At 38.5% G+C, this 121,896-nt stretch overlaps 3 protein-coding genes across 4 annotated transcripts in view; 2 read left to right on the top strand and 1 right to left on the bottom strand.

Moving 5' to 3' along the window:
• The first annotated feature begins 14,744 nt into the window (after window positions 1-14,744).
• On the top strand, window positions 14,745-77,476 carry Rich (Guanine nucleotide exchange factor subunit Rich). 2 transcript variants are annotated; one of them, XM_065237892.1, is made up of 14 exons: window positions 14,746-14,832; window positions 14,889-15,138; window positions 15,246-15,506; window positions 15,566-15,746; window positions 15,814-15,947; window positions 39,113-39,478; window positions 39,540-39,803; window positions 39,862-40,021; window positions 40,084-40,220; window positions 54,118-54,286; window positions 74,235-74,368; window positions 74,428-75,030; window positions 75,090-75,880; window positions 75,937-77,476. In XM_065237892.1, the coding sequence occupies exons 2-14, from the start codon at window positions 15,007-15,009 to the stop codon at window positions 77,348-77,350; spliced, it is 4,746 nt and encodes a 1,581-aa protein (XP_065093964.1). In that variant the 5' UTR covers window positions 14,746-14,832; window positions 14,889-15,006; the 3' UTR covers window positions 77,351-77,476. The 2 variants fall into 2 exon arrangements, with proteins under 2 accessions (XP_065093963.1, XP_065093964.1); XM_065237891.1 differs by having other exon boundaries at window positions 14,745-15,138.
• Window positions 77,477-100,076: 22,600 nt separating this feature from the next.
• On the top strand, window positions 100,077-100,899 carry LOC135714507 (uncharacterized). The gene is made up of 3 exons (XM_065237880.1): window positions 100,077-100,206; window positions 100,266-100,431; window positions 100,500-100,899. Exons 1-3 carry the CDS (start codon window positions 100,077-100,079, stop codon window positions 100,897-100,899), a joined length of 696 nt encoding a protein of 231 aa, XP_065093952.1.
• A 4,224-nt stretch (window positions 100,900-105,123) lies between these two features.
• The window catches only part of LOC135714506 (uncharacterized), a 17,206-nt gene continuing 433 nt past the window's right edge, over window positions 105,124-121,896 (bottom strand). Inside the window, exons 2-3 of the mRNA XM_065237879.1 lie at window positions 106,192-106,445; window positions 105,124-106,045 (exon numbers count right to left, since the gene is read on the bottom strand). Coding sequence (XP_065093951.1) covers window positions 105,124-106,045; window positions 106,192-106,445 — 1,176 coding nt within the window. The remainder of the gene's footprint in view (window positions 106,046-106,191; window positions 106,446-121,896) is intronic.

Raw genomic sequence — 121,896 nt, 5'->3', positions numbered from 1 at the left:
TCTGGGATGGCCTTCACGATGTATTCAAGAGAAAGAGCATCACCAATCGTTTCCTGCTGAAGCGGCAGCTTCTCTCGATGCGCTATCAGGAAAATGAGCGCCTCCAGGATCACTTTCTCCGGTTTGATAAGCTGGTCCGGGAAATCAAAGGAGCCGGTGCGCAGATGGACGAGGAAGACGTCATTTGTCATTTGATGTTGACAATGCCGTCGTCGTATGACGCAGTCACCACCGCCATGGAGGCGGCCTCTGAGAGGCTCACGATGGATCTTGTTCGGCGCAAGTATTTGGATGTAGAAGTGAAAAGAAGAGGACAACAGCAGGAGGTGGAAGAAGAAGAAGCGGCTTTCGCTGGGAAGAGCAAAGCCAAGTTCAAGTGTTTTGGCTGCGGCCAGCCGGGGCACAGAAAAACTCAGTGTCCAAACAAAAGTGAACATAAACAAGCCCCCCAGAAGCAAGCAAAGAAAAGTGCAGCACAGAGTGCGAACGTCGGTGCGAATGCGAAAACAGTGTCGTTTGTCACGGCGGACGATCGGTCGGATGTTGTTGTGGCTAGTGCGGTGTCGAACTCCAAGTGGTATTTGGACAGTGAAGCATCGGAACACATGTCGAACAACAAAGCACTTTTCGATATTCTGGTGAAAATTGAGCCGCCGGTAGTGATCCAAACTGCAAAAAGTGGGGTGAACATGGTTGCGCGGTTCAAGGGTCGTATTACCGCCTGCACGGTGGTGGATGGGTGCAATATAAACATCAACATCGACGACGTTTTATACATTCCGGAATTATCACTGAACTTGTTGTCGCTGCGGCGCCTCGAAAGCTCTTGTTGTCGCTGCGGCGCCTCGAAAGCTCGGGAAAGAAAGTGATTTTCTTCGGCGGGTGCGTAACGGTAGAAGCCGACAACGAAATCGTTGCTACCGGACGACAACACGGCCGTCTCTACTGTATGGACTTTGAATGTGTGAAAGTGCCAAATGCGAACGCGGCCCCCAGTGCGTTGATGACGGGAAGAATTAGCAAGCAGCTCGAATTGTGGCACCAGCGATTCGGCCACCTCGGGAACGATAACCTAGTGAAGCTAGTGAATAAAGGGATGGTCGAAGGTATGAAGATCGCGAGTGTGAAGAACAAAAACGAGAAGCTGCTGTGTGAACCGTGCATAACCGCAAAGCAAACCCGCGAGCCATTCAAAGTGCGAAATGATGCGAAACGAGCGACGCGTCCGTTAGATATCGTACACAGTGACGTGTGTGGGAAGATAACGCCGATGACGTCCCGAAAAAAAATTACAGTGAAATTTTTAGTGGAAACAATGCTCTAACATTAATATTTATTGTCGACAATAAAAATGATTGTTATAATGTTGTACCCTTCCGAAAACGGCAAAACTGCTACCTAGCTGTACAATGAATGTACATAATAAAATGTTGTTACAATGATTTTTATTGTATTTTTCATTTATTTTATTGTTAACATGATTCGATCACGAACAATAATGAACAACTCTATTACAATAAAAATTGTTGTTACATTAAATATTGGTGTATTTTCATTGTGGGTTACTTCACGAACAATAAAAATAAATCTGATTGAAGCATGCTGACTATGAGAGGGTCAGCAACACTGCCAATGTAATCAAGATAGGCGCTGCCCGTATGGCTCTGGCTTTGACAGTTCGTTTGGCTCTATTCGTTGCCAAGTCAATTGAACGCCTACAACCAGATCGGTTTGAGTTGAACTCAACTCTCCTGTCTCATCTAAATCCCGCTTAATGCAGACCTTTTCCGTGCAGTCAATAATCATACAATAATAATAAAAAATCCACCACTTGAAGATGTCAGGAAATAACTCTCAGGTGGAAGCATATTTCATGGGCGATTCTCTCCAGTTGAATGCATTAACTTATCAACGACGCTTAACCACCAAGGAGACGTGACCTGGAGAGATCGAGTGCAGGGGAGTGTGGTAGATAGAGTTGATGTGGAATAATAATGATAAATCATAACTTTATTTGAAGGCACAACAATTTGAGAATTAAATCAAGTAATTAAACATTCAATATGAGCAGAATCTAGTTAGCGTGGAACATGGCAGAGGTGATAGTAGAAAAGAGAGCATGAGAACAAAATCCCATTACTTCATGAGGGGAAATCCCGACACAGCTAGTAGCACTGGGTAAAGAAGGGGAAATTAAGTAGGGTATAAATACGGGCTAGCTGAGCTCGTTGAAGCATTCTTGTGACGATTGTTGAAAGCAACGGATATACAGCAGCAGTATCAGAAACAGCAGCAGCAGCAGTGGAAGGAAGCAGATCAGCCAAGATTGGTGTAGCCGTGACCGAGGCTGGAAACCTCGGTCCAGTCACGACAGGGAGTTGGCTTCCATTTCTAACAAGTTCCGGATCGAATCTCAATCCATAACCAGTAAAAAAAGGACTCACCCGTAACAGACATACCACCCCCTTCCCTTCCCGGGGCGATGTTTTATTTTTTCGATTTATTTTTAATGTCGATAAAGTAGATCTGCCAAGCCAACACAAACACTCTAAAGTACACTGTTATTTTATTTAATCAATAAATTCGCCAACCAACAGTAAAATAACAATAATATATAATATTATTGAAAAAAATTATATGGGGAAATCACGAAAATTTCATTGTTAAGATACTTAACAACCCCCCTTTTTTATTGTAAATTTTCCATTTACCATGAAATTTACTGTTTTGTACAACATAAATCAAGGTAAATTTATTGTAGACGTAACAATATAAATCATTGTTAAGACAATAATTTTCGTCTTATTGTTACATTGTTTTTTATTGTATTTTTGTTGTTTTTTTTTTCGGGGTGGGATGGCAATGAATATTTCGTTTCCTTCACGGATGATTACACTCATGTGTCGGTAGTGTATTTGATGAAAACGAAGAATCATGTGCTTGAGTGTCTGAAGGATTATGAAGCCATGGCCAGTGCCCATTTCGGCACGAAAATTTCTCGGCTCAGAACGGATAATGGGGGAGAATACACTAGCCGAGCGATGAAACAGTTTTGTCGCAGCAAGGGCATCCGGCTCGAACCCACTGTGCCATATACGCCGGAGCAAAACGGTGTGAGCGAGCGGCTCAACCGTACCATCGCAGAAAAAGCTCGAGCGATGCTGCAAGCAAGCGGCCTTCCGAAGATCCTGTGGGGCGAAGCTGTGTACACCGCTGTGTACTTGAAGAACAGGAGCCCCAGTGTTGCAGTTGCGGAGAACATGACGCCGTACGAGGCCTGGAACGGCCGCAAGCTGGATGTCGCACATTTGCGAGTTTTCGGCAGCGATTCCTATGTTCACATCCCGAAGCAGCTGCGCAGAAAGTTGGATTCCAAGAGTGAAAAGGTAAGCTTTGTTGGTTACGCCCCGAACGGGTACCGGCTGTGGAATGGTACCAAAGTTTTCGTCGGCCGTGACGTCGTCTTCAATGAGAGCGAGCTACGACTATGTACGGTGAAGTCCAGCGAGAAGAGCTATGAGAAAGATGAAGTGATTATCGAAGAAAAGCTAGCTGATGCAAACAGTGAATCGGAAGTGATCGATAGTGAACTGGAAGAAGTTGATTCCGAGCATTTTTTCACGGACGGTGACGATGATATCGATGAAGAGCCAAATGCGAGCGGCACCTCAGCCGATCCAATTGTGGACAGCAGTGTTAGAAGAAGTGGTAGGAACGTAGTTCCTCCGAGTTGGCACAGTGACTACGATATGAACATAAGTGTATTTGCTCTGAGTGCGGAAGAGTTTATTGACAATATTCCGACTGACGTGAGTGAACTCAAAAAGAGGGATCCCGAATAGAAATTGTAATGTAGGAAACACCAGCAGACATCTTCAATACATTAAATTTTAACGTGTATTGCTGTAACCTTAATGTATTCAGACTTCAGTGTGACGTCCAAGTACATAAAAATACATTAGCCTCAAACGTTACATCAGAATCAAACGTCTTGACGATGTAAAATTTGACATCAGAATACATCTAATGACAACAGAACCTAACGTTACATTAGAATCAAACATCATCACGATGTAATTTGTTGCACGCATCAGGAAACATCTACATTAGAAAACATCAGAAAACGTTTACATTTAAAAACATCCGAACAACGTTTAGTTCTAACGTTTTGTACATCTGAAAACATCCTTAAAACGTTTGGTTCTAATGTCAATAGATTGAAATTTTTGACGTCAGACCGACATTAGAATGGCAAAATTTTGTTCCAAAATTTCTGATGTATACACCATGTTACGTTGCTTAAATACAACTAAATCATAATGTTTCCTAATGTTTGACATCAGGCATACATTTGATTTTGATGCTGATGTAGACATCAAAATCAAACGTTGGGCTAATGTAAATTTCCATTCGGGATGACTGGTCGTCGTGGAAAAGTGCTATCAATGAAGAACTGAAATCGCTCGAGAAGAATGATACCTGGGACAGCAAGTGGGTATTTAAAATGAAACGGAACAGCGAGGGTGAGGTGGAGCGGTATAAAGCCAGGCGGGTTGCCCGTGGCTTCACGCAACGACCGGGGTTCGACTATACCGACACCTACTCTCCCGTGGCGAAAATGGCGACGCTAAGAATTATCCTGGCCTTGGCGAATCAAAACGACTGGCACGTCCATCAAATGAACGTCAAGTGCGCCTTCCTGAACGGCACACTTAACGAGGAAATTTTTATGCGTCAACCCGCTGGGTTTGAGAGGGGGAAGAACCTCGTTTTCAGACTGAAAAGGGCCATTTACGGTCTGAAGCAATCTTCCCGGAACTGGAACCAGCGATTCCACGACTTCATGTGCAAACTGGGTTTCAAACGCAGCGAGTATGACTTCTGCCTGTACCAGTGGTCGTGTGATTGAGTTATCGTGTTGGTTGTTATATATGTGGATGATATCCTCATTGTTAGCAACTCACTGAAGGCGATTGGTGGAATTAAGCAACGATTTTCAACGGAATTCGAGATGACGGATCTGCAAGATGTGAAGAGTTTTCTCGGGTTGAACATCCAGCGAGACAAGCAAGCGGGAACGATGTCCATCGATCAGAAGGCCTACATCCAGAGCGTCCTCGAGCGGTTCGGGATGGACCGATGCAAACCGTCACCCATTCCGATGGAACCGCACCTGAAGCTGATGAGAGGCAGCAAGGAGGAAGCTATAGACAAGCCGTATAGGGAACTCGTAGGGTGCCTCATGTACCTTATGGTCACCTCGCGACCGGACATCTGTGCGGCGGTGAGCTTCTTCGCCGGATTTCAATGTGGTGCGACCGACGAGCACTGGGTGCATCTTAAGCGAGTACTCAGGTACTTAAAAGGCACCATCGACTGCAAGCTACTGTACCGTCGTACGGAATCAGCGGAGATGTTGGAAGCGTTCGCGAACGCGGATTAGGGCAATGACCCTAATGACCACCGTTCGGTATCCGGATACGTCGTCAAGCTGTTTGGGTCAACGGTGGCATGGGCTACCAAGAAGCAGTCCTCGGTGGCTTTGTCGACGACCGAATCAGAGTTGATGGCCCTGTGTCAGGCGAGCTGCGAAGTCGTCTGGATCGTGAACGTGCTGAATTCTGCCGGCCTGCGAGTGGTGGAGCCGGTCAGCGTATACGAGGATAACCAGCCCTGTATCGCGGTAACGGTGGAGCCACGTAAGCATAAGAGAATGAAGCATGTTGAAATTCAAAACTTCTTTGTAAGAGAACTTGTCCAAAAGGAAAAGGTTAAACTAAAATACTTACCAACCGAGGAACAGTTAGCAGATTTGATGACGAAGGGGTTGGCTTCGCCTAGATTCCGTAAGCTCAGGGAGATTCGTGGGGTAATTAATTGAGGGGGGATATTATCAGTGTAACTGAGTTTATTGCAATTGAATTACCCAAACCACTTGTACCCAAAGAAAACGTCAAATAAAATTACTACTTATTCTTCTCTCTACTACGAAGCACGCGTTTTACTTTCTCTCTGCAAGTTTACAAAATTAACATGTTTTATGTGTCATACACACACTCTGTTCTTGCATCTTGTAAATAAGAATTATCATTAAAATATCTCATAGCTTCATAAATCCGAAAAATAGCATTTTAGCTGTAATGAGCATTTGCAAGCTTGATTGAAAACAGTCGAATTAAAGCGACAATGTATGTGCAAATTACACTTATTCAGGAAATTAATCATATCAGAGCAAACGGCGGAATAAAGGCGCATCTATCGATCTCAATGAGCTTTTTTTCAGCACATAATTCGACATCCTGTTTTATTCAGCATTGTACACTGTTATACAGCATTTATTCAATGTAACTTTGAATTGTTTGTTGGGCATCCATTGACGGCAACCGAATGTGCAGGATGGCAGCTTCCACACCTGCGTAGGATATCGCACCCATTCACAACACACATGGGCCGGGACCAACGGCTTTATTTCCCTTCCGAAGGAAGACGTGACCAGAGATTTTTATGCCTCAGAAAGGGTGAGACCTCGGGTGAGACTCAGCGTGATTTTTCACGTAACAATAACGTGTCAATTATTTTGTGTGTACGATCGATGGATGAATCCGAGTATACGGAAAATGCTTTTGCTATACACAGAAAATGAAACTTACCCAAAGCTTGAGTTTAAACAACCCAAAATTAAGTAAATCCGTTATAATACACGGACAGAAAATTGTTTGCATTGAACCAAAAAAAAAACTAATTGTATTTAAGAAAACAATTCCGGTTGAAATTATATTGCATTTTGTTGTTTCAATAATACTTATTCATATAAATTCAAAATAGGATTCTTTTTGTTTTAATCAGCCACTTTTCAATTGTAACTATTGTAAAAATAACAATATTCTATTATTAAGCCAACAATAGTTAATTTTAATTTAGCATTTATTTGCTGTGTTCATTTTCTGGGTCATGAAAGCAAAATTAGCTACCAACGATTCCCTCGTTTTCACCCGGACAAAAATGTAAACAATAACAATACTTCCGCCCTTCCGCGTTCCTCGTAAGTATTGTTTTTAATTGTGAATTTCGGGAAATAAGTGTGAATTTTTCGAAAATCTTGAGACTTGAGGTAAGTAAGTATGCTGCAATTCGAGCTGCAGTTGATAAATATAATCAATATTTCTGTTTTTTTTTCCTTGATTTTTTTCCGTCGATCATGTTTTCCGTACTGACGAGTACCAATGCTCCCGACGCCAGGAAGGCAGCTCCCACATCTGGACCCTACATATCGACCCATCAACTCATGAACCGGGGGCTTTTATTCTATGCCTCAGAAATTCAATTGCAATTTCTGCAATTTTGTTTCAAAAAGAAAACGAAACATAAAAAAAATTGCCAGATTATTTTTGCATCAATAAACATATTTTTATTTCTACTGCGTGAATTGTTAGAGTTTATAAAATAAATATGATTGAATCAACCAGAAATCTCTTTTAAAAACAAACATATTTTTGTTGTTGACCCAGCTGCCAAATTTGACAGCTTACGTCAAAACCATGAAAGCTCTTGTAAATTCTAACAGATTTTCTTTTTGATTTAACAATCCATGGGTTTTTAGAAACAAAAATACTGGATTGTTGAAACAATAATAATTTCTTTTTGCAGCCAAAACAAAATGAAATTCTTATTGATTTTACGTCAAATATTATTTCGTTTAAAATATTTTTTTCTGCGTGTATCATATTGGGTAAAACCAATGTGTTATAATGTTTAATTTTAACTCAACGGTTGAGTAATACGTACACACTTAGAAAATAATACCGAACTCGGTTTAATTTTCTACTGAACCTCTTCGGTTACAAACGAGAAACCGAATAATTGGTTTAAATACATTTTTATCAGGCGTATTTATCGAAGCAGACCCGAATTTCGGTAAAGTAGTATAAATTTGACGGATAGAGATCAAGACTGAACCAAAAAGTACGGTAAAGTATCGACATTTACGAATTCGCTACGTGAAAACCGAGAAACTCGGTAAACTGAACCGAATATTCGCTAAAACGTGTTAAACGTCAAACGGTTAAACGTCAAATGTTCCACTTGCGCTCAACTTCACGACGAAAATTTTAACCGACAACTCGGTTCTCTAAGCTGAGTCTAAAATTAGTCAGCCATTTTTTCTCACGTGTACTCGTCGGACGTGTGCAACACTTTAGTAAAATGTAAAAAGTTCTGCAGGTGCAACAGGAGGATGCACGTTTGAATAAAATCTTTTGTAAGTATTTGAAACTAACGGTATGATTTTATTTGCAAGCAACTTGTGCTATATTTTGTTCTACTGCCGTGAAAATGTACAAGGTTATGTCTCTGGCTTGCAAAGGTATTTTAAACCTCGTTTTAAACACCATTTGAATGAGAATGACTTCAAAGTCAGAAGTTTTTATTCGCCAAAACCGAGGCCAAAACAAATTAAATAAATATATTTTATACATTTATTTGACAAAACTGGTTTTATTTTTATGAAAATTTGAAGCAACGCATCCTCAATCAAAATTTATATCAGGTTTTGAAGTGAAACCCGAGCGCTGCCCAAGAGAACCGAATTCCGTAATTACAACAGGTGGATCGGTTTTTTTGACAGCGTTCTAGAATTCTTGAGTAAACCGATGTTCGGTTATTTCTGCTTAAATTTATTTTTCGTCAACCGAGATTTTCGGTAACTTTGACAGATTGTGGGCAACAAAAAGAACTAACGACAGCTCGGTTATTCCTCTTTGAACTGAATAGACTACCGAGCGTTCAGCACACGGAACCGAATTTTGTTCACTTAAATCAAAAATAAAAATTTTCATTCTATAAACATATGAATAGTTCAAAATAAATTAAAAACATGTTTGCAACAAAAATATATATGTTTGAATTAAAGTCAAAAGCATGTTTATTTCAACAATCTAGAATTTGGGTAAACGATTTTTAACGTGCCCTGCATTTTTTCCTTGTTTACATCCGGAAAAAAAATTGCCCTTGCTTTACCAATAAACTGAAAACGGCCCGCAACAAAACCGAAGTCATGGATGCAGAAACCCACCTAGGTAAGTGTCTTAACAAAGGAAAACGAAAATCCGAAATGGATTTTGAATCTATTCCGGATCCTCTAGCCAGGGGGGATAATGTCATTTCTTCCTGTTTGCTTCGAGCTTTTGTCTTTAATCTTCTCTCCTGCCATAAGCAGGTCCGAAACATCCTCCTCATTTGCACCTGCCTTGTGTTCTTGCTCTTTCCGTAATTGCTTCAACTTCTTCCGCTTCGAAACTTCAGCAAGCTTTATCATATTCACACAATCCTGACTCGACTGATGAATTTGTTGGATCAACTTCTTACTAAAATCTCGACTAAAATCAGTGCTGTATTCATCCTCCTTCCTTACCGAACTCAACGGTTTCTCCTCATCCTCATCTTCTTCCAATTCCTGCATTTCCAATCCTACACGCAGAAAAAAATATTTTAAACGTAATAATATTTGACGTAAATTTAATAAGAATATCATTTTGTTTTGGCTGCAAAAAGAAATCATTATTATTTCAACAATCCAGCCCGAAAAAAAAATTACAGTGAAATTTTCAGTGGAAACAATGCTCTAACATTAATATTTATTGTCGACAATAAAAATGATTGTTATAATGTTGTACTCTTCCGAAAACGGCAAAACTGCTACCTAGATGTACAATGAATGTACATAATAAAATGTTGTTACAATGATTTTTATCGTATTTTTCATTTATTTTATTGTTAACATGATTCGATCATGAACAATAATGAACAACTCTATTACAATAAAAATAGTTGTTACATTAATGGCGGTAAGCTCCAACTCGGATTAACTTTTAATACCGTCCCTGTTTGTATGATCTCAAAAATGTCTGCTCAGAGTTATGTTGATTAACTCTGATGTCAACATCAAACCAGCCGGACATTCTTGATCGGGATTTAATCCGAGGATAATACCGGTTGGAGCTTACCACCATAAATATTGGTGTATTTTCATTGTGGGTTACTTCACGAACAATAAAAATAAATCTGATTGAAGCATGCAGACTATGAGAGGGTCAGCAACACTGCCAATGTAATTAAGATAGGCGCTGCTCGTATGGCTCTGGCTTTGACAGTTCGTTTGGCTCAAAACAAGGCAGTCCGCGTCCGCTCATATCTTATCCTAGACCCTCTCTAAAGCTTAATGGAGACCTTTTCCGTGCAGTCAATAATCATACAATAATAATAAAAACAATCCACCACTTGAAGATGTCAGGAAAGAACTCTCAGGTGGAAGCATATTTCATGGGCGATTCTCTCCAGTCGAATGCATTAACTTATCAACGACGCTCAACCACCAAGGAGACGTGACCTAGGGATATCGAGCGCAGGGGAGTTGGCCTGCATTTCTCACAAGTTCCGGATCGAATCTCGATCCATAACCAGTAAAAAAAGGACCACCCGTAACAGACATACACAGCAAAAAAAGTTGTTGAATATTACATCGAAACTGCTGCAACCAGGTCAATCCATCGGTTGAGTAATATCACATTGTACGATGTACATCGATTTTGCGAACAAAATTACATCCATTGATGTAATATTGCATCTGCTTTTTGCTATTACATCATTATTTCATACATCAGCTTGAATTACGTTGATCGATATTACATTTTTTTTTGCTGTGTACCACCCCCTTCCCTTCCCGGGGCAATGTTTTATTTTCTCGATTTATTTTTAAAGTCGATAAAGTAGATCTGTCAAGCCAACACATACACTCTAAAGTACACTGTTATTTTTATTAATCAATAAATTCGCCAACCAACAGTAAAATAACAATAATATATAATGTTATTGAAAAAAAATTATATGGGAAAATCACGAAAATTTCATTGTTAAGATACTTAACAACCCCCCTTTTTTATTGTAAATTTTCCATTTACCATGAAATTTATTGTTTTGTACAACATAAATCAAGGTAAATTTATTGTAGACGTAACAATATAAATCATTGTTAAGACAATAATTTTCGTCTTATTGTTACATTTTTTTTTAATGTATTTTTGTTGTTATTTTTTTCGGTTTGTTTCTAAAAACCCATGGATTGTTAAATCAAAAAGAAAATATTTTCAAATTTACAAGATAGCTTTTATGGTTTTGACGTAAGCTGTCAAATTTGGCAGCTGGGTCAACAAAAAAATATGTTTGTTTTTAAAAGAGATTTCTTGTTGATTCAATCAATTTATTTTATTTAGACTGGCATACACGGAGAACAAATTCGTTAAATTAAGATAACAATCCTAATAGTTACTTTCACATGGAAAAATATTGTTGTTTGAAAGAAACCTATAGTTATTCCAACATTAATTTGACCGTCAACTCAATCATATCTACCTTATAGATTCAACTGTTCATCTTATACTCAATTCAACTATAACTTTGATCAATTATAACAACCGTCAAATGTAATTTAGTTATATAATTTGGTGTCAATCCACATACCACAGACAAACAGACGTAACTCGTTGAAAAAGTTTTTCTTGAAAACATAGTATCTCAAAACATAGGACCACAGTAACGACATTTCTCTGGCTTCTCGCGGAAAACAAGCTTGCTCGCTAACTCGCAAACAATGTTGCATAAAAGTTCTATGGAATGTATAGATACGTCAAAGTGATCCGATGCCAGCGCTGCGGCGAGTAGTTCGCGGAACTGATATTATTCAAATCAACCGTTAAATGCGTGAAAGAAGATACAAAATGAAGTGATACGTCTGTTTGTCTGTGCACATACTTTTAACTTGTGATGCGTAGAGCAGGCGATAAGATAGCTGGCGCTCACGCAGATGAACACGGTTCAAATTTAGTTGAATGTTCTTGTTCACCTTTTTTATGATTTTGCAGTTGTGTTTTTGAGATCGATAAAGAAGCAAAACAAACTTCCTTAATATGTCGATAATGAAGAGCAGTTCGTTTAATAAACATTGTAAAATTTTGCTTCCCTAACAATAGTTTTCTTGAATCAACTAAAGCATAGTTGTATTTTGAAGGTTGACGTTTGTTCATCTATTGAAAAATATAGTTGAGCCAACCGAGAAGCCAACTATGGACTATAGTTGTTGCCCTCTATATATAGTCAAATCAACTATAGTATCGGGTTATCTCTAAAACAATTGAACAATATAGTTATTTTGACCGGAAAAATAATTGCGTCTGCTATAATTTGTTCTCCGTGAAAAGCTTAAAAAGTATGCAGATTCCCGCTTCATCTTATTGAGTCCGAGCCATGATTACTTCGGCAGTAGTCATGCATGATTTAATTCTAAATAATATTTCCTGTATTAAATTTGATTATTTTTGAATATTAATATATAATCACAAAATATTAAAATTCAATCAAAAATTATTAAAATAAAATCAAAAATCATTAAAATTTAATCAAAAAAAATTAAAGGGTTGTGTCCTAGACGCGACCGCAGTACCAGTACGACGTAGAACCACACGAAATTGATATTTTTCATGCATTTTTGACTATTATACTTTATCTTAAAATTTTCAAGTATTTCAATGTTTCGGTTATGGTTCACTCAAAACAATTTAAACATTTTTTTTTTGACAAATATATTAATGTGAAATTCCACATGATTTTCATTTGACCACACATAAACAGAATCCACTCAGAAGTACACATGAAATTTGTACGCAAATGAATAGTATGTGTGGTCACGCATGGTTTTTATATGTACATATATTAAGTATCTGGCCGACACATAGATATTGATTTGTTGATCACGTTGCAACAATTCATGTGTGGAACACATAAAAACTCCAGAACAAGATCCTTAGGATGATCCTAAACAGTCCAGGATCCGAAATTCTGAGGTTCACCGCCTGGCTGGCCTTCAGCCTCTCGAAGAGCGATGAACGGTTTCCTTGGAAAGGTTCAGAGACACCTGTCTGAAATCATGCGTGATCTGGCACGTTAGTTAAGTTAGACTCGTAGTTAGGTAGGTTATCTAATTTTTCATTTAAAACAAAACACACCCCCCAAGGGGTATTCTGTTAACTACATGAAATACGCAAATACTAAATTAGAATATCCAATGAACAAAGATGAAGAGCCAGATAGGCTAATCAATTGAAATGCAAAATCAATGTATACACTATAATCGACAGAAATAAACGAATTTTTACTACTACTACTTTTACTGTCAGTGGTGTGTAATTCATCAACATAATATCATCGAATATGTCTTTCAAGCAATTTTTTTTTCTCAAATTTGAAAGTTATGGTGCGGGAAGAAATTAAGGGAAAAACTTCTGTTTTTACTAATAATTGTGGTTAGTTTAAAAAAAATTTCCCGGAAAAAAGTGATCGTCAAAGTCCGTGTCTTTTTCGGATCATTGTTGAGGGGGAGGTTGTTGTGAAGGGGGAGGGAGGGGGTTTACAAACATTTCTTTTCCTCATTGTGTCGCATTCCTCATTATGGTCACGCCGTGATCCACCTTTAGCCACTGACTTGTGGCACGCCGTCTGAGGCGACAATGAGCAAAAGCACGACAGCAGCGCTGTTTTATATCTTTTGAGGATCAAGCAGAACGATGTGCAACCGAACCTGACAGGATTTCCCGCCGTTTTTTATGAATGGGGCGGAGCAGAAAGTTTCTTTTGTACAGAATATGTAAAATAGGATGGATTTTGGATGTTAATATAATTGCATATATAGATATGTTTTACAGCCACTTGTTGGTAATCCATCGAGTGTATGTCTCCTGTTAAGCAATTGTTTTTTGAAAATGTTGGCTCTGCATGTAAAAAATTAATTATTTATACGTAATTGTGGTTTGCTTAAAATTTATTTCCCGGAAAAAATGATCGTAAAAGTCCATGTCTTTTTCAGGTTATTGTTAAGGGGAGAGGTTGTTAAGGGGAGAGGTTGTTAAGAGGGAGGGGGTTTTACATGCAAGTTTGTTCAAGTCTCATTCCTCATTGTGGTGGACACGTCGTGATCCACCTTTAGCCGCTGACTTAGACCTGCTTTCTGCAAGACCTAGTGCCACACCGTCCGAAGCGGTAATGAGCAGAGGCAGGAGAGCAGCGCTGATTTATATCTTTTCATGCTAAAGCAGAATGATGTGCAACCAAGTGGTATTCGTTTATGATGACTGGGTTTGGGAAAAAGGCTTATTTCATGAAAACAGTGATAAAATTATCATTTGTACATTGTCAATAGTTTAACTACAGAAAAATTGGGAAAACATTAATTTCAGCAGGTTCGTAATGTAATATCCTATCGATTGGCGTATTTGGATTTTAATTTCATCTATAAATGACAAAGTTACAAGCGTTCAAAACCTAACACTCCTTCACCACACATATTTTTTGATTTGCACTCCAGTATAGTCGACAAAGACGTAGTTCTACGTCAAAAGATAATCTACAATCTAATCAACCATGATTAAACTGGGATTAATATCAGACGCTTATTTTTTAGAAAGAGAGGATTAATTTTTAATCATTCGATATGATTAAACTGAGCTTAATGTCAAATTGATTAAATTTCAAGCAAAATGGGAATAGTTCAATAATTTATCAGTATACATTTTGCTGTGTAGTGTCATAAATCACAGTGAAGAATACATTTATTCATACAAACAGGCCGCCATTACCGAGCATAAAGGCTGGAAAAAGTTACCGTGGTGTAGCTTCGCGCTGTCATCATTGATGACTGTTTAATGATGTCAACTCAGCAAAATCAAAGAAAAATGGGTGTTTGTCGTCGACCCCTTTATTTTGTGGCTTAATATATTGTAATTTCATGTAAATATCAGTTTCTTAAAGCCCAAATTTTATGAATAATTTTGCTTTATTAACAGGAGAATGTTATTTTGTTGTAAATAAACCGGTTGGTTGTGATCTTATTGCAAAAATTTAGTGTTGTCGTCTGGATGAAAAACAACTATTCTTGAAAACAAAAAGTGAAATCAATGCAGGATGTATTTTTCGATTGGATGGCCACGGGTTATCAATTGTTCATATAAAAATATACGCAAAATATCATGCGATCGCGTAAAAATCCTTTTTACGATCCTTACGGATGATACACTTGCAATTTGGTACACAAAGGTAAGCTAAGTGAGAGCATAATGCCAATGCTACGTTTGGAATGTATTGCGATTACAATGTCTTGTAAGAAAGTATCTTATCAATCAGTGGTTGTCATACTATTTTAGCCTTGTGTTCCAATTGCGGCTAAGATTCGCAGCCCCGAGTGCGTAGAGAATTATGGCCAGAACACAGCCGTCGAGTGGAAACCGGACTCCAGCATGCTGTTGGTGGTCACGACAACCGGAACACTGTTCATGTACACTTTAATAGTAAGTGATTCGCCGAAAGGAGTATATAATCAGAACGATTCACCTTTTTCCAACCTCCGGAGGGACAGCGCGGAGTTATTTCTCAAAGAAACAATCCCTTCTTTGCGACTTTCGTTGGTAGGTATATTAGAAATTGAATGTTAATGTGTTTCTAACTGTCATTCCCTCACTTTTAGACGCATCAGCTGTCGTTGTACGTTCCGATATCGTGCATTTCTTGCATCAATGTTTCGCAGATTATGGTGGCAACTAAAAATGGTCGCGTGATCCGACTCAATTGGAACGGTATAGAGGAGCGCGATTATGCCCTCGATTTGAAACGTATACCTTTCAGTATTAATCAGCAAGTTAGCTACGGTAAGAAAGTTTCCCTGCTGAAAGTTGTTTTTTAGGTTTAATGTGATGATGCTTATTATTTTTTCAGCTGTTCCAATACTGGAGAACAACACTTACATTGAATCGATTGATTATTCACCTTTACTTTGTGGATTTGCTATTACATTGAACGATGGACGAGCTGCATTTTTGACTGCGGGAAATACGAAATTTGATCCAAATGTAAGTTATTGCAATTAAAATAAGGAACCTTAGAGTAGACAACATTTCTTTAACAAAGTAGATTATCGCCACGTTAAGTTTTAGATCCATCAACCAAATTTGCATTCTGCTTTTTTTTTAGAAAAAATATACATTTATGGCAGTAAGCTCCAACTCGGATGATCTGCAACATATTTGCTTGATGTCGCATTGATTAACTCTGATGTCGACATCAAAGCAGCCTGACTTCACATAACATGTGGAACTTCATTCAAAATAGCTGACTTAAAGTTAACCACTTTTTGTGTTGCCTCAGTGGTATAACCAACAATCAATTCGAAACTAACGATTTTAAATTGGCTTACTTCTTGACTAGCCTATTGGTCCCAAGCAAATCGATTAACGAACCTTATTCTAGTCAAAATTCTAGTACTACACTATGTTTGTTTTGATTCACTATGAAAGTTTGACAGATAAAATTATGGGTTAGTGGATTTTTCTATGTTTCGAGGGGTGCATCGATTAGCTTGGGACCGAAGATAGTACCAGAGCTATGCCAAAAAGTTGAGCACGTTTATTCGGGACCTTCTGGTCTTAGAGTTACCTCTATGGTGTAACTGGCATAGTCGGACATCGATCTGTCACATTAAAATTTTCGTGATATCGACACTGAGTTTTCATAAGGAACAATGTCGAAAACATAAATAATGGCTTCTTTCGTAAATTTCTTGTATTACAAAATCAATCCATGTAAGCCACCAATTCGATAAGAAGGACTTATTCCTCTACACAATCAATTCCTTGAGTGAGTTTTCATTTTCGAGAAATTCACGCAAAAAGTAATTGTTTACGTTTGCAGCATTGGTTATTACGAAAGAAAAGCAGATAATATATGGTTGAATGCTCAGTATAGATGAGTGCACGGGTGAACTTTTGTTCATCTACTTAAAAAAAATTGACACAACAGCGGGGCCCTGTTTACTAAAAATGAACACATGAATAATGCTCGCGTAACATTTGAAAAGGGCCTATCAACTTTTGTAAATAATTTGCTAGGTCGTTTTCACAAGAACCGAAGTACGCCCACGCAAACCAAGAGCACTATCGGGAAGGGTAGAATATCCTCTGCCCTGTGGTGTTGTTAGTTTGCGTGAGCGTATTCGGTTCGCGCGAAAAAGGCTTAACAAGTTTTGTGTACATAAGTTGATAGACCCGTTTCAAATGTTACGTGAGTATTATTCATGTGTTCATTTTTAGTAAACAGGGCGCCGCTGTTGTGTCACTTTTTGTCGAGTGAGTGAACTCAAATCCATCCGTGCACTCGTCAATGCAATGACGTTAACGGCGACTCTGCAACTCTTTACTCCTGGTAAAATTCCATAAGCATCTGACAATCTGTGCATGGAATCTACACTCTTAGCTACGATTACCTTAGCGATTACGATTATCGGTAAAAAATTATCGGTATTTTTTACCGATAAAAATCGTTACTTTTCACTATAAATAGGCTACTTTTTAGTATAAATAAGGTAATTTTTAGCGTTAATTATTGGTAATCCATGATTACCGATAATTTAGGTATGTGCACTTTCTTGGATTATCGGTAATTTTTACCGATATCTAGGTATTTTTTACCGACTTTAAGGTATGTGCATCTTAGCGTGAGCGGACTTTTTCACCATAGTACCAGCCAGCCGCCGTCTTTTCACGCAAAGATTGACAGAATGTTATGGGATTTTCATAGGAGTGAAAGGGTAAGGAAATGTTCACTGTGTTTCACGCACAGACTGATGTTTGTTTATGGGATTTTATCATAGGAGTAAGGAGTTACAGAGTGACCGAAAAGGCGAAATGTCAATAGTCAAGATAATGCACAATGAGATTTAAACAATTGTGGCCCAGATAATTTTTTGTCGTCTACTGTTTAAATGCTTGCGGAGTTTGACGAGTGGGCTTTTCAAAGGATTGTTTAACTAGTATTTTCAAGTCAGTCAGAAGCAAATCAAGAGCGTTGTTATCTAGTATTGCCTATTTACAGATGTACTTTTTCTTTGTCTGTTCGATCTAATTACATTGGATTGATTACGGAAATTATGTTAATTGAATGGAATTTAATGCAAATAACTCGAAGATTTGATGATTACGTTGAATAGGTGTAAAGCTACCATTTTGTTTGTGGTATGTTGAAATATTGTGAACTGTGCTTTTAATGAGTCAACTTATGATGACATCACGAAGTATCCTGTTGATGCATATTAACGTTTACATTAAAAAAGGCAATTTTTTCTAAAATAAAAAAAACCTTTTTTTTTAATGCTTTATTAAAGAGATTTTTAGCCTTAGGCTAGTTCATCTCTAAACAATGCAACTTCCAATAGAACCAAACGATTGTTTTCGTTTGTAAATAGTGCTTAACTTTGATGCACCTAGCTGTGAGTCCCCCCTTACGACCTTAGGCATAGTGGTCGAAAAATAGTTTGTTGCCCTTTGCCGTTTCGATCAACCAGGATTAACCTTACCACGGTTTTTGTTACAAAGTAATTGTAGTAGTTCTTTGTGTTGGGATTTGAGTAGAAACTTTCAATTAACTAACGGAAATTGAGAAACATAGGGAGTGTTGAAATCTTGGGTATTGCAGGTATCGCTAAGCACTCGATTTCATTTATCGCCTTGCTTGCAAAATTCTTGGGAATGGAACGATGCAAGGTCAGCTCAAAACACTGCATATTTTTCAAATGGTACTTCTGTATAAACCTTGACATCTTGTTGCAAAATTTTGCTGCTTCTCTCTGGACTTCAAAATGTAAGCACTTAACTCCAAATTTACGCGATCGTTTTTTTCCTCCTACAAAACCTAAGGAAATCAAAGTTTGATGCAATTGGTTCCAAAAAATTAGAAAATTTCCAAAGAAGAAAATGTGACATACATTTTTTTTTCTAAGTTTACCACAGTTTTGCTGTGTGAAGCAAGGTGATGATTTTTTTAAAGCTTGCTATATAATTATAAATAAAGCACACAAATGGTTAAAGTAATAGTAAAACATGAGTTCATGCAGGGCTGGTAGCAGGTCACTTTTTAGTGACTTGGTCACTTTTTTGAAGCCAGTCACTAAAAAGTCACTTTTCACAGAGTTGGTTGGAAATGCTAACATGAAGCTTTAGTGTGATGATTTATTAGCTAGAGAATGATCTTTAGAAGAGGGTAGGTGGACAGTTCCGTTAGAGTTCGGCAGTATGAAAATTGAATAGAAGTTGAAAATGAGCGAAGGGCCATTAATGCGACAGTTTTCCAAGATAGACGCACATTTTTGCCTAACCCGTACGATGTACGCGGGGACTTGAAGTATGTCTCCAAGTCCACAGGCAAAATGACGAGAGGAGCAACACAATAGTTGGGTAAAGAAGAAAATTTTAACCAGAACCAGTGAACCGCAAAACTTTAGAAGACCAGGAAAACAATTGGGAAATGCCTTCTATTTCGATTCCCAGAAAATAAATTGTAAATCTTGTAAGCTTTCCAAAGGTATTTGTCTGTGATAGATTTTCAAAAGTCTTTCAAGGGTGATAAGAGCTTTAAAAAATCCAAAGTAAATTTTAGGCTAATTTTAAAGGATTCTAGGGAGGACACCAATATGTATCAGAGAAGAATACCAAAGTACAGACTATGAAAGTCTCATATAAAATTAAGTTCTCTGATAACCGATTTCTTCATCTCCGCTTAAATCTTAAGCCAGGTTTACTTATATAGTTAAACTTGGCTTAACACATACGAGCGTCGCTTTTGATTGTTGTCTAAATTATTAGAGACGAAAAGTTCAGCTCCGAAACAATTTTGGAAAGTGTGAGAGTGCATTTTAACGAGAGTTCTAAGAAGAATTCTATGATGATTGGATGAGGATTCTAGGACCAATTCTAATAATTCTGGAGTGAATTCTGAAGTTACTTCCAAGAGAATTCTAAAGAGTTCGAAATAAGGGTTCAATCTCAAAGGAATTCTGAGAAGAATTTCAAAGTTATTCTGTGATGGATTTTTGTTTTGAGAATTCTGAAGAAATTACTATGGGAATTATAAGGAGAATACGAATTGAATTTCCAATTGAATGCAGGGGAGAAGTCCAAGATTATTCTAAGCTGAAATTTATGAAAGTTCTGAGGTAAATTGCAAGGAAATTCAAGGAGAATTCAAATGTATTTAAAATGGATTTATGGAAGGAGCCTTCAGGGAGTTCCTAGAAGAATCAATAAAAAATCCAAAATATTCTACTTTAACTAATCATGTACTATTAATTCTTGCGTGAATTTAACGATTTACATAGTCGGAGATGCTTAACGTCAAATATCAGACTTAAAGGGAAGATGTTATACGATAGATGAGGTGATTAAATTATAGAGTTTATAGCTCCGTTATAGTACGGCAGTGTGAAAATTGTATATACAAAGACGAAAGCGATCAAAGGACAATTTTGAGGAAGGTACGAATTAGGTAGTTGAAACAATCGATAGAACTGTTGCCGCACATCGGAGGTACATGAGCAATTCGGCAATCATAGCTTTTGCCGGTGGCAGGGGGAAACACCCCTCACCATCCCTCATTAACGAATGAGCTTGGTAAAGGAGATGCTCTACCCGATTCGTACCTTCCTAAAAATTGTCCTTTGTTCGCTTTCTGCTTTCTGTATACAAATTTTACACTATGACGGAACTATCAACATTTTATTTTCATCTCCTCATCTATCGTATAAAATGTCCACATTAATCCTGAAATTTGTTGTTAAGCATTTCCAACTACGAAAATGATCTATTTCCAAGAATTTTGTTGATTGTTCTGCAAATATATTCAAGATTGCATTTTTTTTGTGTAAAAGCTTATGTGCCTCAAAGTTTAAGAGAAAGGGAATTATTCTAAAAAAGTTCTTGAGATCATTCTGAAGAAATTCTGTGAAAAGTTCTTAGCGAATTATCAAAGTTATCAAACCGTATTTGAATTTCTAAGTTACCATATAAATAGTTACTTATTTAGTATTTACAAGTCACTATTTGGTCACTATTTCCGTAATTTTAGTCACTAAAGTCACTACTATTATATCGCATCAGCACTACCAGACCTGTTCATGAGTGCCCTGTCCAAGGATGAGGGGCTTGATGATGATTTGTCAAGTGTCGCTATGATTTTTTTTTTAATTTGTTAAAATTCTAGTTTTTCTTCAGTTCATTGATTTGAACGGTTCAAGCGAGTTAATTTCACGGAGCCGTAAATTGTAGTTTTATAATAATTTTAATATTAGCATAAAATAAAATAGTAATTTTAAATTCGCTTTTGTAATGCTAAGGTAAATAGTTTGCCTTGAGTGTAAAGTTAATTTATAAGAAAGTTCTAACAGTTTTTTTACCTGTTAGAACTTTCATACCTCTAACATAGTAGCAGTGACAGTGTCGCATGTCCTAAAAACAACTGCCTGCAACTAGTGTTCGAGGGGCCGACAGGGCTGAATAAGGGTCAATACTAACAAAACTCTAACACTAACATGACCCCGAAACTAACGTTCATCCATTGCACTAATAGTTATAATGTAGTTGTACTTTCCTAATAACCCATCTATCACAGATAAACAGACATAACACTCGCAGGTTGTTCATCGAATACACATTTGACGGTCAATTGGAGTGTTTTTGGTTGGCGGTGCCGCCACCTGTGGCGCTTACGGTCGGTTCCCTTCCGTTTGACGTCTGAACACTAGCGCCATCTGTTAAGCGTACTATCCATCACGTGATACTCGACAGATGGCGGTAGTGTTTTACATCTATGTTTCTTTTTCGTTGTGTGTGTGTGTGTGTGTGTGTGTGTGTGGGGGGGGGGGGGGGTTAATGTAACCAATACTAATACCTTTCTCTCTGTTCTTTTATTCGTTTTCTATATCCCTTCACCATCACCCCATATCCCATCATCTTGACGAGAGATGAGTTACTTGCATGGTGCATGCCCAAGTCGTACTACAGGATAATATGCTGAGCGTGGTTCTATCACAACAACCACGCAGGAACGCAAATCGATACAGCTGAAGAATAATGAGGTAAATTCTACACAGTATTTTAAAGGAGCCAACTCTAAGCGGGTAATAATAGCAATTAATAATCAAACAACCATAAAAAGGTAAGAATGAATTTATTTATTTTAAATACAGTAATGACGCGATTTTGTCAGCCCCTCCGCGCTTCAGACTTTTTTCTTTCAATAATTTCACATACCCATAAATCTAATTTTTTCTCATTCATCGTTAAGAGGGATATTTAAAGTATACTTTGGTGCAATAGGTTCAAAAAGAGCTGACGAAATCGGGACATTACTGTATTCCATTTACATTTACATGATTTATCACATATTTCCGGAGATCTTCGAGGTTGGAGCGTAATTGCTTTTGTAGATGGGCACGTCATTTGCCGGTTTCTCGCGAATTGGGGCTCAGTTTGGAAAAACTAATAACACAAACAGGTAGAGGAATATTTCCTCTATGATTTGGTATAGTTTGTTTGCAGGATTGTTCTTTTGTTCGCGGGAGACCGGTTGTTGGCGTGTTTGTTTGCAGGGGCGATTGCGGCCAGATCTCGGGTTTCTCCGGATTTATGGTCGTAATCTAATACACACAGTTGATCACAATACGAGCCTAAAAGCTGCAGTGACCTAGTGAGCACCATAGCTCGAGTCGTCTGAAAGTATTGTGTATCGCATGGATAGCCCAACCGAGATGCTAGCCTATTAAGACTGCAGTTGGTCAACTCTCGAAAAAAAAAGTAAAAAAAAAAGTAAATAAAAAAGTAAAACATGAGTTCATGAGTGCTAAGAACACATGGAATTATAAACAACGTTAGAATTATTTTAAAAGAATTGACTACCCCCTTGATTCCCTTTCTTGTTTTACAGCTGGTATAATCAATTTGACAGATCGATGTCCTTCTATAGAGGTTTTCACGTCTGGTTGTATTGGTAGGATATATGAGAGCGTGTTAGTGAATATCCGAGGAAAACACATAACAAATCGATGTCAAACTCATTTTGACAGATCTACTTTCATACATTTCTTAGGTTAGCCAGAGGAAAATAATAAACAACTTTACACGGCGTTGCTCCCGCTAGTGTGCGCGCGTTAAACGTCACTAATCTCTATACCACTTGAAATCACTGAAATGTGGTCGATTTTCCATATATGTTAAGTGCTGACATTCTTGATCGGGATTAAATCCGAGGATAATACCGGTTGGAGCTTACCACCATTAGTGATTTTATGGTGGGGTCATACATATTATTTTCTTGTTTTTTTAATTCTTTATTTTTATTATTATTCATTCAAACCGTATTTTTCATGCAAACATCCATATTCTCGTTTACAAGAATATTAATGTTTTTTTTTGTGTCGGTTCAGGATCGGTCAAATTAATGAGAAATTATGCAACTATTAGGAATTAGAACAGAAAAACCAACAATTCCGGCACCTAATCGATTTTTGATTGAATATGAAATGGCCTTACATCGAATTTACTACTACTAAACAATACGAATACGTCTCAGTGTGGTAATGTAAACAATCGAATTATAAATCTAATTTAAAGCATTTGCAAGGCATCCTATTCTTAAATTGTTGTCCTCTGAGCGCTGCATGTCTTGCAGTCAATTTTTTTTTGGACGACATGCTCAGCACCAGACCGTAACATTATTGACTGCTTAGGCTGAGTGTGAAAGCACTGCACTATTCAATCCATTGCTCTGTGCAGATCGTTTGTACCAAACGGTTAATAACGAGGCAATGAAAGAGTCAACAAAACATTCAGTCACTCACGAACAGGCGACTCACACCGCTTGCCTTTGCTCACACAGCATGTAATTGAGGCATTTTTCCATAGAAAATGTACGCTCAGTCATTCAAAACAAGTATTACGCATTTCCCACCAAACTAGACAAATAAGCACGTTTTCACTTTTTAAAAAGTGTGATAAAAGTGCACGTTTATGTCAAATCGTTTTGTTGTCTTCGGTGCACTTATTCCATATGGAGCAAGAAATAAATGCTCCGAAGACAACAAAACGATATAACGAAAACGTGCACTTTTATCACACTTCTTGCACTTTTGGAGCAGTCCAGTTTAAGTTGCAACCAACAATACCATCACAGAAGAATAAACGTGCTGACTGTGTGCTCGGTTGTCAGTGACTCGTCATTCACTGGGGGGGGGGGGGGGGGGGGGGGGGACGTGCTGTCAAATCAGCCTACTGATCATTCTTGTATGAAACTGGTTCCAAACGTAAACAAACGCTGTAGGTTTCTTATGGCTTGTTTACGTTTGGAACCAGTTATGCGAGGTAGGCAACGATTGTTCGTATTTGACAGCCCCCCTTGGTCATTCAGACTCTCACGAGGCAGTGAAATGAGGCAGCTGGCAGTTCATATTCATATGAAAATCAGAGTCGATGTTATAATAAGAGTCGCGCCAAGAGAAAATGTTGCGAACAACCAACACTGTTTGTGATTTATTTTTCGTCAGAGTAAAGCCTGGTACGCAGCTGAAAAGTAATGATGTTTTTACGTGCTACGGGATAGGACAGGGAATGCTAAAGAAATTTCTTTTAATTAGCATTTCTTGACCCAGTATGCAGTTCAAAAGAAATCGGTAAAGGAAAGATCGATTACATTAGTATCGTGATCGATATGAAGGTGGCGCATTCTGAATGCAATTTCATTTTCCTTGCGGAATAATGGTCTGACTAATTATTCCGTTAGGTAATTTTAACGTTTGTTGTAAAAATGATGTTTTGGATGCATTTTAACAACATAAAAATTGATAATTGTTGATTTTAAAATTAGACGACACCTAACTATGATCTGAAAATTTAGCAAAAGACACCTCCCTATAGCTGTCAAATTTACTTTTGGGAATATTCCTCAAAAATTACTTTTCCGTTTTCTTTTCAGCTGCGTACCAGGCCTAAACGGCAACCAGATTTTTAGCCTTACACTGATAAATTAAACTGTTCCCATTTTGCTTGAAATTTAATCAATTTGACATTAAACTTAGTATAATCATATCGAATGATTAAAAATTAATACTCTCTTTCTAAAAAATAAGCATTTGATATTAATCTTAGTTTAATCATGGTTGATTAGATTGATGATTATCTTATGTGAATGAATTTTAATCATTTTTGATTCTATTTTAATAATTTTTGATTGAATTTTAATCTGTTTTGATTATATGTCAGTATTGAAAAAGAATAAAATTTAATACTGGAAAGATTATTTCGAATTTAATCATGCATAACTACTGCCGAAGTAATCATGGCTCAGACTCAATAAGGTGAACCGGGTATCTGCATACTTTTTAGGCTTTTTTAATTTAATTTATCTTTGAGTGTAGCATCGGATGATTTTTATTCAGAAGTGAAAATTTCATGTCGATAACGAAGCTTCTGGGAGACAAAAACAATTATAAAACCTGAAAAATGTTCAAACAAGTGCTTGGTATAACTTATAAATACCACAATGTACTAAATAAAGCAAAGAAATGTTTTTCATCTAAAATAACTAAAATATTGTCAGTAATGAATGCAATACTTGTAGTTCACTAGCTGTGGAAACAATAATGTTTATTTACTTTTCTTGTTTGGTACCCCGCTTGACAGTTCGATTGGTACTTCTGGCTTCACTCTTGGCGGGACGCTTATTTGGTCCCGGCATATGTGTGTTGAATGGGTGCGATATCCTACGCAGGTTTGGAAGATGTCTGTCAGTGATTGGCACTAGATAAGGTTTTGCACCGCCGGGGTTAACCTCAATCGAATGATAGTTCAGTGGTACTGTTTACGTGGATTTAGTCGATTTTTTCTTGGATAGATTTTCTCGATAATTTTTCAGATTGCAGTGAGATGTAAACCACATTGCCCCGTAACGTGGGTAGATCACCTTTTCGTGGTACGTTACGGGATGTAAGATCTACCACCGATTCCTAGTCCTGACTACTTCAAACTAGGGAACAGGATTTTTCAGTAATCCAAGGAACTTAGTCCTTGTTACTTTTTATGCCTTTTTGATAGTGACAAGACTCGGCTTTGTCTACCGAGGATGATCTTGAAACAAGGAAAAAAAGAGTTAGTTGTCTTCATCTATGTGATTCCTAATCTTCTATCCGTTGTTCCCTAGTTCCTGACTACTTCAAACTAGGGGAACAGGATTTTTCAGTAATCCAAGGAACACATCTTAGTCCTTGTTACTTTTTATGCCTTGTTGATAGTGACAAGACTCGGCTTTGTCTACCGAGGATGATCTTGAAACAAGACAAAAAAATGAGTTAGTTGTCTTCATCTATGTGATTCCTAATCTTCTATTCGTTGTTCCCTAGTTTGAAGTGGTTAAGGCTAGGGTTCTGATGCATGGTCATTATCGGTGTCATACCTTAATTTTGTTGCTAAGGAATTCAATTTTGACTGACAAAGGGGCGCGCCTTTGGAGGGTGTTTCAACACTCCGAAGGGTATAAATAGCGGGACCTTTCAATTAGAGTCGGATCCTTGCGATAAATGCAAGAGTGGCAATTGTAAAAAAAATCGAATACTTCATTATTTCTCAATAGTGATGGAGTAATACGACATGCACTAAACTAAGGACACGGGATATACTACAATAGATCAATTTACTGGTCGCAGTAGTGTTAGGTCCCGAACAGAGGAAAAAAAACACATTTTTGCAATGTCCACGAGCAACATCGTTTCACCACGCATTTCCTAGGCAATTTTCAAGTTAAAATTCGGAAATTTTAAAATATATTTTTTTCGAAAAAAACGACTAAGTGCTTGTAAACAGTACCACTGAACTGTCAAAAAGGTTCAGTCGATTAACACTGAGCTCATTCGTGACGTCACGCTGCAGAACCTAATTGAGGAACAGAGACCGACGGTTAATAAAGGAAAGAAGAAAAAGAAGAAGGGACTCTTATTATAAGGCATTTTACGAGACGTTTCGAGTCAGCTGTTTTTTTTTCTGTTTACCTATTTTGACGTTTACCAGCGGGCCGATTTGTTGACATACCACGACCAAAATCAAAACAAAAACATCAGACGTAAACAATAACAATGTCTCGAGCGCGTTCGAGTGGCCCGCCAGGAACTGTCATCAAGACGTCACGTAAAATAGCTTATAACATTGACTGTGATGAAAATGACTCAATGAGGTTCATCAGGTTGACTGTGTTGCGCACTACTCAGCACTGAAACAAAAAACCATAAGAATTATTTATGATTTTTCGCCACAAGGATTTGTTGTGGAAATCATGAGTTTGGCTTATGAAACATAATTCGCAAGTTTCACGTAATATTTGGAAAGGGCCTATCAGATTTTGTAAACAAAATTTGTAATGTTCTTTTCACGCGAATAAAAGCTTACCTGTGCAAACCAACAACAGGGAAATTTTGTGTCATTTAGAATATAAAATATCGTATAACTACCAGAACGAAATTTAACAGCTTCATAATATCTAAAAGTTTAAATAAAATTTGGAAATTGTAGTATTCATAGCCAGTGCTGTAAATTCTCAAAATCAACTGAACATTTTTGGTGCAAATAAGAAAAAAACAGCTATTTGCTATCCTCAGGGAACCTCATTCGAATGGGTGATATCAGTTGCTTAGTCATTTGACGAAGGCATGGATACTTCTCATTTGAGAAACGCTTGATATCATTAAATTGAGTTTAACCTACACATAAACGGAGCTCTGGTTGACATTCCGGTGAAAAGGCTAAGCCAACCCGACACAAACCTGACTTCTACCAAACCCCAACCCAATGTTGAACCGACATTGACCCGATATAAACACAAAATTAACCCGACAACAACAAGACATTGAGTTGACATCGACCTTAAATTAGCCTTACATTGATCCGACATTGGGTCGACTTGTCTGTTCGGGACCATATTGTGGGTTTCTTCCATACTCCACTGTCGTATATCAAATGATAGTGAGTGACTCAATTGACAGTGACCATGAGCTTCGAATGAGAAAGGGGCTCTCTGAGAATTCGTTTGCACAGAATTGATTGAATGGTTGTATTGGTTCATCTTCAACCGAATGATATGAAAATTAACAGCACTGTCATAGCTGAACACACAAAATTGAATAATAGGTTAGTTGCAATACATTTCCGGTAAAGGGTTGTATGGCATAGTATTCATTAACCATTATCCAACTTTCGTGCCTACTAGCTTAAATGTTGTAAACATTGATTCAAGTTTCGAAACCCGTCGGATATGGTTCTGTTTTAAGTTTGCTCTCTGTTTTGTGAGTGCGTTCGCTTTGATTGTTTTCGGTATCATTTGGCTTTTTTTTTTTTTAACTCTTTATTTGTTCCAAATTCAAAATAAATTACATTTCATTTTAACCTAGGTGCTCCAGTTACTGCAGTAACGTACCAGCCTTAATTGTTATGATATATATCTAAGTGTTTTTACATTGTTCATGTCTTGGCAATTCAGTATTTTAAACAGGTTTTTTAACCTGCATGTCAGTATAACAATTGATATCTTAAAACTAAAAACTAAAACTAAATCTTATCTAAGTATAAAGGGAATTAATCGTTGCAATTGAGGATTGCAACGATTTTTGCCTGAAATTATTAATTATTTTGTTGGACATTTGTTCTAAAGTCTCAACATTCGAAATTCTATGTACCTCGGTAGTACTGTACCAAGGAGGCAACTTCAAAATCATTTTCAGAACTTTGTTCTGAATTCTTTGAAGTGCTTTTTTCCTGGTAGTGCAACAACAAGACCATATTGGCACAGCGTAAAGCATGGCCGGTCTAAAAACTTGTTTAAATATTAGAAGTTTATTCGTCAGGCAAAGTTTGGATTTCCTGTTTATAGGAGGATACAAACATTTAATATATTTGTTACATTTAGCTTGAATGCCCTCAATGTGATCTTTAAAAGTTAATTTTTGGTCAAGTATTAATCCAAGATATTTCACTTGGTTTGACCAGGAAATTGGAACTCCGTTCATAGTGACTATGTGACTACTACTAGGTTTCAAAAAGGAAGCTCTAGGCTTATGTGGAAATATTATGAGTTGAGTTTTGGAAGCGTTGGGAGAAATCTTCCATTTTTGTAAATAAGAAGAAAAAATATCTAAACTTTTCTGCAGTCTGCTGCAAATAACACGAAGACTTCTTTCTTTAGCGGAAATGCCTGTGTCATCAGCGAACAAAGATTTGTGGCAACCCTGAGGCAAATCAGGGAGGTCCGAAGTGAAAATGTTATACAATATAGGCCCAAGAATGCTACCCTGAGGAACTCCTGCTCTAACAGGTAGTCGATTAGATTTGGAATTTTGATAATTTACCTGCAGAGTTCTGTCAGTTAAATAATTTTGAACTAATTTCATAATATAAAGTGGAAAATTAAACTTTTTCAATTTAGCAATCAAACCTTCATGCCAAACACTGTCGAATGCTTTTTCTATGTCTAGAAGAGCAACTCCAGTTGAGTGGCCTTCCGATTTGTTTGAACGAATTAAATTGGTAACTCTTAAGAGTTGATGAGTAGTTGAATGCCCATGGCGAAATCCAAACTGCTCATCCGCAAAAATTGAGTTCGTATTGATGTGATGCATCATTCTATTCAAAATTATCTTTTCAAAAAGTTTACTTATTGAAGAAAGCAAACTTATTGGGCGGTAGCTAAAAGCTTCAGCGGGATTTTTATCCGGCTTTAAAATTGGAACAACTTTTGCATTTTTCCATTTATCAGGAAAGTATGCCAAATGGAAACATCTGTTAAATAATTTTACCAAGAAAGAAAAGGTACTCTCTGGGAGTTTTTTGATGAGGATATAGAAAATTCCATCATCACCTGGAGCTTTCATATTTTGAAACTTTTTAGTTATAGACCTTACTTCGTCCAAATCAGTCCCCCAGGAATCATCAAAAATATTTTCCCGAGAGAAAATATTCAGAAAATCCCGAGCAACCTGATTCTCAATAGGACTAGTAAGACCCAAACTGAAATTATGGGAACTCTCGAATTGCTTAGCAAGTTTCTGAGGTTTTTCCAAATTTGTGATCAAAATTTTACCACCTTCTTTAAGCGCTGGAATAGGCTTTTGAGGTTTTTTCAAAATTTTTGTGAGTTTCCAAAAGGGTTTGGAACTCGGGTCTAATTTAGAAATATTATTTTCAAAAGTTTTGTTCCTCAGGGCAGAGAATCGCTTTTTAATTTGTTTTTGCAAATCCCGCCAGATAACTTTCATGGCAGGATCACGAGTTCTTTGATATTGTCTCCTACGGACATTTTTAAGACGGATCAAGAGCTGAAGATCGTCGTCTATTATAATTGAATCAAATTTAACCTCGCATTTTGGTACTGAGGCAGCTCTTGCTGCAACTATAGAAGTAGTCAGAGATTCAAGAGCATAAATAATTTCATCTTTGGTTTGCAAAGGAATGTTTGGATCGAAGTTATATTCCATAAATGTTCGATATTGCTCCCAATCAGCTCTATGGTAATTGAAAGTAGAGCTGTTGGGATTACAAATTATTTCTTGGGATATTTCAAAAGTTACTGGAAGGTGATCAGAACCGAAGTCAGCATGGGTAACCAATTGGCTACAAAGTTGACATGAATCAGTTAAGACCAAATCAATAGTTGAGGGATTTCTTGCTGAAGAAAAGCATGTTGGGCTGTTTGGATATTGAATAGTGTAATAACCTGCAGAACAATCATCAAACAGAATATTACCATTGGAATTGCTTTGAGCATTATTCCATGAGCGGTGTTTTGCATTAAAATCACCAATAATGAAGAATTTAGACCTATGACGGGTAAGTTTCTGGAGGTCACCCTTGAGAAAATTCTTTTGCTGGCCTACGCATTGGAATGGCAAATAGGCAGCTATAAACGTAAGTTGTCCAAATTTTGTTTCAACAGAAACTCCCAAAGTTTCAAAAACTTTGGTTTCAAATGAAGAAAGAATTTTATGCTTGATTCGTCTATGAATAATGATGGCAACGCCACCACAGGGTCCATCAAGACGATCATTTCTACAAATCAAGTAATTTGCGTCCTTCTTAACCTTATGGTCAGGTTTAAGGAACGTTTCAGTTATAACGGCAATATGCACGTTATGAACTCTCAAAAAGTTAAATAGCTCGTCTTCATTATCTTTAAGAGATCGAGCATTCCAATTTAAAATGTTTAATGCTTTAAAACCCATTACTGAATCTTAAAGTCATGACATTATTATTAGCAAATTTTACTCCAGTTTGAATAGCATCAAACATGGAGTTAGATTTAAGCATATCAAAAATCATGTCAATTAATGATTTCTGTAAAAATTCCATTTTAGGGGCAGTAATGCTTCCTAAGTCAAAATTGTCAAAATTTCCGTTAGAACGTTGGTTAGTATTTTGATTTCTACCCACTGCAATAGCAGCATAGGTAGCTCCATTAACTCGCTGAACATTGTTAGCAGCGAGGGGAGTAGGTACAGATGAAACATTTGAAGCAGGGGTGATATTTGTACCTACGGGTACGAATGTAGAATTTGTTCCTCGCTGACCGTTGTTAACAGCAGAGGAATTTGTACCTGGTCGGAAACGTTGAGCGTTTCCTACCTGACGGTTAGAACGAGATTGTAGGATCGCTTTGCGAGTCTTACATTCCCAAAAATTGGATTTGTGGTTTTCACCACAATTTGAACATTTAAATTTCTTAGGATCTTCCTTCACAGGACAGTCGTCCTTTGCGTGAGAGGAATCACCACAATTCATGCATTTAGCTGGCATGTAGCAATTTTTAGTTCCGTGACCCCATCCCTGGCACTTACGGCACTGAGTGAGGTTTTGGAAATTTCCTCCAGTCTTCCTGAAGTGTTCCCACTTCACTCGGACATGGAGCATAAGGCTAGCTTTTTCTAAGGCCTTAAGGTTGTTTAGTTCACTAGACTTGAAGTGAACTAAATAAAAATCATTAGAAATCCCGTTGCGCGAATCGCCAGGACGGGATTTCATTTTCATTTTGATTACTTGGAGTGGCACAACTCCAAGTAATTTTGCCAGTTCATCTTTGATCTGATCCAGGGATTCACCACTGGGCAGTCCTTTCATGACAACCTTGAACACACGTTCAGTTTTGGTGTCGTAAGTAAAAAATGTGTGCGTCTTCCCAGTAAGATACTTGAGAAGACATTTAAATCCGTCCAAGGTTTCAGCCAATACACGGCATTCACCCCGACGTCCAATTTGTAGTGAAAACTTAACTTTCACGAAATTCAAAAGTTCCATGCGAAGAGCATGGAAATCGGAAGTGGTTATCACAATAGGGGGAATCTTTTCCTTCTTGGCATTAAGCCGGGAAAGTTTACTAGAATTTTTCTTGGATGATGGATCATTCTCATCATCCGTGAGCAAATCAAATTGATTACTCAAATTAATTTCATCAGAAGGGGGGTCGAGAGTTTGCCCCTTTCTTTTGCGTTTAGGCGCCATGGCGGCAGTAAATTTTTATCCAAATCGACTTCCAAGCAGATTACTATAAGAATCTGAAGGATCGAAGAGGAATTTTCCAAATCGATATCCAAGAAGGATTACCTCGGGTAGGGTCCAAACAAGGATCGAAGAGGAATAAGAGTTGAACAAGGTAGAACATTTTTTACAGGTTGAGCACTGAAAAGTGCTGTTTAAATTTGTTGTAGCTTTAGGTAGTAGTAACACTTCCTTCAGCAAAAAGCAAGAGAGCACGATGCGGACTCGGTATCATTTGGCTGATTAGTGCTGGCACTCTGCCTCCCGGACGGTTATGCGTGTGTGATTGTGGTGGTTTTCTCGCTTTCTGGGAAGCTTTTGAATCGAGAAGGAAACGTGATTCATCGTGTTTGCAAGCATCAGAAGAGATGTCACTATCTGCAAATTTGTTTTATTTTCTTCGCTTGTGCTCCGGGATCAGAAATGTGTGGCATAGTGAAGCGATCGATGCCTGCGTCGGAGGTGTTAGGTTTTCTAATAGTTCTATGATGGTGTTGGTGATGTACTCCAAACACTGAAGGGTCTGCGCATTCTGTTGTGACTCCTGCGGTTTGCTTCCAATATAGTAGCGCAGGCGAAAGAGTGATGAATGGTCTCAATTCTTTGGTGTGAAAAAAAAACGCTTGCTGGAGAGTATTGGCAAGGATGATGCATGAAACAGCTTCGAAAACATGGAAAGACAGGCTTATAGCAGATAATTTTGGTGAGATCTTTCTTTTTGTATTAATTTATATTTGTTTGCATTTTCACATAACCTTTACTTTATATTGCCGAATAGAGATTCCTAAATATATTCCATTTTCTACTAACACAAATGTTCCCTCCCGTGGCATCTATGAAGGTAGTATGGGTTCCCTGCACCTTCTTAAGTAGATGTTGAACTAATTTTCCTTCCTATCCCTTGCGATTGTAAGGATGTGGCCAGGTGTATAATGCGATGCTTGATTTGTAGATTTTAATGTGTGGGAAAAACCACTAGTCCCAATTGTTTTTTTCACGGTAACACACGATATTTTCTACAAAATGTATTGGTTGACCATTATATAGCTCCCCACGACTTGTGCAATCGCTTATGCTATGCTATGCTAGCTTAAATGTTGTAAACATTAATTTCCTTTAATAGAATCAAGACTCAATTTTATTCTATTCAGCAATCGTAAAAATGAGAATGATAAAGCTACAGATAACAATAATAAAAGAAACGTAGTGTCTGAATCTTGATTATGTAGCTCATGGAACATGGAACTGGGTCTATAGGTATAGCATATCATCCATCTCTACTTATTTATTTTACAACCTTTTTACTATTATCACTGTTACTTTGACTATCCCCTATATTCAACAACTTTCCTTACTATCGGCATTTTAAAGCAGGATTCATTTGACCCCTGTGGTTATTATTCTGTGATGCCAAATCTATATTTCTAATCCGGAGACGAACCAATCCAGGGCTGAAAGTCTCCTTAATACAGATTTAAAAAAAAATCTAACCTTACTTACTGGTTCATAGTTATTTTTCACTGGAGACCTGGCCTTATAACCCCCTTCTGTGCTTGAAAACGAAAAACTGATAGACCCTTTTCAAATTTACACGAGCAAAGCAATAAAATGCATAAGACTGCTTATGAATCTTTAAAAAAGTAAAATAAAATGGAGCAGACTGGACTCGAATCTTGAGCGTTCAAATTATTGAGTCCGTTATTTGCGCTCACGTCTATCAACGCTTGAAAAATTGAATAGGTTAAAACCGTATAAGAACCATATCGTAGTGTGTTAAATCATTCATAAGATGCACCATAAGTTATCTCAAAATTGACGAAAATCCATACGGGACAGATATGCGATTATAGGTAGTATTAAACCATCAGTTAGCGCTCAACTTCCAAGCGAAGCAGTCGATTTATTCTCGCTGGAAGGCAAAGCTATATTGTTTTCTTTATTTTGAAGAGTTTTGTTTCGCGAGTTCTTGTCGCCGCGTAGTTTCGCCGCGATGGGTGTCCGACGCGAAAACACGTTTCGTATTCATTACGAAAACGTGCCGAAGAAGCCGTCCTTCGAGGAGCTTCATGATTTCGTTGCAATCGAGTTGGGTCTAGAATACGAGCAGGTGCTCCGGCTCCAGCCAAGTAGGGCTGTTGGATGCGCTTTTGTGAAGGTTGTCGACCTGGAGCTGGCACAAAAAATCGTTGCCGAGCACGACAACATCCACGAAATCGAGGTCGACGGCAAAACGTACAAGCTTCGGATCACACTGGAGGATGGATCGGTAGAGGTGAAGCTAACGGACCTGTCCGAGCTCACCACGAACGAAAAAGTCGCTCGAGCTCTAAGCGCATACGGTGAGGTTCTCTCGGTGACCGAGCAAGTCTGGGACAGCAAATACCGCTTTGCTGGACGCCCGACCGGCGCTCGGATTGTGCGCATGATGTTGCAACGTAACATCGAAAGCTACGTCACTATCGACGGTCAGTCAACGAATGTGACCTACTCCGGACAGCTGCAAACATGCCGTCATTGCGGCGAATTCGTCCACAATGGCATCTCTTGTGTACAAAACAAGAAATTACTTGTGCAGAAGACGTATGCCAATGTAGCAAAAGAAACCGGACCGAAACCCATCGGCCCGAGTCCCATCGGCCCGAATCCCACCGCGCCAAAACCCAACGCCACGAAACCCACTGCAACGAAGGAGAAATCGCCTCTCGTTAAACCGTTCGGACCGAAGCCCGTTGAGACGAACCAACAACGTAAAAATCCACCATCCCAACAACCGAGCGTGCAGCCTACGCTCGCTGTTCCGAAGTCACCTAAACAAAACCCAATTGCGTCAAAGCTGGCGAAAACAAATCAGTCCGAGCAAAATGCTACTCTCATGGCGCCGCCGGCTCTGATAAATTCTGTCAGCAGAATGGTCACACGACAAACTACCGATGGTAACGAAACCGATGGGTCATCTGCCTCTGGAAGCAGCAAGCGCCGTAGTGGTCGTCCTCCAGGCAAGAAGCAGCGACAACACTATGACGGTGATGCGAGCGAGGAGGTAGACTGCGAACTATAATGGCTCTCTGCAGTTACAATATCACCTCGATAAACATCAACACTATCACCAACTCGACAAAACTCAACGCACTACAAACCTTTCTACGCACGCTGGATATAGACATCGCACTCTTTCAAGAAGTAGAAAACGAGCAACTCACATTGCCCGGCTACACTGTTGTGTGCAATGTGGATCACTCACGAAGGAGGACGGCAATAGCGCTGAAGGAGCATCTGCGATTCTCAAACGTCGAAAAAAGCCTAGACGGACGGTTGATTGCATTACAACTGGAAAACACAACAATATGCAACGTGTACGCTCCATCTGGTACCGCACTCCGTGCAGAGAGAGAACGTTTCTTCACCAATACTCTTGCTTACTACCTCCGCCATGGCACAGAACGCACACTAGTAGCGGGTGATTTCAACTGTGTCCTACGTCAACGTGACGCAACGGGAAACAATCACAGCCCCGCTCTTCTCGCATCCGTACAGTATCTGCAGCTTCTCGACGTTTGGGAACAACTCTGTCCAAACATCCCCGGCTACACGTACATCACACACAACTCGTCGTCTCGTCTAGACTGTATGTACGTCAGCCAGAGCCTTCGGAGTCAATTAAGAACAGCTGATGTGCATGTATGCTCTTTTTCTGACCATAAAGCCGTGACAGCGCGAATTTGCCTCCCACAATCAGGGCGCGAGCCAGGTCGTGGGTTTTGGTCGCTCCGTCCCCATTTATTAACACCAGACAACATTCACGAATTTCAAGTGCGTTGGCAATTCTGGACCCGCCAGCGGCGGAATTACGCTTCATGGATGCAGTGGTGGCTAGCGTGCGCAAAGCCCAAAATAAAATCCTTTTTCCGTTGGAAGTCAAAGGCTGCTTTCGACGAATTCAATCAAGAACATCAACGCCTCTATGGAGAACTACGACGAGCGTACGATAGATACTATCAAAATCCTGCGATGCTGTCAACTATAAACCGTGTGAAAGCAAAAATGTTGACCCTCCAGCGAAATTTCACACAATACTTCATGCGCATCAACGAGAATTTTATCTCTGGAGAACCTATCTCGATGTTCCAGCTGGGTGTCAGGCGTAGGAAACGAACAACCATCACACAGCTGCGTGACAACGATAACCAACTCATCGACGACCCCGGCGCAATTGAGCGGCACATGCTTGGTTTCTATCAAGCACTATACGCTGCGGGTGAGACGGAAAGGGAAGCAGCGGACACATTCGAATGTGAGTGGGTGATCCCAGAAAACGATCCGGTAAGTGAGTCCTGTATGAACGAAATTACTCCGGCCGATATCTTCACAGCCATCAAGACGAGCAGCCCGAACAAATCCCCCGGAGGAGACTCTCTGCCCCGAGAGTTCTATCTCAAAACGTTCGACTTCATCTGGAGAGAAATCACACTGGTCATAAATGAGGCACTTTCGGGAAATTTTCCGGCCGAATTCGTCGACGGTGTGATCGTGCTAGTAAAAAAGAAGGGAAACGATCCAACAGCGCATTCGTACAGGCCGATCTCGTTACTCAACTTCGACTATAAAATCCTCTCTCGTGTCCTCAAGCAGCGTCTGGAAAGCGTGATGAGAACCCACCGTGTGCTCAGCGAGAGTCAAAAATGCTCCAACTCCGGCCGAAACATCTTTCAGGCCACGCTCGCCTTAAAGGATCGTATCGCACAGCTGGTCAAATGTAAACAACGGGGTCTGCTAGCATCTTTTGATCTCCGTCACGCTTTCGACTATGTGGATCGTGCATTTCTCTTTCGGAACATGTGCTCACTCGGGTTCGATCCGAACCTCGTTCAGCTACTCAACAAAATCGGAGATTTGTCATCTTCTCGCCTGATGGTAAACGGTCATCTCTCGGATGCTTTCCCCATCGAGAGATCGGTTCGCCAGGGAGATCCACTTTCTATGCATTTATTTGCTCTCTGCTCAAGCGGCTCGAGGGTATATGTGGACCTGATCTCGTGGTTGCATATGCCGATGATGTGTCGGTGATCAGCACATGTGTGAGTAGAATGAACCAAATACGAGAGACATTTCAACGCTTCGAACGTGTCTCTGGTGCCAGGCTAAGTCTGGAGAAATCTACATCGATATCAGTAGGCTACACTGATACCATGCCACTCACAGTACCGTGGCTGCGGAATGAAAACACCGTTCGCATTCTGGGAGTGACGTTCGCAAATTCCATACGGTGCATGGGCAGGCTGAATTGGGATGCTCTCGTCAGTAAATTCGCTCAGCAGATATATCTCCACTCGCTCCGTACGCTCACCCTCAACCAGAAAGTCACCCTTCTCAACACGTTCATCACCTCCAAAATATGGTATCTCGCATCCATTCTCACTCTGACTGCTGCTCACACTGCAAAGCTGACGGCGACGATGGGCACGTTCCTATGGAGAGGCATCACGGCGAGAGTTCCAATGCAACAGCTGGCGCGTAGCAGAGAAGCAGGTGGTTTAAAACTCCAGCTACCAGCCATGAAGTGCAAGGCGCTTCTCATTCATCGACATGTGAGTGATATCGGTTCCCTTCCTTTCTACAGGTCTATTCTTACCCAGACAAATCCTACCCTACCTGCAGACTGTCCTTGTATAAAACTCATTCTTTCAAGTCTCCCAACATTCCCTCCGCAAATCCAACAAAACCTCTCCGCCGATAGCATTCATAACCATTTCATAGGCCAAACTGAAGCACCGAAGGTAACTCGTGAGCATCCAACAGCGAACTGGCGCCAAATCTGGAAAAACATATCCATGCGAAAGCTGAACTCGAATGAACGGAGCGCCTTGTTTCTGTTGGTCAACGGAAAGCTTGAGCACCGAAAACTGATGTATCGAATGAATAGAGCCGATGGAGAAAACTGTCTGCACTGCAACGCTGCATGTGAAACATTGCAGCACAAGCTCAGCGAATGCGTAAGGGTAGAGCCAGCTTGGAGACTACTGAAGCGAAAGATAACAACTCTACTCAATGGATGGCGCCGACTCTCGATTGACGAACTCTTGAGGCCCCAATTAAGGAATATAGACACAAACAAAAAATGTAAATTACTCAAATTGTTCATAAAATATGTCACCTTTATTATGCAATGTAATAATGTAATCGACGTAACCGCATTAGAATTTGCTTTGGAAAACGAAGTTTGAATGATTGTACTGTAATTATTTTTTAACTTTCTGAATAAAACAAATTTTACTAGTAAAAAAAAAAAAAAATACATAATTTATTTTCATTGTAAAAAAAAAATTATAGGTAGTATTAAACCATAATTGTCAAGGTTCATAAGTCATGCCTTATGGACCTCTTATTTTTTTTCTTCCGTGTACGGAACGATCTTCACAAATAGTCCAGTTCAGAAAGCTCTGACTTGTTCGGATTTACATACTCTGCCTTTAGATTAAAACCATCAATGTTCCCCCATCCTAAAGCTAGGAATTCTTATAAACGGCTGAACGCTTTATTTGTACTGAAATAGAGTTTGTGGTAAACAAATTAAAAGTTTAACATTTTCGATGCAAGCTCATAATAATATCATTTAAACATAATCTCTTTTACAGCAAGTACAGGGCATTTGGTGCCAGAACGTGGATGATGCAACATGTGCTGTAATTAACCATAAATATCGCTTGATTGCATTCGGAAGACGTAATTCGCAAGCCAACATGTACGTAATAGATGACTTAACAGGCGGTCTAGAATTGTCTCATCGGTTGGTTTTAAGCGCTAAGGATTTTCCCGGTTCTCCTGGACACGTAAGCGAACTCAAGTGGACTCCGGATGGATGCGCTATAATGATGGCATGGAGCAATGGCGGCATATCGCTTTGGAGTACGTTTGGCTCATTGTTGATGTGTTCACTAGGCTGGGATTATGGATTGCACGTCGATTTATCGAAAAATAACCCATTTAACGTAATTAGTATGGTGAGTATGACTTTTAGTAGACCTATAGCATGAATTTTTAATATATTTAGCTACTTTATAGGACTGGTCAACTGAAGGATACCAATTGTTTATGGTGCGTCAATTAAATGAACTAATTCCATCCGAATCTTATAGCGTTAACTTAGATAAGTCTGCCTCGTCTTCATCGTTGGTATCGAGTCCCAATGTTTCGGTCGGTAGTAGTAGAGAAATTGGTGAAAGTGTACACAAGCCAAATTTGAAACGATCCAACAGTTCCGGGACTAGAACAATGCTCATACAGTTAGATTTTGTGAAAAGTATTCTAACAATCAATCCTTGCATGGTAATTTATATAAAGTTTGCTAGACAAAGAAAAATTAAAATCAAATCGATATTTTTAGAGTTACAATTCGTACTTACTGCTACAGGGCGACGATAAGCTGTACATAAATCATGGAGATGTTCTGCAGAATATTTATCACTCTTCGAACACTTATACAAATGAAGACGATAAAAATGCTTACACCAATAACATGCAGTACCCCGGTTTATCAAAAAAAGGTTAAAAGGATTTATCATCATTCGCAATAGATTAAAATAATAAAATTAAGAATTTATTTCAGATCTAGATTACATGAGAAACATGGATGATAACAACGTGGAGAAATATGTGCAAGTTAACAGTGTACTGTCGGAAAGTAAACACTGGGTTGTGTTAAATCTCCCAACGGCTTACACGGCATCGAACTGGCCAGTCAGAGTAATTATTCTATTGAAAAACTAGTCATAACGACTGTTAATTTTATAACGTGGACACATACTTTTAGTCACAAGTGTTTTGTATGTCACCTAATCTTTTTTTTAACTCTTTATTTATTCCAAATTCAACATAAATCACATTTCATTTTAACCTAGGTGCTCCAGTAACTTACCAGCCTTAGCTGTTATGATATATATCTGAATGTTTTACAGTGCTCCTGCTTTGACAATTCAGTATATAAACAGGTTTTCCAAACCTGCTTGTCAGCATAACAATTGACATCTTAAAACTAAAAACTAATACTAAATCATATCTAAGTTACCGGGAATTAATCATTGCAATTGAGCATTGCAACGATTTTTGCTTTAAATTATTGGACATTTGTTCTAAAGTATCAACATTCGAAATTCTATGTACCTCGGTAGTAGGGAGGCAACTTCAAAATCATCTTCAGAACTTTATTCTGAATCTTTTGAAGTGGGTTTTTCCTGGTAGTTCAACAACTAGATCATATTGACACAGCGTAAAGCATGGCCGGTCTTAAAACTTGTTTAAATATTAGAAGTTTATTCTTCAGGTAAAGTTTTGATTTCCTGTTTATAAGAGGATACTAACATTATATATGTTTGTTACATTTGGTGATCTTGATGTGATGTGATCTTTAAAAGATAATTTTTGGTCTAGTTCTTATCCAAGATATAAGCTTCAAAAAGGAAGCTCTAGTAATATTATAAGTTGTGTTTTGGAAGCGTTGGGAGAAATCTTACATTTTTGTAAATAAGAAGAGAAAAGATCTAAACTTTTCTGCAGTCTGCTACAAATAACACGAAGACTTCTTCCATTAGCGAAAATGCCCGTGTTATCGGCGAACAAAGATTTGTAGTAACCCTGAGGGAGGGAAGGGAAGTCCAAAGTGAAAATGTTATACAATATAGGCCCAAGAATGCTACCCTGAGGAACTCCTGCTGATTTGAAATTTTGATTGCTTATCTTTTGATAGATTCGCGTATTTCGTCTACTACTTGAAGACTTCATCAGTGCCATGTACTCAACACCACTGAAGAATCCATCTTTTATCTACGATTTATATACTAATCAATAGGTACTAAGCAGGTATCCAACTGCAATGTCACATTTACCTAAACAGGTACCTAAATTTTGTCTCAGGGATTCGAACCCACAATTCTCATTCAGTACACGGGTGCATTGTCAATTGTACCCTTAGATTTTTTCGAAAATTTTCTCACACACACGTCTATTACCGATGATATGTGCTTACTTCTCAGTATGACCTCTCAGTATGTTCAAACTTTCTTATAAATAATTAAATTGACTGCAAAGCCCCTCAACCGTAAATCAAAGTAAAAGTAATTGATGATATTCATCACTACGGCCCGGTGGTTCTCACACACACGTCTCTTACCGATGATATGTGCTAACCTCTCAGTATGTTCAAACTTTCTTACAAACTTGACGGTAAAATCGATCTTTTCTTATGTGGTATTCAGTGTTGGCAAAATCATCAATCAAATGATATTTTTCCGCTCTCATACGCTCTCAATATCACGCGTGATATTGGACCAAATTATCATGCTTGATATTGATTTTACAAGTTCCTTCCTTTGATATTGCGAGACTATCCACAACGTGCAAAAATCAAGCTGAGAGTTGACTCGACACAAAAATGATTCCGTTGCACATCGTTTTCTTAGAAAGAGAAAGTATAGTTTGCTATCCCTTTTTACTCTTACACGAAGGGACTGCTGCCAGCCGTTATGGATGTTTCGGTTGCGTTCGGGTGTAAAGCAAAGCTCATTAAACTCAATCTCACCACAGTTTGGTGAGATTTGCAACTGGTGAGTTTTGTTAGCTTGATATTCCGAGCTGCGATATCACAGCTTGCAAAATCAACAGCAGTTGTTTGCTTGTTGATTTTTGTCTACGAAAATCAAGCGTGATCTTGGGCATTGGTGAGATTTGATTTTTTGATATTTTCCCAACACTTGTGGTATTGCCGCATCGATGCATGTTTTACTTTTCGCGGCTGTCGGATTCAACGCGCCTACGTCTACGGAGCTTACGCAGAAGTGATTCGCAATTCGGTAGAGCTTGCCAAAAGTATTTTGATCTGATGTAGTTTAGAATTTGTTCGGTACGGTCGCGAAATCTTGAAATGATTGATACGTTCTTTAAACTAACTAATTTGATACAAAGCTCAGTAGTAAATAAGTAGAATATCTAGGGAGTAAACCAAAATTAATCAACTTGCCAACATAGGCTATCACATTTATTTAGGTGGTACTCTTTAAATGATAAATAAGCGTTTTTTTTCTCGCTTCGGTTGAGACAACACGGCTTTCGGAATTTGCGCGGTTTTCGTAACTTACATAATTTAGATATTTCGTTCGAAACGGATTTACTTATTAAACAATTTACTACGGATGTATCTACGCGCACACGTCACAGCATTTTTTCCATAACTATCTTGAAACAATACATACGGAATGCAGTGTTAAAGCTGCCAACATAGGCTAGTCCTTCTGCTGCATTGTCAAAGATAGAAGAGCAATTCTCTACAGATTGACGAATTTTTTAATTTTTTTTTAATTTGTCGGCTCCGATTTTGATGAAAATTTGCACAGTTATTCTTTTTTAGTAAAGATGCCAATTTGTGTTATCAGTTCTTCAAATTGAATCACGACTACTTTTCTAACAGGGCCGTGTAAAAATAGTACTAATGAGTTGAAAAATTTATATTGCTGAAACGCTTAGTTCGATTAATTTGGTGTCTTGAGCAAAGTTGTAGATATTATTTTGGCAATAATGTTAAAAATATACACTGTAAAAAATTCGTTTGTTTCAATGAAAAAAAAAATATATTTCTTATTAAAAAAATTAATTTCTCAAAAAGTACATTTTTGAAAATTTTCGTTTTAAGCCTCATTGAAGCTTATAATATTTGCTACAAACTGGTGATGGTAAACTCAAAAACATGTTATGTTAAAAAGTTATGATTTTTTGAAAATTTCACGATTTTTACATTTACATTAAAAACACATGTTTTTCAACCGTGTATATTTTTTCAAGAATTGCATTTTAATTTTGCACAACTTTCTCGAAGACACCAATGCAATCAAGCAAGCCGTTTTTGCAATACATATAGATATGTTTATTTCATTAGTGTTTTTCTTCACAGGCCCTATTGAAAAGTTAGGATTCATTACATCTGATACCATGAAAAGGTATCGTTACTAACAAAACTAAAAAATTCATTTGATGAATATTGAGCTAGAACTAAATAAAAGTGAAATGATGCTCAAACTAGCGATTAATTTTCTTTTTTATTAATTGTCTTCAATTTTGCATAGTTGTATCAGTGATCTTAACGGTAATAAGTCAAATACTCAACACTGTAGTAGTGAACACCAAAAACATCTGTCTGTACCTAATGTAGAAATTATACCTATCGATCTGATACTTAAATGAGTTTGAATGGTGAAAACAAGCAGTTGATCACAAAGATTGCTTTTTACCGCATACATCTTAAAAAGTTATCATAGGAAATAAGTGTAACACCATTTGGTTAAAAGGTAAGCATAACCTTCAGTTGTATTTCAATGAAATCATTTTTAAAGATTATTATTTTTAATTTTTTTAATACAGGAAGCAACATGAGTGAACGAGCATGTTTTATCAGGTGCATTCGGCCGTTCCAGGAAGTCAAGTGCTCGAAAGAGCTGAGGAATATTTCGAATATTACCATCCAGAAATTAAAATCGATTGGATATTCTGAAGCATCAGGATTGAATACTGGTTTTCGCATTTGCACGTCCTGTCGTCTTCGTGTTGATAAACAAGCTTTTTTCATCTCAAACGAGGAACAACATGTTGCCGGAAGCTCAAAGATGCCAACTACAGTTATAGTACCTGTCGTACCGAGCTGTGAAAGCCTTACAACTGTACCATCAATGACATCAGTTACTTCAGTTCAATCGTACCAAGAATTTACTCAACCAGTCAACATCGAGATATTCAACCGAGGCATTGCAGGAATCCAGGTATCACCGATAGACGTGGGAAAACTCAACTACATCCACTACCCCGAAAAGAAGCACCGTGAAATCAACGAAGGTATTAGAAAGAATCTTTTCAACTTCGAGCCTGAGGCTGACGAAGTGAATGAACTCAAAAAAGTTTTAGAAAACATGAAGGAAAAGTTTTCCAATGCATCCACTGCAAGAAGTTAAAAATTATTAATTTTATCGTTATTGCCTTATTCATGGTCAACACAAAAAGTTATGGATCAATTTAATGCTAGTAGATATATTGCAACAGAGGCTAAGTTGATAAAGGAAGGTCATTCGTCAAAAACCGCAAAATATGGCACAGCCTTAAGTGATGAAACAAAATTGGCAGTCATAAATTTTTTTTGAAGATGATGATATAAGCCGGGCAATGCCTGGTCAAAAAGATTATGTGTATGTGCAGAAAGAAGGAAAACGACAAGCCATTCAAAAAAGATTACTAATGATGACTTTGAGAGAAGCTTATAAACGATTCAATGAAATTCACTGCAATGTAAAAATTGGATTCTCTTCATTTGCAAAACTCCGCCCTAAGCAATGTAAACTTTTAACCAGCTCTGGAACCCACAATGTTTGCGTGTGCACAACGCATAAAAACATCAATCTAATTTTACACAGTTTGAAAAAACTTAACCATTTAATGATGTAAAAACGTTCACTGACAGCCTACTTTGTGAAAACAAGACAACATATTGCTATCTACGGTGTTGTGAAGATTGTCCAGACTCTTCCGCATTAGAAAACATTTTATTAAAACAATTAGAGGAAAAATGCATTGATCAGCTTTCATTTGAACAGTGGGTTACCACGGATAGATGTGATTTAGAAACTATTGTAAAGCCTGCAGACGAGTTTGTTTCATTTTTCTGCTTGGAATTGACAAGTTTGATACCACATGATTTCATAAAAACACAGCAATCTAATTTTTTGAAAACTACACGAAATCATTTGCAAGAAGGTGAATTTTTAGTTACTTGCGATTTTTCCGAAAACTACAGCTTTGTGTTACAGGATGAAGTTCAGTCTCATCACTGGAATGTCCAACAAGCTACCATTCATCCATTTGTTATATATTTTAGAGAAAATATGCAAGTTAAACATTTAAGTTTTATTATAATTTCTGAAGAGTTAAGGCATGACTCAGTGGCTGTTAACTTATTTATTTCTAAATGATAAGTTTTTTACGCAGTAACCAAAGTAAAAATATCAACAAGATTTATTTTATGTCCGATGGAGCCGCGTCACAGTACAAGAACCGGAAAAATTTTGCTAGCCTTTGTAAATTTAAATCAAATTATGGAATTGAAGCCGAATGGCATTTCTTTGCAACATCACATGGGAAAGGTCCTTGTGACGCTATTGGAGGTACAATAAAACGTATGGCTACTAGAGCAAGTTTGGTCAAAGAACGTGAACATCCAATAAAAAATGCAAGAGAGCTTTATAATTGGGCAAATAATCGAAAAGAAGAAGAATTAACAAAATTATCATTTTGTTTTGCCACAACAGAGGAATACGAATGTATGGCTTCACACCTCAACGAGCAATATAATAATGCAAAAATAATTCAAGGAACTCAAAAGTTTCATTCTTTCATTCCTGTATCAGAAAATAAAATTAAAGCCAAACGATACTCAAACTGTAATGATAATGATGCCAAAATATTCGATGTATTTAAGAAGTGATGTAAATTATGTATCATTTGTCCATAAGGTTTTCGAATAAAAGAAAAGTAAAAAAGAGCAGATAAATGTATTTTGTGGATTTAAGTTGAGATTTTAAAATAAAAAAAGTAGTCGGGATTCGCTATTACAAATTGTAATAGCGAACCCCGACTACTTTTCCGATAGGGCCTGTGTAGAAAAGCGCTTATAAAATAAACATTTTAATACATTGCAAAAACGGCTTGCTTGATTGCTATGGTGTCTTCGGAAAAGTTGTGCAAAATTAAAATGCAATTCTTGAAAAAATATACACGGTTAAAAAAATGTGTTTTCAATGAAAATGTAAAAATCGTGAAATATTAAAAAAACCATAACTTTTTTGTTTTTGAGTTTACCATCACCAAACTTTGCCAGTTAGTAGCAAACATTATGAGCTTCAATGAGGCTTAAAACGAAAATGTACTTTTTGAGAAATTAACTTTTTTAATAATAAATATAATTTTTTTCATTGATACAAACGAAATTTTTTACAGTGTATATTTTTTACACAATTGCCAAAATAATATCTACAACTTTGCTCTAGACCCCAAATCAATCGAACAAAGCTTTTCGGCAATATATATTTTTAAACTCATTAGTACTATTTTTACACAGGCCCTTTTCAAAAAGTAGTCGTAATTCAATATGAAAAACTGAGAGCACAAAATGGCGCCTTTACTAAAAAGGAACAACTGTGCAAAGTTTCAGCGTAATTGGAAATGATCGGTCAGGATCGATTTGCGAACCTTCGTGGAATGCCTCAGAAGCAAAATTTATTCAAATGGGTCAAGTCTTGAAAACTAAGCTGTCACGCAGCTCCAGCTTGATATCCAATAAAAAAAATACTCATTTGATAACGGTGATGCATACATGCGGGGCATATTGTGAGTGAAAGTAACCTCGGAATGGGCGTGACTCTCCAGACATTCTGAAATGGGTTGCTGGATCTGCAATAGAGCTATCACCTTCTAACTTCCGGACTAAAGCTGTCTACAATGACCATAAATGCGACATTGTAAAGAGAGTTCTTTCATAACAACACTGCCGGCCAGTGGGGGTTAGAGGAAATACACACACACCCATCACTTCCCATACTTACCTGCTTTTACACTCCGACCATCAAATCGTTTTGTTTCATATGTTAATATTTCGTTTTTTAAATCGTTTATTTAATACCAATAAAACGAATATTATAACCTGTTAAATCACTCACCTAATCAAGTATCCTGAGCAAAAACTTCCACATGTCAAGTGAAATCAAAATAGTCATATACTATATTTTCATCATGTATGTATGTTACACTCACAACTTTTACTGCGTACGTACTACACAATTTATTTCTCCAGTGGCTGAAAGTCACTCTAATACTCCGTACAGACTATGGCTTATATCATGTAATATAGGCTGTCTTGCAATGAGCTCTCATACATCTAGTTTTCACTGGAAATCCTATGTATGAGTGCTCATTACAAGACAGCCTATATTATATGATATAAGCCATTGTCAGTCCGGGGTATAATAAAGAAAAAAAAATATTTCTAAATTTTATCAATCATCACACTAAAAAACTATCATAAATGAAATGTCATAGCAAGATAGCTTATGTAACGTAATATCAACTTTAGACTGAATAACATAGAATTTATAAATTCAGCCTCTTTTGGGAAAACATGATCAACGGAAAACAAACCAAAGAAAAAAAAAAGTTAGGACTTTTCCGTCTGTCATCTCAGTATGATAACATTAAAATTAACAAGTATAAACTTGTCGTTTGAGAGTTCAACTTTCACTGGCGTTAATTAACTCATGTTTTGTAGCAAGAATTAATTCGTTAATCTCTTTGATAAATTCAAGTATAAATGGTCTACAAAATCTAATACCTTGAAGCATAGGATTAAACCATATAATTTCCTTTCGATCGTTGTGCATGAACAACTGAATTGTTAACGAACATATTGTCTGAATCATCCTGACATTCTTCTGATAGTTTCTGAATATTTGGATATTACAAATATCCAGTTTATCCGTCCAATACATAGAAAAAAAACAGTTCTGTAGAATCTAGATCGTTGCAATCCATATACTCTATACAGTCCTGCATCAATTATTTCGACGATTCGTTCCACTGTATTTACCATCAGCGTCTGGAGCTTCACTCTTATTTTCGATGCACTCTCTTCGATGAATTCACTAGAAGGGGCACATATTCATATACATTGAATTAAACCCATGCGTAGGTATATTTATAAATCGTCATAACGTAGGTACTTACATAAAAATGAAACATATGCGCAGGCAGCTACTACTGTTATCAAACAGCAAACTTCATATTATTTATGCTAACATAGGATCGTAGTAACATAATTTTAAAATATTTTGACTTCTTTCAAGCCTTTTAAAATGTTGGTCCTGAAATATTGAAAAAATGTTTTTTAACAACATATTTTGATAGTACCAGCCAAGTAAAATCCTAACATTAGCTAAACAATCGATGTAAATTGTTGTCCCCCATGAGCTTGCTTGATCAATTTGAAATCTCCCATAGTGACCGAAAATTTTCAAATCGCTTTATTTTTCAATCTGCCAAGTTGGGGCAGGTAATTCCTTCAGTACTTGTTAGGGCAAACTCCAAACTTGGCTCAGAGCTAAAAATTAGCCTGGGAATATGCGAGAATCGAAGGTTTACGGCCAACAAAGCTAAAATTAGTTAATTTAAAAATGTTATGTTCATTTACATAATTTTTAAATATATTTCTTTATATCAAATTTCATAATTGTTTTTATTTTCGAATAACTTATAATATAACCTTTCCTAAGATGTGTAGTAATCTGGTAGTTATTTAGGAAATAGTGGTTAATTGAACAGTAGCGTGATTTTGCGGTAAAAATCGCACTTTCCCTATTTTTTTCACTTTGACATTCGATGTCTCAGAAACTACAACTTCTTGAAGTTTTGAGCTTATCTAGAAGTGTTTACTATCTACAAAAAATTACGAGAAAAGGATTAATGAAAGTCGATTTTTTTATGTGTTCTCCGCCGGACATCTTATAATTTTTCGGTCCATTTCATGTTTGTCAATCTACTATCAAATATACTTACTTAAGCATCTCCGTGTGTTTATTATTCTCGTTCATATGCATTATTGAGGATTGAACTGAGTAACTTTTGAATAACATTTAACATATTATTGATTTTGAACAAATCTTTTTTTGATGGATTCTATAATTTTAGGCACTCCAAAAATATATGTTTGCATCTCAAATCAACAACAAACCTTCTGGGAAGTAAAGGGTTAAGGAACAAAGTGTGAAAAGTTGTGGCATATTTTGCACAGCACATTTACGAGAGTTCACGAACTAAAACCATCAACAAACCATGAAATTAACTTACTCAGTTGCCCCGTAACGTGGGTAGATCACCTTTTCGTGGTACGTTACGGGATGTAAGATCTACCACCGAAGCCTACTTACTCAGTTAATAATCAGGCAAAAGCGTAGTAAAATTATTTAAATTATACAGGCCGGACTCGATTATCCGGAGGCTCGATTAACCGGAGGCTCGATTATCCGGGGCTCGATTATCCGGAGAAAATGGCTCGATTATCCGGAGAAAATGGCTCGATTATCCGGAGTCATATTTTTTTACCTATCTTGCAAATTATTTTTCATAAACCGCTTGGAAAACCGACTTTCGATCCGAGGACGAGTAACATACATCGTTCGACTCAGTCTGACAAGATCGGGAAATGACTATATTTAAGTGTTTGTTTGCCTTTGTTACAAAATCCGGCGTTAAGGGGTTTTGGATTACCTTTGACCTGAAAGGAATCAAACGTATCATGTGCCACAACAACATACAAAAACTGAATCCCATGATGTTCCGTTCACTAATCACGTCACGTTTCAGGGGGGGGGGGGGGGAATGGCAACTGAACAAATTTTTTGAAGATCCGTAAAAAAAATGTACCAAAGGGCCTTTAACCCTCCGTTACTCGCGCTGTTGTACTTTGTACAACACACATAAGTTTTCCATTGCCATTTTGTTGCTGAGTTACCAATCGATCTGAAACCAACGAGTATTCCTCAAAAAACTTGTTTTGATCTAAACAAGCTAAACTTTGATTACAGTAAACACCTAAAAAATGCGGATAATAGGGAATATGTAAATGGAAACCGGGAAAACTGTGACCATACTACGTGGGATTGGACTTAATTGATTACAACATGGAATATAACAAGATTCAGACAAGATAGAAAGATACTGTCTCTGACAAAGTTGTTTAGGAGATCATAGCCTTGTCGCTGGCGGACAGTATTTCAGAATTTTCTCACTACGTAGCGCTAGTATACATGTGAAATTCTCGCATGTGATATATCTCGAGATCCTGACCAGATAAAAAGTTACTGTCTTTCACAAAGTTTTTCAGGAGATCAAAGCCTATTGCTTGGTGCTCAATAGTTCAGAATTTACTCACTACGCGACGCTAGTATACACGTGAAATTCTCATATAAAATATCTCGAGTTCCCAACCAGATAGAAAGGTACTGTCTTCGGCATAGTTGTTCAGGATGTCAAGGCTTTTTCGCAGGTGGACAGTAGTTCAGAGTTTTCTCACTTTGTGGTGCTACTATAGATGTGAAACTCTTGCATATAAAATATCTCTAGATCCTGACCAGATAGAAAGTAAATGTATTCGGCAAAGTTTTTCAGGAAGTCAAGATCTTTTTGTTGGGTGACAATAGTTTAGAATTTTCTCACTATGCGGTGCTAGTATATACGTGCCTTTCTCCCATATTCAATAGATCGAGATCTTGATCAGCTAGAAAGTTGCTGTCTTCGGCAAAGTTGTTTAGGGGGTCAAGACTTTTTGGCTGATAAATAGTAGTTAATAATTTTCTCACTACGTGGCGTTATTATACATGTACACTTCTCGCATATGCTATATCTCGAGACTCTGATCAGATAGATAGTTGTTCAGGAGGTCAAGGTCTTTTGGCTGGTGGACAGTAGTTCAGAATTTTCTCACTTCATGATGCTAGTATACGTGTGAAATTCTCGCATATAAAATATCTCACGTTCTAGACCAGATAGAAAGTTACTGTCTTGAACAAAGTTGTTCAGGAGTTTAAAGAGTTTAAGTTTATGAGAAAATTCTAAACTATTGTTCACCAGTCAAAAGACTTTGACCTCCTGAATAACTTTGTTGCAGACAGTAACTTTCTATCTGATTAGGATCTCGAGATATAGCATATGCGAGAAGTGTACATCTATGCCACGTGGTGAGAAAATTCTTAACTACTGTTTACCAGCCAAAAATGCTTTGACCTCCTGAACAACTTTGTCGAAGACAATAACTTTCTATCTGGTCAGGATCTCGAAACAAATCACATGCGAGAATTTCACGTGTATTCAAGCGCTACGTAGTGAGAAAATTTTGAACTACTGTCCACTGAAGAAATCTATCTGATCAGAATCTCGAGATATTTTACATGCGAGAATTTCGCGTGTATAAAAGCGCCACGTAGTGTGAAAATTCTGAACTATTGTGAACCTAACAATAGGCATTGACCTCATGAACAACTTTTTGGAATACAGTAATTTTCTACCTGTTCAGAATCTCGAGCTTAGCATACGCGAGAATTGTACACGTTTACTAGCGCCATGTGGTGAAACATTTCTAGGCTACTGTCCACCAGCCAAAAAATCTTGTATATGCGAGAATTGCATGCGTATACTAGCACCGAGTAGGGAGAAAATTCTGAACAACTGTCCACCAACGAAAAGATCTTGACTTCCTGAAAATTTTGCCAAAGACATTTATTCTTTATCTCGTCAGGATCTAGTGATGTATCACATGCGAGAACTTAACATGTATACGAGCACTACCTAGTGAGAAGATTTTGAACTACTGTTAATCAGCAAAAAAGCTATGATCTCCTGAACAGCTTTGCCTAAGACAGTAACTTTCTATCTGGTCAGGATCTCGAGATATTTTATATGAGAATTTCACGTTTATACTAGCGGCGTATAGTGGGAAAATTCTGAATTACTGTCCACCAGCCAAAACTACTTGACACCCTGAACAAGTTTGCCGAAGACAGTAACTTCTATCTGCTCAGGATCTCGAGCTATTGTATATGCGAAAAATGCATTTATATACTAGAGCCACGTAGTGAGAATTTTCTAAACTACTCCACCAACGAAAAGATCTGGACTTCCTGAAAAACTTTGCGCCGTACAAAGTACAACGAGCGAGTACTCGTGTTATAAAAGTTGGCGCTAGTAACGGAGGGTTAAAGGGGGGTTTCGTGAGAATTGATCTTTTGATCATACCTGAAAATTTATATCAATTTTCTTATCTTATTTTGTAGTTCAATTCATTTATTCATCATTTCAGTAAAAACAGTAGTTCATCAGTAAAGTGATTCAGTAAAAACAAAGATAATTGCAAATTTGATCAAACATCAATCCTTATTGACTATTTTATCAAGAATATTTCCCCTGATTTCACGAAGTAAAAACTGCCGTTCCACCGGCAATTGGTTTTCCTCAGCCCATGTGATGATAGTGTCAATACTGTTCAGCGCTGATTGATCTGGAACTGGTTCGTACTCCTCATCTTGGTTGTCATCTGCTGTAGAAATGTTTGCAGTTTCATCCAGAGTGGTGTTCGTCACGCTTTCTCCTTCATAAAAATGTGAATCATGGTTAAGAACAGACTATGTCAGCATCAGACATGACATCGAAGTCCGCATTCTCGTCTTCATTTTCGCCAGCAGCCGCTTTATCAGCAACCATCAGTTGAATTGTTACACTATCATCCCTAGAGCACTGAAACTAATATTTGCAATGTTAACATTTCAAAAATATTAATAGAAAATGGTGCGTCAAGTTAGGAACCGCGTCGTGATTTTTAGTCAAGCTCAACTTTGTCTCTACACACTCGTGAGAGTCGCTACGATTTTTGTCAAGTTGAGGGGTCCCATGGCGTAATTGGCTACACGTTCGCTTCTCAAGTGGATGGTCCATGGGTTCAATTCCATTGATCTTCTTATCGAATTTTGATGTATTTTAATGTGCCTCATGATAGGTTATTATCCAAGTATGTTTCTGGTCACTTTCCCGGGGCACCTGGAACTTGTCCGGAAGTGGCCAATATGGTCCAAGGTACTTAATTTTTTCCACCATTGATCTGGTTATCGAATTTTGATATAATCTGATGTGTCGCATGATAGGTTATCATTCAAGTCTGGTTCTGGTCACTTTTCCGGAGGCACCCGGAACTTGCCCGAAAGTGGCCAATATGGTCCAAGGTACTTAATTTTTGCCATCATTGATCTTGATATCAAATTTTGATTTAATTTGTGTTTCGCTTAATGGGTCTTGTTCCTTTCAAGTCAAATTTAGCCTCATGGCCCATAAACGCCGGAACTTGTTCCGGCCATATCTACAAAACCAGTGGTCCGATTCCATAATCCTTCAATAGCGTTCAATGGGACCACTAAAAGCATTAAATGAGACCACATAAGACCGAAAAAAAATTTTTTTTTTTCATGGCTCGATTATCCGGAGGGCTCGATTATCCGGAGTGAAATTTTTTTCAAGACTCCGGATAATCGAGTCCGCCCTGTAACTTGTTATGATCAATACTTTTACTCTAACGTCTTAGCGTATGCGTCAAGCGGCCATATTTTTAAATGAGACTTGATGAAACTCCTCAAATTCACTGAAGGATTTAAAATACTCTTACCTTTCGGGTTTAGGTAGCTCCTCACTCTCGTTTTATCCCCTTTTGCTCACAAACTGTGAGGCTCGGTAGAATGATTTGTGAGTAGCAATTTTACTCCTTATAAAAATGCTACGCTCGGCTCCATTCAGCCTGGTCACAACATAGGTGGAATATAACGCTATTTCAAAGTTGAAGCATGCTCCATTAATGTTCAAACATTTAAAGTATATCTTGCCGTTCAGAATATGAAGCTTTTCTCAATATGGTGCTTGCTGATAAAACGTAAAATGAAAAAGTTACTGGTTTTTTGTGTGTCCATTGTATTAAATGAACAGTCTTTATATCCTCATCATGATAACCTCGGTTCGTTTTTTCCAGTACAGTGCAATCGATTTTCTGGGAACTAATGTGGCAGTGGCAGGACGAACCGGTGTAGCCCTTTATTCGTTTAACAGTCGTAAGTGGAAGCTATTTGGAAACGAAACCCAGGAGAAAGATTTCGTCGTTACCGGTGGACTCTTGTGGTGGAATGAGTTTGTCATAATGGGTGAGTACCTATACGAAGGTTTTCAGATTCGTTCTTGTACGAAGCAACGTAGCCATGTAGTTGAGTTATGAGGGCTAGGTTTTCTCAATGGTCTCATGCATAGATAATGTACCAGAACCTGGACGGACAGTTGAGCCTACCCAGTGAATCCAAACACATAAAACAACCAAAGATAAAGGCAAAGCACTTGCTGCTTCTACCACGATAAGCGCTCTCTGTAACATAGCTTGATCGGAGTTGTAGAAGGAGAATGATATATTGATTGTCTGCTTTGTTGCAATATACACGGGGACATAGGTTGATCGGAATCAAGAAAAGACATAAAAAATCTCATTAACACACGTGTATCATCTTCGGCGTTACTTCGTGAAGCAGTTTGCCAACAATTTGATCGTTTCCAACTACCGGCCCTAGCGAGCTATATTGCAAAGTAGGTTTTCATGACGAAAAGGGGTAAGATTATTGCTTCCCATTTCTGACATAGCGTTATCGTTTGGCTCGTTTATCACTTGTAATTTAGTCATTTTGAGATTTGAGACCCATACCCAAAAGACGAAAATGTTGCGAAAAATGCAACATGGACACGGGTAGGGTAGGTGCTGCTACTGCAATGAGCTGGATTACCGAGGTGAAGCAATCACTCACACAACCACTGTACGATACACGCAAGTACACGCAAGTAGTGACGTCACTACTTGCGTTTACGTTGATTTTTTGGTTTACTTATACAACCCTATTTCACGATCTGCGCCACCTCTCTCTGTACCTCATTGCTGCTACTGTACCTTTCGACCAATGACAGTAATTGAGGGTTGCTCCCATCCAGAGTTATGTAATTTGACTATATGTTTAGTATTACTTCTGCGTGAAGTCAACGATTTACATAGTTGAAGATGCTAATTTCAAATAACAGACTAAACTAAAGTGGAAATTTTTATACGATAGATGAGGAGATGAAAGTATAGCATTGATAGTTCCGTTTAGAGTACGGCACTAACAACTGGAGTGCGGTAAAAATCGGTAGAATTGTTTCAAACACATTGTTGGTACATGAGCCGGTCGGTGATCATCTCTTTTTGCCAGTGGTGGCGGGGGGGGGGGGGGGACACCCCTCACCATTCCTCTCTAAAGGGGGAGTTTGGTAAAGAGAGATGATAAAACTGATTTGTACCTTCCTAAAAGTTGTCTAGCTCGCTTTCTACTTCTATATGCAATTTTTGCACTGTCGTACTCTAATCGGAACTATCAATTCTATACTTTCATCTCCTCATCTATCGTATAAAAATTACTGCTTTAGTTTAGTGTGTTATTTGAAATTAGCATCTTCAACTATGTAAATCGTTGACTTCACGCAGAAGTAATACTAAACATATAGTCAAAGTACATAACTCTGGTTGGGAGCATACCATCAATTCTTGTCATTGGTCGAAAGGTACAGTAGCAGCAACAATCAATACAAAACTAACGATTTTAAATTGGCTCACTACTTGAGAAGCCTATTGGTCCCAAGCAAATCGATTGACGTACCTCATTCTAGTCAAAATTCTAGTACTACACAATGTTTGTTTTGATTCGCTATGAAATTTTGACAGATAAAATGAGAGGTTATTGTATTTTCCTATGTTTCGAGGGGTGAATCGACTATCTTGGGACCGAAGATAGTACCAGAGCTGAGCCAAAAAGTTGAGCACGTTTCATCGGGACCTACTAGTTTTAGAGTTACCTCTATGGTAGCAGCACCTACCCCACCCGTTTCCCCTCGAGATCGTCAAGTCGACGATGACAGGAGCCCATACCGTGGTAGAGGTAACAATAGCTGCAATTTCAAAACCTACGACTGGATGCCTTCCTTCAGATAACAACTGGAGTGCGGTAAAAATCGGTAGGACTGTTTCAAACACATCGTTGGTACATGAGCGGGTTGGTGATCATCTCTTTTTGCCAGTGGTGGCGGGGGGTGGGGTTTAGGGGGGTTGTGATACCCCTCACCATCCCTCTCCAAAGAGGGAGTTTGGTAAAGAGAGATGATAAAACCAGGCCAGTGACAAGGCCTATACCAACAGCAGCGTTTGACAGTATGCAGCATGTCCCGGGCTCAAATCATTTATTTTGCTGTGCTGGGCCCGCTGTCACGGTATAACATGTGGCCTACGCGCCTGCCACTGGGCTGGATAAAACTGATTTGTACCTTCCTAAAAGTTGTCTAGCTCGCTTTCTTTTTTATTCTTTTATTTATTTATTCGTCAATCAATCAAATCGTAGACTTTGACGAGGCTCAGTAGCTCAGTGGTTACCGTTTCTGCTTACTGAGCAGAAGATCGGGAGTTCAATCCCAGGCCCGTCCCCTTCCTTGCAATTTTTCACTTTGCCTTATTCTCAAGCATGGGAAAAATCGATTCATTTTGCATTTACTACTCACTCACACGCATACAACATCAGAAACGAACAGCAGCTTGTGCGAGCCGCACTGATTTCGTTCGTATTCGCATTGCTTCTATTTTCTTCGATGAACGCGGAATTGAGCAAAGCAGACAGCTGAGCGTAACATGAATGATTCTGAGTGTAGTAGTGTGGATGATTCCTCTCTTATTTTTTTTCCCTGCTGAGCCTTTAGCAGAAAGAATCACTTTTTATTTTCTAGCTTAAAACATACATTGACACATTTAAATTGCTGTTAATATGGAGAAAATGGTTATACTGTGACACATAAACATAAGCGTCAAGCAAATACCGTAAAACTGCTGTGGCCAATTCAACTGATTTAAATCAATGAGCCAAAAACTATCTGACTCGGCTATTTAAATCGTTAGCATTCGGATCTTAAGCATTCAATCTGGTTCTTCCTCGGTAGAGAAAATTTTTCGGTTGTCTTTCAGTTTATCCTTCTTTCCTTCTACTGCTGTTAGTTCTGAGTCGACCTGCAGAGTCACTTGGTTGGAAGAATTTACACTCGTTCGGCAATCGGTTTGTAGGTGAGGATGGCTATTTTGATTCTGTGGCACTCACGCGAGTGAATGAATTTTCCCATGCTTGTTTATTCTATACCCACTAGATTTTAATGAAAACAAATTCTTCTTTAACACCGATCGCATCACTTACCACAGTGTGGGTCCTGATCTAAAAATAGAAATTGGAAGAGTGCGCGCGTGTGTGTGTGTGTGTGTGTGTGTGTGTGTTTGTGTATTATAATCGCTCTACCAAAAAACGATCCCTGCGTGTGCGTGCAACCTTTTCCCACATCCAACATCCCAGTGATTTCTCGTGGAAGCGCAGAGGATTTTCTCGGTTTCCTTCACAGCGAGTACCACGTCAACACATTCCTTCCCATTCCCTAGTTGACCTGCATTCGGACACGGCCGGCGCTTGTATTGCTAAATATTAGATCTCCAGTTCTTACACATTGAGGATGAATGTTAGTCCCAAACATCATCTGTTGGTTCTCTGTGTAATTGCAGCTGATCTGGTAATAACAGAGCAGCAACCGTGGGCGGTCAATCTGATTCTGATCAATCAAATCGTAGACTACATATTAACATTAGGACTTATGTTCTATTACTTCGCAGAGTTCTGAAATATATTTTTAATTCTGTTGAGGGCATATTTAGGTCAATCATTTCACAATGATGATTATAAACAGTCATCATCTGATTTACAGGTCCAAATTTAGCGTAATTGGTCCGATGGCGATCTACTGCGAACAACTGTCGATTGCGCAATTGTCGGGAAGGTGCATACAAATTTAACCTTGACAATAGATCAGCTGAGTCAATGCGTTGCGAAATGATATTGTTAAATAAAGAAATCTTTGCGTAATCCCGACGTTCTTTCAATGTTTGAATGCTGATCAGCAAGCAACGTGCTTCATATGACGGGAGAGGAAAAGCCGTCCAACCTAACTTACGTAGTGCATATAATAAAAATTGCTTTTGGATTGACTCTATTCGTTCTTCATGCTTTTTCATATAGGGTGACCAAACAACGCTACAATATTCTAAAATTGACCACACACAAGCAACGTAAAGTGATTTTATTGTATAAGGATCTTTAAAGTGGATACCGAAACGTTTTATAAAATTAAGCATATTGCCTGCTCTATGTATTATTGTGTTATAATGGTTCACAAATGTCAATTTAGAATCTAGAATAACACCTAAATCTCTTACATTTTCACATTTTTGAACATTTTCATTACCTAATGTAATACAAAGATTTTGTTTGTTTAGTTTTCTACTGTACGTTATAAGATTACATTTTTAATATTTAGTTTCAATAAACTTTTACTACACTATCTGTAAAAACATGTATTTCATTCTGAAACACATTCATATCGTTATCGCTTCCTATTTCTAAAAATAGGTTCTTGTCATCAGCGTATATAAGCACCCTGATATTTTTTTAAAATAAGAGAGACGTCATTAATGTACAAAATAAAAAGAAGGGGACCTAGGTGCGAGCCCTGGGGAACCCCGGACGGGACATGAATTGGCTTAGATGTTTTCTCGTTGAATGTTACAATTTGCTGGCGATCAACTAAATACGATTTAATCCAGGTGAGGAGCTCAATCTCAATTGGGTTCTTTAATTTTGAAAAATGTATCGTTTTTTATACATCATCTGAAAGAGCTTCGTTTTCTGAGTACAGCGATATTTTTTTCGAACCCACACACTTTCATCTAGATTTTTAAATTAACATTTAAAGCAAGATAACAACTTCACTGTTTGATGCTAAACTAACAAACTGACAGCTCGATCCCATACAAAGTGACACCGAGGGGCGCAAATAAGGTGATTTTTGCAAATGTAATCGTACTTATTTAAAATAGTTCCAGTGTACCAAAATTGAGGAAAATTTGGGTTTGGGTTACATTTTTAATGCAGATTACGAATATGCATTTACCTCAATACCCTTAAAGAACCCAATTCCCATTTTTTCTAATTTAAACATCAGCATTGGGATATCAATTCTGTCAAACGCTTTGCTGAAGTCTGTATATAGAGCTTCTACTTGGTTACCTCTGTCCATTGCATTTAAAACGAAGTCCACTAATTCCAAAAGGTTTGTATTGGTTAAACGGCCTTTAAAAAAGCCGTGTTGTGCACTAGTTACAGGGCTGTTACAACAGGCGCGGATTTCGCGAATTTCGCGGATCTCGCGATTTTCGCGGATTTGTCGCGGATTTGAACTTTCAGTCGCGAAAATCGCGGATACATTAAATGATGTCGCGAAAATCGCGAAGAGACTGATGTGCTGTCACAAAAAATGTGGAATTCATTTGCTGTCATCATGTTTGTTCATTAGGCTCTCAATTTTTACCCGTTTCGAACCAAACACGCTGCAAATAATCGAGAAATGATCTCAATTCCATAAGTCACACCGGATTTACACGGAAATTTCCTGAGGTCTGTGCAATGTGAGACATTTTCCTTTTTTTACAATATGAACATAGTATTTTTCGTTGTCAAATCATAAACGAATCGTATATATGGGAGTAATTTTTGCATGTATACCGGATATTCTAGGTTCTCCAAATCGTCCTGGAGTTCAGGTGATTTGTTCTACTATATCAACCTAGACTCCAATAGTTTCTGTAGTATCGAAATATGTCCAAACAGATTCAAAGTGTCTATGTGGATTGTACCCGACCTATTGCTTCGTATACAAGATGATCTGAAATCATTCTGGAGATCAGATTATTTTTCTATTAGATCACCTAAGACTAATTCAATGTCTGTAGTATCGAAATATGCCCAAACAAATTTGCAGTGTCTATGTCGATCATGCCAATCTATTTCCGTGTATGCCAAATGTTCTAGGATTTCCAAGTCGATATTTCGATAACACAGATATTATCATAGTCTTTGTTTATTTAGTAAAACCAATCATCTGAACTGCTGGACGAATTGGAGAACCTAGATCATCTGGTATACGTGGAAATAATTTAACATTATCTGTATAGACACCATGAAGCTGTTTGGACATATTTCGATACTATAGACTTTATCCCAGTCATGGTTGATCTTGTAGAATAAATCATCTGAACTCCAGAACAATTTGGAGAACTTAAAACATCTGCTATACATGACAATAGTTCATGCATGATCCACATAAACACTGTGCATCTGTCTGGAAATCTTTCAATACTAGAGACATTGTCCTAATCTCGGTTGAACTAGTAGATAAAATTATCTGCACTCCAGGACGATTTGAAGAACCTTGAACATCTGGATTACTCGGAAATAGATCATGCATGATCCACATAGACACTTTGAATCTGATTGGAGATTTTTCGATATTACAGACATTATTGCAGTCTTGGTTGATCTAGTAGAACAAATCAGCTAATGTCCTCACGGAGAACAAACTAAAGCAGACGCAATTATTTTTCCGGTCAAAATAACAATATTGTTCAATTGTTTTAGAGATAACCCGAAACTATAGTTGATTTGACTATATATAGAGGGCAACAACTATAGTCCATAGTTGGCTCCTCGGTTGGCTCAACTATATTTTTCAATAGATGAACAAACGTCAAACTTCAAAATACAACTATGCTTTAGTTGATTCAAGAAAACTATTGTTAGCGAAATTTTACAATGTTTATTAAACGAACTGCTCTTCATTATCGACATATTAAGGAAGTTTGTTTTGCTTCTTTATCGATCTCAAAAACACAACTGCAAAATCATAAAAAAGGTGAACAAGAACATTCATCTAAATTTGAACCGTGTTCATCTGCGTGAGAGCCAGCTATCTTATCGCCTGCTCTACGCATCACAAGTTAAAACTATGTGGATTTATGATAATCACTTGAAACCAAATTATATAACTTAATTACATTTGACGGTTGTTATAATTCTTATTGTTATATTTGTTATATATTATTATTATTATAATTGTTAATCTATAAGGTAGATATGATTGAGTTGACGGTCAAATTAATGTTGGAATAACTATAGGTTTCTTTCAAACAACAATATTTTTCCATGTGAAAGTAACTATTAGGATTGTTATCTTAACTTAACGAATTTGTTCTCCGTGCTGGACGATTTGGAAAACCTATAATTTCGTGACCAACAAGTGTGACTTATGAAACTCTGGTAATTTCTCGATTATGTGCAGGGTGTTTGGTTTGAATCGGTAAAAAGTGAGAAAACTAGAGCCAAATTAACTGAAATATTTAGGACAGAAAAATACGTCAGAGACGCAAAGGTAAACTTTCAAAAAAATTTGCATTTCAAATGAAAATGAATTATTTATTTTTTAAATCTTGGCCGGTATTATTCAATAGAATCTCATAATGTAAGGGTATTTTATTATGTTCATTTATTACTATGAATTTATACTATACATAAATAACTGAAGATGATACAATGTTATTTTTTTTAATTTTAAAGGTTACAAACGATACTCTTTTAGCTCAGTCGGTAAAGGCACAGGTACAAAGCAAGTACATGCTGGAGGCAACTGATTCCCGTCCGGTCTATTAATTTTTCGAGTTGGAAAATGTCTCTACTTTCTAGGGCATAGGATGGTACAGGCATAGGAAGCTCTCAATTAAAATGTGAAAGTATTTGAAAGTTGAGAGCAGGCAAAAATCTAATATGCTATAAGCAATAAGCTTGAAATGCCATGTAGTAGTTGCAAATGCTATTTTTAGTCAATGAAAACTGTTTTTTTTTTTGTCGCGGATTAATATTTGCAGTCGCGGATTTCTTTTGAGAAATCGCGGATTTCGCGGATCATATTTAGAAAATCTTGTAACAGCCCTGTAGTTATTCTTTGTTTTATTTGGCCAAAAATGTTTTTATTTATAATTGATTCGAAGAGTTTTGGAATGCACGAAATGATAGAAATCCCACGATAATTTCGAATATCGGATTTTTTACCTGATTTATATATGGGTATTAAGTAAGATTTTTTCCATTCCTTCGGGAATATACCGGATTCAAGCGACATATTAAACAGCCAGAATAAAGGGGTTGTGAGTTCAGTTGCTAAGTTTTTCATAAAAAATAGGTGGGATTCCATCTGGTCCTGAACCTTTCGTGGCGTCCAAATCTCGTAGGCCATTCCAAATATCATGAAGCGTAATGTTAGTAACGCCAACAGTAGTTGAAAAGTCAGGAAAATAAGAAAAATATTCATAATCACGATCATTATCTGAAAATTTCGTGTAAGTTTCTTGAAAAAAAGTGGCGAAAAGATTACATATATCATCAGAATTATTACCTTCCTTTTCATCCAATGTCATTTTTGATGGAAAGCTGCAGGATTTCATTTTAGTTTTGATGTAATTGAAGAAGTTTCTTGGACTTGATTTAATTTAATTCTCAATTTTTATGTCATACTCAGACAGTGCCAAAGAAATTGCATCATTAAGTTGATCACAAATACTTAAATACTTTTCGAGATCATCACGATTTTTATGTTTTCTGTATATTTTGTGAGCTTTTTGTTTACGATTTTTCAAGTTAATGATATGATTATTGAACCAAACCGGATATTTGGAGGAATAATTGCGTCGTCTTCTTTTTAATGGAATTTCCTCGTGAATTACGTCAAACAAAATTTCATAAAAAACCTCCACTGCACATTCAACATTTACCTGATCCTTCAAAATGGTTTTCCAATTTAGTCCATTGAATTTATTTTTAATATTATCATAATTAGCATTTTTGTAGTCGAACACATTTTCATACTCACTGTCGTTGGGGTGTTGACTGTCATGAACAAATATGGAATACTTGATTGCTGTGTGAAATGCTTCATTCTTCCATAAAGGAGAAATAGATTTACTTACTCAGAAATCTTCATGTATATTCGTTAACAAGAAATCTTGGAAACAATTCTGTTGGTTTCTTACATGGTTTATTTGGTTTAATCCTAAAAACGCCATTTTTTCAAAAATAAATTGTAATGATTCGTTTTTACCAATGACTGGGAGAAGAAATCTCTCTTTATCTGAATCAGGAATAAAATCAGCATTGCGTTGATTGAAATCTCCATAAATATGAATTTTGAATTCAGGGGGAAATTGAAATACGATTTCGTCAGCTATTTGGAAAAAGGTTCATACGAGAACTTACAAGCGTAGTCTGGTGGAAAATAGACTGTGGCAAAAATATGAGTTTCACCAGCTATATTTGTCTTTACCCACACATGCTCAAATTCTTTTACTTTCGATGAGACAATAAGCTCTGCAATAAATTTTGAAGAAATAGCAATAAGAACTCCACCACCTGACATTCTTTGGGTTTCGAATAAGTCACGATCATCTCTGAAAACATTATAATCATTTCCAAAAGTTTCCTCACTTTTAATGTTCTCGTTCCAACTAGTTTCAGTGCCCAAAATAACTGAAAAAGAGAAACTCAGTATATTTTTATAAATTTCATTCATTTTTGTTGCGCTTTTCATTCTGACAATATATCACAATTTCCGTAGAATGTGTTTCAGATGAAATTGTTTGTTTGCTTAAAATATTATTAAAAATATCGGATTCATTACCAGTCACATCCGGTTCGTCACAGTCTGCCTCTGAAAAATGCGTCAGGTCCATCTCCTGCGAAACGTCGTGATAATCGTCTATTTCATTCTCAGCCGCATCCGGTACGTCACAGACTACTTCTGAAGAGAGCATCAGGTTAAGCAGAAGCACATTTTCTTCCTCCAAAGGGTGCGTCAATTGCGTTGAAAACACGAGTGCCTGCATGAGCACGCCTCATAGACGAGTGCACGGATGGATTTGAGTTCACTCACTCGACAAAAAGTGACACAACAGTGGGGCCCTGTTTACTAAAAATGAACACATGAATAATGCATTTGAAAATGGATTATCAATTTTTCTCAACAACTTGCAAGGTCCTTTTCACGAGAACTGAAGTATGCTTACGTAAGCCAAGAGCACTATCGGGAAGGGGAGAATTTCTCCTGCCCGATGGTGTTGTTAATTTGCGTGAGCGTATTCGGTTCGCGCGAAAAGGGCTTAACAAGTTTTGTGTACAAAAGTTGATAGGCCCGTTTCAAATGTTGCGCGAGTATTATTCATGTGTTCATTTTTAGTTAACAGGGCCCCGCTGTTGTGTCACTTTTTGTCGAGAGAGTGAACGCAAATCCATCCGTGCACTCGTCTATACGATGAAGCTGAAGTTGACCGGTTGGTTGGATGTGCTGTTATAGGAGGTTGAAATTGAGCACTCGCCGGGTACGGGTTCAATATCTGTTGTTCACGGAGGGTTCAGGATCGGGATGGGAGTTGGGAATGGTAGGTTTTTGCGCTAGCGATTGGGTTTTTGGTTCCCGTTGCAAGGATCGTTTCTTAAATACGATACAAACGGTTGCCAAGTCCGATGCGAAGGTAATCGGATCGCTTGCGCTGGATGGTGTTGCGAACTTACTTTTTTCCTTCCTGGAATATAGCGAAGTGATTGATTAACTTTGGCCCTTTGAACCGGATTGCTGGCTATTTGCCACAACCGAGTATTAGTTCTACTTAAGTTAGGTTCCACCTAAAAAGAGTCCGGCGCTACATGCCAGTCTCAGGGGTGGCAGTATGACGCTCCCGGAGTTAACTTTTTCACTACAGATTACCAACTTGGGTTGTGGCCAGACCGAAAAGGTTTCTGGAGTTCCTTATGAACGTAACACAAAAACTAAAATTTTCAAAATGTTCCCCTTATATAGGGGTTTTGGGCCCTAGAATTTGGGCGTTGGTACATCGTGCGCATGTGCGCTTTGCTGCTATGCAAGGGTCTAATTCACCTACGTACAAGTCCTATGGTTTTCCATGCATCGCCTAAGTGACGATACGGTTTTATTTACGTCCCGAATTTTATTACCTTTCTTTTAATTTTGGGAGTCGGGCGATGCGTGTGATCATCCCGCGCTACAATTCTTAAACAATGTACTTCTTAAGGTAGACGCGGGCCTTACCTCTTGCAGGTAATTTACTGAACCTTCCCTAACATCTTCTAGCTGGTTCTATAAATGCGCCCTTCCTTGTTGAGGTACCATTCCTCTAGTACTCGGCCGTACCACCGCGTATCGAGTCTTTTACGACCTTTTAATGGGCTAGCGCTCTATCCTCATTTCCCTATCGAGCAGATGCCCTTCGCTCTACGCATGGTTCAAGTGCACGCCTAGCGCGCTGCATGCTATGATGCCCCTTTAAACGGAGAATCGGCAGAGAAAGTAAGAGTCTATTCTTATCGGTAGGCATTCGTACTGTACGTACGGTTGCCTTACTAGGCTTGGGCTTGCGGTTTTGCTTGCCGGCGCAAGGCTGAGCAGTACACGTGTGTATCCATGCCGTCCTTTGGCTTGTGCTACCTCGGTCGTAAACATGGATTGACTTTCGTCACCATGCGCCGTTTATTTTGGTGCAGTACCAGCAGGACCTCTTCCGAGCAGCGGCTTGCCTTTGGTTTCTTTTCTCTTTTGCCCTTTTTTCTAAATAATAACTTCCTACCGAAATACTTTCGCTTTCCCTTGCCACTCTCATTAAGTGAATGAACTGGCAGAGGAAGCCCTTCTCTCGATTAGGGAATTTATAATAATTACGATGTCGCGTTCGCAACAATATCTCTCCCCTTCGAAAATGAATTGTAGGCCGATAGTTAACCGGTGTCGCGAAAACTGATATTTCGCTGCCGCAAGAAGTACTCTGTCAGGCGGAAGCAAGTGGTTGCCATTTTTTCTGCTTACTATGTGATTACCCTTAGCGCTGATGTTGTTCTTGTTGCAGTTATTGTTGTAGTTGTCATAGTTATTGGAGATGTCTCTATTGTAGTTGGCGTGATTGGTGTTGCAGTTGTAGTCGTCGTTGTTTCTGTTGTTGTTGATTTTGTTGTTGTTTCTGCTACGATTGTGTGAGTTGTTGTTTTTGTTGAACATTTTTTGGTAGGCCCTTTTCTGCTTCCTCCGCTTACTAGCCTTTGCAGCCAATTTTTGCAGGCTCAGATGTCGCGATTTTCGAGCATCGTACTCCGTCCAATCAGCTTTCCACACCTTCCTATCGCCCAAAACCCTCCTACCGGAGTCGGCGGCATCATTGTTATTTCGGTTGTTTTGTTTTTACTTCTATATGCAATTTTCACACTAACGTACTCTAAACGGAACTATCAATTCTATACTTTCATCTCCTCATCTATCGTATAAAAATTACCACTTTAGTTTAGTCTGTTATTTGCAATTAAACTTCCTTTGTTCAATAGCATGGTTGGTTTGCGTGGGAGCAGTGTTCGGAAAATCATTCTCAAATCTCATTCATTGAGGCTCCCTGTGAGAGTAAACTCGCGTGTGAATGCGGCAAACAAAATTCACGCTTGAGATTCTCATGCATGTTTACGCACTCACACTCACAACGCCGAAAAATCATTCCAGCTTTAAGCTCAAAAAATCCTCTCAAAAGTCAATTGATACCATGGTTATGCATGTTGTGTTAGTTTTCCAACCCCTGATGCACAAACAATAGTAATAACAATTATAAGCGCCAACATATACAGAAATGAATTTTTGAACCTAAAAACTCGTCGATGATTTTTGCGACGTTAAATTTTGGAAGGCAAAACTCATAGGCGCATAAACTCATGCATGATATTAGAGTTTTTGAGTTTTTCCGAACACTGCGTGGGATTGTTTTGATTATCGAGGAATTTGCGTTTAAAGCCATTGTTTACGTTTGGTTGTTCCGCCTATTTCAATTGTTGGTCTAGAAATAATACATGCCGCGCAAACCTGTGTGAGTGGCTGGCTGTGCTCTCGCAAAAGTATTATTTTATTTCTATTGGCGTTGACTAAAGAGCCTGAATTTATAAAGAGACGACATCTTATCCATTTGACAGGTCTTCTGCTCGATTGGAATGACTTTTCCTATGACTTTGACAGACAATCGATTGTTCCAATTTTGACATTTCGCCTCTTTATAAATTTAGGCTCTTTAGCGTTGACGACTCTGCAACTCTTTACTTCTTAAGGCCTGTATAGAGATCGAAGCGAAGCGAAAAACTCATACAAAATACTACATTTTTCACCTGCGTGAAAAACGCAATTGGCAAATATTTCGCTTCGCTTTGAACTGTAAACAGATACGATCCAGCGAAATCTTATTTTGTGGATCGTATCTTTTTCGCTTACGTTCATTTTTTTTTCGCGCATGCAGCGCTAGCGAAAAGAGCAGCAGGTAAGCGAAAAGTTGACGTTTCGAGAAAGAGTCAGATTTTCACTTCACCGGAGGTGTAAACTGACCGATTTCGTTTCACATGAACTGTAAACTGCGAAAAAAGGAAACTGGAAAATGTTCCACAAACATTTTTTCACAACCTTTTTCGCTAGCGAAATTTCATGATTTTTCGCGTGCTTCAATTTTTGTTTCGCTTCGATCTGTAGACTAGGCTTTAAGTAAAATTCCATCAGCAAAATCAGTTGCTAGTTAGATGTCTGTGCATGAAATCTACGGACTTTGTACTATCCTTTCACTCCACCGAAAATTCCCGTAAGAAACTGTCAATATTTGCAAGAAGCGACGATTTTTTGGCGATTGATGTGATGTGTTGATATTTTATTCTCTACTGTAGTGTGGTGGGTGCTTAAAAAATGTGCTAGTCGTGAAAAAATGAAGTGATATGGAAGAAAAGTTAACACCATCGACGAACCGACGTGCCAGCTCATAGAAGCTACATTCAAATTCTTGCCCAAGACGCCATATTTAAAATACGTTAAAAACTACTGCCATCTACTCTTCCGATCGCGTTATATCGTGAGCAAGGATACGAACACACGTAAAATTTATATTGACTTGGTTTGCGTCTCACCTAGTTTGCCAGATCTAATCGCTCATTTGATAAATCAAATAGCGGACAAACGAAATGCTCCAGTAAGTTGTTCCGGATCTTCCGAAAGGTCATCCCGTGACCTGTATTGTGTATTTTTTTGATAACAATTGTGAAGTCATTCTAATTAGACTTGTATGGGTGCTTTTGATAAAACTGTGATACTCTAGGACCAGTTTCATGAATTGACCACTTTCACGCTTGCTCCGGATCTTTCGGAAGGTCACCCCTTACTCTCAAGGTCCATTTTCTAGTCACAAGACCAAATTCATTCTAATGACACTTCTAAAAGTACTTTGGTACAAAATCACAGTTCTCCAGGATTAGTTGAGTGAATTTACTATTTTCATGGTTGTTCCGGATCTTTCGGAAGGTCACTCCGAAGTCCTCCAGTATCCATTTTTAGTCACAAATTCGAAATGAGACTTGTATGGGTGCTTTTGAAAATACCCCGTTTCATTTTATTTACATTTTACATGCAAGCATGTATTCATTTCATATTCATTTATTAATTGTGATAATTCTTTTTCAGTTCACTTATCCTGACATCTTGTTAACGGGTCTGCTTCATCTCCTTCTTTGCTGAATTATCTATGTATCGTCTTCGCCTTCTTGTATCTTCTTCACTTCTTCTGATATTTTGTTGATTCTTGGTATTCTTCTAAATTCACTATTTTCTTCTTTTTTTCCCCCCATATTTCTGTTTATTTTCTTCATTTCTTCGTCCTTCTTTACTTCCATTGCCTTGTTCCGGTTCTTCCGGATGGTAACACCGTGCCCCAGGGTCTATTTTCCTATCAAAAGTTCGAATTCATTCTAATGAGACATCTAACCCTTAAACGCGCTACAGTTTTTTTTTTGCTTTTTTGTTTTTTTTTTTTATCTAGTTTGTTTATTTGTAAGGCTACATCGCGTTAGCCTTACGGAGCCGATATTTCATTGTTCTTTGTTTGTAACAAAATTAATTTAATTTTATGTCTAGTACTTGCGGCTTACCCGAGGTTAGAGAGGTACATCGAAGGATAGGAAAAGTGGAGAAGCTTGGGGATAGGGTTTGGTTGTCTCATCAGAGCGATGTCGCGGGACAAAACATACAAAAACTAATAAAGAGATGCAAAGGACAAACGAATTAAATTCTTATACTACACACTTATAAAACATTATGTAAATTTTTGGTGCTCTTCGGAGCACTTAATTTTACATGACATGTTTGTTTACATCTCATCCTTTATGTCCAAGATGGATTCCGTCACGTGTAACATTAGGTATTTCTAAGAGTGTATACTAGCGGCGCTGGTGGTGTATTGGTAAGCATGACTCAGTCTAGTAGGCCAATCCCAGTCGGCGCCGCAATGTTCTGAGGCACAACATCTTTGATCACACCTTCGTTCGCAAGGGAAGTAAAGCCGTTGGTCTCCGGTTCATGAGTTTATGGGTCGATAGGTAGGGTCCAGGTTTGGGAGCTGCCTCCCTGGCGTCGGTCAAGGAAAAAAAAAATAAGTGTTATGTTGTTGTATAGTTCTGATAATCCACTATTGAAATGACAATTTTAATTTGAAGATGTTGGTTATTTTCAAAATGATAAATCTTTGTTGAAATGTTTGATTTTTCTGTATACTGTGGTAATGAATGTTGAAATTTTTCAACATTTAGCTTCTGTTTCTTCGGGCGGCCCGCGCCAAGAACTCTGTTTCCCTTTCGAGGAGCCTTCGCTACTTCCGGTGATGAACCACCATTATCACTATCAGCTGATTCAGGTTTGGGATCCGTTTTTTTCCACCACTCGATAATCGAATTATTCTTTCGCTTTTTGAAAACCATTTTCGAACTACGCGCTTTCACTGTAGGTTGACTTCTAAATCAACGCTTATTTTTAAGCAATTAGCTTACGCATACACACACTTGAATTGTTTTTATTATCTAACAATTACACGCGTATCCAACATGATTTAGGAGTACATACTCTCAATGTAGCATTATTTTTACTATTTCAAGCATTTTCATCAAGCAGTTCTTGCGATAACGCATAGATGACATTGCCGAAAAGTTATTACATCCATTTTCAATTATCGATAATTTTTTTAACGGTGCCGGTGGTGTAGTGGTAAGCGTGATTACCTCTCACCCCAGCAGGCCTGGGTTCAATCCCAGTCGGCGCCACCGGGATGTTCTGAGGCATAACATCTCTGATCACGCCTTCCTTCGGATGGGAAGTAAAGCCGTTGGTCCCCGGTTCATGAATTGATGGGTCGATAGAAAGGGTCCAGGTGTGGGAGCTGCCTTCCTGGCACGTCGGTAGCATTGGTGCTCAGCACGGAAAACAAGATCGACGGAAAAAAACAAACCAAAGGAAAAAAAAATCGATCATTTTCGCAGAATATTTCGATTTGAATTACCAAAAGATATTTTAGTCTTCATCAATTATTGCGAACGAACTGGTGGTTTTTCTTGCTAACACGCAGAAAAATGGATTTTTGTTTCAGGATCTAATGTATTTTGTTGTTAATTCAAACATATTGTATCACTATTTCAACAAAACATATTTTTAAATCAACAAAATGGTTTTTAGAATCAACAAAATGGTTTTTAGAATCAACAAACAGATTATTGACTCTACAACCGGTTTGTTGTTTCAAAAATATTTTTCTTTGAACTAACCGAATAATATATTTTAATCAAAACCAAAAATATATTAGGCTCTTAGCAAAACATATATCCATTTGAATTTAAAAATCATTTCTCTGCGTGAATTCATTGCATTCATGGTTCATGGATCGCCCTGTCGTGTGGCTCCATATAGGTGTTCTAATGTGTCGCAATTTCCTCGCCCATATTAGATTTGCACCGTCGGGGTTAACCTCAATCTGATGACAGTTCAGTGGTACTGTTTACGTGGACTTAGTCAATTTTTTCTTGGGTAGATTTTCTGGATAATTTTTCAGATTGCAGTGAGATGTAAACCTCGATGTAAACCTCGATGTAAACCACACTTTTGCAATGTCCACGAGCAACATCCTTTCACCACGCATTTCCTCGACAATTTTCAATTTAAAATTCGGAAATTTGAATGTATATATTTTTCGGAAAAACGACTAAGTGCTTGTAAACAGTACCATTGAACTGTCAAAAAGGTTCAGCCGATTAACACTGAGTTCATTTGTGACGTCACGCTGCAGAGCCTAATTAGGTTTTGCACCGTTGGGGTTAACCTCAATCTGATGACAGTTCAGTGGTACTGTTTACGTGGACTTTTTCTTGGGTGGATTTTCTCGATAATTTTTCAGACTGCAGTGAGATGTAAACAGCATTTCTGCAATGTTCACGAGCAACATCCTTGCAACGCGCTGTTCCTCGACAATTTTCAAGTAAAAATTCAGAAATTTTAGAATTTTTTTTCGAAAAAACGACTAAGTGCTTGTAAACAATACCACTGAACTGTCAAAAAGGTTCAGCCGATTAACACTGAGTTCATTTATGACGTCACTCTGCAGTACCTAATGTTATAACCACTAAAGAGCCTGAATTTATAAAGAGACGACATGTCAAAATTGTAACAATCAATTATCTGTCAAAGTCATATATTCTACACAGAAAAAAAAGTTGTTGAATATTACATCCAAACTGCTGCAACCAGGTCAATCCATCGGTTGTGTAATATAACGTTGTACGATGTACATCGATTTTGCGAACAAAATTACATCCATTGATGTAATATTGTATCTGCTTTTTGCTATTACATCATTATTTCATACATCAGCTTGAATTACATTGATCGATATTACATTTTTTTTTGCTGTGTATAGGAAAAGTCATTCCAATCGAGCAGAAGACCTGTCAGATGGATAAGATGTCGTCTCTTTATAAATTCAGGCTCTTTAATAACCACCATAGTGTGACTTTTTTCACTTCTGTGTTTTGTGTGGACGTTCCAAATCACTGTGTTTTGTGCGGCCGTTCCAAATCAAATCACATCTTCCACCAGTGAAGACTATAGTCGCTATATTCAAAGTTTGGTGGATAGAATTTCGATCTATTAAAAAGTGGAACCAATTCAATATATTTTAGACCAACAAATAAAAAGGTACTATCAACATTTATAAACAAACGTTGATTATTCTTTCCACGCCAATCAATCGCAAATTACCCGCATCATCGGTTAGGGGAAACTTTCCACAACCCGAAGATGGTATTAGCAACAGTATTAGTTTGCGTAGGCGAGCCTTGAGTCACGAGAAAATGGTTTCCGACGTTTTGTTCGCAATAGCTGATGTGCTCTTTTCTGTTGTTAGTCGTGATTTGCTCGATTGGTTCCGCTATTTGACAGCTCAATTGGTTCCCGAGATTCTATCCGCCAGACTATGAATATAGCGATTATAGTTAAGACTGCTTACGCATATATAAATACATGCAAAAGCTAATTTTTTTGCTTAGGAAAACAAAATCTAATGCTTAGGGTTTGCGTTACAAAAAAATATGGTTTTTTTTTTAAATAATGCATTTTACAGGTATGGAGTCGCTTTTTACGCGGGGGATACGTGCCGCGTAAAAAAAACCGCGTAAATTCCAAAATCCGCGTAAAAAACCATGTAAAAAAACCGCGTAAAAAGCGACTCCAGTGTATTGTCTTCGGAAGAAATGTTGCTGACAATATTTTGAAACGATCTACGGAAGTGAAATATGACCTTTCATACGAAATACTTGTGTAATTGATGAGCAAAGTTAGCGACCACTATGATAATGGTCCTAAAATTGAATTTGAAAATAGTTTTCAGAAAATTTAAACAATAAATCAATCTTATAATAAATTAACCACTTCATTCGAGCAGTTAAAATGACGTTTACTACCACTAGAACTTTGAAATAAAACGTTATTTTGAGATTTTTTCTTCTAGAACCGCGAGAAAAGTAGCCAACATTTGTGCGTTTCATAAAAAAATAGAAATTAGTTGGTCCAGTATTGTGAAATCGCTGGTAGAAAGTCACGCCAAAACTGCAGTGGTCAATTAATTATATGATTTGAGTAGTAGCTATACTGAAGATCCGAGAGATGTCGCCCCTTCAGTGGTAGGAAAATCATTTTTGCAGTATGGAGAATATCAGAAAATCCACGATTTGTGACTAAACATGCTCTCACAGAAGGAAACAAATAAACGAGTGTTTACCTTATCACCATAGTAATGTACTCGTGCAATTTTTGTGCACCTAAAACTGCCCATAAAGACGATAATGAATTAAAACTGAAAATTTTCATGCATTTCCAAATGGTTTCCTACCATTCCCATACATTCGAAGTGACTGGCCCTCTGGATGTGGATGATGTAAAAAACAACAAAACATGATTAATTGCTAGAGATAACAATTTTAGTTCTTTAACTTTGCACGGAAGAGTTTTTTCGATTGAGAACATTGCGTTATTTTGTAAAAAAAAATCGATGAAGTGAGTCATTCTAAACCGATCCACTTTCACTTTAATATGCACGCAGTGTCGTTCAGATTAACGGGGGTCCACGGTATATTAGACCTCATAGTCTAGGTCCTGTCGAGGTAATTTTCATGTTTGCCAATCTACCATTAAATAGTCAGTACTTATGTAAGCTATGTAAGTACTATTGATTTTAATCGAAAACTCTTTTTGATGTATTCGATAATTTTAGGCTGTATGGAACATCTTTCGTTCTAGCACTTAAAAAGATACATTTTGCATCTCAAATCAACCAGAAATCTTCTGGGAAGTAAAGGCTTAATCCAACGACGGGTCCGGGACGATTGTTATGAGTGCAGGCAGCGATAAACAGGCTGTGCCGGAAAGTTCGAGTGATTCCATAGTGCCTTTCTCTATACGTCCTGGAATGAAGAAAGAGCATAATCTTTTGATTGCTGCTCGTTATTTTCACATCCGAGGAAACGGCATTCATAGCAAAGGCATTCGAGGAAGTTACATTCAAGTTAATGTAGCACAATCGTTTTTTCATACCCATTTTATTAGGCTCGCACCTGAAAATTGAGTGAAATTACCACTTACATTTCCATTTCCAGTGTTTAATTAAATTTTGACCGAAACATTTGTTTTTGGATTTTAAAAGTTAATTTATCACAATTTATTTATGTACCATTATAGGATGTTACTCATTGCTCGGATTCCATGATGAACTTAGAATCTACTCGAAGGAAAACAAGTTGGACAACCGTTTTGCTAGCATAACTAAGATGAATGCTCCAGTAATGCTGATAAATTTGTTCAAAGATCAATTGGTATGTAACTCATATTGTTCGGTTTATTTTTTTTTTTATCGTGACATTGTGTTTTGCAGATAGTCTTCACTGCTGACGGACATGTTACAGTTTTCTCACTGCTAGAAGATGATAACCATCAGGTGGAGTTGGAAAAGATGCACATTTACGACATAAAAAATGTGTGCATTCATCCCGCTTGTGTTATTTCTGTTTTGATGACGAACTTAAGAAACGAGGCTGGAGTTAAGAGCACCTACGACAACAGTCTTTCGGAAACATTGATCTTGAACGTATCAGGTCGCGTGCTGATGGTACAAACTGATTACATAGGAAATGCAACATCACAGTTGGCATCAACATGCTTGGCTTCGTCGGTAGAATGTATCTGGGTGTCGGATTCGAACAAAACTCATATAAAAGAATCTCTATGGCTTTACTGTGGTGGCCACGGAATGCGTGTTTGGTTACCAGTTTTCCCTAGAAACGGTGAAACTGGAACTCGAAGTCACAGGCATACCTTCATGAGCAAGCGGATAATGCTATCGTTCACGTTAAAAATTTATCCACTTGTGATTCTTTTTGAGGATGCAATGATTCTTGGAGCGGAAAATGATACGGTACTATACACGAGCGATCCATCGGTTTACTTTTCACTGCCATATTGTGCTTTGAAAAGAACGGTAAGCCTTTGCCTGGCTTTGAATGAAAATGTATTGATTTTTTTTTTGTTTTTTTTCAGAGTCAAGTCTATTTGCATCAAATTCTACGTCAATTGATCAGGAGAAACCTTGGATATAATGCATGGGAAATAGCTCGATGTTGCACGAACCTTCCATATTTTCCTCATTCACTCGAACTTTTACTACACGAGGTGCTTGAAGAAGAAGCAACCAGCAAAGATCCTATTCCTGATGCCCTATTGCCGAGTGTGTTAGAGTTTATTCAAGAGTTTCCTGTTTATCTTGAGACAGTGGTTCAATGTGCTAGAAAAACCGAAATTGCTCTATGGCCGTATCTATTCTCGAGTGCTGGTAAACCAAAAGAATTGTTTCAACAATGTATGGCCGCGAAACAATTGCAAACCGCTGCTAGTTATTTGATTATATTGCAAAATCTTGAGCCATCAGCTGTAAGTCGCCAATATGCCACATTATTATTGGACACGGCTTTAGAACAAAGAAATTGGTCACTAGCTAAAGATTTGGTACGCTTTCTTCGAGCGATTGATCCAAATGACGTAGAATCACCCCGCTCATCATATGTCTTCGGTAACAAGTTTGGAATGAATGCTGCCGGTCCATCTGTGTCACCGAACGCTGAAGACTTGAGTCTCATTTTGGGAAGCAGCATGACTCGGGGTAGAAGTTTTTCCACAACAGTTAATCCAAAATCAAATGATACATTCAACAACGCAACCATAGTTAATAAGGAGAAAAACATTATATTCAACAGTTCAAGCAGTAACAGCAATGTTGATACCACCGTAGTACAAAAAAGAAAGAAAAGTGTGCCAAATACTCCTAAGGAAAGGTAGGTTGCTTTAATTTGAAGGATACAAAATATACTCAATCCGATTTCTATTTCAGAGATTCATCAAGTGCCGAAGATTTTTTTATAGATGTCATCTTGCAACGACATGCACGGCGCTTCCTGCAACTAAAAAAACTGGAGGACTTAGGCCGTATGAGTGCTACGCTTGATTTTCATCTCGTTGGATACTTAACGCGAGAGAAGGACCGGGCAGCAAGAATAGAAGACTTCGTAACGGCTCTTAGAACTCTACACGATGAACTGGACTGGCCAAAGCCATGCTTAGATCTTAGTTTAATTCAAAATGGTCCCACTTCAAATCAACCAGAGTCTCCTGCTTCGAATATTTCCAACAAATCGGCTTTTGACGTAGCTCAACGAACTGAGGATTCTGGATATAATAGTTTATCTATCAACAGAATTACCGAAGGGGTAATGAATGGAAGTGGAGTTGACAAAAAAGCACTAACCGATCCATTGATTGCTATGACGTTTGCCAAGTTAGAAGAAACTACAAACGATGGAAAAGAGCTTTCATTTATTGACACTAAAGAAGCTAACTTATCCCCCATGAACGACAATGTCAGTGTTCGATCCGATCATGTAGTAACGAATTGGGCTGATGATGGTTGCAACTCACTAAATCAGGAAATAGAGGACAGTTTTAACAGAGCTATGGAGAATATTTCCAAAAATAGCAGTAGTTCTAAAAGAGAACAACACAAATTGGAGATCAAAATGCGCTATTTGTTACAGATCTTCACCGAGGCCAATTGTTACGAGTTTTCATTGTTGCTATCAGTCCTTTTACTGGATGTGGCGTCAGTTTGCAGGATAACAAACGCTGCGATAAGATCAAAGTCTTTGGTTGTTTGTCGGCAACTGAGAAACGGATTGAAAGACATGACGAGATGGAGCTTTAACGAATGTTTAGGCTATCGGCCATTCATGATTGCTTTGCAACCTCAACTGGCTGTACTTGACAAGTTTGTGATCCAGCAAGAAGCAATTCCATCTCTGACTGCTACAACCAATACTAGTGTGCAATACAAACTGCCAGTGGGACCGATTCCATCGGATTTATGCGTAATTCCAGAAACTGGATCGGGATCGGTGCTTTCTGTTGCTACTGAAACCAACTCTCGCAGTCGTTATCAAAGCACTGGGACGGATAAGGTGGATGCAAGAACGCGTCATCTGTTGGACAAGAAAAGTAATACAGTACTTGAGATCAGTTACAATAAACGTGATCGATTGGCTAGCGCCAGCAGCGGCGAAAATAATACTAGTTCTAGTAATTCTAGTGCCAACATTCCTAGACATGCAGCAAATTTGGTTAGGTCTGTGTCAGATTTGGAGGTTGAAAACATTCGAAAGATGGCGTCTGGGAAAAATGGTGACCGAATTTCGGTAGCATCGATGCCAATTAGTGAGGAGCCTGAACGAGTCTCTGGCTGTGTACTGATGTAATCGGAAATAATGAATAAAGTTTAGTTGCAATTGTATTTATTCAAAAGTTTTAACCTAAGAGGATAGCTCACTGTTTACATTTCCACTCTCAATCTGTACTCATTTAATTAAATTGATACGCAATTACTAAACATACGATCAAATCAATTAATCCGAACCATTTTTGCTATTCTAAGCATAGTGAATGCCGTTTAAAGAAAGGAAACTCTATGTAAGTACACTCAGAAAAACAAAATAATCTAATTAGTATAAAAGCGAAGACAACAAATCAAGAAGACTGGCAACTTTGCCAGAATCCAAGCGACAGGTACAATGGCGCTGCGCTTGAGTGAAGGTCGAAACAATTCAACTTTTTTGGCTCAGCTCTGGTACTCTCTTCGGTCCCAAGCTAATCGATGCACCCCTCGAAACATAGGAAATTTCACGAACCCCTCATTTCAAGCATAACATTTGATAACGGCACAAAAGCATGTGTAAATAAGCTTTCTAAGGCCCTATACACGCGAACCAAAGTACGCCCACGCAAACCAATACCACTTTCGGAAAGGTGATAGTTGCCCCTATCCGATGATGTTGTTGGTTTGACTGAGCGTACTTTGGTTCGCGTGTAAAGGGCTTTAGAAAGTTTGTTTACAAATTCTTTTGTGCCGTTATCAAATATTATGCCTGATTTTATCTTTCAAACTTTCATAGCGAATCAAAACAAACTTAGTGTAGTACTAGAATTTCGACTAGAATGGGGTACGCTTATAGATCTACTTGGGACCAATAAATAAACTAGTCAAGTAGTGAGCCAATTTAAAACCGTTAGTTACATACGAGTGTAGACGAGTTATATAAACGACCGATAAAACCAGCTCAAATTTGAGTTTCGTTCACTCAAATTTGCAAAAAACATAGGTTAGGGGGGCATAGGACAGATTGATGTTTACTCAAATTGACAACCACAACATACAAGACATAATCCAAATTCATAAACAATTTACACCAATTTACATCAATCGGTTAGAGGTTATTCCTTGTTGAGTCCGCAAATTGCCGCTACGCAGGCCATACATGCACTTCCACTTCAAATTTTCAATTACACAAATCTCGGAAATCAGTGCCCAATTCCTCCCGAAATTGCTACTTCATGTATTCTGCAGTGCAGCAAACGAACCTTCAAAAAAAAAATCCAATAAAAATACAATGATTTTCATTATCATTGTAACCATGATATTTACTGTCAAAATATTGGACATTTTTGTCCATTACCATAAAGTCACAACGAAATTCATGGTTCATAACATGAAAATAATGATATTTATCATCTTAACAATAAAACACTGATTTTTCTCGAACAAATTTGATCTCATCACACTAATGTTCATGGTTTGAGCATTGTATCGTTAAAAATCGAAATTATCTTTTTCTCCCGTACAACAGTTTAACGATAAATTTTAATGTACTCGAAATTCAACATTGTAATTTCTTTGTTTTATTATAATTATTTTTTTCGGTCCACATATCGGGTGAGATCTTTCCTTTATTTTTCTATTTTTTTCTTTTAACTTTTATTTCATTATTATATGAAACATTATAAGCTGGGTACGGGACGGTCTGCAGCATTCATTGTAACGTTGTGCGCTTGTTTGTTAATAGTTTTTCGTTTAAATTAAATTAAATTAAGAATTAGCGTCACTTTTACTTTAGTTTTTTTTTTCTAGAAATGAAATATTTCATCCGTGTATATAAGATCAGATTATCCCTGTGTCGAAGTTACGACTTTGCTATAAAAACTCGAGCATACAGTGAGCCGTTAAGCAATATAACCATACACATTTTATTAGGGATGGGTCGCCATGCAAATGGTTTGTCCTAGGGTTTAGCGCAATTTTTTAAATAAATAAGTGGATTTTTAAAGATGACCTATTTTAAAAGGCAAAGGTCATTAAGATATTTTTTTCTCACGGAATTAATCCGACTCGTCCATTTTGCTTACGAATGGGCTGGAGAACAGAAGTGCGCCAGTGTTCTTACGTTTTCAAGTTTCAGTTAGTTGAGTTTAATACGTTAAAGTTATTCTAGAAGCTAGAAGGTACAAGCAAAGAAGAATACTAAGATGAAACAGTCGAATCAAATTGATTGCTCAAATTAACTTCGTCAGAAGGGGGATCAAGAGGTTGCCCTTTTCTTTTGCGCTTAGGCGTCATGGCGGCAGTAAATTTTTTATCCAAATCGACTTCCAAGCAGATTACTATAAGAAACTCAAGGATCGAAGAGGAATTTTTTTTCTAAATTGATATCCAAGAAGGATTACCTCGGGTAGGGTCCAAACAACACTTAACCGAATTTTGTTCATATCAAAAATATAAATGTTCATTCTATAAACATATGAATAATTCAAAATAAATTAAAAACATGTTTGCAACAAAAATATATATGTTTGAATTAAAGTCAAAAGCATGTTTATTTCAACAATATAGCAATTTGAGTAAACTCTAAGTGATTTTTAGAGTGTCCTGCCTTTTTTTCCTTCTTGTTTACAGTCGGAAAAAATTGCCCCAGCTTTGCCAATCAACTGAAAACGGCCCGCAGCAAAACCGAAGTCATGAATTTGGAAACCCACCTAGGGCTGATGTCGATCCCTGTATCATCCTCCTCCACAACATTGACGTCGGAAGAAAAACAAAATCCGAAATGGATTTTGAATCTATAGAAAGAGGCACAAAGTTTCGCTGGTTTTACTGAACTGGAACCTCCGGACATTCACCCCGACGGGTCCCCGCATCTCGGACCAGGACCCCAATATCAACAGCCCACCCTTAATCAATCGCATTCGAAAAAGAGCAGGAGTTTAGATGCCCTGTCTGCAGATCGTTTTTCATCTCTTTGCAATCCATTTTTTGCTTTAAATTTCAAATGCTAATATAATTTAAAATTAAGGATGTTTCTTTCAAACATAAGAAGCATGTTTAAAATAAACATAGGGGAATTTACGTATTCTCATCAATCTAAGCAGCATCCGGACTTCTATTGGTAATTTCTCAGCGTCACATACACATATGACGGGTTTGTTTATTGACATTTATCTGCTGCTTGCTGTTCTATCAATTCCAATCGACAGAATTGATCAAAACGGGTTGAACACGTTTTTACAACGCTCCAAACTTCTCAGGTGAGTGTGACTATTGCCGGCAGTCTCTTTTTCTTCGGCACCATTTCCATTTGAACTACGTGTTAACCAGCTGTTCTATTATCGGCAACTCGAAATCAGCCGTATTTTGTAGTGTGTATATTTCATTTAAAGAAAAATCTGGCATAACAGGATTGCTCAGTCGTAAAAATGTAATAAGATTGAAGCTGAAAGAGTAAGGAATCGGTTGAATACATTCAGTGAAGAGTTTTGATGGGAAAATACAGTGAAATTAATGTTTCAATTTCGATTGCCGAAAACAGTCAATGGGTGCCGAAGCCATAATTTACCCTATTTATTTTTATTCGCATAGTTGTCAAACTAAACAAATATATTCACGCTTTCAACACGAATATTTTTAAAATAAACGTAACATTATTTTTATTTTAAACATTAATATCACATGACTTCAAACATGGAATACGTTTGAAATAAACCTTGTTTATTTTTGTGGCCAGAACAAACTGAGTTTACGTTTAAATTTACCTCAAATATTTTTGCTTCAACGATAAATTTTTCTGCGTGAAGGATCGGTAGAAAATTTACAGGTATATTGAGCACTGAAAAGTGCTGTTTAAATTTTTTGTAGCTTTAGGTGGTAGTAACACCGACAAACCGACATGAATGACCATAGTAAAAACAATAAAATTTCTGACCAAAGCACACTACTGACATCTGACTCCGTGTTCGCGAGAAATATTTAGCTATGTCATGAACCCGCATGCAAAAGTTATGAATTGGTTCGTGTCTGATCTATTCTGGACAAATTATCCTATGGTTTTGACAGTTCGGATCACTGCACATTTAAATCAGCCGTTTACGATTTTCGGGCATAAGTCAGAATTAAGTGTCATGTCGGTTTGTCGGTGGTAGTAACACTTCCTTCAGCAAAAAGCAAATAGATCCGCACGGCAAGAGAGCACGATGCGGACTCGGCATTCCTTCTGTTTGATTTCCGCTTCGTTCGGCGTTTGAATGAATCAGATTAATACGTCGTTATATAATCGTACTTGAAATTCCTAGAACTCTTGGCGTTTCCATGAAGTTTGCTGTTAGATTCCACCGACCGTTCGAGAGGTCCCCCGAGGAAAAGTCTCTATCTGTCGGGTAAAATTCCAAACGCGACCAGTGGTCTCTCTTAATCAGGGTTACTTCCACTCACTTGCTATAAAAAAATGTTATCCGGAATTATGAAATCATGATACAGTATAGTGCTAATTAGTACTTGTAAGTTACAAGAAAAGGTCATGAAGTAAATTTTTGACACATAAAATCTGTTAAAATTGCTTTCAGTGCGTCACAATCAGCGGTTTTACGACTCGTGAGCGCTCACTCTGAGTGAACGTTCACGAATCATAAGATCGCTAATTGTGACGTTCTCAAAGCAAAATTGACAGGTTTTATGAGTCAAACACATACTTTACTACCTCTTCTTGTTACTTACAAGTACAACATAGCATTATTGCATCTAATGATTGCATAATTCCGAATAATATTTTTTCATAGCAAGTGAGTGGAAGCAACCCTGCTCTTAATCGAGAGGGGCGCTTAAGTCACTGTGTCTCAATAAAACCTCGAGTAATAGTCCGAACGGTTACATCGTGATTATCGGGATTTCGAGGAACACCATAATCAGGAAGTTTATATGTACCGCGCTAGTATAATTTTTGCTACCTCCTAAAGGGTGTATTCGATAAAAAGAGCACACACATATTTACTTGCCAAAATTCAACCAATTGTCGGATTTTCTTAAAATTTACAGGGATTTTTTTTCCTTGATTTGATTTCCGTCGATCTTGTTTTCCGTGCTGAGCACCAATGCTACCGACGCCAGGGAGGCAGCTCCCACACCTGGACCCTACCACCTATCGATCCATCAACTCATGAACCGGGGACCAACGGCTTTACTTCCCTTCCGAAGGAAGGCTTGATCAGAGATGTTATGCCCCAGAACATCCCGGTGGCGCCGACTGGGATTGAACCCAGGCCTACTGGGGTGAGAGGCAATCACGTTTACCACTACACCACCGGCGCCGCTGATTTTTTAGGGAATGAAAACCTACTAATGAGTTATGACTTTATTATTTATTATATTATATTATATTCATTATATTATTTTTTTTATTCAATTTCGTCTCCCATCCTTCCTTTTCACTCCACCCATCAAATTTTATACAACCGTTTTTCCTAGTGTTTTCGTTGTTTTTACCCAAATTTTCTTCAGCTCCAGCTTTGATTTAATAGTTTTAGGATGTTTGCGAAGTTCCGTTTTCATAATTGCCCAGAATTTTTCAATTGGGCCAAGTTCCTATGAATTTGGTGGGTTAATATCTTTTGGCACAAAATTGACTCCGTTGGCTCGGTACCCCTCCAACACGTTTCGAGCGTAGTGACAGGATGATAGATCAAGCCAAAACAGAGTTGATCCTTTGTGCTTCCTTATGAATGGCAAAAGACGCTTCTTAAGGCACTCTTCCGTGTAAATCGCACCGTTGATTGTTCCGGAAGTGATGAAGGGGGCGCTTATTTCACCACATCCGCAAATCGCCTGCCAGATCAGGAACTTCTTTGCAAATTTCGATAATTTCTTCGAACTTAGACTTGGCAACGAAATATTCTTGCCCAGGAAGTTGACGGGAATCGGCCTTGACGTATGTTTCGTCATCCATCACGATGAAACACGAATTGGTGAGCAACTTCGTGTAAAGTTTCCGTGCGCGGTTTTCGCAGTGATGATTCCGATTTGGGGATTTTTGCACCTTGTAAATATGTAACCCAACACAATTCATGGTTTTCTGCACAAAACCGACTGACTTTTTAATGACATCTCGAATTGACATGTTTAGTACTAACAGAATAGTTGACGCAGTTTTTGGCTTACGGTTTCTCCTTCATCATCGATTTGCCGCAATATTTCCTTCATTTTACACTCTGACAAAATGGCTGACAATGAATGTGCACAACTGACAGATACTTGCTCTTATTTTCAATTGCCGAGGTTGTAGCCAGCCCGGGTGATCCGTCTCTAAAAACGTGTGGCTTAAGCGCCACTCCACAAAGGAGACCACACACCCAATGTAAATTTGCCCGGTTGAGACTCTCCTAAGGGCGGGTCCATTAAATTTCCTAGAAAGGATTTACGGATCAGGCAAGCCGGCTTTCAACTTAACATCCAAAACGGGAAAACCCTATTATCCCCATGAAACCACAAACACGATAAACGGCGCCGGTGGTGTAGTGGTAAGCGTGATTACCTCTCACCCCAGCAGGCCTGGGTTCAATCCCAGTCGGCGCCGCCGGGATGTTCTGAGGCATAACATCTCTGATCACGCCTTCCTTCGGATGGGAAGTAAAGCCGTTGGTCCCCGGTTCATGAGTTGATGGGTCGATAGGTAGGGTCCAGGTGTGGGAGCTGCCTTCCTGGCACGTCGGTAGCATTGGTGCTCAGCACGGAAAACAAGATCGACGGAAAAAACAAACCAAAGGAAAAAAAAAAAAAAACAAACACGACAGTCACTCAGAGAGTCGGTGAGAGCTCACCCATACCTAAAAACCTCTACAAAAGAGAATTTATCATCATCGGCAGTCTCGTCACTTGCCACTAGACGTCGCCCCGATCTGGAAGTGGACTACTCTCTCGAACATTCAAACTCTCAACATGAGGACGGGACACGAAAACTACAACGATGAACGCGAAGTGATGTCGAATACATTCAATCAATTAAAGCTAGGGAGATGGTCATTTTACGAAAACATTTATTATTACGGAACTAATCAGGCGGTATATTTAGTGCATAACGGGTGTTTCAACATTATTTATCCTACGTATATTTATTTACATGTTCCAATTGATTTCGGTTTACTTGTGTGTGTTCGCTCCTATCTCCTATGTGTGTGCGATTTCTCTCTCCCTAACTAACGTGCTCATGTGCTCTACTTGTTCATGTGTGTGACGTCACTTTATCGGCAACTCAGCTCCAAACGAGTCTGCGCTCCTGGTGACAAGGACGTTGGCGTTGAAAAACGTTACGTTTCAAAGGCGGGAATGCCACATCACGAGTTCCGGAAAAGCGTGTCACGGAAACTCGGCGCTACTCGCTCATCAGTCTTAGACTGGCAAAAAATCACTCCGCGGCGCCCTCGCCGGACGCCACACTCCAAAAATAGAAAAAGGCTTGACTCACCAGATGATGTTGATTTACGTGATGGTCACAGTCGATGACCTATCGACGGGTTCGACGCACTCTTTAGTGATCGTCGATGGTGATCCGATGAATGGAGGTGCTTCGCTGACAATGGCGTTTCACACGCCGATGCGATGGCGGTTACTCTGTCGTGCCGGTAGGTTGACGAACCGGCGGGTGGACCGTGTCCACGTGGAGATCCCCTGAGTCTCCTCGGATCGATTATGTAACGGATCCGTCCGCTTCCGGCCGGTTGGCGATTGCCGGGAAATTCCGTCCGCTGGGGAGAAGTTGCTGCGTTAGGGCACTGTGAATTGCTGCGAACGATTTAACAACACACCTTCAAAAATTACCTGTATTTCTCTAGCCTTCGCACACTTATTCTACTAGCTAAAGGAACGAACAAAAATCTTTAATTAATTTTAAACACTAGACATCACTTTAAATTACATACTTTAACGAGGAAAAACGACCACGAACAAACGCGCACACTTCAAGAACGTTGGGAAGTCACGGACGAAATGATCGAGACCGTGAATCCTCAGATAAAGGAAAGTAAAACTCGGACGAACCGGAAGTCCATCATTTCCCGAAACCCTTCGTGTCCTATCGTGAATCTAAAGACACGAAAGATAACTTGACTCGTTTAATTGTGCGACTGTCCCTTTCCTACCTTATCCATAAATTAGATGGACCCGTCTTAGGAAAGATTTCAGGAAAAATGCTTGTGTCTTCCTACTGCCTACCCTAAGGAATTTAATTCAAACAATTTAACCTTATCAAATTATCTACAAATTTATACAAAATTCCTGATCGTTACAAAATTCGTCACTTTTTATTACCGAAGTCGGTGAAGCAAGATTTTAACGAAATTCATAGTGAAACACTTCCGAACTTCAGTAAATGCTTTCATATAAACAAAATTCGTTAATTATATATACCGATATTCAATAAAAACATGTTTTCTAACGAGAAATCAGCAAAAATCTTATTTTACCGATAAAGTTCAGCAACCTATTTACCGAGATAAAAATATAAGATTAAGTGTGTGCGATTTTAGAAATTCATAACAAACTCAACTAACCACCAGGTCTGTTGATAGCTCGATAAGGGCCCTTATTGCAATATAAGAGTGATAGGGGACAACATAACCATTACCATTAAAATTCTCAAACCATAAGTAAAAAAGTTCTAATATAGTTTTCTATCCGAAAATTTATGGAGAAAACAACTATTTTCAATGATAATGGTTTTTAATAACCCATTATTTGTAAGGTTCATTTCCAAAAAAAAACATAATACATGAGGTTAAAACTTTCTCAACACAAACGTTCATGTAAAGTTCCTTAACCATTTTAGTTAAAATTTAGCAGGGATTATAAACAATTTTTAACCATTTGCGGCAAGGTCAAGCAATGGTTCGCATTTATGCGGGCGGAAACATCAATCAGCGTAGTATTGACTGCATTACAGACACTTAAAGTGAAAACATCTTACTACCAGTCGTTGGGAAAATGAAACATTGCAGTTTATTTTAGACAAACACTTAAAAAAATCTAAATTTGTCTAAATTTCAAATGTCTAGCTTATAAAACCAGCCATACCTTATCCATGCTTTTACAGCACACATGAATTTCATGTGATTTAAATGTCAAAGTCATGTGCTTGATTTATTATCAAGAAATGTTTTGCATATGAATATGTTCTACCACACATGCTAAATTTAAACATGATGCACATGAATTTGATGAAAGACCTTGTAGCAATCTAATAGTGTAACTATTGGATTTGATTTGATTTGTTGCTCTTAATTTCATTTCAGCAAATCGTAGTCATGTATACTGCATTTCAATAGTATCGTACAAACAGAAAAATTGTTATCTGATACGCTTGAAACTCAATATAGAATGCTACAGTCTACTTAAAAGATAATTATTAAACGGGTTTCAGTATGTAAAAATAATAAAAACGATACATTTAATTTTAAATACATTAATTTACGTTTTAATATTGTGTGTACAGTAGATTAATCGTAGAAGATAGCTTAACTTATGCCTTGGATGCTCTGATCCTGTTTTTATAATCTTCTAATAAAATTATAAAATCGTGAATAAAGTTGTACTTTGTTTCTATAATGGAGCTTATTATTTAGAGTATGAATCATTAATGGTTGTTGATGGCCAACATAGACAGTTCCAAAATTTTGTAAAGTTTTGTACTATGGTGTACCTCATAAGCAAGGAAATGATTGTTGAACATTCCACATTCCCACAGCTTTCCCACAATGCAGAAAAAGGAATCTACTTTAAATAGGGTTACGGTATGTAATGTGGGTCTAGTCCTTTCATTCGGCCTATCACGCAAATAAATAATTAATTAAGGAATATTACACAAAAAATAAGGAAAATATTGATCACTGATGGTTGATAAATGTGTACCACACACAAATCAATTTATATCACAACATTTCAATACATTTTCAGCTCTCGTAAGTAATAAAACTGGTTGAGAATATCACAATGTTCGGAGTTTTTAGCCGCCATGACTTATAAGGTTAAGATGGGAAGGTTGACTGACGATCATCAAATGGCCTGATTATGGCATTTATTGATTGGAATTACCTGATAATACACACTAGACGTAAAACTTACAGTTGCTGTTTGAATATTTTATGTTTATTTTAATTGTTTAACAACGTTTTCACAAGTAAAACATGGACCCAACTTTAGGGACACATTTCTTTTCTATGTTCCTAACTATGGCCCATGAAATTCATTTGACAGCATATAGCAATAAGAGTAACGTCAACAATGTTGTTTTGCATTTGGATGATAAGGAACGAACAGGAAGGGAGATTTTTTCTGCCAAACCTGTATAATGAACATCACAATGTTCTGATTTAGATATTCTGCGGTCAAAAGACGATAAGCGAAATTTTTAATTTTTAATTTTTAAATTGAGTGATTTAATGTAGTTTTCGTAAAATTTTCTCTAAGAAATGTTTTGAGGAATGAAGAGCATTAAGTTAACAGTGATAGTGATAAAAAAAAATACATCAGAAAACGTTACCAAGAGCGTTTTTTTGAGGATCAAACAAGATAGGACGAAGTTGCATCCATAAATAGACCCAATTTGGGGACAATAGACCCATATTACATACATTTCCCTCGTGAGTTATTGTCTTAAAAAAAGTAAGTTTTTCAACTTTTCGTGGTTTCTGATAGCAAACGACATGATAAGCATATCTAAGCATACCATTTAGCAGTAGAATATCGTTTGCAGGTAAATTCATTGATGAGTTATGATTAAAAACGTAATCGATGGCTGCATATTAGACCGAGGTTAGGGACGTATACCTATCTCTTCAATTTCCATTAGTTCAGTTACTCCATCTTCCGTAAACGTAAAAAATATCCATTTTTATAAACAGTACCATTGATTTTTGAGTTATGCGAACATAATACTTCCTTCTCAAAATACATTCGGGTTGACTGTACTTCAGATTGTACTATTGTAAAGAAATATGATCTTGTTTTAAGATCAACCAAATCAAATGCTCCCGAATCATCATTTTTGAAAAATGTCAAATTTAGAAGGTCATTACTAAATTGGAGGCCAGCTTTAACATATAAGGTGTATCCAATGTTTTTTTCCTAGATTACGTGACATGTGAATACTGCTAAAATTGTTTATGGTTAGCCTCTAGCCTATAACACATTAGTTTACCAATCGGACCGCTGCTTTCTACAACGCTGCCGTAGTGGATCATGTGATGGTGTTTTGGTATTAGTTTATCATAAGGAAAACATTTAAGATATGATTCATGATGGATAGTTACAAGTGTTCTTAATCGTTCAATATCTAGTAATGAAAACGATGGGATCAAAGCGTGATCTACCAGATTTACAAGATTTTTAACGTATCCCCATACTGCATCATCATGTGGTACAAGCGGACATTTCAGATGCTGTAGTTCTAAATTTGATCGATTTTGACTTATTCTCATGAAACTGTTCTATGTCAGGCATTCTCACCAATGATTCATTCAGTGCATACTTTACTATGCGCGACGCGTGTTGAATTCATTTAGTGTGAAATATTATTTCGTATGTACAAAATAGATTAATGCATTTTTGAGACCGTACTTGCACACGCCATTTGAAAAAAAAGGTCGTGCATTGCATCTGCTGACCTATTTTCAGTGATTTTAAATGATGGTAGTTTATTGAACTCTGTGCTTCCTTTTATACCTGTTTCTCGCTGATTTCCTTTCATTAAATCTTCATTGTAATTTTGTTCATTTGGGAAACTTTCCTTATATTCTCTAAAATCCTCTTGTAGTATTTTTTCGATTCAATTGTCAAGATGTATTCCGGATTTGTAATCGTTGTTTCTGAAAGCAGATTATTCTCTACAATAATCACATTTAGTGGTCGATATAAGCCTTTTTGTTGCAGGTAACAAAATAATTTATGGTCATTGTTAATGAAACTAAAATAATTTTTCAACTTTTCCAAATACATATGAAATTCTCTGGGGGCGACCCTGGCGTAGTGGTTAACATCCATACCTCTCACGCTAAAGTCACGAGTTCAAATCTCACCCCCGGACAAGTCACGAATGACCCAAGAGTGTTAAAGTGACTATAATAATAAAAAATAAAAAATAAAAAAATGAAATTCATACTAGGGTACACACTTAGAAAAAATTACCGACTTCGGTAATTCATTTACCGAATTCTCAACAGCTGAACGGTCGGTAATGTGTTCGGTAATCAAGAACATTACCGAAAAATCTGTAAACTGAATCAGCAAAACTAGCTGTCAAATTAACCGAACGATCGGTAACGTTTACCGAAAAAACAAGCTTGATTTGTAATTGATTTTACCGGAGAACTGTAATTTTGGAGTTGATATGGAAAATGAAAATTGCCGAAAGATATGTTATTTAAAAAAAAGTTTACCGACTCAAATTTAATTCGCCTTTATATTGTTTCAAGGTGTTTTCTTGGTTTTATCAATTATTTAAATTAAATACATTTTTCCTTAGTCTTTATTTTATTCAATTCTTACGGACATGTTTTATGTAAAACTTACACGTAGCTGGCAGTTATTGCAATCCATGCAAAAATTTGGCTCCAGTTGTGGTCAATGTGTTGATGTTGAAAACTGCTCCACCGATGAACAAAAAAAAAAAAGTTTTTGTCGGAAGGATTCAGTGGTACACCGAAAACAGGGAAGCATTGGATGAAGATCCCAAATGCTGATTTTAGATCGTCGCCAACGGGAATAGCAATGGTATCCCAGCATACTGCACATCCATCCGTCACGTCAGGGAAATTTCCTCGCACTACCAATAGTGGAATGCTTCCACTATCCTGCGGAAAATCATCTTCCGGCTAGAACAAAAAATATCAATAAAGCAACTAATTTTTACTATACCATACGTCTCACCTGTATCCATTTTACAACACCTGATAGGGCATTGTTCAATACTGCGTCATCAGTCTTGGCTCGTTTGGAACCATGCGATTTTTTTTAAGAAGGTCGAAAATCACAACATGGTGAATTTGACGTTTCTCGCTGTGAAAACTACCGAACTCGGTAATGGAACGGGTTGTTTACCGAAACTTCAGTAAAATATTTCACCGAAGTCAGTGATGAAGCTGATTTACAGATCTGCCGGTAACTTTTTTACCGTTTTCGTTGAATTGTAATGAAATCACGGAAATTCGGTAATTTTATTTACAGTTTTCAGCAATAGAGCGAGAAAATACCGAAACATCTGTGATGTTTAGAATTACCGAACTAAAACGGTAATTTTTTTACCGAACTCAGGATCTCTGTTTAAGTGTGTAGAGCACTACTTCGCCCATTTCCGTTCTATCGATCAGAAAAGATCAATAATATCAATGATTTCACCATGCACAAATCAATAATAGGTTTGTTCAGATGCGTTAGTTCATTAGGGCCTGTTCATAAACTACGTAGACAGTTTTTTTGGGATTCTTGACCCCCCTCCCCCTGCGTAGACAATTGTCCATACAAATTTTATAAAATTTGTATGGGCCGTGGATAATTGTCACCCCCCCCCCCCCCCCCTAAACTGTCTAAGTAGTTTATGGACAGCCCCTTAGCTACACCATAAATCCTATTAGAGCGCATGGTATGAATATTTACGCTCATTGTTCTCTAAACAAAAGAAGTGCTCCTAGCGAATCCCGTTTTTCTACGTTTATCCGTAGGACAAAGAAAATCTAAAGGTGTTTCAATGCGTTAGGACGGAATTGAAACTCGTAGAACGAATTTAGAACGATTTAGAATCAAGAAGCAGATTTAAATAATATCTCAACTCAACAATTTGTGACTCTTTATCAAATCTAACGGTACGTATAATAAACTTAAAAGTCATCTTTGAGAGAAATTTTTCCATTTTTTGTTCAAACCCGTTCAAAAAAGGAAGAGAAGCGCGGGTTGTGCTTAGTAGGACGGAAATTAGACCAAAAACCCTATGTCTCGGCATCTTTGAAATTTTACAGTAAATTTTCAATTCGATCAGCAATTAAGGCATAAATTGCTTCCGTATCTGTTTGCATGATTCTAACATCAGACCTCGTTCAATTATTTTTTTGATGTAACTGCAGAGTAAAATTAACGATGGTTGTATATATTTCTCTTATTGAATCTTCAAATTGTTGTTGTTATCTTGTTATGGATTGACAGCTACTGGTACTTGCTGTGGGTTCAATGCTTGGTCCTGACGTTCCTAATCGAACAGTTTTTACTAGCTGTGTAACGACATTTATATCTGATTTCTCATTGTTATTGCTATTAGTTCGGAAATGGCCTAAAATGTGGCTAAGCGCCACATGAATGATTAAAATTTATTAAAACTAATACTCCCAAAAGGTTGTAGACAGAATTTTTGTGTGGTAGTACAAGGTGGCATTCTTAATGTGTCAATAGGTTCGAGGAGCACTTAAATAGGTAGATGCAGCGAACTTCATTGTTAGTGGATGATACCGACACGACCTTTTGGTTTCCGCGAAGAGTAAAGTAGTGAATCGAAAATCATAGGATTTTTTCTGGCTTGCTCCCCTAGTATTTCATTCTATTGCGTTTCTTCAAGAAATTCAAATCTTTCTGCAATTTGGCGGTTTTCATTTTCTTTGTCATCAAAGCTTTTAGTCGACGTGCGCTGGTTTTTCTGACCACGAATAGCTGGTACTTAAGCTCTTTTAAAGTTTCCTGTAGATCTTCAACCGTTTTTTTATTCCAATTTTAACTGCACACCTAAAAATAACTAATTTTACACGAGACATAATCCATCTTTGACGTAAATTATGGAACGTAAACAAACATGTCATGTAAAATTATGTGTTCCCAAACCGAAACATTCGCAACTCGACGAAAAGTACGATTGATTGAATTTATTTTCTCGTTTCTTTCAACTGATTCTTATGTCATTTGGGCCGCTTGCATGTGTCGGTCTCAGGGCACGGAAATTTACATGACTTTTTGGTAGTGTGTGGACATAGTAGTCCGGAGCAAAACTGACTTTTCTTGAGTTCACTGGCGGCGTATCTTCAAATGATTCAGTTAGGGTGTGAATCGCACTGTCGTTATGTTAGCAGAATTGGTCTGTGAACTCGATCGAATCAACAGCGGGGCAAATCATCGTCGTAAGCGGCGCATTTTCCGTGTGTGTGTGCTTTTTTTTTTGCAAGGAGGAAACCTTCAAAAGGCCATCGTGCCACCGCTTGACGACTGGGCGCACAGTCGCGGTGACACGGTATGTGGGATTCTTACCGCACTAAAACCTCCTTGGACGCCTTGTCCTTTTCCCCTTGTCGTATTACTTCGGAGGGGGCCGTGCATTACGCACCTCACTTTACCTCAGCTAACTGGCGCTTCCACTTCGCTGATCGTTTCTCCAATTTGTGAGCCATTTAGCTCTCAGCGTCACGTTCTACTCGGATAACCCCGATGGTGGATTCAGGCTACTCTGACGGAGAGTTCTCCCGGCTTCGGCTTTCACTTCGCACTTACGTGCGTTACTGCTCTGCTGACGGCGTTAAAGGTGCACTCCTCTCGACACATTTCTTCGACGACGTTCTCCACGCTAAGGGCGAGCATATCCTTTCGCACAGCATCAAATCTAGGACATTCGAAGACCACGTGCTCTGGTGATTCTTCTACATTCCCACACTCCGGACAGAAGGGTGACGTTGTGTGTCCGAACCGATGCAGGTACTTCCTGAAGCAGCCATGACCAGACAGGAACTGCGTCAAGTGGAAGTTGACTTCTCCATGCTTCCTGTTCACCCAGGTCGAAAGAATCTGTATTAGCCTGTGTGTCCATCTACCGTTCGCTGCTGCATCCCACTCCTGCTACCACTTAGCCATCGAAACCGTTCTCACCATTTTTCGTACTCCTCTGGTTTCTCTCGTCATATAGCACTCGTAGTCCTCCGCCAAGATGATGCCGATTGGGATCATACCGGTGATAACGCATACTGCCTCCATCGAAATGGTGCTGTACGTACTCACGACTAGCATGGCCATGAGCTGGAACGTACTGTTAAATTTCCTTTCGTTTTCAGCGCTTCAATCCAAGCTGGACCTGCGTACCGATGAGGACACACTAGCCAGAAGACGCCTCTTGCTACTGCTAGGACCAAAATTGTCCGGCATGATTCTGGCTATTGCGTTGATGACCTTCGCCACCTTCTCGCAAGCATATTCGATGTGGCTATTAAAGCTTAGCCGGTCGTCGATCATCACTCCCAGATACTTCAGCACGCGCTTCGAAACAATGGTGTGCCTTCCAACGGTGATTTCTGCCTGCTGCACTGCTTTGCAGTTACTGACCAACATCACTTCTGTTTTGTGGTGGGCTATCTGCAGCTTCGCTCCTTGCATCCAGTTACCAATCGTATTTATCGTCTCGGCCGCCAGCATTTCCACTTCTTCCAGCGTCTCACCGGTTACCGTCAAGACGACATCGTCCGCAAAGCCAACGATCTCAACTCCTTTGGGTAGCTTGAGCATCAGCACGCCATTGTACATTCCGTTCCACAGCGTGGGACCTAAACTGGAGCCTTGGGGAACTCCCGCCGTGATTCTAAGCGATTTCTGCCCCGTGTCTGTCACGTAGATCAGAACCCGGTTCTGGAAGTAACTACTTAGAATTCTGCAGAGGTAGTCTGGAACCCTCATTCTATGGAGCGCCTTGGTGATGACCTCCCAGCTGGCGCTATTGAATGCATTCTTCACATCAATCGTAATCATGGCGCAGTATCGATTTCCTCTCCGCTTCTGTTTGGAAGCTTTCTAGGCTCTGTCAATCACTGTCCGAATTGCATCCACCGTCGATCTCCCTTTATGGAATCCGAACTGCCTCTCCGATAATCCGTGTTCATTCTCCGTGCATTTCGTCAGCCTGTTCAGGATGATCCTCTCAAAGAGCTTTCCGAAAGTATCCAGCAAGCATATTGGCCTATACGATGCAGGATCCCCCGGCGGTTTTCCGGGCTTCGGTAACAGCACAAGCTTTTGTACCTTCCACCTATCAGGGAACTGACCCTCGTCCAGACATTTCTGCAGCACCATCCTGAACATGTCGGGGAACGTCTGGATTGCCGCCTTCAACGCCACGTTGGGAATTCCATAAGGGCCGGGAGCTTTATTGGCCTTCAACCCTTTCGCTGCTGCTATGAGTTCCTCGTTGGAGACTTGTTCAACGTTGTCTTCATCTTCCTCGCCATATGGTGTAGGTGGCCAGGTCGTTGGGTCATGCTGTGGGAAAAGTCCCTCCACGATGACTTTCAGCTTGTTGGGACACATTTCAACCGGCATCGTTGGACCTCTGATGCGTTGCCCCAGAGGTTGGCATCGGCATCGCGGCACAGCTCCTTGAAACTATTTGATTTTCTCAGCTTTATCTTTCGTTTCAGTGCAGCCCTGGCCTCTCGGAACACTATACCCTGCGCTCCTCTCTGTCTGCTTCCGTTCTTGCTCTCTGAGCGTGTCTTCTGGCAAGAAGACAAGTAGCACGGAGGGTGCTAATTTCCTCGTTCCACCAGTAAGCTGGACGCCGCCTGTTCGTTGGCTCCAGTTTTCTCGGCATAGTTGTGTCACATGCCCTTGCTAATGATTCGGTCAACTCGTTCGCGCTTAGGCCTGGGACGCTGCTGTCTACCCTTAGAGCTTCAATGAAGAGATCCTTATTGAATGCCTTCGTCTTCCACTTCCGCTCGCTTACTTTCGTCCTCCGCATTTCCACCGGTGTCCGTTCACCGATACTGTACCGGATCGTCTGATGGTCACTATGGATGTACTCTTCGCACACTCTCCAGTTCATATTTGCCGCTAGCAACGTACTGCAGAAAGTGACGTCGATAATGGATTCCCTACCATCTTTGCGGAAGGTGCTGATGGTTCCTAAGTTGGCCAGACTGACGTTCAACTTTGCTAAAGCTTTCAGCAGGCTATACCCTCCTGCGTTGGTATACCTGCTCCCCCAATCCACTGCCCAAGCATTGAAATCTCCTGCGATGACGACTGGTTTCCGTCCAATGAGCTCTCAGGTGAGCCCATCTAGCATATGGTGGAACTGCTCAATTGTCCATCTCGACCACCCTGTCTTCAGCAGCTCGTTAGCTACGACCGAAGAAAGTCGTATCGACGCCGTCTGCGTGCCACCATACGCCTTCCTCAACCGAATTGCCATCGGTACGTCTCCCAGGTTGCATTGTACCTTCAGTGCATTTTCAACTCATCTTCTGTTGTGATCTCGTCCAGATCCTTGCACTCGACCACTGCTTCCTGGGATAAGGCTCTTACGTTCGCCGTCTCGCCAAGAGATTTTTCGACGAGCTCCTTAAAAGCTGCGCTCTTAACCGTAGGGTCCCTTTTCAGCTCGAAAAGCATCTCGCCTTTCTGGGTTCGCCTGGTTTTAACCACGTTCTCGCCTAGTTGTTTCAACTCCGGATCCTCTCTCACTTTCCGGAGTAGTGCTGTGTGTGTGTGTGTGTGTGTGTGTGTGTGTGTGTGTGTGTGTGTGTGTGTGTGTGTGATTTTTTTTTATGGTAAGGAAAGCTTCAAAAGCCCGGCCTGTCACTGTGTTGCGTGTTTGTTCTCCTTCTGGCACAGTGTGGGACTCTCAACCACTAAAACCTTATTCGCCTCTAGCCACTACCCCCCCGGAACTCCTCTAGAGTATTTCGTTGGGGGGGAGGGGGCTGTGCTCAAGCACTTCTCTTTAGCTCAGCTAGCCGGCGTTGCTAACTCGCTGATCATCTCTCCATTTTCGCTGCAGCTCCGACAAAATTTGCGTCACTGCCCTGCTGACGACGCTCCACGTCCTCTCATCCCGGCACATTTCACTGACGACATTTCTCGCGCTAAGGGCCGCCATCTCCACTCGCACTGCCTCAAATCTTGGGCAGTAGAAAACCACCTGCTCCGGCGTTTCGTCCACGTTGCCACACTCCGGACAGAGGGGTGACGTTGTGTGTCCAAAGCGATGCAGGTACTTCCTGAAGCAGCCATGACCAGACAGGAACTGCGTCAAGTGGAAGTTGACTTCTCCATGCTTCCTGTTCACCCAGGTCGAAAGAATCGGTATTAGCCTGTGTGTCCATCTACCGTTCTCCGCTGCGTCCCACTCCTGCGCCACTTAGCCATCGACTTAGTTCTCACCAATGTCCGTACTCCTCTGGTATCTCTTCGCATATAGCATTCGGTGTCCTCCGCCAAGGTGATGACGATGGGTATCATACCGGCGATAACGCATACTGTTTCCGTCGAAATTGTTCTGTACGCACTCACGACTCGCATAGCTATGAGGCGGAACGTACTGTTCAATTTTCTTTGGTTGTACTTCGTTTTGAGCGCCGCATCCCAGGCTGGACCTCCATACCTCAGTATCGACGACGATACACTAGCCAGAAGACGCCTCTTGCTGCTGCTTGGTCCAGAGTTGTTCGGCATGATTCTGGCTATCACATTGATGGCTTTCGCTGCCTTCTCACATGCGTAGTCGCCGTGTCTATTGAAGCTTAGCCGGTCATCGAGTATCACTCCAAGATACTTCAGCACGCGCTTTGATGCTATGGCGTTCTCCCCGACGGTAATTTCTGCTCGCTGCACAGCTTTACAGTTACCAATAGCACTTCCGTTTTGTGGTGCGCTATCTGCAGCTTCACTCGGTTGCCAGCATTTCCACCTCTTCCAACGTCTCGCCTACTACCGCCAACGCGACGTCGTCCGCAAATCCTACGATCTCGACTCCTTTGGGCAGCTTCAGCGTTAGCACGCTGTTGTACATCGCGTTCCAGAGCGTTGGGCCAAGGCTGGAGTCTTGTGGCACACCCACCGTGATCCGGATTGAATTCTCTCCCATGTCCGTCTCGCAGACTAGAACCCGGTTCTGGAAGTAACTCCTTATAATGCTACACAGGTAATCAGGAACCCTCATTCCATGCAGTGCTTCGGCGATGGCCTCCCAGCTGGCGCTGTTGAATGCGTTTTTCACGTCGATCGTTATCACGGCGCAATATCGATCTCCTCTCCGCTTCTGTTTAGACGCTTTCTCGGCACTTTCGACCACTGTCCGAATTGCATCCACCGTTGATCTCCCTTTCCGGAATCCGAACTGCCTCACCGACAATCCATGCTCACTCTCCGTGCATTTCGTTAGCCTGTTAAGGATGATCTTTTCCAAAAGCTTTCCGACTGTATCGGTTTCGGCAGCAGCACTAGATTCTGTATCTTCCATCGGTCCGGGAAGTGACCTTCATCCAGACACTTCTGCAGCACTATCGTGAACATGTGTTCTCGTCTAGTTGCTTCAACTCCGGATCATCTCTCACTTTCCGGAGGAGTGCTGCGTATGTCGTTTTGCCTTTCGCCTCGATAACCATAGCGTCGCCCTTACTTCTCTCCCTACGGGGTTTTCCTTCCACATGACCCAAGTAACCACCAAGCCCGTTAATAGCTCTCTAATCGGCCTTTTTGCAATATAAGGTTGCTATAGGGTTTTGAAACTTTATATCAGTCGTATATCAGCATTATATTTCAAAAAGGGCGATTAGCGGGCTTGTTGGTTACTTGGGGATCTTTGTTGCCTACTGGTACCGAAGTGAGAGAGTTTTGTGGGTTCAATTCCCACCTTTAAGCAGTGGATTTATTCCACCATTCTCGTAACATCTCTATACCTAAAACACATGGTCTTGCCTTCTGGTATTATTTACTAGAAAGGGGCTGTTCATTAACTAAGTAGACACTTTTTTTGGGATTCTTGACCGGGGGGGGCATGAGTAGAAAATTTTCCATACACAAAATAAATGTCACCCCCCACCCCCCTTAACTGTCTGCGTAGTTTATGAACAGCCCCAAAGTAGAAAATAGTTTGACTCAACATTAGTAATTTACCTTAAAATTGCTTACTAATGTATAAAGTATCCTGGACACCTATAGTGGTGTAAAGGGCCGACGTGAAAGGCTTCCAAGTAGGGTGGCTGCTTGCTTTTGCTGTAACCTTTGCTCAGGACAAATTCTTAACAACTTGCTTAATTTCTTTGTTGAGGCTCCACCAATGCCGTGCGCAAAGCGATCCTACAATCTCGTTCTAAGCTACAGGTAGGAAACATTCAACGGTTAACAACGGTCAGCGAGGAACAAATTCTACATCGTATTACTGCCATATTGCCTTTATAACTGAAACCCGACCATAAGGTTAAAAGGGACGCAAATTATTTCATTTATCGAAATGATCGTCTTGATGGAGCCTGTGGTGGCGTTGCCATCATTGTTCATAGACGAATCAAATAAAAAATACTTTCTTCATTTGAAACCAAAGTTTTTGAATTTCTGGGAGTTTCTGTTGAAACAAAATTTGGACAACTTACGTTTATAGCTGCCTATTTGCCATTTCAAGGCGTAGGCAAGCAAAAGAATTTTCTCAAGGGTGACCTTACCCGTCATAGGTCTAAATTCTTCATTATTGGTGATTTTAATGCAAAACACCGTTCATGGAATAATGCTCAAATCAATTGCAATGGAAATATTCTGTTTGATGATCCAATATCCAAACAGCCCAACATGCTTTTCTTCAGCCAGAAATCCCTCAACTATTAATTTAGTTTTAACTGATTCAAGTCAACTTTGTAGCCAATTGGTTACCCATGCTGACTTCGGTTCTGATGATGATGATGATGATGATTGTCCCACCTCTTACCCCTACAAAGGTTAATCTTTAAGATAATTAAATAAGATAATTTAACCAGGTTTGCAAACAAAATCGAACTAATTACAGTTACAGATATAAATTCACTCTAGAGTTTACAGTTGCTGATGCTATTATAATTTTCAGCAATGTCAGGAATGCTCACAAACCCCCAACATTTGCCAGAAAACTTACTACTAACTCAAGGTATCTTCCAAATAAGCTTCAAAATTGATTTTTTTTCAAATTTTAAATTCAGTCCATAATACGCGCGCGAGGCTCAAACCTTTGTAGCCTATTTTTTTAATCTACTACTATTAAATCAAATATTAAAAATCCATCATCACCATTGTGACGAACAGAGATAGTTTTTGCAGTCCTACAATAATTAATTAAAAAAAAAAGTCGTTATGACAGCTATCCATATAAAATAATCCGTTTGAGATAACTTCGTCAAGATACATATCGCCATCTCTGTGGAGAACCGTGCTGCCATGGTAACGGTGATTATGTTTAAACATCAAACTCCACAGTAGCTGACTATGCGTGCCGTGGGAGGCTTCTCTAACAACTATTATGCACTATTATTATGTATATTAATGACTTGCGACGTGTTTTACGATTTTGCGACATTAATCTTTTTGCAGATGATACTGTGTTATTCATTGCAGCTAAGGATTTAGATGATGCCGTTTTACACTTGAATGAAGATTTGCGTTCTCTAAGTAGATGGTTGAAGTATAAGCAGTTGAAATTGAATACAAGTAAAACTAAATTTATGGTAATTTCGCGGAATCGAGTAAATGAGAACGTCTCTGTTGTAATTGATGATGAGACTATAAATCGCCGTGCCTGACCCTTATTCTAAAATATTTACAAACTTAAGGGCCACCCACAATATTCCGTCACCGTCACCGTCACCGTCAGCGTCAACTGACAGCTCGGTTTGAGCCAACGCTATTCAGTTTAACAACCCACAATGATGCGTTGCGCTCACTGCGCGCCAGTACTAAAACGCTGACGCTGTGCTAAATTTTGAAAATTTTCAAAATTGACGCAGCGTCGTGATGCTTTTTCTTGACATCAGCGTAATCAGAAGCGTATTTTGTGCCGTGTTGATTTGAATACATGGAAGAAAATGGAAGAAAAGTTAATTATTTTAATCAAGGAGAACCCTGCCCTGTACGCAAAGGCCTCAAAAGATTATAGAAATAATATAAAAAAAGAAAAAGCCTGGAATTCGATTGCAGCCGAGCTGAATACTAACGGTGAGTGTTATATTTGCTTCTTGCTTGAACATAAACTTTATTACTTCATCTCCTTTCAGTGGATGCGGCTAAAAAACGCTGGAGAAGTCTGAGAGATCGGTTCGTGAGGGAAGCAAGGAGGTTGGTGGAACAGTCGCGATCTGGCGCTGGTGAAGACTCATCCACTTCCTCCTGGCCATTTTTCGAGGAACTGAAGTTTCTTCAGTCCCACACTGAAGCTCGACCGTAAGATGAATTGTTTTTTTTTTCTATCTGTAGTATTTATTTACCCAAATAATTTTTCAAAATTTCAGGACTTCCTCCAACTACCAGGACAAAAATGTATTCGAAGAAGGTCATGGACAGGATACTGAACATATAAACAGTGACAGTGAAAGTAGCCTTAACCTCGGCCTTAACATAACCACTCCCTCGGTTACCCCGACCGCAAAGTCTTCACGACGCCGGAAGCAAGCCCTGGACACAGACGAACATTTCCAATGTATTCTGGAAAAAGTCGAACAGCGTGTGGAAGGGTGGTCGGCCAAAAAATCAAGGCACGAGAGTTTCTGCACATACATTGGAGATAGATTGGAGATGCTTCCAGAGCAAGTCGCAAGATCTCTAGAAGTGGAGTTCATCTTGAGAGTGAACCAATCGATCGATGAGTTTAATCATCTGATCGAAACGGATGATGATGTAATTTGTGAATAAATAAACGTATTATAATAACTGAATCTTTGAACTTTCAATTCATAAAAAAGTAATCATAGTAAGTAATTTGAAAAGATAACTTCTTGGGGTACAATAGTTGACGAAATAGTTACCTACCTTTTGGTGCTAGTATAGGATGGATTCTAGTAGGTGACAAGCAGATATTCCGGAAGACACGGCACATCCGTAATAATTCAAATTCCATGAAACTATTCCTAGTGCTTTGCATTTGATTTCGAATAAAAAAAGCAACTTTTGCTACCAGAACTAATTCACATTATATTACATAGAGAAGCCTCCCTTAGCTCAGCCGGTAAAGGCGAAGCTACAAAGCAAGACCATGCTGGAGGTGGCTGGGTTCGATTCCCGGTCCGGTCTAGGAATTTTTCGGGTTGGAAAATTTCTCGACTTCCCTGCGCATAGAAGTATGATTGGACTTGCCACACAATTATACCAATGCAAAAATGGTACAGGCATCGAAAGCTCTAGATTAATAACTGTGGAAGTGCATCTTAGAACACTAAGTTGAGAGCACGCAATAAGCTAATATGCGATATGCAATAAGCTTGAAATGCGAAGAAGAAGAAGAAGAAGAAGACATAGAGAAGCTAATGATGAGCACACGGAGAAGTGCAACGTGACTCCGGCGGAACGGCATTTTACCCCGAAGGTCAACAGTTCGTAAAATCCATCTTTTCATGAAACTTATACTAAGCCATCATGTTTTTTTTCGAAAACACTGGGTGGATGAGCCAGTAGTGGAGAAACTGAGGCAATATATGTCGATTACTTTTTCGAAGGGACGTATCAGTTTTTGTAAAAAATTTATTTGATCGTCGATGTGGCGTAACTGGTAGCTCACCTACGCATACTAACACTATCATCAGATAGGGGAAATTTCCCCCTACCTGTTAGTGGTATTAACATGCATAGGCAATCAGTTACGCCAAATCGACGATCAAATACATTGTTTTCAAACGCTGATACTTCCCCTCGTAAAAGTAATCGAGATATTAATTATTAAATAAATATATGATCTGCATACCACTTTTATACGTCGATCTTATAGCTTTCAACCAATATTTTGCTAGAAAAATATTACATTGTGCTTATTGTTTGTTTTTTTGAAAATTCGTCCTCCATTAAGAGGCAGTTCATAAACTACGTAGACAGTTTAGGGGGAGGGGTGACAATTATCCACGGCCAATACAAATTTTAAAAAAATGTATAAACAATTGCTTACGCGGGGGAGGGGCTCACGATTACAAAAAAAAACTGTCAACATAGTTAATGAACAGCCCCTTAATTGGAACGCTGTTCCCAGGGCTGGTAGCGATCACTGCTATCAAAACTAGTGAAGAAATGTTAGTTGTTTTAGACAAATTCAATAAGTATCTCGTAAACAATTATGTACGATATGAACCTTTAAAGCGAAAGATTCAATAGAAAGTTTATGGCCAAACCCATGGTATTAGTCAGGGTGTCTACTAACTGCAAAAACCTGGAAAACCGGGAATCCTCAAGAAATTTTATTTTTTCTTAAGCTGGAAGGCTCAGAGAATTTAATAATTTTCTTACTTGGGATATTTTAAAGAAAATACTGAATTTTAAAATACAAGCTTTTCAATTTTCTCGTTATTTTCATTCACACTTTGAACTTTATAGATCCACAGTAGACTAATCTTCAGTAACTAAAAAAAAAAAAAAAACAGAGGCTTGAAATGTTTTTTAACATGCATATTTCCTAGAAATTTTAAATTTGAACTAGTTCTGCACTTAAAATCTAGAAATTTTCAAGAATCTGGACTCAAAATCTATGCACAGTTTTAAAAGCTCGTGGAATTTTAATATAATTTCTAATGACCCCATTTCAAGAGGGTTCTGGAAAAAAAAACTTTCAGAAAAAAACATTAAATGCAATCTGCTTTTAAGGTAATTCTGATGTGTTTTAGATTTCTTGTGAAGCTTGATAGTTTTAAGTAGAATTTCAAGAAACCCTCAATTAAATTAAATCTTTAATGAAAACTCTGAAAATTTCTGAGGAGCACAACTCCATCAGAGCAAAATTCCAAGGGTCTTCTGAGGATAATTTTGTGTTTGTAGGAGAAAACGAATCTTGAGCATAAGTCCTTGGAATCTTTTTGAAAATACTAAAAGGAGGATTACAACTAAATCTGAGAATAACTCCAGAACATCTTCAAAGGAATTCGGAAAATAAATTCAGGAGATAGAGAAGAAATCGAAGAAATTTGTGGGGATTGGATAAATTGTTGTTGTTTTTGATCCTTCAAAAAAGCATAAACAGCAAACAGCTTTTTTATTATAAACCAGGAATTTATCCATTAGAGTACTCGAAAAACCTGGGAAACTCAGCTAATTTTATTTACAAAAATGAGTAGACATAGAAAGACGATTAAACGCCATAAAGCAAAGAATGATCAATCTTGAAATGAATTCACGCTAAAAAGTTGAAAATAGTGACTGATGCGAAGAAAAAGTGACTTTAGTTAATTGGCTTTAAAAAAAGGGACTTTTTAGTGACTGGCAGTGTTGGCTAAATCATCAATCAAATAATATTTTTCCACTCTCATACGCTCTCAATATCACGCGTGATATTGGAACCGAATATCATGCTTGATATTGATTTTACAAGCTCCTTTGATATTGCGAGACTATTCACAACGCACAAAAATCAAGCTGAGAGCTGACTCGACACAGAAATTATTCCGTTCCACATCGTTTTCTTGGTAAGAGAAAGTATAGTTTGCTATCTCTTTTTAATCTTCACCGATGACTGCTGCCAGCCGTTATGGAAGATTCGGTTGCATTCGGGTGTATAGCAATAATCATTAAACTCAATCTCACCACAGTTTGGTGAGATTTGCAGTTGGTGAGTTTTGTTAGCTTGATATTCCGAGCTGCGATATCACAGCTTGCGAAATCAACCGCAGATGTTGCTTGTTGATTTCTGTCTACGAAAATCAAGGGTGATCTTGGGCACTGGTTAGGTTTGATTTTTTGATATTTTTCCAACACTGGTGACTGGCTTGAAAAAAGTGACCAAGTCACTAAAAATTTGGAATTATTTTTGATTAACTTTCTATTTTGTGAGTCTCTGGAGATTTAATTTGAATTGTTGAAGATCTTCAGAATGAAAATCTGTTTAACCTGAAGTCTTGGAAAAATATCCAGAACGCTTTACGAAGATCTTTGATCGTCTAACGGCTTTTGAAATAATGTTTGATCATTTTGCTACCTTTTGAAAATATTTGAGAGATGTCATTTGAGTTGTTGTACAGTTGGAGATCTTAAAAAAACTTGATTAACCTGAAGGGATGGAAAAATATCCAGAGGAATTTATGGAGATCATTGATCTTCTGGAGATCTTTGGAATTATTTTTTTATTAACTTTCTATCTTGTGAGAATATCTGAGAGATGGAATTCGAATTGTTTGTCAGTTGGAGATCTTCAGCAAAAAAAAACCTGATTAGCCTTGAGGCTTGGAAAAATATCCAGAGGATTTTGGTTTAATTTATAATCATTTTGCTAACTTGTGAGAATATCTGAGAGCCATAATTCTAATTGTGGAGAGGGCTTTACGATCTTTGATCATCTTGTAGTAGATATAAGTCTCATGTTTTGATATTGTTAATTTATTTATTTAACATGAGACTTTTATCTACTACAACTACGGCCTTTGGAATATTTGTTGATCATTTTGCTACCATGTGAGAGTATCTGAGATACGTGATTCAAATTATTGGACAGTTGGAGATCTTCAGAAAAATTCCTGATTAACCAGATGAAACTTTGTAAACTTTTCAGAAGTTGAGTTTTATGATTTAACTGAACTTCGTAGAAGATCTCTAAACTATGTGAAGTCGTCTGATTTTTAGTGAAATTCTCTGAACTTTGTATACAATTCCATAACCTCGTGGAGGTGTTTGTTAATTTGGTAGTAGTTCTCTGAACTTTAGAAGATCTCTGAGCTCTTTATCCAATCCCCAGTAGTCCCAAAGCCGTATTTAGAAAGACAATTGTTTGCGCTTAAGCTGTTAGTCGGAATTTGCATTTGTAAGAAGGACCATATGGATTTCTAAACCCCGATTCCGAAACAAATTTCAGTGAATATTCCCAATAAAATACAACTAGTGAAAGAGTTTTGTAGACAATTTATATTTTATATTTCCTTTCAAATATTGTGTGAATTGATAATTATTTAACTAAATTGGGCGCTCGAATACATGTTTGGCCAACACATCTCGGTTAGCGTATACGGATCGCGTCGCATTGTTGCCTCTTTGAAGGGCCGCAGAGTTGATACTTCTCAGAGGATCAACTAATGTACGCCATTCACCAGGTTCACTAACGTTCCCATCACCATCAACTTGATCTACGAAGCATGGCGGGCAGTAATCATTCGCTGAATTCCTCTTAACAAAGTTGTGCAAAATGACACAAGCTTTCACAATTTTGTCAACCGAGCCTGGAAGCATAACTAATGTGTTCTTCAAAATCCTCCACCTCGCCACTAGAATTCCAAAGCTGTTTTCGATGGTTCTCCTGGCTCTGGACAGTCGTTGATTGAAGTTGTCTTGAATTGGAGGTAAGTTAACACCTGGATATGGCCGGAGCAAGTTCTTCTTGAGAGGAAATGCTGCATCCCCAACAATGAAATATGGCATCACTTCATTTGACCCAGGCAACTTGCCTGGTGCTGGCAAATCCAATGCGCCATTCACCAATCGCCTCCCAAATTCAGAATATGCAAATATTCCTCCATCGCTATTACCGCCATATCCTCCAACATCGATAGCAATGAAGTTATAATTTGCATCGCAAACGCCAATTAAATTTATAGAATGGAAATGTTTATAATTGAAAAACAACGATCCACTGTTCGGCGGACATTGGATTGAAACATGTTTTCCATCTATGGCTCCACAGCAGTTGGGAAAATTCCATTGATCATAGAACTCCTGGCTGTACATGCTCCATTTGTCTTTGTCAACTTCAGGCATATAGTCAACCACCAACGAATCCCACAAAACCTCGCAAACTTCGTACACTATCAACCGTACCGTTGATTCACCCATCCGGAATAGCCTCGAAGTCACATAGACAGAGGATCCATGAGCGAGGAACCTAGAAATTAAAAAAAAAACAATAATTATCATCAACATCTAATGTATTCGAATGTTTTATTTTATTTTGACTTTGTTATAGTTTTGGGTTTCGGTGGTTTGGTCCCCAAAGAGTTAATTGTCATCTATTATTTTGAAATTACTTACATAAGAGTCATAAACAATCTGCATTCCGGTGAAATCGGTTTCCGCCAAGAAAACTTTTCAAGACGACCACCAACCTTGCTCAGCAGTAAATCGAATGCATCTGGATTCATACGGACCGATTTAATAAAATACTCCGGATCTCTGTTCCTCATCAGCATATATTCCGTTTCAAAGAATCCTTCGGTATCGCGATTTTCATTTGATGGCCGAACCCACCACCTACAAACAGTATAGTTTAATTTACTTTCAGATATCTTCTCATATTAACATTCCCTGAAGACAGAGGGAGTGTAGTGGGGGGTTCCCACCCGCCGAATTTTTACGGCAGTTCTCCCACAAATTCAGTTGATTTTTTTTGTATGTGATTAGTGTCAATTACATATAATCAGCTACAAAAAAATATGCTCAATTGGTTGGAAGGCCGAGAAATTACAGCTCTCTTCAGGAAATTTTTATCATAAACACTAACCTGCGCGGAGTTCTACGAGGATGCTTTATAGAATAATTGATCGCCTTCCTCAATTCGTCCAACACTTGAAGCACCTCCAAAATTTCTTCCATTTCTAATAGAATTTTTTTCGAAGTTTTTTTTATATCAATTCTTTTGCCAAAACAAATGATTGCAACGAGATTATGCTACTGTCAAAACGCAACGCATGACGTATGATTGTGCGCATGCGCTGCGTCAATGCGTCCGTTAGCCTTTTTAGTACATGACGGATGCGTTGACGCTGACGGTGACGGTGACGGTGACGGACTATTGTGGGTGGCCACTTCCACTTCAAATTTTCAATTACACAAATCTCGGAAATCAGTGCCCAATTCCTCCCGAAATTGCTACTTCATGTATTCTGCAGTGCAGCAAACGAACCTTCAAAAAAAAAATCCAATAAAAATACAATGATTTTCATTATCATTGTAACCATGATATTTACTGTCAAAATATTGGACATTTTTGTCCATTACCATAAAGTCACAACGAAATTCATGGTTCATAACATGAAAATAATGATATTTATCATCTTAACAATAAAACACTGATTTTTCTCGAACAAATTTGATCTCATCACACTAATGTTCATGGTTTGAGCATTGTATCGTTAAAAATCGAAATTATCTTTTTCTCCCGTACAACAGTTTAACGATAAATTTTAATGTACTCGAAATTCAACATTGTAATTTCTTTGTTTTATTATAATTATTTTTTTCGGTCCACATATCGGGTGAGATCTTTCCTTTATTTTTCTATTTTTTTCTTTTAACTTTTATTTCATTATTATATGAAACATTATAAGCTGGGTACGGGACGGTCTGCAGCATTCATTGTAACGTTGTGCGCTTGTTTGTTAATAGTTTTTCGTTTAAATTAAATTAAATTAAGAATTAGCGTCACTTTTACTTTAGTTTTTTTTTTCTAGAAATGAAATATTTCATCCGTGTATATAAGATCAGATTATCCCTGTGTCGAAGTTACGACTTTGCTATAAAAACTCGAGCATACAGTGAGCCGTTAAGCAATATAACCATACACATTTTATTAGGGATGGGTCGCCATGCAAATGGTTTGTCCTAGGGTTTAGCGCAATTTTTTAAATAAATAAGTGGATTTTTAAAGATGACCTATTTTAAAAGGCAAAGGTCATTAAGATATTTTTTTCTCACGGAATTAATCCGACTCGTCCATTTTGCTTACGAATGGGCTGGAGAACAGAAGTGCGCCAGTGTTCTTACGTTTTCAAGTTTCAGTTAGTTGAGTTTAATACGTTAAAGTTATTCTAGAAGCTAGAAGGTACAAGCAAAGAAGAATACTAAGATGAAACAGTCGAATCAAATTGATTGCTCAAATTAACTTCGTCAGAAGGGGGATCAAGAGGTTGCCCTTTTCTTTTGCGCTTAGGCGTCATGGCGGCAGTAAATTTTTTATCCAAATCGACTTCCAAGCAGATTACTATAAGAAACTCAAGGATCGAAGAGGAATTTTTTTTCTAAATTGATATCCAAGAAGGATTACCTCGGGTAGGGTCCAAACAACACTTAACCGAATTTTGTTCATATCAAAAATATAAATGTTCATTCTATAAACATATGAATAATTCAAAATAAATTAAAAACATGTTTGCAACAAAAATATATATGTTTGAATTAAAGTCAAAAGCATGTTTATTTCAACAATATAGCAATTTGAGTAAACTCTAAGTGATTTTTAGAGTGTCCTGCCTTTTTTTCCTTCTTGTTTACAGTCGGAAAAAATTGCCCCAGCTTTGCCAATCAACTGAAAACGGCCCGCAGCAAAACCGAAGTCATGAATTTGGAAACCCACCTAGGGCTGATGTCGATCCCTGTATCATCCTCCTCCACAACATTGACGTCGGAAGAAAAACAAAATCCGAAATGGATTTTGAATCTATAGAAAGAGGCACAAAGTTTTGCTGGTTTTACTGAACTGGAACCTCCGGACATTCACCCCGACGGGTCCCCGCATCTCGGACCAGGACCCCAATATCAACAGCCCACCCTTAATCAATCGCATTCGAAAAAGAGCAGGAGTTTAGATGCCCTGTCTGCAGATCGTTTTTCATCTCTTTGCAATCCATTTTTTGCTTTAAATTTCAAATGCTAATATAATTTAAAATTAAGGATGTTTCTTTCAAACATAAGAAGCATGTTTAAAATAAACATAGGGGAATTTACGTATTCTCATCAATCTAAGCAGCATCCGGACTTCTATTGGTAATTTCTCAGCGTCACATACACATATGACGGGTTTGTTTATTGACATTTATCTGCTGCTTGCTGTTCTATCAATTCCAATCGACAGAATTGATCAAAACGGGTTGAACACGTTTTTACAACGCTCCAAACTTCTCAGGTGAGTGTGACTATTGCCGGCAGTCTCTTTTTCTTCGGCACCATTTCCATTTGAACTACGTGTTAACCAGCTGTTCTATTATCGGCAACTCGAAATCAGCCGTATTTTGTAGTGTGTATATTTCATTTAAAGAAAAATCTGGCATAACAGGATTGCTCAGTCGTAAAAATGTAATAAGATTGAAGCTGAAAGAGTAAGGAATCGGTTGAATACATTCAGTGAAGAGTTTTGATGGGAAAATACAGTGAAATTAATGTTTCAATTTCGATTGCCGAAAACAGTCAATGGGTGCCGAAGCCATAATTTACCCTATTTATTTTTATTCGCATAGTTGTCAAACTAAACAAATATATTCACGCTTTCAACACGAATATTTTTAAAATAAACGTAACATTATTTTTATTTTAAACATTAATATCACATGACTTCAAACATGGAATACGTTTGAAATAAACCTTGTTTATTTTTGTGGCCAGAACAAACTGAGTTTACGTTTAAATTTACCTCAAATATTTTTGCTTCAACGATAAATTTTTCTGCGTGAAGGATCGGTAGAAAATTTACAGGTATATTGAGCACTGAAAAGTGCTGTTTAAATTTTTTGTAGCTTTAGGTGGTAGTAACACCGACAAACCGACATGAATGACCATAGTAAAAACAATAAAATTTCTGACCAAAGCACACTACTGACATCTGACTCCGTGTTCGCGAGAAATATTTAGCTATGTCATGAACCCGCATGCAAAAGTTATGAATTGGTTCGTGTCTGATCTATTCTGGACAAATTATCCTATGGTTTTGACAGTTCGGATCACTGCACATTTAAATCAGCCGTTTACGATTTTCGGGCATAAGTCAGAATTAAGTGTCATGTCGGTTTGTCGGTGGTAGTAACACTTCCTTCAGCAAAAAGCAAATAGATCCGCACGGCAAGAGAGCACGATGCGGACTCGGCATTCCTTCTGTTTGATTTCCGCTTCGTTCGGCGTTTGAATGAATCAGATTAATACGTCGTTATATAATCGTACTTGAAATTCCTAGAACTCTTGGCGTTTCCATGAAGTTTGCTGTTAGATTCCACCGACCGTTCGAGAGGTCCCCCGAGGAAAAGTCTCTATCTGTCGGGTAAAATTCCAAACGCGACCAGTGGTCTCTCTTAATCAGGGTTACTTCCACTCACTTGCTATAAAAAAATGTTATCCGGAATTATGAAATCATGATACAGTATAGTGCTAATTAGTACTTGTAAGTTACAAGAAAAGGTCATGAAGTAAATTTTTGACACATAAAATCTGTTAAAATTGCTTTCAGTGCGTCACAATCAGCGGTTTTACGACTCGTGAGCGCTCACTCTGAGTGAACGTTCACGAATCATAAGATCGCTAATTGTGACGTTCTCAAAGCAAAATTGACAGGTTTTATGAGTCAAACACATACTTTACTACCTCTTCTTGTTACTTACAAGTACAACATAGCATTATTGCATCTAATGATTGCATAATTCCGAATAATATTTTTTCATAGCAAGTGAGTGGAAGCAACCCTGCTCTTAATCGAGAGGGGCGCTTAAGTCACTGTGTCTCAATAAAACCTCGAGTAATAGTCCGAACGGTTACATCGTGATTATCGGGATTTCGAGGAACACCATAATCAGGAAGTTTATATGTACCGCGCTAGTATAATTTTTGCTACCTCCTAAAGGGTGTATTCGATAAAAAGAGCACACACATATTTACTTGCCAAAATTCAACCAATTGTCGGATTTTCTTAAAATTTACAGGGATTTTTTTTCCTTGATTTGATTTCCGTCGATCTTGTTTTCCGTGCTGAGCACCAATGCTACCGACGCCAGGGAGGCAGCTCCCACACCTGGACCCTACCACCTATCGATCCATCAACTCATGAACCGGGGACCAACGGCTTTACTTCCCTTCCGAAGGAAGGCTTGATCAGAGATGTTATGCCCCAGAACATCCCGGTGGCGCCGACTGGGATTGAACCCAGGCCTACTGGGGTGAGAGGCAATCACGTTTACCACTACACCACCGGCGCCGCTGATTTTTTAGGGAATGAAAACCTACTAATGAGTTATGACTTTATTATTTATTATATTATATTATATTCATTATATTATTTTTTTTATTCAATTTCGTCTCCCATCCTTCCTTTTCACTCCACCCATCAAATTTTATACAACCGTTTTTCCTAGTGTTTTCGTTGTTTTTACCCAAATTTTCTTCAGCTCCAGCTTTGATTTAATAGTTTTAGGATGTTTGCGAAGTTCCGTTTTCATAATTGCCCAGAATTTTTCAATTGGGCCAAGTTCCTATGAATTTGGTGGGTTAATATCTTTTGGCACAAAATTGACTCCGTTGGCTCGGTACCCCTCCAACACGTTTCGAGCGTAGTGACAGGATGATAGATCAAGCCAAAACAGAGTTGATCCTTTGTGCTTCCTTATGAATGGCAAAAGACGCTTCTTAAGGCACTCTTCCGTGTAAATCGCACCGTTGATTGTTCCGGAAGTGATGAAGGGGGCGCTTATTTCACCACATCCGCAAATCGCCTGCCAGATCAGGAACTTCTTTGCAAATTTCGATAATTTCTTCGAACTTAGACTTGGCAACGAAATATTCTTGCCCAGGAAGTTGACGGGAATCGGCCTTGACGTATGTTTCGTCATCCATCACGATGAAACACGAATTGGTGAGCAACTTCGTGTAAAGTTTCCGTGCGCGGTTTTCGCAGTGATGATTCCGATTTGGGGATTTTTGCACCTTGTAAATATGTAACCCAACACAATTCATGGTTTTCTGCACAAAACCGACTGACTTTTTAATGACATCTCGAATTGACATGTTTAGTACTAACAGAATAGTTGACGCAGTTTTTGGCTTACGGTTTCTCCTTCATCATCGATTTGCCGCAATATTTCCTTCATTTTACACTCTGACAAAATGGCTGACAATGAATGTGCACAACTGACAGATACTTGCTCTTATTTTCAATTGCCGAGGTTGTAGCCAGCCCGGGTGATCCGTCTCTAAAAACGTGTGGCTTAAGCGCCACTCCACAAAGGAGACCACACACCCAATGTAAATTTGCCCGGTTGAGACTCTCCTAAGGGCGGGTCCATTAAATTTCCTAGAAAGGATTTACGGATCAGGCAAGCCGGCTTTCAACTTAACATCCAAAACGGGAAAACCCTATTATCCCCATGAAACCACAAACACGATAAACGGCGCCGGTGGTGTAGTGGTAAGCGTGATTACCTCTCACCCCAGCAGGCCTGGGTTCAATCCCAGTCGGCGCCGCCGGGATGTTCTGAGGCATAACATCTCTGATCACGCCTTCCTTCGGATGGGAAGTAAAGCCGTTGGTCCCCGGTTCATGAGTTGATGGGTCGATAGGTAGGGTCCAGGTGTGGGAGCTGCCTTCCTGGCACGTCGGTAGCATTGGTGCTCAGCACGGAAAACAAGATCGACGGAAAAAACAAACCAAAGGAAAAAAAAAAAAAAACAAACACGACAGTCACTCAGAGAGTCGGTGAGAGCTCACCCATACCTAAAAACCTCTACAAAAGAGAATTTATCATCATCGGCAGTCTCGTCACTTGCCACTAGACGTCGCCCCGATCTGGAAGTGGACTACTCTCTCGAACATTCAAACTCTCAACATGAGGACGGGACACGAAAACTACAACGATGAACGCGAAGTGATGTCGAATACATTCAATCAATTAAAGCTAGGGAGATGGTCATTTTACGAAAACATTTATTATTACGGAACTAATCAGGCGGTATATTTAGTGCATAACGGGTGTTTCAACATTATTTATCCTACGTATATTTATTTACATGTTCCAATTGATTTCGGTTTACTTGTGTGTGTTCGCTCCTATCTCCTATGTGTGTGCGATTTCTCTCTCCCTAACTAACGTGCTCATGTGCTCTACTTGTTCATGTGTGTGACGTCACTTTATCGGCAACTCAGCTCCAAACGAGTCTGCGCTCCTGGTGACAAGGACGTTGGCGTTGAAAAACGTTACGTTTCAAAGGCGGGAATGCCACATCACGAGTTCCGGAAAAGCGTGTCACGGAAACTCGGCGCTACTCGCTCATCAGTCTTAGACTGGCAAAAAATCACTCCGCGGCGCCCTCGCCGGACGCCACACTCCAAAAATAGAAAAAGGCTTGACTCACCAGATGATGTTGATTTACGTGATGGTCACAGTCGATGACCTATCGACGGGTTCGACGCACTCTTTAGTGATCGTCGATGGTGATCCGATGAATGGAGGTGCTTCGCTGACAATGGCGTTTCACACGCCGATGCGATGGCGGTTACTCTGTCGTGCCGGTAGGTTGACGAACCGGCGGGTGGACCGTGTCCACGTGGAGATCCCCTGAGTCTCCTCGGATCGATTATGTAACGGATCCGTCCGCTTCCGGCCGGTTGGCGATTGCCGGGAAATTCCGTCCGCTGGGGAGAAGTTGCTGCGTTAGGGCACTGTGAATTGCTGCGAACGATTTAACAACACACCTTCAAAAATTACCTGTATTTCTCTAGCCTTCGCACACTTATTCTACTAGCTAAAGGAACGAACAAAAATCTTTAATTAATTTTAAACACTAGACATCACTTTAAATTACATACTTTAACGAGGAAAAACGACCACGAACAAACGCGCACACTTCAAGAACGTTGGGAAGTCACGGACGAAATGATCGAGACCGTGAATCCTCAGATAAAGGAAAGTAAAACTCGGACGAACCGGAAGTCCATCATTTCCCGAAACCCTTCGTGTCCTATCGTGAATCTAAAGACACGAAAGATAACTTGACTCGTTTAATTGTGCGACTGTCCCTTTCCTACCTTATCCATAAATTAGATGGACCCGTCTTAGGAAAGATTTCAGGAAAAATGCTTGTGTCTTCCTACTGCCTACCCTAAGGAATTTAATTCAAACAATTTAACCTTATCAAATTATCTACAAATTTATACAAAATTCCTGATCGTTACAAAATTCGTCACTTTTTATTACCGAAGTCGGTGAAGCAAGATTTTAACGAAATTCATAGTGAAACACTTCCGAACTTCAGTAAATGCTTTCATATAAACAAAATTCGTTAATTATATATACCGATATTCAATAAAAACATGTTTTCTAACGAGAAATCAGCAAAAATCTTATTTTACCGATAAAGTTCAGCAACCTATTTACCGAGATAAAAATATAAGATTAAGTGTGTGCGATTTTAGAAATTCATAACAAACTCAACTAACCACCAGGTCTGTTGATAGCTCGATAAGGGCCCTTATTGCAATATAAGAGTGATAGGGGACAACATAACCATTACCATTAAAATTCTCAAACCATAAGTAAAAAAGTTCTAATATAGTTTTCTATCCGAAAATTTATGGAGAAAACAACTATTTTCAATGATAATGGTTTTTAATAACCCATTATTTGTAAGGTTCATTTCCAAAAAAAAACATAATACATGAGGTTAAAACTTTCTCAACACAAACGTTCATGTAAAGTTCCTTAACCATTTTAGTTAAAATTTAGCAGGGATTATAAACAATTTTTAACCATTTGCGGCAAGGTCAAGCAATGGTTCGCATTTATGCGGGCGGAAACATCAATCAGCGTAGTATTGACTGCATTACAGACACTTAAAGTGAAAACATCTTACTACCAGTCGTTGGGAAAATGAAACATTGCAGTTTATTTTAGACAAACACTTAAAAAAATCTAAATTTGTCTAAATTTCAAATGTCTAGCTTATAAAACCAGCCATACCTTATCCATGCTTTTACAGCACACATGAATTTCATGTGATTTAAATGTCAAAGTCATGTGCTTGATTTATTATCAAGAAATGTTTTGCATATGAATATGTTCTACCACACATGCTAAATTTAAACATGATGCACATGAATTTGATGAAAGACCTTGTAGCAATCTAATAGTGTAACTATTGGATTTGATTTGATTTGTTGCTCTTAATTTCATTTCAGCAAATCGTAGTCATGTATACTGCATTTCAATAGTATCGTACAAACAGAAAAATTGTTATCTGATACGCTTGAAACTCAATATAGAATGCTACAGTCTACTTAAAAGATAATTATTAAACGGGTTTCAGTATGTAAAAATAATAAAAACGATACATTTAATTTTAAATACATTAATTTACGTTTTAATATTGTGTGTACAGTAGATTAATCGTAGAAGATAGCTTAACTTATGCCTTGGATGCTCTGATCCTGTTTTTATAATCTTCTAATAAAATTATAAAATCGTGAATAAAGTTGTACTTTGTTTCTATAATGGAGCTTATTATTTAGAGTATGAATCATTAATGGTTGTTGATGGCCAACATAGACAGTTCCAAAATTTTGTAAAGTTTTGTACTATGGTGTACCTCATAAGCAAGGAAATGATTGTTGAACATTCCACATTCCCACAGCTTTCCCACAATGCAGAAAAAGGAATCTACTTTAAATAGGGTTACGGTATGTAATGTGGGTCTAGTCCTTTCATTCGGCCTATCACGCAAATAAATAATTAATTAAGGAATATTACACAAAAAATAAGGAAAATATTGATCACTGATGGTTGATAAATGTGTACCACACACAAATCAATTTATATCACAACATTTCAATACATTTTCAGCTCTCGTAAGTAATAAAACTGGTTGAGAATATCACAATGTTCGGAGTTTTTAGCCGCCATGACTTATAAGGTTAAGATGGGAAGGTTGACTGACGATCATCAAATGGCCTGATTATGGCATTTATTGATTGGAATTACCTGATAATACACACTAGACGTAAAACTTACAGTTGCTGTTTGAATATTTTATGTTTATTTTAATTGTTTAACAACGTTTTCACAAGTAAAACATGGACCCAACTTTAGGGACACATTTCTTTTCTATGTTCCTAACTATGGCCCATGAAATTCATTTGACAGCATATAGCAATAAGAGTAACGTCAACAATGTTGTTTTGCATTTGGATGATAAGGAACGAACAGGAAGGGAGATTTTTTCTGCCAAACCTGTATAATGAACATCACAATGTTCTGATTTAGATATTCTGCGGTCAAAAGACGATAAGCGAAATTTTTAATTTTTAATTTTTAAATTGAGTGATTTAATGTAGTTTTCGTAAAATTTTCTCTAAGAAATGTTTTGAGGAATGAAGAGCATTAAGTTAACAGTGATAGTGATAAAAAAAAATACATCAGAAAACGTTACCAAGAGCGTTTTTTTGAGGATCAAACAAGATAGGACGAAGTTGCATCCATAAATAGACCCAATTTGGGGACAATAGACCCATATTACATACATTTCCCTCGTGAGTTATTGTCTTAAAAAAAGTAAGTTTTTCAACTTTTCGTGGTTTCTGATAGCAAACGACATGATAAGCATATCTAAGCATACCATTTAGCAGTAGAATATCGTTTGCAGGTAAATTCATTGATGAGTTATGATTAAAAACGTAATCGATGGCTGCATATTAGACCGAGGTTAGGGACGTATACCTATCTCTTCAATTTCCATTAGTTCAGTTACTCCATCTTCCGTAAACGTAAAAAATATCCATTTTTATAAACAGTACCATTGATTTTTGAGTTATGCGAACATAATACTTCCTTCTCAAAATACATTCGGGTTGACTGTACTTCAGATTGTACTATTGTAAAGAAATATGATCTTGTTTTAAGATCAACCAAATCAAATGCTCCCGAATCATCATTTTTGAAAAATGTCAAATTTAGAAGGTCATTACTAAATTGGAGGCCAGCTTTAACATATAAGGTGTATCCAATGTTTTTTTCCTAGATTACGTGACATGTGAATACTGCTAAAATTGTTTATGGTTAGCCTCTAGCCTATAACACATTAGTTTACCAATCGGACCGCTGCTTTCTACAACGCTGCCGTAGTGGATCATGTGATGGTGTTTTGGTATTAGTTTATCATAAGGAAAACATTTAAGATATGATTCATGATGGATAGTTACAAGTGTTCTTAATCGTTCAATATCTAGTAATGAAAACGATGGGATCAAAGCGTGATCTACCAGATTTACAAGATTTTTAACGTATCCCCATACTGCATCATCATGTGGTACAAGCGGACATTTCAGATGCTGTAGTTCTAAATTTGATCGATTTTGACTTATTCTCATGAAACTGTTCTATGTCAGGCATTCTCACCAATGATTCATTCAGTGCATACTTTACTATGCGCGACGCGTGTTGAATTCATTTAGTGTGAAATATTATTTCGTATGTACAAAATAGATTAATGCATTTTTGAGACCGTACTTGCACACGCCATTTGAAAAAAAAGGTCGTGCATTGCATCTGCTGACCTATTTTCAGTGATTTTAAATGATGGTAGTTTATTGAACTCTGTGCTTCCTTTTATACCTGTTTCTCGCTGATTTCCTTTCATTAAATCTTCATTGTAATTTTGTTCATTTGGGAAACTTTCCTTATATTCTCTAAAATCCTCTTGTAGTATTTTTTCGATTCAATTGTCAAGATGTATTCCGGATTTGTAATCGTTGTTTCTGAAAGCAGATTATTCTCTACAATAATCACATTTAGTGGTCGATATAAGCCTTTTTGTTGCAGGTAACAAAATAATTTATGGTCATTGTTAATGAAACTAAAATAATTTTTCAACTTTTCCAAATACATATGAAATTCTCTGGGGGCGACCCTGGCGTAGTGGTTAACATCCATACCTCTCACGCTAAAGTCACGAGTTCAAATCTCACCCCCGGACAAGTCACGAATGACCCAAGAGTGTTAAAGTGACTATAATAATAAAAAATAAAAAATAAAAAAATGAAATTCATACTAGGGTACACACTTAGAAAAAATTACCGACTTCGGTAATTCATTTACCGAATTCTCAACAGCTGAACGGTCGGTAATGTGTTCGGTAATCAAGAACATTACCGAAAAATCTGTAAACTGAATCAGCAAAACTAGCTGTCAAATTAACCGAACGATCGGTAACGTTTACCGAAAAAACAAGCTTGATTTGTAATTGATTTTACCGGAGAACTGTAATTTTGGAGTTGATATGGAAAATGAAAATTGCCGAAAGATATGTTATTTAAAAAAAAGTTTACCGACTCAAATTTAATTCGCCTTTATATTGTTTCAAGGTGTTTTCTTGGTTTTATCAATTATTTAAATTAAATACATTTTTCCTTAGTCTTTATTTTATTCAATTCTTACGGACATGTTTTATGTAAAACTTACACGTAGCTGGCAGTTATTGCAATCCATGCAAAAATTTGGCTCCAGTTGTGGTCAATGTGTTGATGTTGAAAACTGCTCCACCGATGAACAAAAAAAAAAAAGTTTTTGTCGGAAGGATTCAGTGGTACACCGAAAACAGGGAAGCATTGGATGAAGATCCCAAATGCTGATTTTAGATCGTCGCCAACGGGAATAGCAATGGTATCCCAGCATACTGCACATCCATCCGTCACGTCAGGGAAATTTCCTCGCACTACCAATAGTGGAATGCTTCCACTATCCTGCGGAAAATCATCTTCCGGCTAGAACAAAAAATATCAATAAAGCAACTAATTTTTACTATACCATACGTCTCACCTGTATCCATTTTACAACACCTGATAGGGCATTGTTCAATACTGCGTCATCAGTCTTGGCTCGTTTGGAACCATGCGATTTTTTTTAAGAAGGTCGAAAATCACAACATGGTGAATTTGACGTTTCTCGCTGTGAAAACTACCGAACTCGGTAATGGAACGGGTTGTTTACCGAAACTTCAGTAAAATATTTCACCGAAGTCAGTGATGAAGCTGATTTACAGATCTGCCGGTAACTTTTTTACCGTTTTCGTTGAATTGTAATGAAATCACGGAAATTCGGTAATTTTATTTACAGTTTTCAGCAATAGAGCGAGAAAATACCGAAACATCTGTGATGTTTAGAATTACCGAACTAAAACGGTAATTTTTTTACCGAACTCAGGATCTCTGTTTAAGTGTGTAGAGCACTACTTCGCCCATTTCCGTTCTATCGATCAGAAAAGATCAATAATATCAATGATTTCACCATGCACAAATCAATAATAGGTTTGTTCAGATGCGTTAGTTCATTAGGGCCTGTTCATAAACTACGTAGACAGTTTTTTTGGGATTCTTGACCCCCCTCCCCCTGCGTAGACAATTGTCCATACAAATTTTATAAAATTTGTATGGGCCGTGGATAATTGTCACCCCCCCCCCCCCCCCTAAACTGTCTAAGTAGTTTATGGACAGCCCCTTAGCTACACCATAAATCCTATTAGAGCGCATGGTATGAATATTTACGCTCATTGTTCTCTAAACAAAAGAAGTGCTCCTAGCGAATCCCGTTTTTCTACGTTTATCCGTAGGACAAAGAAAATCTAAAGGTGTTTCAATGCGTTAGGACGGAATTGAAACTCGTAGAACGAATTTAGAACGATTTAGAATCAAGAAGCAGATTTAAATAATATCTCAACTCAACAATTTGTGACTCTTTATCAAATCTAACGGTACGTATAATAAACTTAAAAGTCATCTTTGAGAGAAATTTTTCCATTTTTTGTTCAAACCCGTTCAAAAAAGGAAGAGAAGCGCGGGTTGTGCTTAGTAGGACGGAAATTAGACCAAAAACCCTATGTCTCGGCATCTTTGAAATTTTACAGTAAATTTTCAATTCGATCAGCAATTAAGGCATAAATTGCTTCCGTATCTGTTTGCATGATTCTAACATCAGACCTCGTTCAATTATTTTTTTGATGTAACTGCAGAGTAAAATTAACGATGGTTGTATATATTTCTCTTATTGAATCTTCAAATTGTTGTTGTTATCTTGTTATGGATTGACAGCTACTGGTACTTGCTGTGGGTTCAATGCTTGGTCCTGACGTTCCTAATCGAACAGTTTTTACTAGCTGTGTAACGACATTTATATCTGATTTCTCATTGTTATTGCTATTAGTTCGGAAATGGCCTAAAATGTGGCTAAGCGCCACATGAATGATTAAAATTTATTAAAACTAATACTCCCAAAAGGTTGTAGACAGAATTTTTGTGTGGTAGTACAAGGTGGCATTCTTAATGTGTCAATAGGTTCGAGGAGCACTTAAATAGGTAGATGCAGCGAACTTCATTGTTAGTGGATGATACCGACACGACCTTTTGGTTTCCGCGAAGAGTAAAGTAGTGAATCGAAAATCATAGGATTTTTTCTGGCTTGCTCCCCTAGTATTTCATTCTATTGCGTTTCTTCAAGAAATTCAAATCTTTCTGCAATTTGGCGGTTTTCATTTTCTTTGTCATCAAAGCTTTTAGTCGACGTGCGCTGGTTTTTCTGACCACGAATAGCTGGTACTTAAGCTCTTTTAAAGTTTCCTGTAGATCTTCAACCGTTTTTTTATTCCAATTTTAACTGCACACCTAAAAATAACTAATTTTACACGAGACATAATCCATCTTTGACGTAAATTATGGAACGTAAACAAACATGTCATGTAAAATTATGTGTTCCCAAACCGAAACATTCGCAACTCGACGAAAAGTACGATTGATTGAATTTATTTTCTCGTTTCTTTCAACTGATTCTTATGTCATTTGGGCCGCTTGCATGTGTCGGTCTCAGGGCACGGAAATTTACATGACTTTTTGGTAGTGTGTGGACATAGTAGTCCGGAGCAAAACTGACTTTTCTTGAGTTCACTGGCGGCGTATCTTCAAATGATTCAGTTAGGGTGTGAATCGCACTGTCGTTATGTTAGCAGAATTGGTCTGTGAACTCGATCGAATCAACAGCGGGGCAAATCATCGTCGTAAGCGGCGCATTTTCCGTGTGTGTGTGCGTTTTTTTTTGCAAGGAGGAAACCTTCAAAAGGCCATCGTGCCACCGCTTGACGACTGGGCGCACAGTCGCGGTGACACGGTATGTGGGATTCTTACCGCACTAAAACCTCCTTGGACGCCTTGTCCTTTTCCCCTTGTCGTATTACTTCGGAGGGGGCCGTGCATTACGCACCTCACTTTACCTCAGCTAACTGGCGCTTCCACTTCGCTGATCGTTTCTCCAATTTGTGAGCCATTTAGCTCTCAGCGTCACGTTCTACTCGGATAACCCCGATGGTGGATTCAGGCTACTCTGACGGAGAGTTCTCCCGGCTTCGGCTTTCACTTCGCACTTACGTGCGTTACTGCTCTGCTGACGGCGTTAAAGGTGCACTCCTCTCGACACATTTCTTCGACGACGTTCTCCACGCTAAGGGCGAGCATATCCTTTCGCACAGCATCAAATCTAGGACATTCGAAGACCACGTGCTCTGGTGATTCTTCTACATTCCCACACTCCGGACAGAAGGGTGACGTTGTGTGTCCGAACCGATGCAGGTACTTCCTGAAGCAGCCATGACCAGACAGGAACTGCGTCAAGTGGAAGTTGACTTCTCCATGCTTCCTGTTCACCCAGGTCGAAAGAATCTGTATTAGCCTGTGTGTCCATCTACCGTTCGCTGCTGCATCCCACTCCTGCTACCACTTAGCCATCGAAACCGTTCTCACCATTTTTCGTACTCCTCTGGTTTCTCTCGTCATATAGCACTCGTAGTCCTCCGCCAAGATGATGCCGATTGGGATCATACCGGTGATAACGCATACTGCCTCCATCGAAATGGTGCTGTACGTACTCACGACTAGCATGGCCATGAGCTGGAACGTACTGTTAAATTTCCTTTCGTTTTCAGCGCTTCAATCCAAGCTGGACCTGCGTACCGATG

This window comes from Ochlerotatus camptorhynchus, unplaced genomic scaffold (assembly GCF_037179485.1).
Source record: "Ochlerotatus camptorhynchus isolate MF236.1 unplaced genomic scaffold, CSIRO-AGI_Acam_v1.1 ptg000657l, whole genome shotgun sequence".
In the NCBI taxonomy this organism is placed as follows: Eukaryota; Metazoa; Arthropoda; class Insecta; order Diptera; family Culicidae; genus Ochlerotatus; species Ochlerotatus camptorhynchus.
Note: the sequence above shows the minus strand (reverse complement) of the source record. Positions and strands in the feature narration are given on the sequence as shown.

Excerpts from the sequence above, each read along its gene's own strand:
- LOC135714507 (XM_065237880.1), top strand. The coding sequence starts at position 100,077 with ATGGAAGAAAAGTTAATTATTTTAATCAAGGAGAACCCTGCCCTGTAC. Across the intron at positions 100,207-100,265 it reads AGCCGAGCTGAATACTAACG|TGGATGCGGCTAAAAAACGC; the intron begins GTGAGTGTTATA and ends ATCTCCTTTCAG. Across the intron at positions 100,432-100,499 it reads TCCCACACTGAAGCTCGACC|GACTTCCTCCAACTACCAGG; the intron begins GTAAGATGAATT and ends TCAAAATTTCAG.
- Rich (XM_065237891.1), top strand. The coding sequence starts at position 15,007 with ATGTATTTTTCGATTGGATGGCCACGGGTTATCAATTGTTCATATAAA. Across the intron at positions 40,022-40,083 it reads CCCCGGTTTATCAAAAAAAG|ATCTAGATTACATGAGAAAC; the intron begins GTTAAAAGGATT and ends AATTTATTTCAG. Across the intron at positions 54,287-74,234 it reads GAATGAGTTTGTCATAATGG|GATGTTACTCATTGCTCGGA; the intron begins GTGAGTACCTAT and ends GTACCATTATAG.